Source organism: Hemiscyllium ocellatum, chromosome 10 (assembly GCF_020745735.1).
Source record: "Hemiscyllium ocellatum isolate sHemOce1 chromosome 10, sHemOce1.pat.X.cur, whole genome shotgun sequence".
Taxonomy (NCBI): Eukaryota; Metazoa; Chordata; class Chondrichthyes; order Orectolobiformes; family Hemiscylliidae; genus Hemiscyllium; species Hemiscyllium ocellatum.
In genome coordinates this window covers 29,680,512-29,824,690 of record NC_083410.1, presented here as the reverse complement: position 1 = coordinate 29,824,690, position 144,179 = coordinate 29,680,512, and the positions used below count along the sequence as shown (strand labels likewise).

At 42.4% G+C, this 144,179-nt stretch overlaps 1 protein-coding gene and 1 non-coding gene across 2 annotated transcripts; one reads left to right on the top strand and one right to left on the bottom strand.

Moving 5' to 3' along the window:
* Positions 1–12,225: 12,225 nt before the first annotated feature.
* On the top strand, positions 12,226–12,344 carry LOC132819924 (5S ribosomal RNA). The gene has a single exon (XR_009645141.1). It is a non-coding gene; the product is annotated as a 5S ribosomal RNA (ribosomal RNA).
* A 28,310-nt stretch (positions 12,345–40,654) lies between these two features.
* LOC132819378 (potassium channel subfamily K member 12-like) lies at positions 40,655–86,782 on the bottom strand. The gene is made up of 2 exons (XM_060830859.1): positions 86,449–86,782; positions 40,655–41,553 (listed from the first exon to the last, which is right to left on the bottom strand). Exons 1-2 carry the CDS (start codon positions 86,780–86,782, stop codon positions 40,655–40,657), a joined length of 1,233 nt encoding a protein of 410 aa, XP_060686842.1.
* Positions 86,783–144,179: the final 57,397 nt, after the last annotated feature.

Below are 144,179 nucleotides of genomic sequence, written 5' to 3'. Positions count from 1 at the left end.
AAAAAAGCCAATTATTTAAATATGTGACTATTTGAAAGGTTTCTAGACACAACCCATCTATTCCCAATACCATGTGTTTATGGTACTGAGGCGCTATGTTCCCTTTTTATCACATCTGTAAGTTGGGCATAACCATTTCTGTCTATTCCTTTTCTTGAGATCTTGACAGTTCTTCTTGATTATTCTCGCAACTGAAGTTAAATTTTCTTTGCTTCAAATAACCCCTTCATGTTTCTAACCAAGCATGCATGATTGGGAATTTTCCAACTAAAACCGTCACAGAGAGGTAACTATTTCCTCTGTCTTAACTCCTTTCTCTCAGAGGAATTGTTCTTCCGTTTGATCCAAGCCAGATCTCAGGCCAGCTTCTATAAAAAAACTTTCTAATTTATGAGATTCATGATTCTCCTAAACCAAAAACAAGCTAATTTCTTTAAATAGAGTCATGGAGATGGAAACAGACCCTTCGATCCAACCCGTCCATGCCAACCAGATATCCCAACCCAATCTAGTCCCACCTGCCAGCACCCGGCCCATATCCCGCCAATTCCTTCCTATTCATATTGTTCTCCCAAACCATAAACTTTTACAACAAACAAATTCACATCATCATCACAAGAGGGTTCCAATCAGCTGCTGTCTGACACACACTGATTTAAAATTTTGGCTCAAGAAATTATTAATGATTGAACCACTTCATACACATGGACTAAAACCCATATGCCATTGGTTCAAAATTCAAACTAAAATAAATTATACTAATAAGTATAAATTACACATCTTGCACCATGAAATCATGAAAGGATTTGAAAATAAGGATGAGAATTTTAAAATCAAACTGTTGCTGAGCCAGTCTTGGTAAGCAGGCTTGGGATAAATGTATGAAAGAAATTTGTTGTGAATAAGGAGATTGGCTACAGTCTTGGATGGCCTCAAGTTTACAGAGTGCAGAATGTGTGATACCAGTCAGGATTGTATCAGAAAGCAGCAGATGGGTCGAGACAGAAGCAGAGTTGGGTGGAATTACAGAGGCTGGGATGGTCAGTTTTTATGATGCTACAGAATATTTGGTTGGAACCTCACCTTAAAGACAATTAAGACACCAAGTTTGGAGAATTTGGTCTAACCTCTGTGATAGGGATGGTGTCAGTGGCTGTGTAACTGTGCAAAGTGCTGTGTGTTGCTAGGTAGGGTCACAATATAGTAGAGTGGTTGGGAGAATGTTATCAGCATTTTCATAAAGTCCTAGACCCCAGAATCATCTAAAGGAATCATAAATGGAAGTCTTGTACATATTTATAGATTTAAGGAGGTAAAATTAAAAGATGGGATCCTTTCCTCATCATCTTCCAGCAGCTAATCAAGGAGGAAGAAAGTTTTATATTTTAAGGAGCCTTTCCCATTGTCAGGTCATCTTAAAATACTTTCCAGCCGATCAGATACTTTTAAAGTGTGACGTGAAAAATAAAGTCCCACAATTATCAATGTGACATCTAGTAAATTATCTGTTTTTGAAATATTGATACTTGGATAAATATTGACTAGCATTGGAGGGTAACCCTCCTGCTCATCTTCAAAGTAGTCATGGAATCATTTATATCCTTTAGTTTTTAATCTGTGTTCATAGGATATAGAACATATAACAGTACAGTACAGTACAGGCCCATTGGCCCATGATTTCGTGCCGAGCATTTATCTTAATCTAAGATCAACCTAATCTACAGACCCCTCCATTTACTGCCATCATGTGCTTGTCCAGCAATTGCTTAAATGTCCCCTATGTCTCTGACTCTACTACTACCGCTGGCAATGCATTCCATGAGGCTGTGTAAAGAACCTACCTCTGACACCTTAGCTATACCTTCCTCCAATCACCTTAAAATTATGATCCTTCACGAAAGCCATTCTGACGTGGGGAAATGTCTCTGGCTATCTACACTATCTATGCCTCTTATTACCTTGTATACCTCTATCAAGTCACCTCTCCTCCTACTTCTCTCCAGTGTGAAAAGCTCGAGCTCACTAAACCTCTCTTCATAAGACAAGCCCTCAAATCCAGGCAGCATCTGGTAAATCTCTTCTACATCCACTCTAAAGCATCTACATCCTTCCTAAAATGAGGCGACCAGAACTGGACACTCTATTTCAAGTGTGGTCTAACCAGGGTATTAGAAAGCTGCAGCAAAACCTCGTGGCTCTTAAACTCAATCCCCCTGTTAATGAAAGTCAAAACACCATAGGCTTTCTTAACAATCCTATCAACTTGGTGGCAACTTTGAGGGATCTATGTACATGGACCCCAAGATCCCTCTGTTCCTCCAGACTGCCAAGAATCCTGTCTTTAACCCTGTATTCAGCATTCAAATTCAACCTTCCTCATACCTAAAGACAAACCTGGAACATAAAAGACAAAAGTGATAGAATGAGATAGCCCAAGAAATCCAACAGTCTGTTGACTGTTAGAAAGTGCAAAGATTTCTTCAAGTCACTAGGGTCATTTATAGACCAAGGTCAAATAGGCAAGATTTTCATCACTCAGAGTAATGACTATTTTCTTAAGGACAACAATGTCATCTGTCAACACTGGAAAGAAAATTTGAAACAACATACACTACCAAACCACCCCCCACGTGCACACACACACAAACTCACACATGCGCATACAAATACAAACTCACACACATGCGCACACACACATGAATCTCAAATTTGTAAGTGCTTCTAAGGGAGATCACAGTCACAGAACTGTTCCAGCACAGAAGGACATTTGGACCATCATTTCAATGCTGGCTGTCTGAGCATTATCCTTGATGGCAAACATCTATGCTTTCCCCATAATTTTGCAGATTTCTAATCAGGAACAATTGCATTCATTGACCTGACCAAAGATTTGACTTAGTAAGGTTAGTGGACTATTTACCAGAAATTTGGATGTCTGAGAATCTTTATGACAATCTTGCAATTGCTTCATGATGTGCAACTGGTTTGTGTGAGTTTGTGTAAAGAATGCCATCAAAATTGGACCAGTGTCATGCAACACTGTGATCTGTCATGTTCCAAACTCTCTAATGATAAGGTACAGCAGCAGAGAAATAGAGAAGCAAGCAAGTCCTGCGTTTTGGATGCCACTACCTCAGGAATATCCTCAAACATGTGCAGGTCAAGAATGAGCCTGTTCAGTCATGAGGGTGTATGAATGCGACACTGAGTTATCATTCTTAGATTGAGGACAAACAGTGACTCTACTCATGTTACTGTTCACCATAAAAACTTTGAAAAGACGTTCTGTAATTTCAAATCCAGGTTGTTAATCTATACTAAATGAGCAGTCTCAATGCTGACTCTAAGTAGACCACTATACCTTCCCACAGTCTCAAAAACAAATGGTTCATCAATATACTTATTGACATTGGCTAAGGACTAATATCATATCCATTTTGCACTGATTCAACAGTCTCAAGAAATTTAATTTAACTAACAAATCTATTGGCACATCGTCAAATGAAAGTCTATTTATAGATATCCCCGCATTAGCCTCAACCATCTCTTCATCCAAAGAAGCCAAAATATAATTACAAATTTTCATTTATTAACCCACAGTTTTCTAACTACCAATTAATTTATTTACAATCAATGCCTCAACGTTTCCTCAACATGTTTCTCTAACACGATCTGACAGTCAATGAAGTTGCTTTTATTTTGTCCATTCGGGGTATGTTTGTCACTGGCTCAGCCAACATTTATTGCCCATCCCGAGCTGCTCGAGAAAATGGTGGCGAGCTGCTTTCTTGAAAGGCTGCAGTCCATTTTGTGTCAGTTGAATCACAATTCTTTTAAGGAGGGAATTCCAAGATTTCAACCCGGCAATATAAAGAACAGCAATAGATTTCAGGATGGTGAGGTGCTTTGAGGGGAACCTGCAGGATATGACACATATCTCTGCTGTCCTTATTCTTGCTGGTGGGTTTGGAAGTTGCTGTTAAGTTGCGTTGAATTTCTGCTGTTTATATGGTACACAGTGGCAAGGAGTTTGAATGTTTGCAGGTGTGGCAACAATCAAAGCAGGCAGTTTTTTTCTTGGATGGCATCAAGCTTCTTCAGTGCTGTTGGAGCTACATTTATCCAAGCCTATGATAAATATTCTCACTTTTGTTATGTATATGATGGATAGACTTTAGAGATTCAAGTAGTGAGGAACTCATTGCAGGATTCCTACTTTCCAATGTCAGCTTGTGGCAAGAATGCGTGATTCAGTTTTCAATGAATGCTAACCTCCTGATTGTTGATACTGGGTGATTCAGTGATGGTAATGCCAATGAATGTCAAGGGATAGTGGCCAGATACTCTCTTGTTGATTAACATTCACTTGTATGGTGTGAATGCTATTTGCTTGTTGCCAGTAAAACCTGGATATTGTCCACATCACGTTACATTTGGACATAGAGTGCTTCAGGATTTGAGGAAACAGGAGTGGATAATTTAATCTTGGATTAAAACAGGGACAGGAACATCATCAATGAATACCCCCATTTCTGACCTAATGTGATGAAACAGAGATTTGTGTATATTTTAATGTTGTTTACTGCAGTTTGGATTCTTGGAATTCTAAGTAAATACATGGGTTTGTCTACATTTGGAGCTAACATTAGTTTTAAAAAATATAATACCCATAATTCCAGCTGAGAGGACATTGTCCAGAATTCCCACATCATTAACAAGTGGGTTGAGCGGGATAATTTTCTAGACAGACTTTAATTTTCTGTTTGAGAGGGGATCTTGTTATAGGTACACCACTAGGTTTTCTTCGAATTGTAACAATGCTTGTCAGCTGTACCAGATGCACTGATTTAGAGATAAAGCTGTTGCTCCTGTTCAATCAATATAGTGTGCACATGGGCTGTTTTGACTGTGTTTAGAAATCTTTGATGGAAGGGAATAGAGTTTTTATCTTCTTGTTTATCTTCATTTCCGTTAATAAACTTTTGCTTCTTTTTGTTAAAACAAAGACTGCAACACAGAGCTTGAGTTTTAGAAAAAAATTAGTTTGGTAGCAAATAGAAAATAGAAAATTTTATGACCTATCCAGCCAGCTTCCTGTCAGAACTTGAATTGCCTGGTACCAACAAGGGCAAGTTGGACATTACCCCATAACAGTTGGGGCCAATGGATCATAATGATTACAATGGAGCAAAGGCCATTTAACGAAGCAGCTGAAGATGATTGAGCATTGGATACTACCTTTCGGAACACTTGGACTTTGTGGTGCAGTGGTGGTCTCCTTATCTATTAGGAGGAGAAAGTGAGGTCTGCAGATGCTGGAGATCAGAGCTGAAAATGTGTTACTGGAAAAGCGCAGCAGGTCAGGCAGCATCCAAGGAGCAGGAAATTCGACGTTTTGGGCATAAGCCCTTCATCAGGAATGAGCAAAGTGGGGTGAGAGGTTGGAGTGGGTAAGAGGGGTGGACAGGTTGAGGCGGTTAATGTCGCGGCGGCAGTTGGCTATAAAGAGATCGAGGGCGGGTAAGAGGCCAGCACGGGGTGTCCAGGTGGATGCGGTGTGTTGGAGGCAAGAGAAGGGGTCGTCAGAGGGTGGGCGAGAGTCTTGGTTGAAAAAGTAGGCGCGGAGGTGATGGTGGCGGAAGACTTGTTCAATGTCTCGCTGCGTGTTGAACTCGTTAATACGAGGGCGTAGGGGAATGAAGGTGAGGCCTCTGCTGAGGACTGATCTTTCATCCTCAGAGAGGGGGAGGTCTGGAGGGATGGTGAAAACATGGCAGGGCTGGGAGCTAGGACCTGCTGTGGGACTGGAGCTGGAAGTGGGGGCGGGGTTAGGCGCAGGGGCAGGGATGGAGATCGGCGTGGGGGCGGGATTAGACGTGGTGACGGAGATCGGCGTGTGGGCGGGGTTAGGTGTGGTGACAGAGATCGACGTGGGGGCGGGGTTAGGCGTGGTGACGGAGTTTGACGTGGGGGCGGGGTTACGCATGGTGACGGAGGTCGGCATGGGGGCGGAGACACATGAGGTGTTGTGGTCGTGCAGGTTAGTGATGTCACTGGGGGGGCTGAAGTGGCTGCGGCGACGGCAACCCAAGGGGCGGAAATGGCTGTGGCGACGAAAGAAACGCTGTTATTCCCGATAGCCGTGGGGGTCGCGAATCCGTCGGCGATGGTCTTCTTGGTGATCATGGAGGCGGTTGTCTGGGCGGTGATCGTGGAGGCGGTTGTCTGGGCGGCGATCACCGAGGTGGTTGTCTGGGTGGCGATTGCGGAGGCTGCGAGGTCGGTGGGGGCGGAAGTGACGTCACGGTCGTTGTCAGCGGTTGGTGCCGTGGGCGCTGTAGCGGCCGCGTGGTTAATGGCGCCCGACTGATTGCGGAAGCCGAGGGAAGATTCTGGAACAGTTGAGGAACCCAGAGTGTGGGGGTAAGTACATGAAAGTTTTTGGTACTTACTGTCTTTAATTTCTGATATGACTAGGAAGAACTGTTTGTTTAGTGTATGGATTCTTCTGTAGATGAAGAACAGGAGAGGTCCTTTGCAAGTTTGTGAGAGTGTTGTCCTGAGCTGGGGTAGCGCTGATTGCAGGGAATGTAGGTAGCGACGCATGGCTGCAAGGGTGGAGCGGAGGATCGGAGGGAGGTCTGTTGCTGGAGGCTTCGGATTTGTTGTAGGTACTGGTTGTCCTGGTTGGATCCAAATTTTGTTGGTCGGAACGTAGTCCGGAGTCCGTGCGGAATCAGTCGGTTCCGTAGGCAGGTGCTGAGGAAGGAGATGTGGCTGTGGTAGCGAGTCTGTTTGAGAACGTGGCTGAAGAGCTTCTGTGCACAGGAGATGACCTGGGGGGTGCAGTGCGAGAGGGACTCACTGAAATCCTTGTAGAGGGAGGAAGAGAGCTTCTTCAAGGAAGGCATCCTTGCAAGAGGATTCGCAGCAGATTAAAATCCTCGAGGAGAAAGTGAGGTCTGCTGATGCTGGAGATCAGAGCTGAAAATGTGTTGCTGGAAAAGCACAGCAGGTCAGGCAGCATCCAAGGAGCAGGAAATTCGACGTTTCGGGCATAAGCCCTTCATCAGGAATGAGAAAAGTCATTCCTCATTCCTGATGAAGGGCTTATGCCCAAAACGTCGAATTTCCTGCTCCTTGGATGCTGCCTGACCTGCTGCGCTTTTCCAGCAACACATTTTCAGCTCCTTATCTATTAGCCAAGAGACATGGTTCAAGTCCTGCCTACTCGAGGGGTGTGTAATAACATCTCAGAACAGGTCGATTAGAGAAGCTCTACCCTTTGGAACTCCTACAGCGATGTCCTTCAGCTGAGTTAACTAACCTCCAACAAGCACAACCATTTCCCCATGTACCAGGTATCCGACCAGCAGAGAGCTTTCCTCATTCCTATTGACTCCAGTTACGCTAGAACTCCTGATGTCAGACTTGATCTCATTCCTGATGAAGGGCTTATGCCCGAAACGTCGAATTTCCTATTCCTTAGATGCTGCCTGACCTGCTGTGCTTTAACCAGCAACACATTTTCAACTTGATCAAATGCTGTCTTAACATCAAAAGCAATCACTCTCAAACTCACCTCTGGAGATCAACTCTTTTCTCCATGTCTGAACCAAAGCTGTAATGAGGTCAGTAGCTGTGTGGCCCTGGCAAAACCCAAATTGATCAGGTTATGACTAAGCAAGTGCAACTTGAAATCACTTTGATGATATGTTCCATTACTTGAAAATCATTCAGCCCATTACTCCTTATGAGTTGTATGGCTAATAATTCCTTCCCCATCTATTATTAAGATTTGGGAAGAGATTTAAGAGAATGGTATCAGGAGTGAGGGGTGAGACTAATGAATCTGGGAATATTCTTCTTACAGAAAGTCAAAGTGAGATTTAATGGAGATCTTAAAATTATTAAGGGACTTTGATTAAATACAGAGCGGCTCTACTTTTCTATAGCCTGAAGGGGAGGTAAATAGAGGATAGATGCTTAAGGTAATTGATGGGAGTCTGAGGAGATTAGAGAAAAACTATGTAATGTAATGATGATCATTAGTTTGCACTTTATTTTATATCTCTTGTTTAATACTTAAGTCTCAGGCTGCATACATTAGCAAAGAGGTCAATTATAATATAACCTTGGATTAAAATAGGGACAGTAATTCAGAAGAGAAATTTTTCACTATTCTCATGAATTCTCACCAATGAGCCCTGAACTCTAGTCAGTGATGATTGGGTGAGTTGTAATGAAAATAACATTCCCAACTCTCCATCAGTACCATAGACCAATAAACCAGAGCCTTCCTGAAAACATTGCCAACTTCTAGTTTTATTTTAAAATTATTAAACTGTTGTCTGAAGATTTTTTGACTGAAATTAGTGAATGATTATGTAAATGGTGGCTGCAATCTTAGGTTATTGAAATGGCTCAAACTTCAGTAATACTCCAATAAAATCTAGAGGTAATCGATTCCTACATTAGGCTTTGGTTCTTGTTAATAATCTGTAGAGTGGAATATTTTTTAAATGTTCCTTATAACAAAGTTTCATTGTATCTAGAACTACCTGGTATACATGTGTAGACTAGAAGAGGAAAACTTAACCAGAGCTAGGCAAGATAAGTAGGAAAATGTAAACTGTCGAGAACAGGACTTCCCGAAATGGAGATTGGGACTGAAATGTTGGGATCACAAGCAATGATGCAGCTATTCCCATTATGGAACTTTGACAGAGTTATAACAGCTGTACCTCTCTCACAGAACAGCCCTCTTCCCTTTAACCTACTCCCACAATTCCTACTGGGTATTCATGATTTGAAATGAGATAACGGTGGAATTGAGAAGATTGGGAAGTGCTAGTCTCAATGATAACCTACAGAAACCAAAGCATTAGCTCATGTCTGAAATTCGCCTCATACATTGTGCACTAAAAAATGGTTGACTACTTGATTTAATTTGATTTGATTTCTTTACTGTTTGTTTGTTTATTTTAAAATTTATTTATTTATTTATTACAAAAATACAATGAGTGAGGGGGCAGAGCTGAGTATGGTGGCCATCACTAAGGAGAAGGTTCTAGAAAAACTGAATGACCTGAAGGTGAATAAATCACCTGGACCAGATGGACTCCATCTGGTAAGAGAGATAGCTGAAGAGGTAGTGGAGGCTTTAGTGGTGACTTTTTTGGAATTGCTAGAATCAGTGGGGGTCCCAGAGGACTGGAAAATCACTAATGTGACAGAAAAGTACAGATCAATTAGCCTAACCTCAGTCGTTGGTAGAAATCTATTGCAAAGGATAAGATTTCTGAATATTTGGAAGCATATGGTAAAATAGGGCAAAATCAGCATGGTTTCATCAAGGGGAGGTCATGTCTGACAAACCTGCTAGAATTATTTGAGGAAGTAATGAGCGGGTTAGACCAAGGAGAGGCAATGGATATTATCTACCTGGACTTCAAGAAGGCCTTTGACAAGGTGCTGCACAGGATGCTACTGAGTAAGGTAAAGGACCATGGTGTTAGAAGCAAGGTGCTAGCATGGATAGAAGCTTGACTGTCTGGCAGAAAGCAGAGAATGGGGATTAAAGGATCCTTCTCAGGATGGTAGCCAGTGACAAGTGATGTTCCACAAGGCTCAGTGTTGGGACCACAAACAATCCACATGAAGGAACTGAAGGTATTCTGGTTATGTTTGCAGATGATGCAAAGATAGGTGGAGGGTTAGGTAGCTTTGAGGAGGCAGAGAGGCTGCAGAAGGATTTGGACAGGTTAGGGGAATGAGCGAAGAAGTGGCAGATGGAGTGCATCATGGGAAAGTATGAGGTGATGCACTTTGTTAGGAAGAATAGAGGCGGGGAATATTTTATAAATGGGCAGAAAATCCAGAAATCTAAAGTGCAAAAGGACCTGGGAGTTCTAGTCCAGGATTCTCTCAAGATAAACTTGCAAGTTGAGTCAGTAGTTAGGAAGTCAAATGCAATGATGGCATTTATTTTGAAAGGATTTGAAAACAAAAGGAGGGATGTACTTCTGAGGTTCTATAAGGCTCTTGTCGGACCACATTTGGAGGATTGTGCACAGTTTTGGGTCTCATATCTCAGGAAGGATATACTGGCCCTGAAGCATGTTCAGAGGAAGTTAACAAGAATGGTCCCAGGAATGAAATGTTTAACATTTGAGGAACGTTTGAGGATTCTGGGTTGACACTCCATGGAGTTTAGAAGGATGAGGGGGGATCTAATTGAAACTTAAAGAATATCGAATGGGAAGATGTTTTAATTGGTAGGAGAGACTAGGACCTGAGGGCCTTAGAGTAAAGGGAGGAGCTTTTAGAATGGAGATAAGCAGAAACCTCTTCTGCCAGAGAGTGGTGAATTGATGGAATTCATTTCTAGAGAACCCTTTGGAGGCCGAGTCATAAGTATATTTAAGACTTAGGTAGATAGATTCTTGAATATCAAGGGGATCAAGAATTATAGGGAGAAAGAGGGAGAATGGGGTTGAGAAACTTATCAGCCATGATTGAATGGCCTAATTTCTGATCCAATGTCATGTGGTCTTATGGTCTTAGAACTGACACCATTTTAAGACAGAAATGTAAACCAAAACAGATAATATGAAGGCAGAAAATGAAGAAATAAAGAAAAACTATCCAACTTTACAGTTCTTCTTAATGCTCTGCCATGTGGCATGGACCTGTTGGTCAGGTGTGAGTCTCCTTCACCACACCGCCATCATTGGGATGGAAGTCACCCACTCTTCAGCGCCATCTCGCCGACGCCCACCCCACTCTGAGTCCTTGATCAGAACACAAAATAATGTTCCACAAACTATGGAGCATTCACTTTATGTTGCATAATTTTTAATTTCATAGAATCCCAGTGTGAAAGTAGGCCATTCAGCCCATTCCAGCCCTCCAAAGAGTATTCCACCCAGACTTTTACCTTACACCTGTATTTCTGGTGGCTAACCCACCTAAGCTGCACACTTGGGCAATTTAGCATAAGCCAATCCACCTAACCTACATATGTTTGGCCTCCAGGAGGAAGCCAGAGGAAACCCATGCAAACACAGTGACAATGTGCAAACTCCATACAGACAGTCAACTGAGGCTGGAATCAAACCTGGGTCCCCAGTCCTGTAAGGGAGGAGTACTAACCACTGAGCCACCATGCCACCCTAAGCTGCTATGCTGCCCTATTTTGTGCTTTTCTATCGAAATACCTGATTACAGATTATTATTTGACAATAGGAAGCAATGGGGAGATGATTGAAATTATTGAAACAGGAATGAGATTGGAGTGGGAGGACAGCAATGAGGTTAAATTACTGGGATTTCAGTAGGTGGATAATATACCTTGAAACAGTTTTCAGGAACATATCAAAATGCCATCATCATTCCCTTTCTAGTTTCAAGATTGAAAAGCATCATCACCCTATTGACTATCTTTATTATCTGTTCAGCTTCTCAATAGGATTTCAAGGTTCTATGAGCTGGCCAATTTTATTTTAAATAACGTATAAAATTGCAGAGCTCCAGATATATTGAAAATTTATATTTTCTGACAAGTAAGTGAAAGTTAGTGATGTCTACTTGTTCTCACTAACTCCAAACTTGTCAAAGTAACTCAGAATGTCTTCTGATTGTGGTTCTTTGGATTCAAACTCGGGCTGTCAGTATTTGACATTGTTCATTTTCCTTAATTTTTTAACATCCATGCTTTCCTCAGTTTAGTTTCAGAAAATGAATGCAAAATCAACTGCGGGTATATTCTGATGGGTAAGTATGACACAATGGTTGGAGGGGACAGGGCACAGCTGTGTCTCTGACCAATGTGGCACAGACAACTCACAGCAGCTCAAATGTACTGGCACATGATGGGGTGCAGTGTACTCAAGGGCTATGTCTGAAGTGCTTTCAGTGCCCTAGAGGGGACAATCTGTCCTCTGTAATGTGGTACAGCAATGAAGGTCAACAGTCTTGAACTTAGAGTGTCATTCCAGGTACTCACAGGTGAACCATATAATCTTTTGCACTGTGAAAGAATGACAGATTAAAGTTAAGGTAAAATCATTTTAATTTGGTGTGCTGTGAGATTGTTGAACATTTTGAATGTGTTTGTACATACGTTTGTTTCTTGCATGGTTTAGAATTCACTTTTGTAGACTAAGAACTCTTCTGTTTGAAGGGTAAACTGCTTGTTATTTGAGCATATCCAAACCGTACATGGTCTACGGCCATACTAGTCTGAAAACGCCCGATCTCGTCTGATCTCGGAAGCTAAGCAGACACAGGCCTGGTTAGTGCTTGGATGGGAGACCGCCTGGGAATACCAGGTGCAGTAGGCTTAAAAAAGTGGGCGGCACGTGGCACAGTGGTTAGCACTGCTGCCTCACAGCGCCAGAGACCCGGGTTCAATTCCTGCCTCAGGCGACTGACTGTGTGGAGTTTGCACGTTCTCCCCGTGTCTGCGTGGGTTTCCTCCGGGTGCTCCAGTTTCCTCCCACAGTCCAAAGATATGTGGGTCAGGTGAATTGGCCATGCTAAATTGCCCGTAGTGTTAGGTAAGGGGTAAATGTAGGGGTATGGGTGGGTTGCGCTTCAGCGGGTCGGTGTGGACTTGTTGGGCCGAAGGGTCTGTTTTCACACTGTAAGTAACCTAATCTAAAAATAATCTCAAACTAGACTTCATTGTCTTCTTTGGTTCTTTCATGCCAGCTGGCTGCACAGCCTACTGTAGAGCATGAAGACTGGCAGATGTTCTGCCACTTAATGCATCAGTGCTGGAATAATTCTTTGCTGGAGAAAACACAGAAATCTTTGGAGAATCTCAGCAGGCCTGGCAGCCTCTGTGGCAAGAAAGCAGAGCTGATGGAATGCTGTGTTTTCAGATGTGGTGCCTTCTGCTTTGTCACTTTAGCACAATCTACACAATGGCAAAGACCTCAGGCTTAAATTCCTCCATGACTTCATCCCTTCCTCATCTCTATAATCTCCTCCAACTTTACTATCTTTCAACAGCCTGTGATCCTCCATGATGTGGAGGAGCCGGTGTTAGACAGGGGTGGGCAAAGTTAAAAATCACACAACACCAGGTTATAGCCCAACAGGGTCATGTGGAAGCACTACCTTTCAGAGTGCTGCTCCTTCATCAGGTAGTTGTGGAGTATAAGATCATAAGACACAGAATTTATAGCAAAAGTTTGCAGTATGATGTAACTAAATTATTTATTGAAAAAGACCTGGGTTGCTTGTTAAGTCTCTCATCTTTTAGAATGAACATGTTGGTTTCAGTTATTTCACATGGAAATAGCAGAACATTTAAAAGTTACATCCTCAAGTGAACTTTAACAATTGGTGTCACCTTGGCCTGGATAATGCATTTTAGATGCGAGCTGCCCTGTGTGGGGCTGTCTGTGCCACAATGGTCAGAGTGATTCTAATCTAAAAGAAAATGATTTACAGAATCTTACATGGACTCATGCAGTTTTCGAGCAAAGTAAAATGTAATTCTGCAAGAACAAATTCACCCCACAAACATATATGTGTATGTGTACATGTGGGTGTGTGTGTGTGTAGGGAGGTCGGGGATAAACGGGGGTTATGTGTGTGTGTGTGTGTGTGTGTGTTGGGATCATGTGTAGTGTGACATGAACCCAAGGTCCCGGTTGAGGCCATCCCCATGGGTACCTAACTCAGCTATCAGCCTCTGCTTGGCCACTTTTCGTTGTTGCCTGTCCCAAACTCCGCCTTGGAGGATGGTCACCTGAAGGTCCAAGGTCGAATGTCCCGAACCGCTGAAGTGTTCCCAACTGGGAAGGAACACTCCTGTCTGTTGATTGTTGTGCGGTGCCCATTCATCCATTGCTGTAGCCTCTGCTCAGTCTCACCAATGTATCATGCCTCAGGGCATCCTTGCCTGCAGCGTATGAGATCAACAACGTTGGCCGAGTTGCATGAGTACCTGCCACATACATGGTGGGAGATGTCCCCACGTGTAATGGTGGTATCCATGTCGATACTCTGACACGTCTTGCAGCATCCACCTTGACAAGGTTGTATGGTGGTGTCCTGAAAACTGCGCAGTTTGCTGCGAACGATGATCTGTTTGAGGTTTGGTGGTTGTTTATAAGCGAGAAGTGGAGGCTTGGGGAAAGTCTTGGCGAGGTGCTCATCCTCATTAATAATGTGTTGCAAGCTGTGAAGAACATGGGTACCCTGTCAGTTGCAGCACGTGTCTGTCTCCTGAGGAGGTCCTTACGGTTTCTCGCTGTGGCACGTCGGAACTGGCGGTCATTGAGTTGAGCATCTAGCCCTGTTCTTATGAGGACATTCTTGAGTACTTCCAGGTGCCCGTCACATTCCTCCTCATCTGAACAGATCCTATGAATGTGTTGGGCTTGTCTATAGGGGATGGCTGTTTTAATATGTTTCAGCTGGAAGCTGGAGAAATGTAATATCATGAGGTTATTCATGTGTATGCAATAGAGTGAGATGCTGAGGTGTCCATCCTTGATGGAGGTGCATGTGGCCAAGAATGAGACAGATAGTTGAGAGTAGTCCATGGTGAGTTTGATGGTGGGATGAAACTCGTTGATATCACTGTGTGCTTGTTTCAGTGACTCCCCACCATGGGTCCAGAGGAAGAAAATGTCGTCAATGTACCTGGTATATAGTGTTGGTTGCTTAGAGAAGAAGTCTTGTTCAAACCTGTGCATGAAAGTGTTGGCATATTGGGGTGCAGATTTGGTCCCCATGTCTGTTCCGTGTGTCTGAATGAAGAACTGATTATCAAAGGTGAAAATGTTGTGGTCGAGGATAAAGTGGATGAGTTGTAGGACAGTGGTGAGAGATTGGCAGTTTTTGGTGTTGAGTATTGAGACTGTTGCCGCAATGCTGTCGTGGTGGGGGATACTGGTGTATCCTCCAAGTCTGGTTTCTTGTGCATCCCTCACTTAATATGCCTCACAAGTGGTGACTAGCTTTCAACTGTCAAGGTTCAATGTTTTACACCTTATTGCCTCTCCACCTCTCTCCCACCCCAACTTTATAACCATCCCTTTACCTTTCTAAACTTTCCTCTTTGGCTTGCCATCATTTTTATCATTTCCATTGCTTGGGCACTATATAAAGAACAAAGAGAACAAAGAAAATTTACAGCCCAGGAACAGGCCCTTCAGCTCTCCAAGCCTGTGCCAATCCAAATCCACTCTCTAAACCCATAGCCCAATTCCTAAGGATCTGTATCCCTCTGCTCCCCACCTACTCATGCATCTGTCCAGATGCACCTCAAATTAATCTGCCATACCTGCCTCTACTACCTCTGCTGGCAACATGTTCCCGGCACCTACCATCCTCTGTGCAAAGTATTTTACCCCCTTAAAATTTTCTCCTCTCACCTTGAACGGGTGACCTCTCATTATTGAATCCCTCACCCTGAGATAAAGTTTATCTCTATCTATCCCGTCTATAACCTTCATTATATTGTAGACCTCAATCAGGGTCCCCCCTCAATCTCCTTTATTCTAAAGGAAACAATCTTAACCTACTCAACCTATCATCATAGCTAGCACCTTCCATACCAAGCAACATCTTCATAAACTTTCTCTGCACCCTCTCCAAAGTGTCCACATCCTTTTGGTAATGTGGCGACCAAAACTGTACTCAGTATTCTAAATGTGGCCGAACCAAAGTCTTGTACAATTTTAATATGACCTGCCAGCTCTGATCCTCAATCCCCTGTCCAATGAAGGCAAGCATACCATATGCCTACTTGACCACTCTATCCACCTATGCAGCCACCTTCACGTTACAATATACCTGAACGACGGCTTCGTATAGAAGCAAAGAGGTGCTTCTGCAGCTGTACAGGGCCCTGGTGAGACCACACCTGGAGTACTGTGTGCAGTTCTGGTCTCCAAATTTGAGGAAAGACATTCTGGCTATTGAGGGAGTGCAGCGTAGGTTCACAAGGTCAATTCCTGGAATGGAGGGATTACCTTACACTGAAAGACTGAAGCGACTGGGCTTGTATACCATTGAGTTTAGAAGACTGAGAGGGGATATAATTGAGACATATAAGATTATGAAAGGATTGGACACTCTGGCAGCAGGAAACATGTTTCCGCTGATGGGTGAATGCCGAACCAGAGGACGCAGCTTAAAAATACGGGGTAGACCATTTAGGACAGAGATGAGGAGAAACTTCTTCACCCAGAGAGTGGCGGCTGTGTGGAATGCTCTGCCCCAGAGGGCAGTGGAGGCCCAGTCTCTGGATTCATTTAAGAAAGAGTTGGATAGAGCTCTCAAAGATAGTGGAATCAAAGGTTATAGAGATAAGGCAGGAAGGGGATACTGATTAGGAATGATCAGCCATGATTATATTGAATGGCAGTGCAGGCTCGAAGGGCAGAATGGCCTACTTCTGCACCTATTGTCTATTGTCTATTGAACTCCCAGATCTCTCTGCTCATCAAACTTTCCCAAGGCTCTTCCATTTATAGGATCGTTGGATAAAAGCAAATTACTGCGGATGCTGGAATCTGAAACCAAAAGGGAAAATGCTGGAAAATCTCAGAGGTTTGGCAGCATCTGTAAGGAGAGAAAAGAGCTGACATTTCGAGTCTAACTGACCCTTGGTCAAAGCTTTGACAAAGGGTCAGTTAGACTCGAAATGTCAGCTCTTTTCTCTCCTTACAGATGCTGCCAGACCTGCTGAGATTTTCCAGCATTTTCTCTACAGAATAGTTTGATCAGGAATTAGACCTCCCAAAATGCATCACCTCACATTTCCCTGGATTGAACTCCATCTGCCACTTCTCTGCCCAACTGTCTATCAACAGTCTATCAATATCCTCCTGTATTCTCTGACAGTCCCCTATGCTTTCTGTTACCCCACCAATCTTCGTGTCACCTGCAAACTTGCTGATCATGCCAACAGTGCCCTCTTCCAGATTATTTAAGTATATTACAAACAACAGTGGCCCCGGCACTGATTCCTGTGGAACACCACTGGTCACTTTTCTCCATTTCGAGAAACTCCCTTCAACTACTTGGACCGAAGGGTCTGTTTCCATGCTGTATATCTCTGTGACCCTGTCTCCTGTTGCTCAACTAGTTCTTTATCCACCTAGCTAAAACACCCTGCACACCATGTGACTTCACTTTCTCTATTAGTTTACCATGGGGAACCTTATCAAACGCCTTACTGAAATCCACATATATGACATCTACAACCCTTCCTTCATCTATCAACTTGGTCACTTCCTATAAAAACTCTATTAAGCTAGTAGGGCATGATCTCCCCCACACAAAACCATGTTGCCTATCACTGAAAAGCCCATTCTTTTCCAAATATAAATAAATTTTATCCCTCAGTATCTTCTCCAGCAACTTTCCTTCCATTGATGCCAGCCTCATTGGTCTGTAGTTACCTGGAATATCCTTACTACCTTTCTTGAACAGGGGTACCATATGAGCAACTCTCCAGTTATCTGGCACTTCAGCTGTGTTTAAGAATGCTACAAAGATACCTGTTAGGACCCCAGCTATTTCTTCTCTTGCCTTCCTCCGCAACCTGGGATAGATCCAATCGAGTCCTGGGGATTTGTCCACCTTAATATAATTTAATCTACCTAACATATTTTCCCTCCTTATGTCAATGCGATCCAGAGTAATAAAACTTCTATCTCTAATCCCAGCATTCAACATGTCCCTCTCATGATGCAAAGTAATTGTTGAGAATCTAACCCATTTTCTCAGGTTCGACACACAACCTTCCTTCCTTATCCTTCAGTGAATAAATGGCCTTCGGATTCGCCTTAATTCTGCTCACTAAAGTTATTTCATGACCCCTTTTAAGATTGGTCCCACTCTCCCAATATTCCTCCAAGGCCCGTTCTGTTCTAAGGTGCCTGGACCTTACGCACGCTTCCCTTTTCTTATTGGCTAGTCGTATGATTTCTCCTGTCATCCACGGTTCACGAATCTTGCCTTTCCTATCCTTTGCTTTCAACAGGACATGCCTATCCTGCACTATCTTTAACCTATCTTTGAAAGCCTCCCACATATCAAATGTGGACTTCCCTTCAAATAGGTGCCCAATCCACATTGCCCAGCTCCTGCCTGATTGTGATATAATTGGCCTTGGCCAAGTTTAGTACACTCCCCTTAGGACCACTCTCATCTTTGTCTACGAGTATTCTAATACTTACAGAATTGTGGTCACTATTCCCAAAGAAATCCCCTACTACAACTTCTACCACCTGGCCTGGCTCATTTCCCAACACCAGGTCCAATATGACCTTAATTGGACTATTGACATACCGCTCTAGAAAGCTTTCCTGAATGCTCCTTATAAACTTTACCCCATCCAGACCTCTGACACTAAGTGTATCCCAGTCAATGTTGGAAAATTAAAATTTCCCATCACCACCACCCTGTTGCCTCTACATCTTTCCATAATCTGTTTACCTCACGCTCACTGTTGGGAGGTCTGTAATACAGCTCCAACAATGTAACTGTACCCTTCTTATTTCTCAGCTCTTCTCATAATGCCTCACTGCTCAAGCCCACCATAGTGTCCTCCTTTAACACAGCCATGATATCATTATTGACCAGCAATGCAACTCCTTCCCCTCTCCACCCCACCTTTTACTTCCCTCGCTATTCTGACTGAAGCGTCTATATTGTGAAACATTTAGTTGCCAACCATGCCCTTCCTTCAACCAAGTCTCTATGATTGCAATAACGTCATACTCCCAGGCACCAATCCTAGCCCTAACTTCGTCTGCCTTGCCCACTATACTACTTGCATTAAAGTGTAGGCACTTCAGGCCACCAATTCCTTGGCATTTGTCTGCTTCTGTCTTCGCTTCCCCTTGGTGGTGCTAACTTCATGATCCTGTTCCTTACAGTCTCTAGTTTCCACCTTACTGTATACTAATCTTCTCTTCTGGTTCCCAGCCCCCTGCCACTTTAGTTTAAAAACTCCCCAAGGACATTAGTTCCAGTCTGGTTCAGGTGTAGACCATCCAATTTGTAATAGTCCCACCTTCCCCAGAACCGGTCCCAATGTCCCACAAATCTGAATCCTTCCCTCCTACACCACCCCTCTACCCATGTGTTCATCCTGCCTATATTTTCATTTCTGCCCTGGCTAGCATGTGGCACTGGTAGCAATCCTGAGATCACTACCTTTGAGGTCCTCCATTTTAACTTCTCTCCTAGTTCCCTGAATTCTGCTTTCAGGACCTCATCTCATTTTTCACTTATATTGTTGGTGTCTATAAGCACCAAGACAACTGGCTATTCACCCTCCCCTTTTAGGATGCTCTGTAACCGATTGGTGACATCCCTGACCTGGGAGGCAACATACCATCCAGGAGTCCTGTTTTTGGCCACAGAACTCCTATCTACTCCCCTCACAATAGAATACCCGATGACTATGGCCCCTATGAGTTTTTTTCCTGCCCTTCCGAACAGCAGTGCCCACCACATTGCCAAGATACTGGCAACTGCTGCCCTCCCCTGGTGAGCCATCTCCTCCAATTTTTTCCAAAGCGGTATACCTGATTTGGTGGCAGATGACTGTAGGGGACACCTGCACTGCCTTCCGACTCTTTTTCTGTCTTTTGGTCATCCATTCACTGTCTCCCTCAGCAATTCTAACCTGCGGTGTGACCAATTCACTAAACGTGCTATCCACGACCTCCACAGTGAGTCTATCCGCCGCTCCAGAGCCGTTGTGCGGTCAAACAAGAGCTGCAGCTAGATACACTTAGAATCACAGAGTCATAGAGACATAGAGTCAAAGCATGGAAACAGACCCTTCAGCCCAACCTGTACATGCCAACCAGATATCCCAACCCAACCTAGTCCCACCTGCCAGCACCCGGCCCATATCCCTCCAAACCCTTCCTATTCATATGCACATCCAGATGCCTTTTAAATGTTTTATTTGCACCAGCCTCCACCACTTCCTCTGGCTGCTCATTCCATACATTTACCACCCTCTGTGTGAAAATGTTGCCCCTTTGGTCTCTTTTATATCTTTCCCCTCTCACCCTAAACCTATACCCTCTAGTTCTGGACTCCCCCACCCCAGGAAAAAGACCTTGTCTATTTACCGTATCATGCCTCTCATGATTTTATTAACCTCTATAAGGTCACCCCTCAGCCTCTGATGCTCCAGGGAAAACAGCCCTAGCTTATTCAACCTCTCCCTGTAGCTCAAATCCTCCAACCCTGGCAACATCCTTGTAAATCTTTTCTGAACCCTTTTAACGTCTTTCTAATAAGAAGGAGACCAGAATTGTACACAATGTGGCTTAACCAAAAGTGGCCTAACCAATATCCCGTACAGCCACAACATGATCTCCCAACTCCTGTACACAATGCTCTGATCAATAAAGGAAAGCATACCGAACACCTCCTTCACTGTCCTATCTACCTGCGACTCTACTTACAAGGAGCTATGAACCTGCACTCCAAGGTCTCTTTGTTCAGCAACACTCCCTAGGACCTTACCATTAAATGTATAAGTCCTGCTAAGATTTGCATTCCCAAAATGCAGCACCTCGCATTTATCTGAATTAAACTCCATCTGCCACTCCTCAGCCCATCTGATCAAGATCCTGTTGTAAATCTGAGGTAATCTTCTTCGCTGTCCACTACACCTCCAATTTTGGTGTCACCTGCAAACTTACTAACTATATGTCATCCAAATCATTTATATAAATGATGAAAAGTAGAGGACCTAGCACCGATCCTTGTGGCACTCCACTGGTCACAGGGTTCCAGTCTGAAAAACAACCCTCTACCACCACCCTCTGTCTTCTACCTTTGAGCCAGCTCCGTATCCAAATGGCTAGTTCTCCCTGTATTCCGTGAGATCTAACCTTGCTAATCAGTCTCCCATGGGGAACCTTGTCGAACGCCTTACTGAAGTCCGTATCTTGCAAGTGTAAGTGTCAGGGACGTCAGCCACGATCCTGAGCTCCCACATCAAGCAAGAGGCACTCTTGCAGAGCAACAGGTCTGAGTTCCCCTGCCATTGTAAGCCTTAGCTTTAACTCAATTAAGTAATACCAAACAATGCACTTAAATATATAAAAGAAAAGGGAAAAAACAAGGAAGAACCTTACCTTACAGAGTCCTTTCATTCGGGTTAGAGGAGAGGGGTGGGAAAGAGATGCTGTATGTGTAGTATCTCAGATTTAGCTGCTGCCCAAATATATACCAAGTCCTTCCCTTCCCAGTAACCTCCTGGTCCCAACCTCACCTCCGCTATATGCAAGTACAAAGTTGTTGTTATATGATTGCCATTTCATCATGTCTTCTTCAGGGCAATTTGAGATGAACAATAAATATTGGCCTAGCCAGTAACACCCATGTCCCACAGTGAAATAAAATACATCACACTTGTGGAGATTACATTTTTGAAAATGGCACACTCCCTTGATTTTATTAGCAAGCTATCAGAAAGGATGACTCACTTTTTAATGAAGGAAAGAACTCTTTCTATCATGTATTAGTAATCAGCTCCCTGAGTAAGATGTACAGCTGGGGAGTTTTATATACTGCCTTAAACCAAAGAGGTACTGGACTGTACTTCAGATGTAACGTTTCTTCAGGACTGGGTGGGTGTAAGGGGGAGCTGTGGATAAAGGGGTGGAGGGTGGCAGGGTGGTGAAGTGGGGATAGATGAAGACAGGTAGACGGTATGACCTGGTTGGTCAATGGGAGGAATGAATCTAGTAGGTGGCTGGGAGGGGTAGAAGAGAGGGGGGAGGGGTGCTGGGAAGGAGTCGGGGGATGGGAAGGGAGGTTATTTGAAATTGGAGAGCTCAATGTAGAGTCCTCTGGGCTGTAGGCTGCCCAGACAGAAGATGAGGTTTTGTTCCTCCAATTTGTGGTTTGGTTCATTGTGGCAATGGAGGAGGCCAAGGATGGTCATGTCAGAAAGGGAGTGGGAAGGGGAATTAAAATGGGCGGTGATTGGGAGGTCTGGTCGTTCCCTGCTTGGTGAACTGTCCCTTAAGTTTACATTTGGTCTCCCCGATGTAGAGAAGAACTGGTCTTCACCCTCAACAACATTTTCTTTAACTCCTCCCATTTCCTCCAAATCCAGGGGGTAGCCATGGGCACCCAGATGGTCCCCAGTTACACCTGCCTCTTTGTTGCCTACATCAAACAGTCCCTCTTCAGTACCTACTCAGGCACCATGCTGCAAATCTTCTGCCGTTACATCAATGACTGCAATGGCGCAGCAACCTGCACCATCCAGGCTGAACTGGAGCAGTTCATCAACTTCACCCACAACTTCCACCCCGCCCTCAAATTCACTTGGTCCATCTCGGACACTTCCCTCCCCTTTCTTGACCTCTCCATTTCCATCTTCGGCAACAGTTTCCAGGCGGATGTTTACTACAAACCTGCAGACTCCCATAACTACCTAGATTACACCTCTCCCACCCAGTATCCTGCAAGAACTCCATTCCATTCTCCAAATTCCTCCGCCTCCACCGCATCTGCTCGGACGAAGAGACATTCCACTCCCAAGCATCCCAGATGTCCACCTAGTTTGAACAACATGCTTTCCCTTCCTCTGTCATCCAGACAGCCCTGCACTGCACCACCTTCATTCCCCATTCCACTGCTTTAAACCCCACTCAAATGCAATAAAGACAGTTCCCCTTGTTCTCATCTACCACCCCACCAGTCTCCACATCCAACACATTATCCTTAAACACTTCTGCCAACTCCAACTAGACCCCACCACCAAGAACATCTTCCCCTCCCCACTCCTCTCTGCCTTCTGCAAGGACTGTTCCTTGGTTTGGACCACTCTCTGCTCCAATCTCCCTCGAACCCTCAGGTACCTTCCCCTGTAAGTGGAAAAGACATAAAACCTGCCGGCACGCCTCCCCACTTCACCTCCATTGAGGGCCCTAAACAATCCTTCCAGGTTAGCCTCTTTTCCAAACTACTGCACTGCATCAGGTGCTCCTGGTGTGCTCTTCTCTACAACGGGGAGAATAAATGTAAACTTAGGGAACGGTTCACCAAACATCTCAGCCAGGCCCACAATGGCCAACTGGACCTCACAGTCACAGCCCAGAGGACTCAACATTGAGTTCTCCAATTTCAAATAATCTCCCTTCTCATCCCCCGACTCCCTTCCCAACCGTCCCTCTCCATTCCACCCCTCCCAGCCACCAACTGGCTTCATTCATCCCATTGACCAACCAATCCATACCCTCTGCCTGTCTTCACCTAACTCCACTTCACCACCCTTCTTTCCCCCCCCCACCCCTTTATCTGCAGCTCCCCCTACACCCACCCCCAGTCCTGAAGAAGCTTTACACCCTAAGTGTCAACTACTCCACCTCCTGACGCTGCCTGGTTTCTGTGTTTTTCCAACCTCTGACTTGTGTACTTTGCAATTTTTAAAAGGCATGCTACTTAAGCAACTTGACAATGTGATAATTCTACAGACCTTATCTGCCTTTTATAATCCTGTCCGTCTATACCGAAACCTCATGATTCTCACATTGTATGGTATAGCCCTTGCTCCAGTCAAGAAAAGAGATTGTTTAACTATGCACTGGTTGAAGTGGCCCTGTTCAGTTTGGTTTTCCCACATGTGGGAGTCATGTCCAAACCTCATTCCCACAGCTCTGTGAAATCTAAGTCTAACTCAGGAAAAGATACAAAGTTAACCGGTAAGCAGGGGATATACTCTACTGAAATTATAGGAAGCTTTCAAATTGTGCTGCATTTTTAATTTCTATGAAACAAAATCAGCTTCTTTTAATACACAAAATTGGTTCTTGCAGTTTAAATGCTGAGACCTCATCATTTTTTAACAATGAGGTCTCTTCAATGTTTTCTTTGCTTTGTTGCACTTTGAAAAAAGTTAAGTATCAGGCTACTCTCTTGTTGGACAGAGAACTGGTTTAACCTGAGTGTCACAATATCTTAGGCAAGGGTAGAGAGTGTGGAGGAGGGACCTTCTTGGTAATGTCAGCTGGTATAGGAACTGAACCCAAACTGTCCAATCAGCTGAGCAAACTAACCCCCTTGTTCTACTTTAGGTATGATGAGAAATACCTAAGAATGAGTATAATTGAAGGTTTAAGAGACTATTCCAAATCATAAATACTCATCACCACATTCTCAAAATAAACACTTGGCCTTGTCAGTAATGTCCTTGTGCCATGAGCCCAAGGCCTGACGTTGCCTCGGGCATATCTGCTTATCACCAATAGGATGCAGATAGCAATTGGGCAGCTTGCAGAATCCACAAGGAGCCAGTTTGGGAAAGTCAGTCAGCCGGATTACCTTTCCAGAGCAGTTGGGTTGACCCTAGAAAGGGTGGAACGGGGTGGTGGGGGGGAGAAGGCATTCTGGGGGCAGAGGTGATTAGGTGGGGTCCCGCAAAGGATTCTGGGGATCATCATAGGACTGCTAGAGGAGGACCTCTCCTCTTGGCTGCACAATCAGCTAAACATTTAAACAAAACCATCCTTTCTTATTGGCAGCCTTCAGCAATCTCTGCAAAGGCCATTAGTATAGTGGCAGGTAAACAGATGGCATAAGGCTGAATGCACAGGCCTAGCTCCTGTTGTGTTTAGATAGCTCAGATTTTGGAAGGGAGCCTCATACCTGTGCGAGGCCCCTGATTTGCACAGTCAAAGTCCTGAATGCCTGCTTCAGGCCAGGAACACCTCTTCTAGTGCCTTGGCCAATGTGACAGGCAGTACACCATGAAGAGAGTATTGTTGGGGTAGAACGATCCTCAATAAATGTGCCAGCAAATGAGAGTAACACCACCTTGGTCATTTGGTGGATCCTGCAGAAGTTTCAGCCAATTGGTTAATGTCAGGTATCCTGTCCCTTTAGAGGACCAGTGTCTGCTTGCAAGATCTGCAAACCAATTGGAGATCTAGACTAGCACCTGAGTCTCAACAACGCTACAGTGCATAGTGGCCTCTGCTGGGACTGTACCCAGCCACAACAGTGCAGTGATGGACGTACAATGGGAAGATGATGGACACCCCACCCCATACCTTCCCTTGGCAACCCCAGCCACTGCCCAATCTTAAAGGTTTGGTAAAATCTATTCTGCTTACACAGAATGATCCTCACACCATATCAGATTATTTAAAGGACTGTGATTAATCCTCTAGCCAAATAGGCCCACAATTAAATTATAGTCACTTGCGTGAGGACTGCAAACTGTTGGTTTCTGTGGAATTATATACGAGTATGATTCAGAACAATGCAGAAAACCAGAGGGAAAGAAGTGGAGTGTTATTATGAATATAATTTAATTAGGATAGAATGGTTTTCTGCTCTTATGAAGCAATGCCTTTATGCTATTCCAGTAATCCTGCAGTTGAAATGAAATGCTTTCTTATTATTGAAGTAACAATTTCTGTGGTTCTTTTTTAAAAATTTGTTTATTGCCCATAGGAAGGTTAAGAATAAACCACATTGCTCTGGGTCTGGAGTCACACGTAGGCCAGACCAGCTAAGGATGGCAGTATCCTTCCTTCAAAGATATTAGTGAGGCCAGATGTGATGACCCTCAAACCATGGCTTCATGGTCATCATTAGACCCTTAATTCCAAATTCTTTGTTGAATGCAGAATCCACCATCTGCCATGTGGGATTTGAACCCAGGTCCCCAGGATATTAGCAGAATGTTTAGATTAACAGGTGAGCAATAATACCACTAGGTTATTGCTTCCTTCTTGATATTATGAGGTCTGTTCATCTTAGCAACAAGGTACCACTGCCTGAAATAGGGTTGCTGCTAACCATGGGACAGAGGCATTATTTATCACCAACCTTAATAGTCAGTCCAGACATTTTTATGAAAAGGTTGTTTAGTTGACAAGTGTTTTCATTAACATTAACGTGATAGAATGACAGGCAATAATTCACATCAACTGTTTTCATGTTCTGTGGTTACTTCTGTTGACTTATCGTCAAGAATATATTCCCACTACATTCTGTAACAACAGCTGCATAAGGCCATCATCTTTTGTTGCCTTGATTAATAAAGAACATACTCTTATATTACTTTACCAACAGATAACCAAACTTGAATTAACTGTACCTTTTAGCAATTGTAGTTTCTAACAAAACATTTTTGAAAAGTACCATTTCAGTTTTGTTTTAAAACCACATAAGGCTTCATACACTTGAAAATATACAAGGGAACTGCTCCAGGTGGCTAAACTGTATGATGTTCAAAACAATATGAGTGGATAACCACTAATGGATCAGCTCAATACCACAACATTAGAAAATCTCTCCACTCAAGGAAACTGAGTAGTGTCTCGATCACCGAAGATCATGAATGAAAGATATGAGTGTTGTGGTGTGACCCATCTGGATTCAGAAGACCCCAGATTCGATCACAGACTGTATTGGGTTAGTTGACTTCATCCAGAATAATGGCAATGTCCTCTCTAATTGACTTTAGGGCTCCTGGCATGGAAACAAAATTGTGGGGATCTCATTCCTAGTCAAATGAATCTGGGTGGACACCAGATTGGTAAAGGATTGGAGTCAAGCCTACCTTCTGCTAATACTTTTCTCAGTAAAATAATGAGATACTGACAAATTGCAAAAAGGCACCTGTGTAGGAATTAAAGATACAGATCACCCATGCTTTAACTGAACAGTGGAGCAGGATTGATCAGTGGAATGGCCTACTCTTGTTCCTATCTCCCTGTAGTCTGCAGGGAAAGAGGCAACAAAAGAGAAACTCATAGAAAACAATGTACACGAAAAGAACAGGGAAAAAAGACATGTTGGCAATGATGAGCACTTACTGGTCTGTGTCAATAAATACCATTGACTATTGATAACTCTGAGGGATCAGTATGAGAAGTCTTTGAACATTCACTGCCAAAACTTCAACTTAAACTTTATTGAATTAGAAAAGTACAATCATTGGTATAAATGTGCAATTTGAAACAAATATTCATTTTGCATACACTGGTGCAGCACAATGCAAGCACTAAATTACTCATAAGAAAATTACACATACGAATTTTCTGGGTTTATGCCACTGCTTTGCATGTGCTGAAACTGTTGTATCCTTTTGTACTTGCGTGTCTTGGAGAAGGGTATGCACATTGCTTATTCTAATTTATTGTAATCAATGGGAATATATTTTGCCAATGTAAAAACAATTGAAAGGTGGTCATTAATTGGAAAAGTTTGCTTCCTAGTGAAGTTGCTATATTTTGCCAAGACTAAAGCAGGACAGGGTATAGATTTTCTCTGTGGTCTGGGTTCTAATATTTTTGCTGTCACGAATGAATATTTTTTGAAAGTGTTAAACGTAATGATTGACACCTTCACATTATAAGGCAAAGTAGAAAAATAGCACTTGTAAAGTAAAAATACAAGTTTTGATGTGATTTTGTGCAACTTACTGACCCACAAATTGTACCGACCAGTCCAGAATGGAAGAGGTTCCATATCTTGTCCTGATTTTTAAATGGGTTGTACTTTAAAAGGAATAGAGTAAATGCATTTAAAATAATTGTCATTTTCAAAATTACAAAGGTAGACATGCATCATCGTACAGATAACAAAATATTCTTAAAGTATGTATGGCTGCAAACCTTCAAACGAGCAAAAATCTTTTTGTTTTTTTCCCTCTATTTAGAGGTATCGAGGAGATCTTTGTCCTTCTTTACATGCACACATGCATTGACATGAATTTGTGCCTTCAGGAAGTATCCATTACAAACCAGCAAGAAGATAGATTGATGAAATTTCTTAAAACTGGTGCAGTGGATTTAGTTCAGTAATTTTGTGCACTTATTCAATATCACTTATTAATGTTTGGATACAAATATGAATGCTTATGAAAAGGATTATTACTCATCTATGAATACTTTTGTTGTTCGGCATTTCTTTCACCTTTTGGACTATGATCAGTGTAAACATGCTGAACTACAAGGTGAAAATTCATGTGCTTATTCAGATATATTGAATCAGTTTGTTTAACTTGAAACAGCAAAATGAGGGACAGATGGGATCATTAAAATGAATGAAGTGCATTCCCTGGTAGGATAAAACAGCAATACTGCAGAATCATCAGTGCCATCAATCCATAATTATATAACTATCTGTGGGTGGAATCCAACAGCGAACCAAAGAAAGACATTTACGCACACGAAAGGGATTTTGAGGATTGAAAATAATATGAGGAAAATTGCACCATGGAAATTATGATGAACTGTTTTGCTTGCAGCAACAAAAAAGGAAGAAGTGTGTGCTGATACAGTTATTGTAAATGTTGGAATACTTGCATCTGCTTTTGTATTTGGAGTGGTAAATTTTGTATCACTGGTGAAGAGCTGTCCTTGCAAGAAACTGTAGCTGGTCTCTGATCTTTACCTCCTTGACTGAAGCTTACTACTACTACTCACAAATATAAATAAGATCGAAGTGTAGAATTTACTTTATAACATACTTATTTGCTTATATATTCATTTTTAATTGTTTAATGTATACTCATTGATGCAATTCAATTGCCAATCATCACCTGGATAATTTGCACTGATCACAATACAGTCCTTAATCTTCATTATAGATATCCTCACTCATGAGTAACATGGCACTTATTGTACATTTTGGCTCCGATTAGCTAGAAAAGAAAAGAGTTAAATTTGATGATGCGTGGGTATTGGGATGTAAACTGGGAAACAAACTTGTTCCATTTCTATCCCCAGAGTCAGCTTCATCCCACCAGGCCTGTTAGAACATCACCACTGGCACAGAAATGTTGCTGTAACAATTTGCATTGAACTCACACCCAGAAGGCTAATTTTAATACATCGGTGCAATTTCTTTATTATTTTCCCCCACATAAGGAACTTTTACTAAACTTTTTTGAGGGAGATGGACCATTTAATGCAAAGTTTTAGATAGATTCAAACTCTATGGCAACAAACACTAAAATGTCCAAGCTCATTTCACGGAGGACCCTTACAGTAATTAAAATTGTCTCCAAAATACACACAATGTTTGTCTGTCTGTTTGTGTCATTGTGAAGGTTTAACCATTGTGAAGGTTGAACCATTGTGAAGGTTGGCCATGCTGCATTTCACCTCTCTAGGGTAGGTGGGAATTTGTTCTAACTCCACACAGACCAGGCCAAAAGGTTGAGCCTGGTTTGAAGAAGCCCTCAGACTAGAGTTTATGAGTGCGCATAGGGGCAGGAGGATCAGGAGAGCTTGGTGAATTGTATTGAGCAAGTGTCAATTTTTTTCATGGGAAAAATGCAGGTAAAATTAGCAAGAGGTTCAGTCACTATTCATGATATTCACTATAGTCAGTATCTGGAAATCACATTCTCACATGCTACACATGTAGTACTGTAGATTGAAAGGGTCAGATATTCGAACAGCAATGGTAGCTAACAGGAGATACTGCTAAGGGTTATATACGCTCTGATTTGTTCTTTGCTGATGCCATTTATTCAACTTAGGACTTTGGACATCATCAACATTGAGAAATACGTTAAATAAAAGCAGGAAATGCTGGAATTACTCAGCAGGTCAGATGACATCTATGGAGAGAGAAACAGAGTCCATGTTTCAGGTAAATGATCTTTTTCCATGTAGTCATCTGAAACATAAATTCTATTTTCCTCTATCTCCTCAGATGCTGTTTGACATGTTGGTTCTTTCTAACCTCTTCTGTTCCTATTTCAGATTTTCAACATTTACAGTACAAAGAACAGAGAACAAATAAGATTTACAGCCCAGGAACAGGCCATTCGGCCCTCCAAGCGTGAGCCGATCTAAATCCACTGTCTAAACCTGTCGCACATTCCTAAGCATCTGTATCCCTCTGCTCCCCACTCATGTATCTGTCTAGACACATCTTAAATGAATCTACCGTGCCTGCCTCTACTACCTCTGCTGACAACGTGTTCCAGGCACCTACCACCCTCTGTGTAAAGTACTTGCTGCTTGTATCCCCCTTAAACTTTTCATGTCTCACCTTGAACATGTGACCACTTGTTATTGAATCCTTCACCCTGGGAAAAAGCTTATCTCTACCTACTCTGCCTATATCCTTCATGATTTTGTAGACCTCAATCTCCTTTTTTCTAGTGAAAACAAACCTAACCTACTCAACCTCTCTTCATAGCTAGCACCTTCCATACCAGGCAACATCCTCATAAACATTCTCTGCACCCTCTCTAAAGCGTCCACATCTTTTGATAATGTGACGACCAGAACGGTACACAGTATTCTAAACGCGGTCAAACCAATGACGTGCATAATTTTTACATGACCTGCCAGCTCTTATACTCAATAACCTGTCCGATGAAGGCAAGCATACCATATACCTTCTTGACCACTCTATTTACCTGTGCAGCAACCTTCAGGGTACAATGGACCTGATCTCCCAGAGCTCTCTGCCCATCAACTTTTCCCAAGGCTCTTCCATTTACTGTATAATTCGCTCTAGAAATAGACTTCCCAAAATGCATCACCTCACATCTGCCTGGATTGAACTCCATCTGCCACTTCACTGCCCAACTCTCCAGTCTATCGATATTCTCCTGTATTCTTTGACAGTCCCCTGTGCTTTCTACTACTCCACCAATCTTCGTGTCATCTGCAAACTTGCTGATCATACCAACAGTGCCCTCTTCCAGATAATTTAAGTATATTACAATCAACGGTGGCCCCAGCACTCACCCCTGTGGAACACCACTGGTCACCTTTCTAAATTTTGAGAAACTCCCTTCAACTACTACTCTCTGTCTCCTGTTGCTCAACCAGTTCTTTACCCATCTAACTAGAACACCCTGCACACCATGTGACTTCACTTTCTCTATTAGTCTACCATGGGGAACCTTGTCAAACGCTTCACTAAAGTCCATGTGTATGACATCTACAGCCCTTCCATCATCTATCAGCTTGGTCACTTGCTCAAAGAACTCTATTAAGTTGGTGAGGCATGATCTCCCCTGCACAAACCCATGTTGCCTACCACTGATAAACACATTATTTTCCAAATATAAATAGATTTTATCCCTCAGTACCTTCTCCAGCAACTTTCCCACCACTGACGTCAGGCTCACTGGTCTGTAGTTACCCAGAATATTCCTACTAACCTTGGACAGGGGTACAACATAAGCAACCCTCCAGTCTTCCAGCACCTCACCTGTATTTAAGGATGCTACAAAGATATCTGTCAGGGCCCCAGCTATTTCCTCTCTTGCCTCCCTCAGCAACATAGGACAGATCCCATCCAGTCCTGGGGATTTGTCCAGGTTAATAACTTCTAGCCTACCCAACTCATCTTCCCTACTTATGTCAACGTGATCCAGAGTAATCAAACTTCTATCTCTAATCTCAACATTCATCATGTCCCTCTCCTCAGTGAACACTGATGCAAAGTAATCGTTGAGAATCTCATCCATTTTCGCAGGTTCGACACACAACCTTCCTGTCTTATCCTTTAGTGGTGGCAGTGACTGGAGCGGAGACTCCTGGTGGCAGTAGGCCTGGAGCCTGGACTCTTGGCAATGTCGGACAGTGGCAGAGCTGGGGTTTCCTGGGGCATTAGCATTGTCATTACAGTTCCCGGAGCGGGACTCCTTGAGGACCAGAACCCCTTGCAGAAACTTTGTAGAAGCCCTGGAGCTGTGCCTGAGGTTCCAGTTTGAACAGAAGATGAAGTATTATTCAAGTAATTTCTTTTTATTCTTTTTGTAACTCAAAATGGTGCCAGATTGTGGTGACAAAACACTTCTCACTGTATCTTCAAGATATACATGACAATTAAATCATTCTTTCATTGATTAATACTTAACTACATATCAAACAATTACTTAAAATCTATGTAAGACTTGGCCAAGTTTTACTTGACAAAGTTTTAAAAAAAATCTATCCTAATATTTTCTTCTGTGGCTCAAAGCTAAATTGTGATTTAAAACACTCCTGAGAAGCAGCTTTGGACATTTTGTTATGTCAAAGGCACTATATAAACGTAAGTATTTGTTAAATAATAAAATAGGCATGAAGGACTATTTAGCCTATTTTTGATCTTATTTCTTACAGTTATAGTTATAGTTCTTATGTCAGGGTCATGCGCGCAGTTTTGAACTCCACAGTATAGAATGAATGTTAAAACCGTTGAAAGTGTACAGAGGATTTACCTGGAAGATACATGGATAGGAACTGGTAGTTTGCAAATGGAGACAGAGAGATTGGACAGGATTTATTCACCAGGGCGAGGAAACAGAAGTTGGCACTGTTTCCAGGTACTGCAACTGCTGTGGAGTAGAAAACAGTGGGGCAGGGTAGCACAGTGCCTTGGACCTGGGTTCATTTCCACCCTCAGGTGTGGAGCTTGCACATTCTCCCTGTGTCTGTGTGGGTTTCCTCCAGGTGCTGTGGTTTCCTCCAGCAGTCCAAAGATGTGCAGGTTGGATGCACTGGCCATGCTAAATTGACCATCGTGTCTAGGTGGATTAGCCATGGGAAATGCAGGGTTACAGAGATAGGGTGGGTCTGGGTGGGATGCTCTTCAGAGGGTTGGTGTGGACTCGATGGCCCAAATGGCCTGCTTCTCCAGTGTAAGGATTCTATGGATTCTCTGAATTAAAGTCACTCACCTGTGAGTTTCACCAGAGCAGCAAATAATGGGCATCAGGTTGGGTCCCATTAAGAGTGGAATGCAGAAACTTGGAGGCGGTTAGAGAACCGTCTGCTTGAAAGGATCAGCTTGTTGCTCTTGTGGGTAAGTAAGAGGGTACTTGGATATGGAGGGACCCTTTCTCCAATGTTTTAAAATCTACTTAAAAATATTGATTCAGCAGCTAGACTATAACTCTGCCTGTGTTTGTTCCTGCACCCACATTGGCAGGAGCCCTGGGCCCCTGTTTGGTTACTGTAAGGTCCCTGCGTCCACGGGCCTAATTCAGGTCTCTAAGGAAGCCAGAGGCAGTCTGGAAAATTGCAGCTGGCCTCTTTCATTTTCCTTCAATTCAGTTTGTAGTGAGCTCGATGATCTACCTGTTCTGTGTGCTCAGCATTGATTGTGTCCAATGCAGCTTCTTCCAGAATAGTCAGTGAGCAGGATGGAGTTTGGGAATGGGCCCACTGACTGACAGGGCAGTGGTGAAGATTTGGCCCACTAAATGAGCAGGTAATATGGTGGCTGAATGACTTCAGCATGGGGAAGTGTAAAGTATTCTACATTAGATGTAAATAAAACACAACTTGTTACATTTTCTTGGTGGTGAGAGACCAGAAGCTGGAGGAGCCAGAGGATATATGTCTCCATGCACACAAGCCAGGGATAAAATGGTAATAAAAAAATGGAATGTTATCCTTTATCATGAGGTGCTTGTCTCCAAAGGTGAGAAAGTTATTGTATAGAGCCAATTCTACATCGACTTGGTCAGACCTCATTCTGGAATACTGAAATTTTGAAAAGTACATTCCAGGAAGGATATATGAGTCTTGGATGAAGCCAGAGTGATTGCAAGGCTTTATCATCATAATTAAATTGCACTAAGCTCAAAGGCAAACCCTGAGTTCAAACTAGCATTTGCATAGCACTATATCCCAAGCCATTCTTTGCAGTTCCACTAATTTACTTTAAGTTTGAAGTCATCCATCATTAATAGTCTCAGCCTCCTCTTCTTTCTTCAGGTCTTTCCTCCACAACGTCTTACAAAATCACTTCCTTTTAAAGCTGGACTTTGCCTTTTCCTAATTATGTCCACAAGGTTCTTTGTTCATTCACGCTCCACAGAACTTTACCATTTTGTACATTGATGCACAATGTAAACTTGTCAAACTGTTAACTGATTGACTGACGTCTGGTCTTGCATAACCTCTGCTGTAAAGAAAGCAAAATGTTCAGCCAATAGTTCCAATCTCTATTTTTCTGATTGGGATGCCAACAATCTTTTCAATAGTCTATGTGACCTGTTCAGGGTCATATATTTCAGGAGCAGCAGCCCAATGACAGTGTAAACTATCTGACAATAAGTCATACTCAAGAGCTGTGGCGTCCAGTAGTCCCGGCAGTGTGATTAACTCAGCAGCAGGAGCTGTCAGGACTGCAAACATTTCCATGAAGAGGAGTGATAGTGACTGAGGTGTATTCGGCCTTGGACTTCTGGGTGGTGATTTAGGTAGGAGGGTGTCAATGGAAGAGTGAGACAAGAAGGTGCTGATAGGTTTAACGGCCAATTGGGGAGGAGAGAAAAACAGGGGGTGACATCTTGTCACTGCCCCTGATGTGCACTGGGCACCACCTGATCAATATGGTTCTCACCTTCCTTCTTTTGAGCAACTGCAATGGCAATGGAGTCAGGATCTTAATTGACACTTAACTGGGCAGTTAAGTACCTCTTCATAGAAGAAGAGTCCCTACAGTGTGGAAACAGGCCATTTGGCCCAACAAGTCCACACCGATTCTACAAAGAGTAGCCCCCAACCCCAGGCCCGTTCCTCTACCCTTTACACTTCTATAGGAGGAAACTCATGCAGACACCAGCAGATTTGCAAATTCCGCACAGGACATCACAAGGGTCCCTGGTGCTGTGAGGCAGCAGTGCTAACCACTGAGCCACCATGCTACCCTGGGTAATTCAGGAAGCATGCTGAACAAATTAATTCAGAGACACAAGGCTCATGCTAAGATAACATGTTTACCCAAATAATTTATAAAAGGTTTCATGCAGTATAAGAAGCAGTGTAAAAAGGAATATAAGAACGCTTGCAAGAGATTTCACAGCTAACTTCATGTTTGCTTATTAATATATTTAGAAAAATAGAATGGTAAAAGGAAATGAGGGCCTGTTAATGACTGATGCAGGTAAAACGAGAATGGAAATAAGGAATTGAAAGACTGGTCGCATTCATACTTTGTATTTATTTTTACATTAGGACAAGAAATAATATTGACAGCACAAGATTCTGGAAATAAATCAAGTGCAGGAACTTTGTGGGTTAAATCTAACTTTTAAACATTAATAAAGAAAATAAAGGAACTTAAGATAAACAGCTCTCCAGGGCCTGATATGCTCACTGTTTCCATGGAAACAAACATTAACAATTAATTAAATTAAGACAACTCTTGTTACAGACTTCTCAGGCCTTCATGAATGGCCAACTTTAGAAGCCAAGTGAAATAATTAAGTTTCTTTTGAGTGAGTTATAATCGAATCCATAGGAGATTTCAAACATCAATCTAGTTATTAATTTTTGTCTAAAAATAATCTAAATATATATAATACCACTACATGAACACGCACAAAAAAAGAATTAAAACAAGGGGGAGATTGAATACATTCTATAATTGATATAAAAATACAGTGACTGTGTGGAAGTAAAAATGTCTTGTATAAAAAATAAAGCTATTTGACATGCAAAGATATTTTCAATAAATTTCATTTGATTTTAATGAAGAAGTAGCAGCACTTTTTTAAAGATTCAAGTATGATATTACTAATTCTATTCACTGAGTGTTAGCTTTCTACTGAATATATTTATACTCAAAGCCTCTGGCTTCTGCTTTAATGTTGGTCATGTTGTTTGTTCTGCTCTATTTTACTTAAAAGCTTTGCAGGTGTTTTGAGCTTGGTGTGTAAAGTTGATGTTAATGACTCAATACTCATTTTTACATCTCTTCCAAATTTTATTTTGATTGAACTCAAAGAAAATAGCAACTGGAGAGAGATATAAAATGGTAGTCAGTCAGGAAGACTAATTTGACTCTGTCGTCCAAAGTCAAAATCATCTCCCATTTTCTTTTTGGCACAACCAACAAATCATATGCAGGATATATTCACCAAGGGAAATGTTATAATTCATTGAATGGGGATGGTGATTAGGAGGGATTAGGAGAGCTAAGAGAGGGCATGAAAAATCTTTGGCAGGTAGGATCAAGGATAACTCCAAGTCCTTTTATGCATATGTGAGAAACATGAGAATGACGAGGATGAGGGTAGGTCCAATCAAGGACAGTACTGGGAGACTGTGTATTGAGTCGGAAAAGATAAGAGAGGTCTTGAATGAGTACTTTTCTTCAGTATTTACAAATGAGAGGGACCGTATTGTTGAAGAGGAGAGTATGAAACAGACTGGTAAGCTAGAGGAGATACTTGTTAGGAAGGAAGATGTGTTGGGAATTTTGAAAAACTTGAGGATAGACAAGTCCCCTGGGCCTGATGGGATATATCCTAGGATTATGTGGGAAGCAAGAGAGGAAATTGCAGAGCAGTTGGCAATGATCTTTTCGTCTTCACTGTCAACGGGGGTGGTGCCAGGGGACTAGAGAGTGGTGAATGTTGTGCTCCTGTTCAAAAAAGGGAATAGGGATAACCCTGGGAATTAGATGCCAGTTAGTCTTACTTCGGTGGTAGGCAAAGTAATGAAAGGGGTACTGAGGGATAGGATTTATGAGTATCTAGAAAGACACTGCTTGATTAGGGACAGCCAGCACAGATTTGTGAGGGGTAGGTCTTGCCTTGCAAGTCTTATTGAATTCTTTGAGGAGGTGACCAAGCATGTGGATGAGGGTAGAGCAGTGGATGTAGTGTACATGGATTTTAGTAAGGCATTTGATAAGGTTCCCCATGGTAAGCCTATGCGGAAAGTCAGGAGGCATGGGATAGTGGGAAATTTGGCCAGTTGGATAGAGAACTGGCTAACCGGTCGAAGTCAGAGAGTGGTGGTAGATGGTAAATATTAAGCCTGGAGCCCACTTACAAATGGAGTTCCACAGGGATCAGTTCTGGGTCCTCTGCTGTTTGTAATTTTTAATAATGATTTGGAAGAGGGAATCGAAGGGTGGGTCAGTAAATTTGCATACGATATGAAGCTTGGTGGAGTTGTGGATAGTGAGGAGGGCTGTTGTCACCTGCAAAGGGACTTAGATATGATGCAGTGCTGGGCTGAGGAGTGGCCGATGTAATTCAACCCTGTCAAGTGTGAGGTTGTCCATTTTGGAAGAACAAATAAGAATGCAGAATACAGGGTTAATGGTAGGGTTCTTAGTAAGCTGGAGGAGCAGAGGGATCGTGAGGTCTATGTTCATAGATTTTTGAAAGTTGCCACTCAGGTGGATAGAGCTTGTAAGAGGTCCTATGGTGTATTAGCGTTCATTAGCAGAGGGATTGAATTCAAGAGTCGTGAGGTGATGTTGCAGCTGTACAAGACCTTGCTAAGGACACATTTGGAGTACTGTGTGCAGTTCTGGTCGCCTCACTTTAGGAAAGATGTGGAAGCTTTGGAGAGGGTGCAGAGGAGATTTTTCCAGGATGTTGCCTGGAATGGAGAATAGGTTGTACGAGGATGGGTTGAGAGTGCTAGGCCTTTTCTCATTGGAACGGCGAAGGATGAGGGGTGACTTGATCGAGGTTTATAAGATGATCAGGGGAATAGATAGAGTAGACAGTCAGAAACTTTTTCCCTGAGTACAACAAAGTGTTACAAGGGCACATAAATTTAAGATGAAGAATCGAAGGTATAGGGGGGATGTCAGGGGTAGGTTCTTTACCCAGAGAGTGGTGGGGGCATGGAATGCGCTGCCTGTGGGAGTGGCAGAGTCAGAATCAGAATCATTGGTGACCTTTAAGTGGCAATTGGATAGGTACATAGATACGTGCTTAAGCTAGGACAAATGTTCGGCACAACATCGTGAGCCGAAGGGCCTGTTCTGTGCTGTATTGTTCCATCTATCTATGGTGTTTGAGTGTCATGGGACCTGTTGTCGTTGCAGGAATGTGGCTGTTGAGGGTATGGCATATATAGACCCAAGAAACTTTCCTGAGGTGTCTGAAATTACCTCTTGTGGTTCGTTCCTTCTACATGTTGCTTTTGTTCCAATCCTAAATGCACACCCCTGCTCCCACCCCCACACAGGTGAAGAAACAATGTGTGGCTTCTGAATCACTGACCAATTGGCTGTGGTTCAGAAGCATCTGAGATCAACACACTGATGTGTGAGCAATGATATCATGTGTTTTGTGGTCCAGTTGCTGAGACAGAGGGCAAGACTTTCTTAAGCATTGCCTGTCGCTAATTGCATTGGACAACGTAATAGGCCAGAGACATCGCTACTCCTGTCAGTAGAATCTTCCTTTGCTTTTCTATGCTACTGGAGACACATAACTGACTGAAGGTAGAACATGGAATGTCCATGATGTATGGAAGATTCCTATAATGCCTTTTCCTCATTGACACGCAATAACTGTAACATATCTGAAGCAAGTGCATTGATTTTGCTTCATTTTCATTGGAAACTGTTGGCCAATATGTTGTCTAAAGAAGACAACAGATGGGACATTATTAGTGTTTGCATACATTTCTCCATTTGGAAACTGTATTTTCATTAATTGAACTATGAAGAACCGAAATATATGACGAGGGCTGAAATATACAAAGAGGATAGTACATACCATCCCTCCAAGAGTTCCCATTCCCACAAACTCACTACATGCTAGTCATGTTTTGATTGAGGTTTCTTCCAGTCAGTCCTGCTTCATACATTGCCCTAGTATTTAGAACAAAGTGGCCTTCAATCATAAGAAGAACATACATTAACAATTGCACTGCATTCATGGTTTTACTGGTGTGAAAACTGCATGTCCTTCACTGAGTTTGATACCAAAACGTAAAATCTTGAACTCCACATTACAGTTCATGTGATTTATGGAATTATATTCATCAATTGGCTGTTAACAAGTATTAAATACTATTTTTAACAAAATATACTAAAGAGAATTCTTAACATGTGTCCTTCAATACAGATTAAGATATGTTAAAATACGTATCGCATCACCCAAATTCTGGTATGCTTTTCAGATCCAGTATAATCTTCTAGATGTTTCTCTCACCACTGGGACCTTCAGGCTTGGACTAAAACATTTAGCACTTTATCTTCAGAAAACTATCTATTGAAATCTCAATGTCCAAGTCCAAGCTGTCAATTTCTATTTTATTGGGTTCTGTGCATGTCACAGCTTGATCAATCAAATACTTACTGTCTTTAACAAGGAAACTGTCTGTGTCCATGATTCAATCTGGTCAGGTTGGTCCCTCTCAGTTGCATTTAGATAAAATGGAAACATCAAAAAAAACCAAAATGGCCAACTGCCTCGAATTCAGCACAAATTGGCATAAAATCTGATCAGCGCCCTCAGTTTTAGAGGCTGTTGATCAGATGGTAAGGATATAATGGAAATACCACTAATGAAGTTGAGGGTGAGGCTCAGGCACATTGAGGGGCAAAGATTTGTTCTGAATCCAAACCACATGAACACAAATTGAGAAAGACCACACGATATTCATTTTAGCCTCAGGTTTCCCACTCCGTTTCTAAATAGTTAACTTTTTTTTTATCATCTTCCCAACAGCTACCATGTTCCATAAACTGATAGGAATTATTTTTACATTCATCTATTTAATTCTCAACTCAGTTCAAACTCTGAAATTTGGCAGGACCTTTTTAACTCCAAAACTGCTAATTCCCTTTGGATGTGTTTTTATCAAATGCATTATTGGAAATTTCTTAGGAATTCAGAAAGTGGCTGATTCATGAATAGTAATTACTTTCTAAATTTAATGTTTTGCTTGTTCAGCACTTTGGTGTCCCTGTTTACCTCCCAAATATCCATGTGAAACAATGCTTCGTCATAATGTGATGTGAAATACAGTAAAAGCAAAATACTGCAGACATTGGAAATCTGAAATAAAAACAGTAAATGTTGGAGAAACTCAGCTGGTCTGGCAGCATCTGGAGAGAGTGACAGAGTTAATGTTTAAGGTCTGTGACCTTTTGTCAGAACTGTTCTGATGAAGGGTTGCAGAGTTGAAAGGTTAGCTCGGTTTCTCAGTGGGAGGGATTGTTAATAGGCGGTCAGAATGGATGTGGAGTTGAGGTGGAGGCTGGGCCTGACAGGGTGAGTTAAAAACTGGCCCAGCATTTCTGTGGAACCAGAATCTGTCTTCTTGGTGCCTAAAGGGATTGAGGTTTTTATGGGGACAGGCTACTTTAAACCCCTCCTGGTAGAAATGTGCAGGGTATTCACAGCACAAGCCCTTCTAGAGAATTGTGTGGAACCCTAACTTGCACATTTAAAAATATCTCTTATCCAAAACAAGGGGATATGTACTCATTCACAATAATGGGTGAAAATTGCTTCAACAAAAGCTTAGAGCCTCTGAGAAGGTCTCAGCTTCTTTCCCTGCTGCTATATTCTCATGAAAAGTGAGTGAGCAGCAGTTCCAAATTGGTGTTTTTGTGTCTACTCCAGCCCTAGCAAGACTGCCATTCATTTCTGAGGTATTGATCTTCCTCTAAATGCCCCATTGTTGGAAAGAATCAAATAAACTTATGGTAAGCCAAAAAGAAATGCAGATGGGAAGAGGAAAGCACTCTCTAAAAATCTCTAGTAATAATCCAGATGTTTCCTCAGAAATTTATTCATTTTAAGTGGATGTTCTGTAGACCTTATATAGACTGAGAGATAATGGTTCAGACTGGGTTAAATGGAGATTGGTTGTATAAAACACTAGGATGCCTTGGAACTTCAGAATAAAACTCTGACTGTCCTGATTGTGCTAAAGCTATTGTTCATTTATTACCTACTTTCACTGGTTTCCGCCAACCTGTTATTCATAATGGCTAAAGCACCCACCCCACCTGAGAAGCCGTTCTGCCTTGTGTTGACACACACTGTCCGAGGGTGACCATTGGCAGTTTCTGACAGCTGCTTCTGCAGGATGGCAAGTGACACCTTGTTGGAGGCAGTGAGGTCCTTCATGGAGATCATTTCTCCAGAGAGCCTCCGTCCCTCCCCATCACTGTCACATGGCCCCTCGGCATCTGCAAAGACCTGGTTTCTACGAATGCGAGATTGTCCCGGGGTGATGGCATTCCGCCGTCCAGTCCGCATCTTTCCTCTCCGACACCTTGGACAGCATCTACACTCCAGTTTCTTCAATAGCCAGTTGAGGAACTGTTTGATCACAATGGAGATGACATTGAAGAGTGAATAGATGCAGCACACCCCCAAGAGTATGAATACAAAATTACCAAATCTGTACAATCCCTGATTTGTATAGGCTGCGTTCTGACTGCTGACCAGATCCCCAAAGCCAATAGTACTGAAGGTGACAAAGCAGAAGTACAAGGAGTCAGCATAATTCCATCCTTCCACTGGTGTGTACATTGCCGATGCACAGCAGGAGATTATAATGGCTGCAATGCCAAGGATCAGCATAATGTAGTACACAGATGGCTTCCATCCAGTCAAGCTAGCCATGTCCGTTACAGCTGATTGCCGGCGAATCATGGGAGGGAGCAGGTCTTTACTCCTCAGCTGCCTCTGGTGGCACGCCTTCATGATGAAAGCCAGCAGGGTAATGGTCCGCTCCAGGAAGAGGTTAAAAAACAAAATGGTTCCTGCACATCCAAGAAGGCCGTAAAATATCAGAAACACTTTTCCTGCCATGGTTGCTGGAGTCGTCATGCCAAAACCTAAAGCGAAACCAAGAAAAAGAACAGGTTTTATGATTTTGTCAATCGCACTTTATAATTGTTTAAGTGTGTAGTGAGGAGCAATCAATTACCAGGTTCCCCATTTCCCAATCATATAAACTGCCCAGAATGTCCTGTATGATTAATTAGTGAACAGCTTTAATTTGGCATTAACATAACTTAGAACAGTTCAACACAAATTATTATACTTTCAATTCTATAAATTATTAATTTATGCAAATATGATTGTTTCCCAAAGGGAGAACAAATTGTATTCCATTAAACATTATTTTTCTGTTTTAGCTGCCAACAGGTTTATTAAACACGAAAGAGGTATATATAATACCGAATCAAGTATATTTTTTGCAGAAATAGTTAAACTCATTGAAGAAATTAATTAGTGTCTTGCACATTTTGTGCTAAGCTAACTTTGAATTAAATTTTATGCATTGCCGTTCTCTTTATCTTGTCATGAACTGCAGCAGTTTCTGGCTAACTAACGGTCGTAAAGACACAGGAGCAAAGTAGATTATTTGACAACTCCAGTTTGCTCTGCCACCTGAGGAGCTCATGATTGATCTGATTACCCTCAACTCCACTTTCCTGATTTTTACCCATAACACTTTCTGCTCTTAATGATTAGGAATCTGGCCATTTCAGCCTTCCCTGGACTCAATCACAGCCCTCTGTGGTGAAGAATTCCACAGATTCACCACCACATGAGAGAAACAAATTCTCCCTCATCTGTTTTAAATTGGTCACAATTTGCTCTGAGATTATGGCCTCTGGTCCTAGACTCTGCCATTAGGGAAAATAACCTCTCCATCCTCAATCCTTGCCAAGCCTCTAAGAACCATGTATGTTTCAGTAAGGTTGTCTCCCACGTTTTCTAAAGCCCAATGAGTACAGACTCAAACTGCTCAATCTCTCCTCATAAGAATCCCTCCATACCCAGGTGCATCTTGTCTGAACTGCCTCCAATGCCAGTATATCTTTCCTTAGATGAGGGGACCAAAACTATTCATTGATTCCACCTGGGCTCCAACTTGTACCTCATATTATAGTTTTCATGTCAAGAGTGTGGTGCTGGAGAAGCACAGCCAGTCAGGTAGCATCCAAGGAGCAGGCGAATCAACGTTTTGGGCATTAGCCCTTCATCAGGAAGGGTTCTGCTCCTCGGATACTGCCTGACCTATTGTGCTTTTCCAGCATCACACTCTTGACTGTGATCTTACTTTCTTCTCTGCAGTTTTAGCAAAACTACTCTAATTTTGTACTTCATTCCTTTTGAAATAAAGACCCACATTCAATTTGTCTTTCCTATCACTCACTGAACCTAGATGCTAATCTTTCACCATTTAAATATCTGTTCATGCATTCTTTCTGTCAAAGTGCATAACCTTATATCTTCCCACAATATATTCCATCTACTCATGCTTTGCTCACTCATTTAACTAGTTTGAATCCCTCTGTAGATCCCTTGTATCATGTTCACTACTTGGCTTCCTACCTATTTTTGTATCATCTGCAAACTTAGCAACAAATATATTTACTTCCATCATCCAAGTCATTAATATATTTTAAATAAATTGTGACCCCAATATGGAACTCTGTGGTACTCTATTAATCATAAATTGTCATCCTTAAAATGCCCCCTTATCCCTCTCTGTGTCCTCTATTAGTTAGCCAATCCTCTATCAATGCTAAATACTACCTCCAACACCAAGGGATTTTATCTTATTTCACAGCCTAATGAATGGTGCCTTATCTAATGCCTTTTTGAAATCCACATAAATCACATCTGCCAGTTCCCCTTTATCTACCCTACTTGTTAGTTGTTCAAAGAACTATAATAAATATGTCAGAGATGATTTCTTTGGAAATTTCTCATGGATTTACTTTGAAGATCTGTGTTAACTTATGGTATATATATTAGCATACATGACTGAGCCAGACGGTAATGCTTTCAAGTCCCACGTTTTGAGTTCAGGTCAAAATTCAGACTGACACTCCAGTGTAGTGATGCACAGCTGGAGGCACCATTTTTCTGGTGAAATATTAAACTGTGGTGATGTCCTTTCCCTCTTAGGTGAACATTTTAAAAATCCCTAGGCACAATTTCAAAGGAGAGTAGGAGTGTTGACCAGAAATTCTGTCCAATGTTATTCCTTAGTCAATGACACAGAAAAAATGACCTGGTCATTATTACACTGCTCTTTGTAGGGGTTTAGTGCACAATTGATCTGTTACATTTCCTATACTGTAGGAGTGACTCCATTTCAAAAGTAGTTGCTTGGTTTTTTTTTAATTACAGTCACCCTTTGCCTTTTTAAAGGCATCTTGGAGACATTAATTAGAAAAAATTCAGACAGATTTATCCCTTTAAAAACAGTAACTAGAGACATATGGAAGCTAAATAGCTATTTATTAAATTCCAAAAAGCTGAAGACCAGACACATATTTGAATAAATAACACTCTATGATAATATTTCAATTGAATAACTCACCTCCTACATAAATCGAGCAGCCCATCAACAGACTAACTGTGCCAGCCATGTCTCGAATTAAACTAGATTCTGAGTTCTGTGAGTGGCTGACTTTAATTTATTTTTGTGCTTTGACAGAACAAAGACCAATATGAATTGAATCTTCAACATAAGTGCTTAATTTTCCATAAAGATTATATTGAAACTAAAGCATGTATGATATGAACTAGTCTGTTTTTACTCCACACAAATCCTCTCAACACTAATTATCACCCACACACACCCACCCACACTGTCTTGGCTTTCTCATCCTTTCTCTTTATCTATGAATGCCTCACCCCGAAGGTATCAATGCTTTGATCATTCCATGTTTTCACTACTCTCCATGTAAAAAAAACCTTCTAAATTCTTCACTTCATCTGTTTACATTTAACCTTTGTTTAATATTAAATTTATATGATTGATTTTTAAAGTTAAATTCTAATATTACAGAAATACAATGTAACACTTCCAAATATCAAAAAGGGAGACAAAAATCAGGTAAGCTGGCTAGTATTTGCAATTGGGAAAATGTTAGCACGTACTATCAGAGTATTTGAAAATGCATAACTTAATCAAACAGAGTTAGCTTGGCTTCATAAGGGGGAAATCATGTTTGATAAATTTATTAGAATTCTCTGACAAGCTATAAGCAGGATAGCTCAGCGGCTAGCACTGCTCGCTCACAGTGCCAGGGGCCCAGTTTTGATTCCAGCCTTGTGATTGTCTGTGTGGAGTTTGTACATTCTCCCCGTGTCTGCTCTAGGTGTTCTGGTTTCCTCTGGAAGGAGAATGGGTTTGGGTGGGATAACTCCTCAAAGGTTTGGACTTGTTGGGCCGAAGGGCCTGTTTCCACACTGTAGGGATTCCAAATATAAAGAATATTATGGGACAATATGAGGCTATGCAAGTTGGTGTGAAGAGTAGAGGAGGTGAATATTATTTAAGTGCAGAAAACCTGCTGTACAGAGTAATCTGCAAACCTCAGGCATTAATCACAAAAAAATTATCCTCCATTTTCAGCAAGAGTAGGAGTGGTGAATTTGAGGACCATAGGACTGCTGAGAAGCTAAATGTCCCTCTAAAAGGACTTACCTTAAGACTTAGCAACCTCCATTTTCAGCTCCAGTGGGAGAAGCGAGAGCGAGGACCAGGGGGCTGCTGGGAAGGTAAATTCTGTCTTTAAAAACTTACCTCATGAATAGGAGGAGCAGACACAGGGCAGCTGAGTAAGTAAGGTAATATTTTGGGTGGTTGCTTTACTTGAAACACTACTTGGGTAGTATCGCCTAGACCCTCCTCTAACCAAAGAAAAAGTTCTGTGTGCCTGATTGGTAAAGTTACTAATTTTTTTTCAATAGTCTCTTTGGAATTCATAACAGTGGGAATGGATGTTAGGGCAGTTGAACGCTCCTCCAATAGAATGTGGGAGGTAAGGGTCACCACTAGTATCCCCACTAACTTCATCTGCAGGAAGTGCACCCAACTTCAGCTCCTAGGAAACAAAGTTAGGGAACTGGAGCTGGAGCTGGAAGAACTTTGGATCATTCGTGAGGCTGAGGAGAGGAGTTGAGAGGAATTACAGGGAGGAAGTCACACCTCAGGTACAGGAGAAAGGTAGATGAGTTACAGTCAGGTGATGGAAAGGGAATGGGTAAGCAGTGCATGGAACCCCTGTGGCCATTCCCCTCAATAACAAGTGTACTGTTTTGGATACTGTTGGGGGGGCTTCAGGTCTCTGGCACAGAGTCTGTCCCTGTTGCTCAGAAGAGAAGGGGGAAGAGGAACAGAGCATTAGAGATTGGGGACTCCACAGTTAGGGGGACAGATAGGAGATTCTGTGGGAAAAAGAGAGAGTTGCAGTTGGTGTGTTGCCTCCCAGGTGCCAGGGTCTGTGATGTCTCCAACCATGTTTTCAGAATCCTTAAGGGGGGGGGGAGAATAGGGAGGAAGCAGCCCCAAGTCATAGTCCACATAGGCACCAATGACATAGGTAGGGAAAGGGATGGGGATTTAAGGCAGAAATTCAAGGAGCTCGGTGGAAGCTTAGATCTATAGCACCAGTTTGCCACGTTCTAGCAAGATGAGGAATAGGGAGAGAGAAGAGTTGAACATGTGGCTACAGAGATGGTGCAAGAGGGAGGGTTTCAGATACCTGGTTAATTAGGGCTCACTATGCGGTAGGTGGGACCTCTACAAACATGATGGTCTACACCTGAACCAGAGGGGTGCCAATATCCTAGAGGGGTGTATTGCTAATGCTCTTCAGGAGGATTTAAACTAATTCAGCAGGAGGATGGGAACCTGAATTGTAGCTGCAAATGTGTTGCTGGTCAAAGCACAGCAGGCCAGGCAGCCATTTCCGCCACCTCCAAACGCCGCCATTTCCGCCACCTCCAAATGCGCCGCCATTTCCGCCACCTCCAAACGCGCCGCCATTTCCGCCAGGTCCAAATGGCGCCGCCATTTCCGCCACCTCCAAACGGCGCCGCCATTTCCGCCAGCTCCAAACGGCGCCGCCATTTCCGCCACCTCCAAACGGACCCCACCACCAAGGATATATTTCCCTCCCCTCCCCTATCAGCGTTCCGCAAGGACCACTCCCTTTGTGACTCCCTCGTCAGATCCACACCCCCCACCAACCCAACCTCCACCCCCGGCACCTTCCCCTGCAACCGCAGGAAATGTAAAACTTGCGCCCACACCTCCACACTCACTTCCCTCCAAGGCCCCAAGGGATCCTTCCATATCCGCCACAAGTTCACCTGTACCTCCACACACATCATCTATTGCATCCGCTGCACCCGATGTGGCCTCCTCTATATTGGGGAGACAGGCCGCTTACTTGCGGAACGCTTCAGAGAACACCTCCGGGCCGCCCGGACCAACCAACCCAATCACCCCGTGGCTCAACACTCTAACTCTCCCTCCCACTCCACCGAGGACATGCAGGTCCTTGGACTCCTCCACCGGCAGAACATAACAACACGACGGCTGGAGGAGGAGAGCCTCATCTTCCGCCTGGGAACCCTCCAACCACAAGGTATGAATTCAGATTTCTCCAGTTTCCTCATTTCCCCTCCCCCCACCTTGTCTCAGTCGGTTCCCTCAACTCAGCACCGCCCTCCTAACCTGCAATCCTCTTCCTGGCCTCTCCGCCCCCACCCCACTCCGGCCTATCACCCTCACCTTGACCTCCTTCCACCTATCCCACCTCCATCCCAAGTCCCTCCTCCCTACCTTTTATCTCAGCCTGCTTGGCTACTCTCTCTCATTCCTGATGAAGGGCTTATGCTCGAAACGTCGAATTCTCTATTCCTGAGATGCTGCCTGGCCTGCTGTGCTTTGACCAGCAACACATTTGCAGCTGTGATCTCCAGCATCTGCAGACCTCATTTTTTACAACCTGAATTGTAGCTCCAGTGTACAGGAAGTTGAGAGTAGTGAGGTCAGAAATAAGGTTTCAATGTCGCAGGAATGTACTGGCAGACAGGAAGGTGGTTCGAAGTGTGTTTACTTCAACACCAGGAGCATCTGGAAAAAGGTGGGTGAACTTGCAGCCTGGGTTGGTACCTGGGACTTTGATGTTGTGACTATTTCTGAGACATAGATAGAGCAGGGACAGGAATGGTTATTGCACTTTCCCGGATTTAGATGTTTCAGTAAGATCAGGAAAGGTGGTAAAAGAGGGGGAGGTGTGACATCAAAGACAGTATTACGGTGGCAGAAATGGCATTTGATGAGGACTCATCTACTGAGATAATATGGGCTGAGGGTAGAAACAGGAAAGGATAGGTCATCCTGTTGGGAGTTTCTATAGGCCTCCAAAAGTTCCATACACACAGAGGAAAAGATTGCAAAGATGTTTCTGGATCGGAGTGAAAGTAACAGGGTAGTTGTTATGGGAGACTTTAACTTTCCAAGTATTGACTGGAAACGCTATATTTTGAGTACTTTAGATGGGTCAGTTTTTGTCCAATGTGCACCGGAGGGTTTTCTGACACAATATGTAGTTAGGTCAACTTTAGGTGAGGCCACGTTGGATTTGGTACTGGGTAATGAACTAGGCCAGGTGTTAGATTTGGAGGTAGGTGAGCACTTTGGTGGTAGTAACCACAATTCAGTTATGTTAACTTTAGGATTGAAAGCGATAGGTATGTCCATGGGTAAGGGTTATTGTTGGGGGAAAAGCAATTACGATGCGATTAGGCGAGGTTTAGGATGCATAGGATGTGGAAGGAAACTGCAGGGGATGGGCACAATTCAATGTTCAACTACTGGAGGTCCTTGATAAGTATTTACCTGTCAGGCAGGGAGGAAGTGGTTGAGCAAGGGAACTGTGGTTTACTAAAGAAGTTGAATCTCTTCTCAAGAGGAAGAAGGAGGCTTATGTAAAAATGAGATGTGAAGGTTCAGTTAGGGTGCTTGAGAGTTACAAGGTAGCCAGGAAGGACCTAAAGAGAGAGCTGAGAAGAGCCAGGAGGGGACATGAGAAGTCGTTGGCAGGTAGGATCAAGGAAAACCGGAAAGCTTTGTGTAGGTATGTCAGGAATAAAAAAATGACTAGAGTAACATTAGAGACAGTCAAGGACAGTAGTGAGAAGTTGTGCGTGGAGTCTGAGGAGATAGGGAATGCGCTAAATGAATACTTTTCATCAGTATTCACATAGGGAAAATGTAGTCAAGGAGAATACTGAGATACTGGCTATTAGTCTAGATGGGATTGGGTTCATAAGGAGGAGGTATCAGCAATTCTGAAAAGTGTGAAAATAGATAAGTCTCCTGGGCCGAGTAGGATTTATCCAAGGATTCTCTGTGACGCTAGGGAGGAGATTGCAGAGCTTTTGGCTTTGATCTGTATGCCGTCATTGTCTACAGGATTAGTGCCAGAAGACTGGGGAATGGCAAGTGTTGTCCCCTTGTTCAAGAAGAGGAGTAGAGACAACCTTGGTAATTATAGATCAGTGAGCCTTACTTCGGTTGTGGGTAATGTCTTGGAAATGATTACAAGAGATAGGATTTAAAGTCACCCAGAAAGGAATAACCTGATTAGGGATTGTCAATACGGTTTTGTGAAGGGTAGGTTGTGCCTCACAAACTTTATTGAGTTCTTCGAGAAAGTGGCCAGGTGAATGAGGGTTAAGTGGTTGATGTGGTGCATATGGATTTCAGTAAGGCATTGATAAAGTTCCCCATGCTAGGCAAGTGCAAAAAGTAAGGAAGCATGGGATTGAGGGTGATTTAACCGTTTGGATCAGAAGTTAGCTAGCTTTAACAGACAGAGGGTGGTGGTTGAAGGGAAATGTTCATCCTGGAGTTACGAGTGGTGTACCGCAAGGATCTGTTTTGGGGCTATTGTTGTTTATTGTTTTTATAAATGACCTGGATGAGGGCACAGAAGGGTGGGTTAGTAGGTTTGCGGATGGCACTAAAGTGGATGGAGTTGTGGACAGTGCAGAAGGATATTATAGGTTACAGCTAGATATAGATAAGCTGCAGAGCTGGACTGAGAGGTGGCAAATGGAATTTAATGTGGAGAAGTGTAACGTGATTCACTTTGGAAGGAGTAACAGGAATACAGAGTACTGGGCTTACGGTAAGATTCTTGGTAGTGTGGATGAGCAGAGAGATTTTGGTATCTGAATGCATTGATTCCTGAAATTTGCTACCCAGGCTGATGGGGTCGTTAAAGAGGCATATGATGTATTAGCTTTTATTGGTAGAGGGATTGAATTTCAGAGCCATGAAGTCATGTTGCAGCTGCACAAAACTCTGGTGTGTATTGCATACAGGTCTGGTCACCACATTATAGGAAGGATGTGGAAGCATTGGAAAGGGTGCAGAAGAGATTTACCAGAAGGTTGCCTGGTATGGAGGGAAGGTCTTATGAGGAAAGGCTGAGAGACTTAAGGCTGTTTTCGTTAGAGAGAAGAAGATTAAGAAGTGATTTAAAAGAGACATACAAGGTGATTAGAAGATTAGATAGGGTGGAGAGTCAGAGTCTTTTTCCTCGGATGGTGATGGCTAGCATGAGGGGACATAGCTTTGAATTGAGGGGTGATAGAAATAGGATAGATGTCAGAGGTAGTTTCTTTACTCAGAGAGTAATAAGAGCTTGGAATGCTCTGCTTGCAACAGTCGTAAACTCGCCAACTTTAAAGGCATTTAAATGGTCATTGGATAACCATATGGATGAAAATGGAATAGGTTAGATAGATTTCAGGTTAGCTTCAAGGTCGGCACAACATCGAGGGCTAAAGGGCCTGTACTGCGCTGTAATGGTCTATGTTCTATGTTCTAAGATCAGCAGGTTATAGGAAGGCAGATGGAATATTGGCATTAATTTAAAATGGAATGGAATATAAACATAATGAAGTCTAGCTAAACTATACAAGGCACTAGTTAAACTCTATCTAGAATACTGTGAACAATTTTGGTCCCTTTATCTAAGAAAAAATGCACTGGCACTGGAGCCATTCCCAAGGAGGTTCACTGGGCTGATTCCAGACATTCCAGATTTACTTGTCAGAAGAGATTAAGCAGATTGGGCCTGTATTTATTGAAGTTTTGAAGAATGAGAGACAACTTTATTGAAACATACAAGATTCTTTGAGAGCTTGACAAGGTAAGTATGGAGATTATTGCCCCTTGTGGGAGAGTCTAAGACCAGCGGGCACAATATCAGAGTAAGTGGTCACCAATTTAAGACAGAAATGAAGAGGATGTTTTTTCTCTCAGTCCATGGTGAATCTGTGAAATTCTTTACTAAAGAGGTTGTTGAGGCTAGGTCATTTACTGTATTCATGGCTGTTATAGACAGATTTTTAATCAGGAAGGGAAGGAAGGGCTATTGGGAAAAGGCAGGAAAGTGGAGTTGAGGACCATCACATTAGCCATGATCTCATTGAATGGCGAAGCTGAGTGGCCCACACTAGGTCCTACATTTTAGTTTCTTGTCGACTTAAATGTCTCTTTTATTTCTATCTGCTTCCCATTAGCCCAGTACACTGTATTCATGTTACTCCTTCAACAGCCTACAATGGTTCCTGGTTGAGCAAGACCTTAATTCTGATCTCTAATTCTGACTTCTTGTGAATCCCCAGTTACAATTACCCAACTGTTTGTGCCCATCCATTCACTGTTTTATATTCCCAGCTTGCACTCCTCCTTTATCAGGTGAAGTTACTTTACCTGACAAGGGAGCAATGCTCTGAAAACTTGTGATTTTAAATAAACCTGTTAGACAGGTGTCGTGTGACTTCTGACTCTGTCCACCCCGTCTAACATCGGCACCTCCACATTACAGTGATGGAAGACAGTATATGGCAGATCAGGAGCCAGATGGTGATAGACAAATGACATTGACACACACGAGGGGGCTATCACAGCCACAGGACAATTGCTTAGCCAGGGTACTCAGTGATATTCATCTCAGTGATGGTCATATCAGAAGGGTACAGTGAATGAAAGATTCATGAGAACAGGGAAAGTTACTAGTAAGTATAATTATTGGATAAATGTCCAAAATAATGGACAAGAAAAAAGATCTAAGGACTAAAAGAATTGGGTGAAAGAGTTGAAAGTAAGAAATTGTAGTGTGAGATCTCATTGTGGATATAGAAGTGACTCCTTTGCTGGAAAAGGATCCCCTGGATTTTCAGATCATGTGATGGAGAGATTCTGTCGCTATAGTGCAGTAAAATATCAAAGGCAAAGTGGAGGCTGAGGCTTGACTAAATGATGTAATACAACAAGGGCTACAGAACAATCAAGAACATAGTTTTCATCGATTTTCATGGGTGTGTATTTTTTCTCTTGATAGGGGATTGATTAAGTTTAGTAGGCTAGACAGCTGGTTTGCGATTCAGTGTAAAACCAACAACATGGGTTTAATTCCCACACTCACCAATGTCACCATGAAGGTCTCTCCTTCTCAATTTAACCCCTCACTTGAGGTATGGAGACCCTCAGGATAAACTCACCACCAGTCAGCTCTCCGATGCTAGCATGAAACGATGGTGACTGTAATTTTTCTCTTACCTGGGGTGGGAAAGTGGGGAGCTAAACACGTTTCAGAAAGAAAAGGATTTTGTCAAAAGTCAACACAAATTTCATGGCAAAAAATTCTAAATCAACACTTAATAATTTAAATAAATAATTTATAAAAATTATGATTAAAAAGTGTGAAGTAGCAGGACAGAGGGGAAGTGAATGTATTGTCATATTATCACTGGACCTGTAAGCCAGGGACCCCGGTTAATGCTCTGGGAACATGGGTTCAAAACCCACCAGAGTAGATAGTGACATTTGAGTTTCATTGACTTGGAATTTTTAAAGAATTTAGTTTAATGACTAGCTAATAAAATATTTTAATTTTGTCTTTCTGGTTAGGGAGAAGCGAGTTAACTAATGTAAGGAGCAGGTTTGAGAGTCCGACTTGTGCCTTTTGATCAGGCCCCAAGGTCTGATCAAAACGGAAGGGGCTAGGATCAGACAAGCAAAGTATTTGTGCCTGACCACAACCTCAGTTCATGTCTGGTCAGGCACATTATGAGCTGGCCTTTGGGGAAGTCACATGGAAGTGAGGGTTAGAAGTGGGTTGCCTTTCAGCCTGCAGGTTCCTCATCTCCCAGCCTGTTTGGGTTTTTGAGGATGGAGAGCAGGACAAGAAGGCTGGCTGTATGTCTTGTTCAGGATCATTCTCTCAGCCAATCAGCTATTCACTCACTCACTCACTCACTCACTCACTCACCCAGCTATTCACTCAATCAGTCAGTCACTCACTCACTCAGCTACTCATCCAATCACTCACTCACTCACTCACCCAGCTACTTACCCAATCACTGACTGACTGACTGACTCACTAACCCATTTACTCACCCCATAAGTCACTGACTCATTAACGCAGCCACTCATTCCTTCAGCTAGCTGTCCCAGGCTATGCCGCTGCTACAATTGCTTATCCTTATGAGTTCCTTATTTCTCCCCTGGCAGTCATTACTGAAGATAAGGATTTACTTTCCCTGCCTGCAGTTCCCTCCTTAAATAAAAAAAACTTCTTTAGCACGCTGCTCAATCCCAGTGAAGAGTTGATCTGCTGATGCCCTGGAAAATTGGTCCTTAAAAACAACCATTGAATATTTCAATTTACTTTCTGGCAACAGGAATTATATCCTTAGCCAGTTACTGCAGGTAATATTCCCCCATGTGGTCTGGCCAAATACTCCCTGTCACTCACTGCTGGGAAGACAGGTGAACTAATAATTCTCAAGACTCTGCTAATTGTTATTTTTCCTAAGGCACAAGTTGGACTCTCAAACCAGCTCCTTACATTAGTAACCCGCATTTTGTTCCACCCTTGAGGAAGCCTGACTCTCAATCTACTCTCATTGATCGACCAGGTTCTCAATACCAACCCCTCCCACCAAATCCCACTGGCTGCCTTGGTGGAATGTGAAGGCTTGTCTCCAGTATTTTAGCCTGACCCTCCGAAATCCTTGCCTGGTGACATTATGCCAGCCTAAGGAGGCAAGTCTTACACAAAGGAAGGCATGGAGATTAAAGCAGTTCATTTATTGATTGAATGGTACATTAAGGATATGGTATTAGTTTGAATCTGTCTTACAGAATGTAGGATATTCTCAACTGAAAGCATTTCCAGCAGAGATCTGCTGGTACCACAAAGGGAAACTTATGATTCATGTTAATGGTTTTCTATGGAAGGTGTGTGAGGGGAGGTTTTATGGAATTTGATAAATTGATATAAATAAGATTAAAGGGGAAATTTAAGAATAGGTCTGTAGTAACCTTGAATCAATGATCTTATCTAGAAAGATCAAATCCCAATCAATCACACTAGGTTCCTGCAGAAACGTCACGTCACCTCTGAAAAAGAAGCAGAGTGGTTCAGAAGTTTGATCGGTCAGTTAATTGGCTGGGGACTTAGATAAGACCAGATGCTGGTTTTGATGTTTTGTAACTAACTACTTTGATAAAACAAACATTAAAGTATTGAATACTGAAAAATGTGTACTCAAGTTTCCAGACTTGATAGACCCAAAGAACACAAAATGGTCATTTTTAGATATGTTACCCATGTCTCCCTTTTGGATGGGTATTCAAGCATTGCTAGTCGTATAATATTCTTGGCAGTCCCTTGGCATGGGAAGCTGAGAAAATGAAATGGGTGCTTCAACGTATTTTAGCTGGAGAAACACAGGCTCATCTATAAGCAATCGGTGTGGGGTGCTACTTGTCAAATATTTTAGGCAAAATTCTATACAAGGGGACATTTTACAAATAGTTTGCCCAATAAGTGATTTTACATCATTATTTCTTGAATGATGACAAAAATGTGACTGAAAGAAGAATCAAGATTGATCTTGCTATCATAAATGTGGGAATAGAAAGCAAAGTGACCTCTAAACTAAATTTGGTTCATTCAAGTCATCAATTGTCGGATTGCTTTACAAGAAGGAATGTACACACAACGAGATTATTCAAAGTCCTCAAAGAGGAATGGCTGGCATTATATTGTGGGATTGAGAATCTGGAAAATCTTTTTTTGTCTCTTTCCCGTGACTTGTTTTGAAATATTGTTTGGAAGTCAGAAAGATTTGAGTTATACAGAGGGGCATTTACAGTATGCAAATGATGTTATTACGGATAAGGACATGTGGATGTACTAATACAACTCTGTCAGGTTACTGTTAAATCAGTTAGAAACTAGTTGGTGAAGTAGGGAACCAGACAACTATCTTTAGTACTAGATTTATTCATAGAATACAACATTATATATGTCTATGCCTTGCCTTGCCAACATTGAGAGCTATTTCTTTAAAACTGATTTAAATCATGAAACATGACTTTAAAATATACTAAGTCATTTACTAGTCTCATCGATGTACACTAGCCAGTTTCTTAGAAGGTGAAAACATGTTTGAAATATACAAAGTTAAACATCACACAACACCAGGTTATAGTCCGACAGGTTTGGAAGTATTAGCTTTTGGAGCACACTGTTTCATCAGCTGCTCCTTCATCAGGGGCAGTGCTCCAAAAGCTAGTGCTTCCAAATAAACCTGTTGGACTATAACCTGGTGTTGTGTGATTTTTAACTTTGTACACCCCAGTCCAACACCGGCACCTCCAAATGATGTTTGAGATGAATAGCTTTTAAAATGTGTTTACTGCTATCTGTTTGGAGAGCTGATTTATAGCTGTCCTGCTGGGAAGAAGTCAAGAGCAATTGGCTAGCTCCTTGGAGTCAGGAGTTAGATGTCTTGCAGAGCTGCAAAGGTAGCACGGTCACTGGCTCTAGCTTGGTGGAAGCTATGGGAGGCTTGGAAGAAGCCTGTGAGCTTTAAACCTCAGTGCAATGAGAAAGAATGAGGATCAAAAGGCCAAGCAGTCTTTGCACCTTACAACTGTGCAAGATTAAATCTAATGGTTGGTGAAAACTGCAGTTACCGAAGGGTTATGCCAGTGAGTAAGTACCGAATTGCAAGTTCTCGAAAGGGAGTTTTAAGGAATATGGATAAAAAAGAAGATTGTAAATCTTTGAGAAATTTAATGAGATTTGATTAGAGGGAAATGCTTCTAAATCTTATTTTCTATTTAACATGCACTGCAGGGTATTCAACCATTACCTTGTTTACAACATTCATACTGGGTGTTAGGAGTAAGTTGTACATGTATTGTAAATTTCGTTACTCTTCTAACTTGTATAATAAATTATGTTCCAATCTGTGGAAACTTGTGGCTTTATTCTCTTAGTAATCGCCTGAATCTTACCTTTTGTGTAGTTTAAAAGTAAAGGTTATTGGTCTCTAACCAGATTGTCACATAATTCTGTGGGCTCATCCAGGAGATAATAATAAGATAATGTTAGCAGTCTTGTCTGGGTTCATAACAACTGATAAACAGAGTTAAACATCATTAACTATATATAAAATTGGCAATACTTTCTACTCCTTATCTTTGCACTACTTCATCAAATTATCTTCTAATGTTTTCTTACACATATGAGCCATTCTGCCTGTTCAGTGTCCTCTTTGTGAATTCAGCTTCTCAGTTATTGCTCATAATGGGGTTATAGAGCTAAGGGTTGGGACTTGATCTGCCCCTTTGTCTACCCAGTGTTGCACATTCCCTGCTTTTTCCCATTGACAATGCAACTCTCTTCAAAGGGGTTGCAGGCTGCCTTTTATCATAGCAACCACAATGTCTTATTTCACACTTTCTCAATCAATGAGCTACCCACTGAGAGTGTTTTTAGTTCAGGTTACTTGCCGAGATGAAAAAAAATGTCTCAAGTCGTCTTCATAAATATCCAGGTACATGCTGTACCTATGGTATAATTAACGCTGGAACCCAAAGTGTGACTCTAAAGGCATCAATCCAATTTCAGAGTTAGCAAAAAATGACAATACTCAAATGAAACCATCATTCACAGAGCACTTACACTGGGAACCAGCCCTGTAAACAGCAAAAATCAATGAGTAAACTGCCATAGTTATAACCATACATTTTTGGAATATATCAGTGCAAATGCTAGAAACATAGAATCCCTACAGTGTGGAAGCAGGCCGTTCAGCCAATCAAACCCACACTGACAATCACCTAAGGATGGAATTGAACTAGGGTCCCTGGCACTGTGAGCCACTGTGCCGCCACTACCAACTGTAGCAATTTGGTTGGGTCATACTTCATCTATTTGGGAGCAAACAGCTCAATGGAAGTGAGGGAAAAGCAGCAGGATGCAGTTTAGACCATCCTAATATTGTAGAGTTTAGAGGAATAAGAGGAGATGTAATTGAGGTATATAAGATGGTAAAGGAGATTGACAAAGTAGATGTAGAGAAAATGTTTCCTCTTGTGGATCAGTCTAGAACAAGAGGTCATAGTTTTGGTTGTGAATCTGTAGAATGCACTACCCCAGAGTGTGGGGGATGTGGGACATTGAGTAAATTTAAGGTGGAGAAAGACACATTTTTAATGAGCAACAGGTTGATGGGTTATATAGAGTAGGCAGGAAAGTAGTGTTGAAGCCGAGATGAGATCAGCCATGATCACATTGAAAGGCTGAGTGGGCTCAAGGGGCTGAATTGCCTACTCCTGCTGTTCGTTCTTATGTTTTTATGACAGGGTTGTCTGAAATTGTAACCTGGCATCAGAGGTTTGGCTTGCTATATGTACAGTGAATGTATACTAAGCTTTTAACAAAGGGACCTTGGGAAATGCTGCACAATGGTGTGAGCCATTTGACTTAGATGAAAAATCAACATCAAAAAAAGTTCAGGAAATTAGTTTGAAGTTACATTTATATGTATAGTTTTCAAATCTCACAGCCTGTGAGCAGGAATTTTCTCTTCAAACCAGAGATCAGGCAGAATAGCTCATACATGGTCAATCACAAATTGTAGGCTGGAATTTTCAGTCTCTTGCCAATTGTATCCCAGAAGAATGACCTACAATCCTATCACCACAATTACTGTCATCATAGTAATGTTCTAGGCCAGGGAAACCCATGAGTCAGGAAGTAGCCCCATTTTCCAGGGTCCTGTACTTAGAGAGCTCCAGCCACCGTTATGAAGTGGTTGAAATAAGTCCAGCCTCCACTCGAACACTATGTGTGAATGGACTATTCTATGAGCATCCCCTCAGTAAAATTATACATGGCATTGTTTTGGTTTCCCTACCTAAAAGGCATGGTTGACATAGAGGGAATGAGGTGAAGGTTCACTGGGCTGGTGTCAGGAATGACAGGACAGTTCTGGATGGAAAGGTTGGATTCACTGGCCTGTATTCATTGCCGTACCCTAGAGAGGGGATCTGATTAAAGCATGTAAAATTCAAACAGAGCCAGACAGAGTAGATTCAGGGAGGATTTTTTTCCTGTTTGGAGAGTTTAGAATCAGGAGTCACAGTCACATGATGTAGGGTAGGCCATTTAGGACTGAGATAAGGAACTATTTCTTCACTCAGACAGTGGTTTACCTATAGAATTTGCAACCACAGAATCGCCGAGTCTCTGAGCTTATTCAAAAAATAAATTGATTAAACGTCAAAGACATCAAGAGAAATGAAGGGAAAATGGGAGTATGGCATTGAGATGGAGGGTAGGCCATGATCAGACTGAAAGCAGAGCAGGCTCAAAGGGCTGGATGGCCTATTCCTGCTCCTAGTTTCTATGTAAATGTATGTGGAATTGCAAGATAAGGACTGGATCACTTCTGGTTCAACTCTGGAAATCCTCTCCTCCATTGCTCAGGCCCATCCTCTTATTGATCTTTGATTGCTAGACACTGTCTGATTTGCTCAATGCTGCCTGGGATCTGAGTAAGCACCCAGCATGAGGGCACTTGCCTTCATTTGTATCTGATTACAAAGTGCTTCTGCACATATGTGAGCAAACACATTATCTGAACCAACTCACCGTGAACAGAAGCTTCTGGAAATGGAATGAGGTAGTGAGGAACCGGCAATGGTCAGCTACAGTGATTCAATTCTCCTCAAGTTTCTTCAGCTGTGCAGGATGCAATTCAGAATCCCATCTCCCTGGTGCAGTGGACATCTCGGTCCCTGATATGAGCACCATATATTATGTCAAATATCAAATAACTCCATCCATGTGATTTGGGATTAGGCCAGTGACAGGACAAGAAGGTCAGCAGAAAATGGCACTCCCCACTGCACCTCTGCTCCCTCAACAGTATCTATGAAATTTCAGTAATTTTATTTGGCTTGAGAATCAGAAAAACTGAATGGGTTTTGATTCCAACAGCCTGGCAGTAGATGCAGATGCATTTTCCTGGCAACCCATTAAAATCACCAGATAGTATAAAACCTCAGCATTCTGCTCAACTTTCAGCTGTCCTTCCGACCCCTAGATCTGGTTATCTGCCATTTTGGATTTGCATCTCTCCCCATTGGCTCCTCATCAATTCCAGGTTTTACTAATCCTCTTCTCAATCGTCATCACCTTCCTATCCTTCACAAATTTCACTCAACCAAGAATTCTTTAGGGACACTTCTATTCCCTCAAGGAGAAAGTGAGTACTGCAGATGCTGGAGATCAGAGTCGAAAAGTGTGGCACTGGAAAAGCACAGCAGGTCAGGCAGCATGTGTGGAGGAGGATTTTCCGATGAAGGGCTTTATGCCCAAAACATCGACTCTTCTGCCCCTCGGATGCTGCCTGACCTGCTGTATTTTTCCAGCACCACATTTTTGAATCTATTCCATCTATCCAACATGCTTGTTGATGTCAAATATCTTAATTTTCTTGTCCACCAGTGAATCAATATCAGGATCATAGTCTTTATTTTCAAATCTCTCCCTATTTTTAGGCTGCTTCATCTGGGTGATCTGCAGATAAATGTCTCAGTCTGCACTCCACCTCCACATTGCATTATCACACCCCCATTGTTGAGTTTTCAGTCACTGCCCTTTGGAAATATCTCCCTAAATATATTTTAATCTTTTCCCCTTCTACTAACACCTTGCAGGAACCCATCTTCTTAACTGTGTGTGAGTTTGCAGATGCAGCCTTCAGTCTGTGCCCTTCTGTTAGATACTCTGAGGTGGTCTTCTGTCTTTAGGCATTATGAAAATGTACATCTTTTTATACCAAACATATGAATTATAATCCTCAGTCACCATCAGGTGCTGTTCCCTAAGGATAATCTCCTGTTGCCCTGAATTGTCCCTCCCACATCCTGACCAGCCATTTTCTGCTAGGGTTGGATGAGATTTGGAGCCTGGAAACAAAAGGAGGTTCAGGAGTTCAAATCTCTCCAAGCGGTGATGTGTGAACACTTTGCTTGTCTAAATCTAGGGCACAGCATGATCCCACCAGGCATTCAAGTCAACACAATTGATACTTCAAAACTTGTAGCAGTTAAGCAGCTACTTTTCTGTTTTTGAGACTTTAAGATATCAATGATACACCCAGAACAGTGTTGTCCAAAACACTCATCCCTCATTACTTGCTACAAGCCCCAGGTGACACATAGTAGTGAATGGTTGCTGTCATTTGTAAAGCCACAGAACATGGGATTGTTTTAAAGTTGCAGCAGTGGGTACAATTAAGGATGTCATTCACTAAATTGCTATTTGTAATCTGTCTGAGCAAGGAAGATTGAACAATGCTCCTGTTAGACAGGAGTCTATGTTTAGCAGAGTACAGTTCAGTGGTTGAGTTTCTAGTGACTTGGAAGCTGGGGGAGGAGGAGCATTTGTTCAATGAAATGAGAAAAATAGTTTGCTGTTTATTACCTTCTCTGTTTCTTTGTCATTGGTGTTCAAAATGTCAATGTGTTTCTGTCAATGGGATGGGTTTGTGGAACGCTGTGAAGACATAGCCAGCCTCCAGAAGGACAACACTGCAATCATTTTGGAAGCTTTTACAGGACATTCAGTGGCCCAAAACTAAGTGGCGACCTTTGTTTGGATCATTGTTTACAAGGCAGTAATGGGTTAGGGTCGGGGTCAGGGTTAGGGCCTGCCAATACAATGTGTGATTAAGTGCAGCAACATCCAAATACTTTCAGGCTTCATAGAACATAAGAGCAGGGGTAGGCTATTCAGCCCTTTAAACCTGCCCTGCCCTGCCATTATGACCAGACTGATCATCTGACTCAATAGCCTGATCCTGATTTTTCCCCATATTCCTTGATTCATTTTCCCCAAGACCTATATCCAATTCCTTCCTGAAATCACACAATGTTTTGGCCTTGACTGCTTTCTGCAGCCGTGAATTCCATAGGCTATCCACTCGCTGGGTGAAGAAATTTCACCGCATCTCGGTCATAAACTTTTATTTACACATGAAAGAAGTGAAATTATCACTGTATTCTAACAGATGAAAGGCTTAACAGACAATCAATTTTTCAATGTATAATTTCAGTTACATCACACTGTAAATTTTTGCTATAAATTCTGTGTTACGATCGAGCCCTCCACAATCACCTGATGAAGGAACATCGCTCCGAAAGCTAGTGTGCTTCCAATTAAACCTGTTGGGCTATAACCTGGTGTTGTGTGATTGTTAACTAAAATACTCCAGGTCTGGTCTCACCATGACCGTGTACAATTGCAGCAAGACATCCCTGCTCCTGTATTTGAGTGCTTGTGATAGGGTTACAATTACCGATGGTGGGTGGCACAAAGAGAGGTGACGGACCTTGTTCAGAAACACTCAGTGCCTCATTGAGTGACGAGGCATCAGGAAACGGGACTAGTGCTGGGGGTGGGGCCAATCTTCCGATCTTTCTTCCCACCAACTCCCTGCAATCCCTGGTACCACACTCACCTTTTGCTTATCAGGGATCTATTGATGATCTCTGAAAAGGTGAAGTTTGTCACCAGCAGCAGCTAGTGGCATTACCAGTAATGCCAGTCTCTGACGTGACTGGCAGCTCCAAGTGGCAGGACTTCTGACCTATTGAGTGAGGTGCATCAATTTAATCAGGATCAGGAGCCCCGGTGCCATGGCTCCCACCTGCCAATGAGGGATAGTATTCTCTCCAGGCTCCCGGAGACCAGAGATGGGAATGTCACTGGTTTTGATGGTCAAAAAATGGCAAGCTCATCTCTGAAATTCCAAACCAACATTCCGAGTGTGACTTGGTATAAGGTGGTAACTTAGGTATTAGAGTCATAGAGTCGTAGAGATGTACAGCATGGAAACAGACCCTTTGGTCCAACCCGTCCATGCCAACCAGATATCCCAACCCAATCTAGTTCCAGCTGCCAGCACCCCAGCCCATATCCCTCCAAACCCTTCCTATTCATATACCCATCCAAATGCCTCTTAAATGTTGCAATCATACTAACCTCCACCACATCATCTGGCAGCTCATTCCATACACGTACCACCCTCTATGTGAAAATGGTGTCCTTTAGGTCTCTTTTATATCTTTCCCCTCTCACCCTAAACCTATGCCCTCTGGTTCAGGACTTCCCCACCCCAAAGAAGACACTTTGTGTATTTATCCAATCCATGCCCCTCATAATTTTATAAACTTCTATAAGGTGACTATTGACTGCAACTGAAATCCATTTTAAGAAGTTATATTTAGTTAAAACTTGTTCAAAAGTAATTGAAAGTCATTTAAAATCATGAAGAACCAAATAAGGCCATTCATTTCCTTCCAGTACACCCAGCATTCTTGAAAGAACTGTTAAATTAATCCAAATCCTTCCCTATAGTCCTGCAACCAGCTCCTTTTCCACAGGTCTGAGGTATAGGGCCTTGATCTTCAGAACTGGTGACATGTCAGTCCTCCTCATTGAGGGTGAATAGAGATGAGACCAGTTGCATTGAACAAAGCTGGATTCCCTGCAGAAAGGAGCATCTGTTAGCTGTTCAATGGACAGTTGACATGTCTAATGCCTGATGGGAACGAAGCAAAGCCCTACACTTTCACGTGACGAGACTTGATAGGAGAGAGAGTGCAGACTGTGATAGGAGGTAGAGAGGAGAGTGTGATAGGAGGTAGAGTGGAGAGTGAGATAGGAGGGAGAGGGGAGAGTGTGAAATGAGGTAGAGTGGAGACTCTGATAGGAGGAGAGTAGAGAGTGTGATAGGAGGTAGAGAAGAGAGTGTGATATGTGGTAGAGTGGAGAGTGTGACAGGTGGGAGTGTGGAGAGTTTGACAGGTGGAAGAGTGGAAAGTGCAATAGAAGATAGAGTGGAGAGAGTAATAGGTGGTAGAGTGGAGAGTGCGATAGGAGGTAGAGAGAAGAGTGTGATAGGTGATAGAGTGGACAGTGTGACAGGAGGTAGAGTGGAGAGTGCAATAGGAGGTAGAGTGGAGGGAGTGACAGGAGGTAGAGTGGAGAGTGTGATAGGAGACAGAGTGGAGAATGTGATAGGAGGTAGAGAAAGGAGTGTGATAGCAGGTAGAGTGGAGAGTGTGATAGGAGATAGAACGGAGAGAGTGATAGAAGGTAGAGTGGAGAGTGCAATTGGAGGTAGAATGGAGTGTGTGATAAGAGGTGGGAGTGGAGAGTGTGATCAGAGACAGAGTGGAGAGTGCAATAGGAGTGAGAGTGGAGAGTGTGATGGGGGTAGAGTGGAGAGTGTGATAGGAATTGGAGTGGAGAGTGCGTGATAGGAGATTGCGTGGAGAGGGTGAAAGGAGGTAGAGTGGAGAGTGGGATAGGAGGTAGAGTGGAGGGTGTGATAGGAGATAGAGTGGAGAGTGCGATAGATGGTAGAATGTAGAGTGTGAAGGGAGATAGAATGGAGAGAGTGATAGGAGGTAGAGTGGAGAGTGTGATAGGAGACAGAGTGGAGAGAGTGATAGGAGGGAGAGTGGAGTGTGTGATGGGGGTAGAAAGAGGAGAGTGTGATTGGAGGTAGAGTGGAGACTGTGATAGGAGCCAGAATGAAGAGTGTGATAGGAAGTAGAATGTAGTGTGTGATAGGAGATAGAGTGGAGAGTGTGAAAGGAGCTAAAATGGAGAGTGGGATAGGAAGTAGAGTGGAGAGTGTGATGGGGGTAGAATGGAGAGTGTGATAGGAGACAGAGTGGAGGGTGTGATAGGAGTTAGAATGGAGAGTGTGATACTAGCTAGAGAGGACAGTGTGATAAGTGGTCAAGTGGAGAGTGTGATAGGAGGCAGGGTGGAGATTGCGATTGGAGATACAGTGGAGAGTGTGATAAGACAATGAGTGGAGAGTGTGATCGGAGCTGGAGAGGAGATTGTGATAGGAGGTAGTGTGGAGAGTGCGAGAATTGGTAGAATGGAGAGTGTGACAGGATGTAGAGTGGAGAGTGCGATTGGAGGTAGAGTGGAGAGTGTGATAGGAGGTAGAGTTGAGGGACTGATAGGAGGTTTGAGAAATTTTAGGAAGAATTACATCCAATTTCCACCCTGTCAGATGTCTTCCCAGAGCTACTTACCACTGAGTAGCTGTCCTTCCCACAACCTGCTATACCCCTTTCAGGGGCACTCCATCTGTAAGCTGTGTTACTCAGCTGCAGAAGGAGTGAGGAGAGGTGGCAGAGAAGGGGTGGCTGGCTCCATGCTTCTCTGAGTGGGACCGGAACCTTCATTTGGATGGAAGAGGAGGTATGTACTCTTCCTGGAGGACTGGCGGAGGAAGACATGCCACCAAACCATGCCAGTCTGGCTAGAGATCACCACCTCAGTCAATGCTGGGTCATGATGAAGAGAAAAGACAGCGGTATAAAAAGAAAACCAATGATTAATGATCTCTGCCAGGGTCACTGTGATATTCTGCTGTGCGGCCCTCCCTGTCAGTGCTATTGCACCCAGCTTCCCCTGATGTTTCTGGCCTTACTGCTACCTGAACATCTTTCCTCACTGCTGTGGTTACGCTCCATCCTCCCACACCATTAATTGTGCATGAGCTCTGTGCTGCCTCCTCACTCCCTCTGAATACCTCACCACGTTTCCTCCGCACTGCCAGCCTGCACAGCCACGCCATCCAACTGCATCTTACTCATTCAGCCTCTTCCTGTTTTCACAGGAGAACACATCCCATAACAGGGCGAGGGTTGAAGGGATAAGCTGGATGTCTGTGTCCTCACCCTACCTGGGTAAATGATAATCCTTCCTCACAGGACAACCACCAAACCTTAAAGAGACCATTGTTTGCATCAAACTGCCCAGCCTTCTGGTCAACTGTACAACCCTGTCATGTCAACCACTGCAAGATGTATCAGAGTCTCAACATGGATAATACCATTATATGTGGGGACACCATCCACCACATACATGGCAGGTACTTGCGTGATTTTGGCCAGTGTTGTCTATTTCATACGCTGCAGGCAAGGATACCCCAAGGAATGGTATGTTGGTGAGACCGAGCAGAGGCTACGACAACAGGTGAATGGACATTGCGCATCAATCCTTAGATAGGGATGTTCCCTCCCAGTCAGGGAACCAGTCAGTGGTCAGAGACCTTTGGCCTCAGATCTTCAGGTGACCATCCTCTAAGGCGGACTTCAGGATATGCAGCAATGCAGAATGGCTGAGCAGAGGCTGATAGCCAAGTTCAGTACCCATGAGGATGGCGTTAATCAGGACCTTAGGTTCATATCACACTACAGGCAATCCCACTACGCTATACTCTTTCACACATACACATGCACGCACACTCTTACATCCTTGCACACTCACACAGACCCTCTTTCATACACATGCTCTCTCTCAGACATGTACACATACACCCCACCCCCCGAGAGTTGCACACATACAAACACACACTGACAAGCGCACACGCACTCTCTCTCTCCCCCTGACATACACACACACACATACATGTTTATGGGGTGAATTTGCATTTGCAGAATTGTAATTGCAGATACATTCTATTTTGTTCAAAAAGTGCACAATCTGCAGGCAGTCAATCCATGTGACATTTTATAAATTCCAATTTTGGAAATAGAACCAGTCTGACCCAAGATTGGGATACAGACAGCATCGCACCTTTAATGCATTGTCTGAGCCAAGATGTCACCTTTTTTTTTGATAAAATCTTAAGTTATCTCAATAATTTGATTTGAAAGACATTCTGGGATTTACATATTAATGAACTGAAACCTGTAACCCATTCTAAAAGATGAACGACTTAACAGCTATCTCAGCTTGTTCAATATATTGTATCTCTGTGATCTTTTGCTATAAATTCTGTGTCTTGTGATCCTGCTTCACAACTATCTGATGAAGGAGCAGCACTCTGAAAGATAGTGCTTCCAAATAAATCTGTTGGACTATAACCTGGTGCTGTGTGATTTTTAAACTCTGTCTCACAGGAAAAGACACAAGGATTGTTCTGGGGAGGGGGAGTTTTGCAGAGATATCTGTTAACCATCAGCTATGTGAGTAACACTGTGCAATAGTCACATTATCCAGGGTTTGAAAACCTCATCCCCTCTAACCAGTGGCTGCAATGCCTTCTACCTCTTATGTCTCATAGCTGGAGCGACCATTCCAAGCACCAGCCCATCTCCTGCCTAGCAGTCTTCCTCAACCTCCCAGCTTTATCTTGGGGAAGCATGGGGTTGGGGAACTATTGCCTGCATTGACTCATGGGAGCCCTCAGCGCGGTGAAGGACTTATTGCTGGGATCTGTGAGCTTACTCGAGTTTCACACACCATCAGCTCTGCACATGGCTGTGGGAGAAACTGCCTAGGCCACTGGCAGCCAGGGACTGACAGAGACCAGGCACCTGCTGAGCCACCCAACTCCTGCTGTGGGAAATGTCCCTGTGTCTCAGTCTGAAGGACTTGGTGCAGATGCAAAGAGAAGAGCAGTAACTGCAGGACAATGTGCAGGAGGGTGGGATAATGTCTCCATAGCATATCTGGCCCGTCCAGACGTCAGCACCTCCAGTGTCACCTGACCAAACCTCCCCAGGCCTATGGGCTGCAGTACAGGGCCAGCTGTGGAGATGGGAGGTCAGTGTTGCAGGAAGAGAAAACATTATCACACAAGTGGGTGACAGGTGGGAAACTATGGAATTAGTTTGTGCAACATACACTGTGATGTCAATAGTTTCGGTTTAGCATTGATTAGGATGTGCATTCTTTTTACAACCAATGTTGTGTTCAAAGTTAGTTCTCAAACAGTGTTAATTCAATAGTATTAACATTTCACAAACTTTGCAATTCATTATTCATTTAGTTGTTCTTGTCTCTGTCGTGACTGTAGATGCCTTATTCTGCTCTGCGGCATCATTGTCTTTTATTCATCATTGCCTACTGTTTGACTGGCTGTGTGCCCAGGGTTATGAATCTCAGGGAGCTTCCCAGCAGTGATAGGAACACCAAGGTTCAACAAGACAGTCAATGCTGCAGGATAGCTAAGAATTCTATGTCTTGTATGGCCAACAAATCACGTGGTGGAGGACAATGTTGTTCTGCTGTGAAGCCCAGTGAATAATGACAGATGCTGTCCCCTTTCTTGTCAATCAGCTCATTTACCCCCGCCCCTCCAATTGTGAGTGCCCCTGGAGCTGTTCTCCAGTACATCGTGCATTATCTCTGTACTTCACGATTGGTACTACAGCAAGTGGTCTTCTGTGTACAGCTGTCAGCCTCGGTGTTAACATGATGCTGAAAAAGCCAAATTCAGGCTTTTCTCTCTGGGTGCCCATTCCATTAACCTCACAGACATTGTGGATCCCTAAGCCATCATCCAAGCCATGCCCATGTGATCCCAAATGCCTACCTGTGCCCCTACTTCCTCAGCACCCCCTTTCCCCCAACTAATGAGATGACCATGGTCCAGCCCTTCCTGTAATCTGACTTCCCAGCACAGGCCCTCACCTGCCCAGACCCCATGACCCCAACTGGGAAAGTCCTCTCCTTCCCTATCCTTGGATTTGTTTGTGTGAAGGCAAAGGACTGACTGTGACCCATTCCCTGTAATACAACGTCACCTTGACCAGGCTTCTGACTGTGGTTGAAGCCTGGGACTGATATGAACTGAATTCTGAAGGGTCACTGAACCTGAATGTCAACTCAGCTTTCTCTCCACAGATGCTGCCAGACCTGCTGAGTTTTCTCAGCAATTTCTGATTTTGTAGTGGGTTTCTGTCCCTGTGTAGTACCTTTACCCACTGCAATGTAACTGCTGATTGTTGTAAGCCTTCCTAGACCAGTCTGCCCTAGCTGGGCACAGTGTCATTGCATTGGAGGATGCCAGGATGGTGGCCATGTCTCCCTGAGAGTGGAGTGCCAATGTCCATGGTAGAAGGGTATGCGTGTCTGGTTTTGGGAAGTTGTGCGCTGCTCTGCTGTTTGTCCAGAGGCAAGATACATCTCCTGACACAAGTTGAGCAAACCATGAACACATTTTGGTTTCCATGTTAAATCTTCCTGTCGGCTGGTTTGTATAGTGAGCTTGGCAAGATTGCAATCTCTGGCACGTTGAGCTGTGAACAGGCTGTTTAACAAGCAATAATGATCGTCAAATGGTAACTTGCTGCTGACTAGTGAGAATTTCACCAGACTGCTTGAGAAAAATGAGCAAGGTACGATGGGATGATCTTAGCATTGACAGCAGCATCACTGAACACCCCAGCCAATCCACCACTCATCTTGCCATCACCCACCCTGCTCAAAGACTGGTAAGATTCTACTCTGAAACAAAACAAAGATTTGCAGATGCTGGAAATTTAGAATTGAAATTACTGGAGAAACCCAGTAGGTCTGGCAATGTCTGTGGTGAGAGTTAACATTTTGAGTCCAGTGACCTCTCTTCAGTTTTTGTATTTTGATAAGATCTCCACCCCATGTGTTTTCATTTCAGCAATGTGCCATTCCGTACCCTAATGTTATGAATGTGTTCAGGAGCAAGAATCAAGGCAGCAATAGATCAAGTAAGGTACCAATAAGTGACAGCAGAATCGGGAGGTCAAGGGGACAAAATCCCTTCTCCTAGTCTGGGTAGCTGCTCAGGAGCATTTAGCTGAAATGACAAGTCATACAAACACACTGAGCCCAAACATTCATCCTGATTCGGCAAGTGCTTGCTACGCAGCCAGTTATGAGTCAACTAACACGGATATTGGAAAACCAGCCATGCAGTCATACTGAAAGTGCAGTAGTAACATGACCTAACTCAATTTGTAGCTAGATCAATATTCAATGTACGTGCACATAGTGATGACAAAAACAAATATCAAGAGGTTTGTTTGCTCTTTGTGGAAGGCAGTTGTGGAAATATAATGGTATTTTGTTCTGCCAAATTTGGCTGTTAAATTATTTATTTGGTTATTCCAGTAAAACAGAAATGCAATCCATTCCCAACCCAGTACACCAAACATACCCATATCCAGACTGTCACTGTTCATCTTCCACCATCCAAACGGATGCTGCTACAATTCTGCCTGCTCCTTCTCCAGTTCAGAAATGCTCTCCTCTCTGACAAATGAGGTAATCACTCACTCTCAAGATTTTGTTAGCATCTTCCTTCCCTCCCCTTCAGTTTGTGCTGGCGTACACCCACCTGGTTCAGTTCATACTGACAACCTTCTCCCTCAATTTATATTACAGCCCGGCTCTGTCCAGCGTGAAACTCAGATTAGTGCAGAAGATAGAAGCTGTGATCAGTAATGAGGGAGGAGTTGGAATCAGTGATGAGGAGGAGCTGGGATCAGTGATGAGGGGTGAGTTGGGATCAGTGATGAGGAGGAGTTGGGATCAGTGATGAGGGGTGAGTTGGGATCAGTGATGAGGAGGAGCTGGGATCAGTGATGAGGGGTGAGTTGGGATCAGTGATGAGGAGGAGTTGGGATCAGTGATGAGGGGTGAGTTGGGATCAGTGATGAGGAGGAGCTGGGATCAGTGATGAGGGGTGAGTTGGGATCAGTGATGAGAGGGATTTGGGATCAGTGATGAGGGAGAATTGGGATCAGTGATGAGAGGGATTTGGGATCAGTGATGAGGGGTGAGTTGGGATCAATGCTGAAGGGTTCGTTGGGCGGCACGGTGGCACAGTAGTTAGCACTGCTGCCTCACAGCGCCAGAGACCCGGGTTCAATTCCCGCCTCAGGCGACTGGCTGTGTGGAGTTTGTACATTCTCCCCTTGTCTGCGTGGGTTTCCTCCAGGTGCTCTGGTTTCTTCCCACAGTCCAAAAATGTGCAGGTTAGGTGAATTGGCTATGCTAAATTGTCCGTAGTGTTAGGTGAAGGGGTAAATGTAGGGGAATGGGTCTGGGTGGGTTGCGCTTCGGCGGGTCGGTGTGGATTTGTTGGGTCGAAGGGTCTGTTTCCACACTGTAAGTAATCTAACAAGGGGTGAGTTGGGATCAGTGATGACAGGGATTTTGAATCAGTGATGAGGGGAGAAGTTAGAATGGTGATATGGGGGAGTTGGGAACAGTAGTGTATGCCAGTGCAGGGAGCAGATCAGAAGCCACGATAGGAGCAGCTTTGATGAGTGCTTTGATGATATTCATTCATTGACTTCAAAATGCAGTCTCAGTGAAGGATGGCTACTTGCCATATGATTTGTTAAAGCAGGGACTCTATCTGGACAGGCATGGATGACTCAGTATAGACTCTGCATTGGAAATGAATTCCCGGAGTGTTGGATCTGTGATGGGTGTGAACTTATTCCCTGACATTGGCTGCTGTGTCTCCTGTTTGTAGGGTGGCATCAGCACTTTGGGTTGAAGCCAAGACTAATATTAACAAATTGACTCAGGGAGCACAAGGCTGTTTGGCAGTGACAAATCCTGCAGATACATTCTCTCCCAAGTGCATTCTCCTACACATGCATACAGCAAATAAAAGGCATTATTGGTAGATTTCATATCCAGCTATCTCACTGCTTACTAGAAACAAAACAAAAATGCAATGGCATCTTTTTAGATGTTCAGATGTTAAAAATAAAGGTTCAAAAAAGAAACAGTAAATGTGTAAAATTCACTAAATAATTGCTAATTTACTTTGGCCACTAGAAAGCATCGGTGATTGACCAACTGAAAAGTTAATCATTGGCTCATTTGACAGCTATAAGTCTGGTCGCTGAACAGAACTGTGAGTTCAATGCAAATAATAAGAAATGTAAATAAAATAGAGTATTGTCTGGTTAAAAGAGGTGATATCAGAGAAATGTAAAATCAAAAATAATAAAAGTGGAATGGAGGTAAGGCAGATTGGGGAACAAATGAAATGAAGGGCAAGGGAAAATGCTGATAAACTTCCTTTAACGTTGAGTTTAAGTCATTGTTTTGCACATCAGGTCCTGGTCAGATTTCTCAGAATTAATATGTATAATGTAGCACTTGCAAAAGCTGGCCATTCCCGAATGTTCTCCCTCTGCTGACCAAAGAAGTGCTGTCCAATTATTCTTGATTGCCCTTTTATCATCAAATTAAATTAATATTGTTGCTTTAATCGGACAATGATCCAAACTGCTTCACAAATGGAAACTGAGAGAACAATAAATGCTGAAGGAATGGGATTGTCTGAAGGTCTAGTTGGAACAGTATAAAGGGATGATGGAGAAGTGTAAAGGTGGGTAGAAATATTGGTTCTGAGGTTCTCATTCATTTGTTTGATAATAGCATTTGAGATGTGCATGTATACATCCAGTGGGAGCTGGGCAGGAAACCATATTGCACAGAAGGTTGTGCATGTCTATTATAATCACCATCGACATATAGAGATTATGATGTCCATAGCGATACATCTTAAAATCAATGCTAGTGCTGTCATTTACAAATGCCACCCACCAGCCTGCACTCTCTCTTATCCTGAGAGCTGAATATGCCATTGAACCGTCCCTTCCTTCCATTCACAACGATGCTGCTAATAGAGATCATGACCAATTTGCAGGTTAAATGTCCAATTATTTCTCTGGCTGCTGGTTTCAATTTTACCCTTTTCCAAAGTTTTCCTCTCCTTGTTTGAAGTTTGTATTGTCAATAGTGATATGACTAGTGGTGAAGTAAAATTCGGCAGGTTTAAAGGTTGGTATTGAAATGAATTGTTTCCAAATGAGCCGACCGACCAGGTCAGCTTTCCTCTTCAAATTGAATGTGATAGGGAGAATGAAGACAGGCAACACAGAGGAGGAGGGAAAGGAGAAGGATGATCTGTGTGGGAGCTGTCTTTGCTTCGAGATCGTGATTGAAATTTTCCAACAGGAGAAGGGCGAAAATCCCAATGAGCTATCAAGATGACATATTTGTGGATTTATATGTGCCTGCTTATTTTCAGGCTACAATTGGACATATATAAAACATCTGTAATGCACTGCTATATAAGGGATGTCACTGAGTCAGCTTTGTCTCATTCCCTCTTGCCAGAGACTAGCAGATGGAGTGTATTGTGAACTTCCCTATGGAGCAGGCTGCCATTGACTATGTGCATATTACTTACCAGGTTCCTTGTGGGAATCCACCAATTTCCTAAACTCGAGAGATTTCCTTGAATTGCTGGCAGTGAACACATCTTGCAGTTAATACCTGATATCCAGCCAGCAGTTGCAACTCCTTCATTCTGCAGCAGTCCTCTGAGACAGCTGCATTTGACCCAACAATATTAAGGCTAGTTTCTGGATGCCAACAGTTCTTCACTCATGATGTGGCCCGTGACTCCAGTTCAGGGATCACACACATGTGCATAGCAGGCATTCAATGAGAACCACAAGCAGCATCATGGAATGTACCCTCCAAAAGCTGGACCATTGAGAGCAACTCTGCAATACTTAGTTAACCTCCTACGTTCGTAAGATATAGAAGCAGAATTAGGCCATTTAGCCGATTAAGTCTGCTCTGCCATTTGATCCTGGCTAATATGCTCCTCACACCCATTTTCCTGCCCTCTACACATAGCCCTACAACCCATTGCCAATTAAAAATCTGTCTAATTCCTCCTTAAATTTGCTCACTGTCCCAGCATCCACTGCAACTTGGAACAACATTATCAATATAAGGTAGCAGCTCTCACCATCACCTCAGGTGAGGAAGAGCTGTAAGAGGGTTAGGAGGAAGTGGGTAAACAGCATATGCAAGAAGTGGAGGAAGAAGAGAACGGGAAGATACAATGAAGATAGTCCCTTTCTGGCTGGGCTCCAATTGATCAAATGACTCATGTATAATACCGGTAATCTTGGCGCAAATCTCTATGAGACTTCTCAACAAAGTTTTATGTAACAGAGACTTGAATCCAAAAGGTAAGGATGACAGAAGATGATTGAAACCATCCCACTACCTCTATCTAGCAATAATAGGGAGTCAGTATTCAGACATCGAAACCATCTTCCTAGAAGAAGATATAATTATGTGTTTGTGTTTTTTCTTCAAACAGAACTTGCTAACATCCAGAAAAGATCCAATAATATTGAAAAGACCTCTCTGTCTCTTTCTCTCTCTCCCTCTAAGTCTTTTCCATAGTTCAGCAAAAGTGACCAGACCAGAAAACTGACTGTGAACTGAGATCTGTTTAAACATGGAAATCTACTCTATAAAGCTATGTCCAGGAGAACAACTCGATCAGTTCATCATAACCCTCCACCACAACCTCAAGATCAACACCTGAGCATGTAATTGCAGCACCTAAGAACTGTAACTTTCGTTCAGTTACACATCGCTCACCATGTGCCTTGTTCAGCTTGTTTACCTTCTGTTTATTGTCTTGTTTGAGCAGGAAGAGCACGAGGATAATTGCAGTGCTCTCAGGATGCACAGAAGTGGGAAAGAAGCTTTTTGCCAGCCCCTTGGAAGACTGCGCTTGCAAACAGCAGTTGGCATAGCACATAAAGGAGACCTTTGTCTCATTGAGATCTGAAGCCCCCACAAAATGATTACGTGTATGTCACAATCTTTTAAATTCTCTCATAGGATGTGGCCATCAATGGCTGGGCCAGTATTTACTGACTATGCCTAGTTGCCCTTGAGAAGGTCATGGTGAGTTAGCTTCTTAAATTGCTGCAATCTATGTGTTGTAGGTAGACCGACAATACCTTATGGAGCATGTTCCAGGATTTTGTCCCAGCGACAGTGAAGGAACAGCAATATATTTTCAACTCAGGATGGTAAGTGGCTTGGAGAGGAACTTGCAGGTGGTGGTGTTGCCATGTATCTGTTGCCTTTTCCGTTCTGGATGGAAAGTGCTGTCTAAGGATTTTTGGCAAATTTCTGCAGGGCATCGTGTAAATAGTAAACACTCCATTGAAAATTGAAACAAGTCTGTTAATTGCTCTTGTTGAATGTACCTTCACAGTTCCTTATGACCACAAGACATATGCACTGAAGCAGGCTATTCAGCCAATCAAGTCTGCTCTGCTGTTCAATGATACCGTGCTGATCTGATCCCCAGCTTCATTTTCCTGCCTTTTCCCCATAACCCTTGCTTCCCTTCATGATTAAAAATCTCTCTGAGCCTTAAATATATTTAATGAGCCAGCCTCAACAGCCCTTTGTAATAAAGAATTCCACAAATACACAACACCCAATAGAAAAAGTTCCTCTTCATCTCTGCCTTTATTTTGAGATTATGCTGTCTGGTCTTAGACTGTTCCACAAGGAGTTGCAACTTTTCTGCATCTACCCTATAGGTCCCCTAAGAATCAACATGTTTCAATAAAGTCACTTCTCTTTCTACAATACACCAACAAGTACAGGCCCAATCTACTCAAACTCTCCTAATAAAACAGTCCCCCCATAACTAATATCGGCCTAGTGAGTATTCCCGGGATTGCCTCCAATTCCAATATATCTGTCCTTAGTTAAGAAGCACACAGTATTCCAGATGTGGTCTGACTAGTGCCTTGTACAGTTTGAGCAAAACCTCTCTCTTTTTTTATCCTTTCCCTTTGAAATATTGGATAATGTTCCATTTGTCTTCCCTGCTGAGCTTGCATGCTACCTTTTTGTGATTCGTGGATGAGGATTTCCAAATTCCTCTGTTCTGTAACCATTTGCAATCTTTCTCCATTTAAATAACATTCAGCTCCTCTGTTCTTGCTGCCAAAATGCATAACCTCACATTTCCCTGCATTATATTCCATTTGTCAAATTCTTGACTGATCACTGAACTTGTTTACATCCATCTGTAGTCTCTTTGTATCATCCTCACCAATGCCTTCCTACTGATTTTGGTGTATTCACAAACTTGGCTAAACTATAGTCTTTTCACTTTCCTCATCCAGATCACAACTATATATTGTAAATAATTGTGGTCCCTACACTGATCTCTGTGGCACAGTACTACTTTACCACAGAGTTGAAAATACCCCTAATATATTAACAGCTCTCTTTTATTTGGAGATAATTCTGTTGCTATTTCAAATGACTTTCCTCTACTTTGCCCCTAATCATTTTACAGTTTGCCACAGATCATTCTATACCACAGGAGAGATTGAAGCCATTGCCCCTTGACTATCAATGGCATTACCATCATTGGATCCCACCATTAATATCCTGGGTGCTACCATTGACCAGAAACTGAACTGGATTAGGTATAGGATGTTTCTAAAAGAGCAGGTCAAAGACTAAGAGTTCTGCAGTGAGTAACTCACCTCTTGACTCCCAAAACCTGTCTACCATCTACAAGGAACAAGTTAGGAGTGTGATGGAATGTTCCCCAGTCACCTATATGACAGCAGCTTCAACAAAACTCAGGAAGTTTGAAGCCATCGAGAACAAAGCAATTCACTTGCTTGACATCACATTCACAAATGTTCATTCCCTTCACCACCAGGGGGTGAGAGCATGTGAGGAGCTCTGCATTGTAGCCTGGTTGAAACCAGAAACCTGATCCTGTGTTCAAAATGTCCTGGCAGTTGCTTTGTAAAGCTGGTGTGCCCCCAAAATGCAACATTAAAATGCAGAACCACATTGTAAGTTGGTCGGGGTTTGTCTTGATGTTTTGACGAGGCTGTTGCCCGCCTGGTGTCAATTCCATGGATGGAATTTGCTGCCCATGGAATAGCCACTGCTATCCAAAATAGAGGGCCGTACAAGCCAGCAGCAAGCTGAAGTCAGCAAGTACTTTCATATCACCTTCTAGCCACCCACCATCTGGAAAATGTGGGAACTAGAAATTTTATATAAAAGAGGTGAGATGAACCAATAACGAGAGGTTAATGTTTGCTAATGCAGGCAAGTAAGTCTCTCACTGTTCACCAGCGAGAATCTTGCTTTACCGTTCAGCACTTGGTTGGAAAATAGGATTAGGCTCTAGCTGTCCAGAAGCTTCACACTGTGATCTCACATGATTTTGCTAACTGTCTCACAAACCAACGTTCACATTGTTCAGGGATGGGAAACTTCCACCCTTGATGTAGTTATTAGATAGGCTGCAGAGTTGGTGATGCACAGTGATGTGTAGGGTATGATTAGAATTTGGAACCTGAAAGTATACTGCTTGGTCACATCTTAAGCTGCAATGTCATTAGCTCCATTTGGTGCACTCTTTCCAAATTATTACAATAATGTACATTGTGATTAGAATTATGCAAACAATTAAACATCATCTCACAGAACTGAGCAACACAGAGTAATAATTGGGAAATCTAGATCCGATTGTGTCTTTATTATTGCATTTTCATATGATCAAAATGTCCTTTAAGGTCACCTGTCTTGGGCATTTTTTACTGAAGGTACTAACAGTCTGTATATAGACTCTTCAAAGATAAACCACATTATCTTCTGATACAGACAAAGAATCATTTGTAAGAGAAAATCCTGAAATGATTGACTATACCATTGTTTGTTGTGTTTCAGACCAAATCTCTCAGCTGGAGTTTAATCATTTCTGGGTTTTCTAAGAAGCACAAAAGCCACCAGCCCAGAGTGTGACTGTTTAACCAACCATTCCCCATCCCCTCCAATATACATTAATTTCACATTAGGGATAACTTCACTCTTTCCAATACCCTGCTCATTCCCCATTACAGCAGATGGCTTTTGGCTTGAACTCTCTCTATGTCATGTTTGATTCAACCTCAGGAGTCACTTGTATTACTTCTGACCTGGTAGCTGTTTGTATGAATTAAATCTATTACTCCTGTTTCTTGAACTTTATGCTGACTTAATGCTTGCTGCTCCTGCAATGTAAATACGAAATTAAAATAAAAACCTAATTCTATGAAGAAGCAATGGCCAATTTGTAACAAACACAAATTTTAACAGACAGGTTTAAATTCACGTATGTCCGTCCTAGGGACCAGTGATAATGCATCTCAGTCTGAAAGTGCCACCAATCGCGTGATGGTCATTATTTTGTCAGCTCTTATTAAATCAAATTACACAAAAGTATAGAACAAAAGGACAGCCATTGGAATTAAGTTTAGAATAAGCTTAAAAATGTTTTTTTGGATTCAAACTGTGATAAATACTTGGAGCAATCTGCCAAGTAAAAGAAATTTTAATGGAACAGATGGTCTTCTATCCTCTCTGAATTTCTTAATATTTTCTTATGAAATGAAAAGAAACATTTAGTTCATTAACCACACTTGTTCCAACAACAAAGTAGAATTTGCATTGTTAAACATTCAGTCCAGCTGATCTAATTTGCTGGCAGCTAAGAAACAGAAAGGAATTTATAGGAATGGCAATAGAGCAGCAAACCTCACTAGTCCAATCCATTTTGATCTATCAATTCCCCTACCACATGTTATTATATTTCTGGACCATTGGTTCTAACAATGATGTGTGGTGAACAGTTGCCTGAGGAAGGAGAGAGTGCTCCAAAAGCTTAAAGTTTCAAATAAACCTGTTGGACTATAACCCAGTGTCATGTGATTTTTGGCTTGGTTCTAAGAATGACAGTCTTTATTTTAAACACAGCATATTCAAGTGATTACAATAGTCACCTTAGCTTCTTGAAGTCCCATCGAATTTGCAAACCTACATCCAAATTAATTAAAGCTTCCTGTATTTATGCTCCTATTCTTTCTAAGAGTCACAGATGTAAGTTCTTTGAATTAGGTAGCTGCCCAACAAATTAACAAAAATCACACAAAAACTTTCTGGACAAAAATGATGCTCTTTCCCTCAGATTTGCTTTATGAATACTTAAATGTCAGTGCAAAGGTTTAATTAGTAAATTTGTTTGTGTCTGCGTCCTGTTACAGCATGCACACTAACATCCTGTCATTTTGTAATGTCTTTAATGTACTGTAGTGAAAATTTCAAAGACACTTCAAAGATGGACATCAGACAATAACTGGCATTGGATTAAATAAAGAGAAGAGATGATCTAAAGCTAAGCCAAAAAGATAGAATGTTAATACCAATTGGTAGCCAACATAGATCAACATGTCAAGTGGTGATAGGTGAATAGGTCTTATTAAGTTATGACATGGCAGCAGAGTTTTACATGAGTTTAAGTTGAGGGAAGGTAGAAGATAACAGGTCAGCTAAGAGTGATTTAAAAGATTTGAATGAAATATTAACAGAAGCACTGAAAAGGAGGTTTGGCAGCAGTTAAACAGAAACACTGGCAAAGCAAGGTTATTACAAAGGGAGGAAATACAATAACTCCGTTACCTGGCATATATAGGGAAATGTGCCAGAGACATGAATATGCGGATTATGTGAGAAATATGCATACAGAAACCCAATAGAGTGACCTCCCGTATTCTTTGAATAAAAAAAATCATAAAATTCAAATGTCATTAAGGCAGTGTAATTTATTCACTGGGTTTTGGAAACTCTGATAGTATTTCATCAACAGAATCAGCACTTGCATGTTGAGCAGCAGCTAATGATGAGACTGAGGAAATGGGGATTTTGGCCAAGTAGCCCTCTTGAATTAATTTCTTATATCTGCCAGCCTGCATGTTTTCCTTTTTTCATTGGGAATATAGGAAGTGAAATTGCATTACAGGTTGTGCAGTAAAGTAATTTCACTGCTCAAGAAGCTTTAGGACATCCTCACATCCTTTGGCAGCTGTCTGCTAGGAAACGCTTTCAAACTGTGACCTCTCATGATCACATTCCTCTTCTTGAACTTTATGCTTGTCCTGAATCAAAACACATCAGCAATGTCAGTCCAGGGTCAAATAGTGTGACAAGATTTGAACAGTCTGCTTCAGTTTAACAGTGGACAGGAAGGAGAATGGAATCAATGGTTGGAGTTGCAGGAATCAAAGACAATGACTTCAGTTCTTCCATTGTTCATCAGGTATTTGACAACACAAGGGCATTGATGAAGTCAGTGAGGTGTCAGTACATTAGAGCTGGCTGTCATTAGTGTATATTTGTAACTCCATGTTGCATTTTCCTATTACGTCTTCAGTAGAATTGGGTAAAGGATAGAATTTCAGGCAACTCAGCAATTACATTGCAAGGCAGAAAGATAAGCCACTCCAAAGACCTTTTCTGGGAATGACTGGATGGATATATGTAATGGAGACATGTCATTGAAACATCCAGGACTTTTTAAGGGGCTTGACAGGGCAAATGCTGAGAAGATGTTACCCCTCATGGGAAAAGTCTACGACCTGTGGCCATAGTCACAGAATAAAGGGGCAGCAATTTAAGTCGGAAATATGGAGGAATTTCTTCTCTGAGAGGTTTGAGAGTCTTTGGAACTCCTTGCCACAGAGAAGTGCGTGCTCAGAGTCCTCGTGTATACATAAAGCTGAGATAGATAGACTCTTGATCTGTTGGGTTACAGGAAGAAATGCAGGACAATGGACATGAGGAATGTCAGATAAATCGTGATCCTATTGAATGGCAGAGCAGGCTCAAGTGGCCAAATGGTTTGGTCCTGCTCCATTTTCTTATGGCCCTTTGTCTCAAGAAAACAAGAACAAATGCATTCCAGGGTGTATTTGATTATCTGTCCAAATAGTTTTTCCTATGGCTTAGTGTCAGGTTTTTTTTATCACCCCTTTGTGAGATTCCTTGACAGATTTTTCTATGTAGAAGTGTCCTTTAAATGAAGGCTATTATTTCTGGTGTCTCCATCTATATTTTTCCCTGCATTCTTGAAACTAGTTTTTAATCAGATAACCATCTAGTTCCTTTCTAAAGTAGTTAATTAACACCATGTAATTTGATGGAGATCTAGACTACAAGTGAACTGTTACCCAGTACACCTGGCTACTCCTCTTCTATAGTCTTCTGTTTCTGGCACGTTTCTCTCACAGGCATTACATCACTTTGGACTTGTTTCCTTCTGCCCTGACTTTTCTAGAGACTGCTAAATTGCACTGCTGCTGGTACATGCCTTTCTCTCTGAATTACCTGGGAAAAAAACCCAACCCACTCACTTTCCTTCTGGCAAATTCACCCTTAATAAAAGAATTTGTCTCGATCTCCTCGTTGCTAGGCAATAGTCCTTTTTTCTCCTCTTGTATCTTTGTTTTCTAAATCACTGACCTATCAGCCTCAAAATATTTTGTTCTCAATAGGCCTCATTTAAATGCAGGTAAACAACCCCCAGACAAGTCATTGGCACTTTCAAAATTCATCGAACCAAATCTATGCTTTCTCCATTTTCACCACAGTATAGAAAAATAAATCAAGAATAATGCTATATATAGTTCTATACACTTTAGAATCTGAGTGTCCAAATAATAAGAACAATACCTCATGAAACTTCATGTTTTGAATGAAACAAATGTATTTTTGTGCATTTAGCAAATAAATATTTAAAAAGCGGAAAACAATGCTAGATAAATTATTTGCATTCTGAAATGAGACTGGAAATATGTGATGAAAGTTGTCTCCTATAAATCAGCATTGAAAACCCAGTCAGCAAAAAATCCAGATTTTGGTGAACTAGACAACCGCATATAAACAAAAACCTGGATCAATGTCTTCAGTCTTTAAAGCACGTATTCTAAAGATAGTTCCACTTGCTAAATCACTTTTAAAATCAACCACACTAATAAATTATGCTTAGCATTGTAAATCTGTTATTTTGGTCCATCCAATTTTGATTTCTCATCATAACCCTCAATCTCTTCTCTACAGTTGTGCTTAATTTTTCTTGTGTCCATATATATTGGTTCAAATCTCACCAGATAAATAAGAATGAGTCACAATGAATGCCATTATTAATCCACAAATTGCCTGGAAAGATCAGGCAATTTACAGCGCACTGTAAATTACCCCACAGAAACAATGGCTCACCCTGATTTTCAATAAGTATAGCATCTTTCTAGATTTTCACATTACTTGTCCATTAATTATCCATTTCTCAGTGTAGAATGTTAGAGTGATACTTAACAGCAGCCAATAATAATACAATGTTCATAACCTCTCCAGGAGACAAACACAAATGTCCAAACCTGAAAAGGAGACAGTTAAATGGTTGATCCCCTTTCCTGTATGAAACTATGCTTAACAATTTTAAAAAGGAGTGAAGGGACAACTCTTTAGAACTTAGAGGGGAAGGATTTTTTCAGCTAAATGGTAGTGCAGAAGGCTATAAAGTTTGAGTCATTGAGGGTATTTAAGTCAGAGATAGAGAGTTTATTGCTTAGTAAGGGAATCAAAGGTTACAGTGAGAAGGCAGGAAAATAGGGTTGAGAAACGTATCAGCCATGATCAAATCAGCCATTGATTCAGTCCTTGAGATGTTTTCATTGGCAGTGTATTCCACCAAAGGTCCCCAGAGCTATTCATCACACAAACAGAACAATCCTCCAGAACTTCATTAGTTAGGATCATTAAATCTTGATGGCACAGATTTCCCAGCAACTCCTTTGACTTTTAATAAACCTTGTTAATGATCTGATTGGATCCAGTGAAGCTAAAGCATAACCATACAATTGTCCAGTTCACAATCCTTGCTTTAACTCTGCCTTCAGCTGTTTATCCTTTTTGACTGTGTTACAAGTTCCCTATAACTGTGCCTTTTCTATTCTCCTGTCATCTTCAGCTCTTCTCTTATTTGCAATTGTCCTTTTCTTTTGACCACATAGCTTTTATCTTAACTTCTTTCTTGTTGATATTACTTCCAGATTAAGGGTCTGCAGGTCACATGCATGAGTATTTCTTATTCTCTAAGAATATTTCAATTTTGCATATTGTTACAAACTCTTAAAAGTGATTTTAAAACAATCCAACAATACTGAAGACTGGGCAGTACGGTGGCTCAGCGGTTAGCACTGCTGCCTCACAGCGCCAAGGACCTGGGTTCAATTCCAGCTTCGGACAACAGTCTGGAGTTTGCACATTCTCCCCTTGACTGCATGCGTTTCCTCTCATCATCCAACGATGTGCAGGATAGGTGAATTGGCCATGCTAAATTGCCCATAGTGTTGAAGGATATATACGCTAGGTACATTAGTCAGGGGTAAATGTAGGGGAAGAGATTTGGGTGGGTTACACTTCAGAAGGTCAGTGTGGACTTGTTGGGCCGAAGGGCCTGTTTACACACTGTAGGGACTCTAATTCTAATATTTGTGCTCCAGAACTTGCTGTTCCCCCGGCCAAACAATTCTTGTACAGTTAAAACATTGGCATCTACCCAATAATGTGAAAAATTGTCCAACTATGTCCTGTGCATACAAAACAGGATAAATCCAACCCGGCCAATTACTGCCCATCAGTAGACTCCCAATCATCAGTAAAGTTATGGAAGGTGTCATCGACAGTGCTATCAAGCAGCACCTGCTCACTGACATCCAGTTTATGTTCTGCCAGAGCCACTTAGTTCCTGACCTCATTAAAGCCATGAACAAAAGAGCTGAAGTCCAGAGGGGAGGTAAGAATGACAGCCTTTGATGCCAAGGCTGCATTCGACCGAGTGTGACATCAAAGAGCCCGAGTAAAACTGGAATCAATCGGCATGAGGGGGAAATCTCTCCAGTGGTTAAAGTCATACCTGACACACTGGAAGATGGTCGTGGTTGTTGGAGGTCAGTCATCTCACTCCAGGACACCTCTGCAGGGTAGAGTCCTAGGCCCAACCATCTTCAGTTGCTTCATCAATTACCTTCCTTCCATCATAAGGTCAGAAGGGATATTGGCCAATGATTGCACAATGTTTAGCACCATTTGCAACTCCTCAGATACTGAAGCTGTCTATGTCCAAATTCAACAAGATCTGAACAATGCCCAGGCTGGGGCTGACAAGTGGTAAGTAACATTTGCAACACATAAATGCCAGGCAATGACCATCACCAATAAGAGACAATATAATCACTGGCCTTTGACATTCAATGGTGTTGCCATCACTGAATTTCCCCAGTATCAACATTATCACTGACCAGAAACTCAACTGAACTCACCACATAAACACAATGGCTACAAGAGCAGGTCAGAAACTCGGAATACTATGACAAGTAACACACCTCTTAACTCCCCAAAGCCTATCTATGAGGTACAAGCCAGGAGTGTGGTGGAATACTCCCCATTCACCTGGGTGAGTGCAGCCCGAACAACAATCAAGAAGGTTGACACCACCCAGGACAAAGCAGCCCGTTTACTGGCACCATGTCCAGATCATCCACCCCCTCCACCACCGACATTCTAAAAAATGCACTGTAGAAATTCACCAAACATCCTCAGATAGCACCTTCTAAATCCATGACCACTTCTATCTAGAACAACAAAGGCAGCAGAGATATGGGATCACCACCACCTTCAAATTCCCCTTTAAACTACTGACCATGCTGACTTGGAAATATATCTCAATTCCTTCACTGTCACTGGGTCAAAATGTTGGAATTCCCTCCCTAATGGCATTGTGGGTCAAAATCCACAGCAGGTAGACTGCAGTGGATCAAGAAGGCAGCTCGTCACCACTTTCTCAAGGGCAAGTAGGGGCAGGCAATAATTGTTGGCACGGTCAGCAATGTCCATACCCCACAAACGAATAACAAAAACCTTCATGAGAGAAATGTTTCAATGCTAGTTAATGCTAAGTCTGGTTTGCTGCAGTACAATTAACAGCATATGATGTATTTCTGTAATTTGCTACTGTTATAGTTTGTTTACTGAAGAAAGTTCCAATGCATTCTATGTCAGTGGCAGCAGGAAAATGTTCAAATATGAATGGAAAATCCTACTCACACTATGTTACAGGCAGTCACTTTCAACAAACTCACACTTTCTCACATCTTCACATCCTTGATTTTTCACAAATCTGCAAGCATTGTTGTCAATTACCATTGTGTTATCAGATGGCAACCTTACACTTGCAATGTCTGGTGTGACTTTTGCAGTGAAGTTGTTCTGTTTCATATGCTTTATGCTATGCTAACACTTGTACAGAACAAATAGCAGCACAATTTTCTTGATCCAAAGGCAAACACAATACTTAATTACTAAAACCCAAAAAAACCCTGCCTGATTACTAGTCATAGATTTAATTATGCATTTCATAGATCAACCCAAACCAGACTAACAACTGACTCTAGCATCTAAAATAAATAGATTGGGGTGGCACAGTGGCTCAGTGGTTGGCACTGCTGCCTCATGGTCCCAGGTTCAATTGCAGAGTCGGGCAGACTGTCTGTGTGGAGTTTGCACACTCTCCCCTTGTCTGCGTGGGTTTCCTCCGGGTGCTCTGGTTTCCTCCTACAGTCCAAAGATGTGCAGGTCAGGCGAATTGGCCATGCTAAATTGCCCACAGCGTTAGGTGCATTATTCAGAGGGAAATGGGTCTGGGTGGGTTACTCTTCGGAGGGTCGGTGTGGACTTGTTGGGTCGAAGGGCCTGTCTCCACACTGTAGGGAATCTAATCTAAAAACAACAGCCACTAATTAACTAGCTACAGTGTTCCTCAGTTTGTCTGCCCCTGATTTAAGGTGGATCAAAAACTTTAAATGTTTGGCACACTCACCTTCATTGCTCACACCATTGAGTATACAAGTTGGGATGTCATGTTGTGAATGTACAGGGCACTGGTAAGGCCACTTTTAGAGTATTTGTACAGTTCTGATAATCCTGCTTTTGCAAGGATATTATTAAACTGGAGAGGATGCAGAAAAATAGGCTGGGACTTTTTTCATTGGAGCATAGGAGGTTGAAGAGTGATCTTGTAGAGTTTTATAAAACAATGAGAAACATAGGTAAAGTGAACAGCAAAGATCTTTTCCCTAGGGTTAAGGGAGTTCAAAACTAGATTGCATAATTTTAAGGTGAGAAGAGAAAGATTTAAAAGGAACCTGAGGGACAAACTTTTCACACATAGGATGGTTTGTGTGTGGAATAATCTGCCAGAGAAAGTATTAGTGGCAGGTTCAGTTACAACATTTAAAAGACATTTGAACTGTTACATGAATGGGAAAGGTTTAAAGGGGTTTGGGTCAAATGCAGGGATAGGATTAGTTTAGCTTGGGAAACTTTGTCATCATGGACAAGTTGGAGCAAAGAGTCTATTTTGTGCTCTATGACCATGTCTCTATAACTCAGCATTCAGTGAGAATTTGCCATAACCATATGCATACTCACAAATACATATGCATTCTTTTCCACACTTAGACTCATTCACACTCAAATGTACATTGCCAAAAACATGAGTAAATGGATTCAAATCAACTTACATGCACAAATACACACTCCACAGGCACATATTGAGCTCACATTTGCACAACTAAGCAGACACTATTTATATAATAACCTCATTTAAGCATTTGCATGCCACAAATGCCCAATACACATAAGCTCAGGTTATTGCAAAAAATAAAGGGTAATGGTGCAGAGGGTATCATATTCATATTGATAAAACATTGGCTAGCTAATAGGAAGCATAGATTGGGCACAAACGAGTCCCTTACTCGCTGGCACGTTAGTATGAGTGGTGTGCTACAGGGATCGGCAGTGGGACCTTAACTTTTTGCAAAATATATAAATATCTTGGATGAAGGGATGGAAGTTATGGTTGTTAAATTTGCTGATGATACAAAGATAACTAGGGGACTAAGTTGTGAAGAGGACATAAGAGGCTCCAAAGGGGTATAGCTGGGTTAAGTAAGTGAGCAAAGGTCTGGCTAATGGAGTACAATGTTGGACAATGTAAAATTGGCAGTTTTGGCAGGAAGAATAAAAACAAAGCCTATCATCGAAATGGTGAGAGATTTGCAGAGCTCTGGGATGCAGAATGTTCTGGGTGTCCTAGTGTTTGAATTGCAAAAAGTGCTGCCAGTGGTCTGGAAAGTTAACACACAGAATTATTTGTGGTGTGGTAATTGAATGCAAAACAAAAATAGGGAGAGGGAAAGTGAGGCCACTTCTGCAGTACTGTATATGGTACTGATCCCATTTTTAAGCATGAATGTAAATACATTGGAAGCAGTTCAGAGAAGTTTCATTAAACTACGATCTGGGAAGAGTGGGCCGTCTTATAAGGAAAGGTTGGACAGACTGGGCTTGTATTTGTTGGAGTTTACAAGGGTAAGATGGGTAAGATGTGACTTGACAAGCATAGACGTTTCAGAGAGAGATTGACAGGGCAGTTGTGGAAATGAAGTTTGCTGGGGGGGGGGAGTGGGAGGTGGACATATTTCAAAATCAGAGGTTAGTTGTTTAAGTCAGAAACAAGGAGATTTTTCTTCCCACGTATGGTCATGGAATTGACTAGATTCGTGCAACACATTTATGGGAGTGTAGACAATTTTTTGATAAGCAAAGGGATGAAATGTTACTGGCGGTCAGGAGGCAATGTGGAGGAGAGATCAGCTATCATCTTATTGAACGGTGGAATAGGCTAGAGGGGCCGAGTGGTCTACTCCTGATCCTCTTTGGCAAGTTAGTATGTAAGTCTGAGCAACTGGGTCATAGGAATTCCCATTTGGACTGAGTGGGCAGCAAGAGGCTGACTCTAGTAAGGGTCCAGTGACCAGCCCCACTGCTAAAACTCGCCCATTGCTTCCAGTTAGAGACAGTTCAGACAGTCAGACGGAGCAGACTCAGCCCCCGATCCCTCACTCTCTCTCTCTCTCTGGGCAGGTTGAAGCGGTCACTTACCGATGGTGGACACCACCGTCCCTACGAAGTAGAAGGCTCCGGTGAAGTCCCACCTGGGTCTCAGGGTGTCAGCGTGGATCCCAGCGGCGATCGCCGCCTCGTACTCCCGCAGGAAGGCGCTCAGCTCCCCGGCGGCAATGTCGAACTTGTCGGCGAAGTGGCGGAGGGTCCGGTTCCACTTGGCCCGAGCCTGCAGTTCGGTGGGCCGCTCGATGGCCGAGAAGACGGCGGCCCCGCACACCAGGTAAGCCACGATGAGGGCGGCGAGCAGCGCGAAGCGCCCGTTGTCTTCGTTGAGGTGCAGTAGAGCGCAGCCCCGGGCACTGCCCATCATCAGCCAAGTGGCAGCAGGTTCCCTGTGCCAGAGGCACCCAACGCCCCAGCACTCATTAACCTAACTTTCAGCTGCTGGCTGCGACGGCGTGGGGGTTGCTGGGGTGGTGGTTAGGGGGCAAACTTCAAACAGTAAGTCCCAGCCCTCTGCCCCCACTACCAACCTGTCAGCAGCAGCCACCAGCTGGGTAATAGACCCCTGATACCCCTCCCTCCAGTACTGCCCTGGAAATGAGAGCCAGCACTTTATCACAAATTCAACAGCTCTCTGAGAGGTGGGGCAATTCCTTTCTCCAACATTTCTTCTTGTTCTCCTACAACAATAAAACGAAACGAGCTGGAAATGTGCAGGATTTTCTTTTCTCTTCTCCTCGTCTGTTGAAGTTTCCAACATTGGTGCAGAGCCACATCAGACCGCCGCAGCATTTCTATTCACTCTCTGAGGCACAGCATCTCTGGTCTCCACAGCTCGCCGTCGGCTCTCAAGTCAATTTTGGATCTTGTCAAGTCCTCCCCTCTCTCTGTCCGCGCTCACCCCACCCCTCTCCCTTTCCAGTTGCCAGTCAGTGACTCGATCTTCTACAGCAAGTGCCGAGCGCGATTATTATTTTTTGTCACAGCCAGTTGTTAACGAGGTTTCATATTGTCAGAGTCAAGAGCAGACTGGAATACAGAGGAGGGCACATTGGCTTGGAGTGTGAGGTACTGCCCCCACCCCTCCCCTCGAAGGTCTTATGCAGCCCATTCCTGAATGAAAGCCGCTCCCCCCACCTTTGTTTGGAAACGTGGCCCGTCTGAAAGAGGAGAGAGAATGAGAGAAAATTAGGGCAGACCCCGTTCCCTGCAATAGGAACCACAACTTTCATTTCAGCACCATGGACAGAGACTCAGCGGGACAGGGACACAGGGACACACGCCCCAAGCCCCACTCCATAATTTTCATTTCAGCACCATGGACAGGGAATAAGCGGGACAGGGACACGGGGACCCACGCCGCAAGCCCCAGAACCATAACTCTCATTTCAGCACCACGGACAGAGCCACTCGGGCTCCAAAGCCTCAGCAAGTTCCACATCACTCCTCTCGGCGTTTTGTTTCAAAGAGCTTTCCCCGCCCTCAGCATCCATCTCCTGAGCTCCCTCTCCCCACATCCCAGACGAACTCCACCTCCATCAGACGCTCTGGGCACATGAAGTGTTTGAGATGGGCACCGAAAGCAACAAGCTGGAAGTTTCCCTGGTTTCCAGTGCTAGGGTGACTAACATTCAGTGGTAAAGTCACAGATTAAACACTGATGACTTTTCCTACCATCTGTATCAATCTTAACAGCATGACTTCCTGAGAGACCTCGCGTTTCCCAGGCTCCCGCTTCCCGCAGGCCTTATGTCACAGGGAAAAAGGGATCACACTGTTTTCTCCCATTTCTATTCCCTTGCCCAGCCACCATGAACCCACAGAGAGAGAGAGAGAGAGAGAGAGACGCATTGCTGCGGCTCCACTGAGCAGCGTCGCCCGGGACATGGGCTAGAGCGGAGTGTCGGCTTTAGGATTAGACGGCACTTCGCTGGAACTAACGTGACAGATCCCAAGTTAAATAAAATTTTATTTGAACAAAAAAAGCCAAAAGTGCAGCGGGTACTGAAATCCTTGGGATCGATGTTTTGTTACTGAGCGATCAATCTTAGGCTGACATTTAAACCATAAAACAGAAAAATCTAAGTGGCAGAAATTGCGGGTGGGGGGGGGGGGGGGGTAGGGTGAAAGGATGTTTAATTTCCTCTGGGAAGTTGGATTTCAGGAGTTAGCAAGGCTTTGCACATTGAAAATAGAAATACTTTATGCTCATCCCGCGGATATTTACTGGCCAACGAGAACGTTCGGAATCAAAACCCAATTCTTTTCGTCTTCATTATTTTTACCGCGTTTTTCGTTTACTGGGAAAGAAAATCATTTCTTGTCGACGATGCTCGTTCCTGTCCTAATCCCCTCTCCACCAAACCACCCCCACCCCCGACCCCAACACAGCTGTCTGATCCCAGTCAGACCTACCTGGGATATTCTCACCTGGCAATCTGAGTTTGGACCAACGCTGTCAAGAGAAGCAGTTGCTGGTTGGCATGGTGTGCCCGCTTTCACAGTAAGCTAGCCAGAGGGCCCGTGCTACCACAAGATGCTCGCTCAGTTCAGCTTGCTGACGATCTACTGGAAAGCTCCTTGCGTTTCACTGTTCTCCTGATGCACGTGTTTTATTCCAAGCAGTAGGCTGGGTTTTGTTTTACTTTTTGTAAAAAAAAGTGCTCAACTCTGTCAAAAAAAATCTTTGACACAGTTCCTGTAAATTTTCCAATCGTCGAAATTTCATTGCCAAGCATTGTTTCTTTTCCCGGTCATTTGCAGAGAATTGCCTCATGTTGCTAGATAGCTGCTGCCTGTATTACTCAGCACTGCACGCTGCAGTCTGAGCAGCCCCCCACACCCCATGGTTCCACACACATATATATATACATATATATATACACAATACACACACATACAGCGAGCTCCCCGCCCAGCGCTTTGGCAGACCATGCCCAGCAACTCCCACCCAATCATTCCAGCATTTCAATGAACTCTATCTCCCTTCGAGACTCTCAGGGTGTTAGATAATCTCACAGATTTGACACGAGAGTTGTACTGGATCTGATGTGAAGCCAGAGTGGGGTCAGAACCCTGTCTCATTTCAGATCAATCCCCAGGTCTGGCTTAGAGCAGAGATTTCTGACCATGGGGCCTGCAAACCCGACAGAACGTCAGAGATTCTTCACTGGTTGGAATTAGATGCAACCATTTCTCTCGTTACCAGTTTCCATCACTCGGATGAGAGAGGGAAACCAGTCAAGGGAAAAACTCTTTTGGTGTCCCTCGTTAGAAAGTGCAAGGAAATATCCCATTTGGTGAAATGTGTTAAAAGTGAGCTCCAGTGCATTGATCTATTTGATTTCATTTTCATTGTCTGACATTTTATGTGATTGTGTTACCATCTTGTTAGAAACCCCACGATGTTTAATGAAGAAATCTGAGCACCAAGCAATTAACTAAGAAAATTTCATGCTTTTAAGCAAAAATAACTTTATTGCCTATAGAGACGAGTGAAGGCAAGTGCCATGAATTTAAGACTTATCCAGTAAACTACCTTTCTCTCCCTCTCAGTAGTTCCCAATTTTACAGAACCTTAAAGATTCATTCACTTATCCAAGACTAATCCAAAGACGGGCCACAATTCTCTGGAATTCCATTTGCCGTGTGACTATACCACTCTCTGCCTTTTCTTTACAGATTTCACCTCTATGGGGCTAACCTGGTTTGGGATGCTGGTTAATTTCTAATTGGCTTGCCACATCTTTCCAAGCCTAGTTCTTCTGACCTTGTGGCCACAAGGCTCTGTGGGGACTACTGTAAATTGTATCCCTCACAACAATAAAAACTGACATACAGCCCCACCACCCATACACTAAGCAATGAAGTTAGCATTTTGTTTGCTTTGAGGGCAGGCCAGAAAGAAAGATTGTGTTGGCTCTCTCAATCTGGTGAGATACATCCAACACCAAAGCAAAGCTCCAATATCTCTGCCTGTCTCTTAAACTGAACTGCTTGCTTCTGTTAGCAATTGCACACAGATACGTTAAACAAAAGATACCTCCACGGCCACAGTCCATCTTTATGACAAGATGGCATATTTTGGGATATTTGTAAGCAAAATCCAAGTAAAGTATTCTATCTCCCATGCTATGTTTTGATTCTGTAATTCATACTAATAATTTTTATTACTAATAATCTTATCACCCCTTTTCCAGACTTCAGGTGTCCATAAAGAAGCTTCATGTTTACAAAGCTGCATTCAACTTCCTTTCCCAAAATGGACATTCATAACTGAACCTTTTTATTGTGATAGCAGACTCTATAAATTGAGAAAGAAGACTCCATATATTGTTTATTGCTTTCCCAACTCTGCCCATGACCTGGCAAGATGAACAATCCCCAAAACTGTTTGAATTATTTTTAGATTAGCATTATTATCAAGAACTTCTGTTTATCCTACATTTTATATTTATTTCTAAAACTATAAGTTATAATTAAAACAAATAAACCATCAGCCAGATTTTCACATCACTTTTTACCATAGTATTAAATTTGTCACAATACAGTTTAATAAAATTCATTTTTGAATCTGTTGCTGTAAATTTATATTTGAGATTTTCCTTGAAATAATAAAAATGCAGTTTGCACAGTCCAATGAAGCATATGATATTTAATATTGTCTTGCATATAGGACACTATGCATTTGGAGACTCTAACAGGGTCAGTAGATGCATTATGGTTTAATAATATCATTTGGAGCAGGCATTTGATGATCGTAACCAGCGATCAAGAAAAGAATATCACTGGGTATGTTCAATCTGGCTCCACACTGACTCAGTATGGTATTATGCAGTCTCAGAATGATCCCATGAAACTGCAATATGGGGCCATGAAGGTTTTGTATGACACCATGTGAAATCGATATAGTATGACATAACCTCAGAATAGTACTGGAGTAGCTCAATGGGGGCACTGTGGAGACTGAGTGCAGAACAATCCAGGCTCAGTGTGACATTGGAAGAACTCATGACAGCACTGAACAGACAAGGCAGATTTTTAAATGATTCAAGATATTTGAAATGTGGTTGACATTGCTCCAAAGTGCTAGTGGAAAGCTAATAGTGCAATTGATTTTCATTGGCCAGAGTATGAGATGTGACCAACAATATAACTTAGATATCTTAGCTCCGTGTTGCTGTTTGTCATTTGAAATTCATTGGTTATAATATTTTTAAAATAAATAAAACAAAGGCAAAATATTCCTATGGAAGGAATGGGTCTGAAACATTAATTCCATAACCCTCTTCATAGATGCTGCCAGACCTGCTGAGTATTTCCAGCATTGTTTGTTTTTATATTGGGTTATTTAAATTATATTACACTTAAATTATATATTACTTTTATTGTATGTTATAGGTAAAGGTAAAGTCACCATAGTCCAATTAGACAATAGGGCTTCTCTCTCATTGATGAGAAATGATTGGTGATGGTTTAACCTGAGAATCACCTCAGGCATGGGGAGACATAGAGCAGGACAGTCCTTCATGATAACATCAGGAATTAAACTTACACTGCTGGCCTAACTGTGTACTTGTTTCATAATTTGAGGCCAGAAATTATGATCTTAGTTTAGAGCCCATGACGAGGGTTTCTTACTGAATCCATTCAGAATTGGTCAGAATTTCCCTCTTGTATTTCTAATTGACTGGTGATGTTCAGAATGTACAATAAACTTGGCACATAAATTTCATCATTTGAATCTTGAAATGGTGCTATGGTCACTGAATTACACTGCTTATAGAATTGTCTTTACCTGATAATGGGTTTCAAGGTTACAATCGAAATCAAATAATCTTAAGATATTGTATTTGTGATACACCATCTGTAAACTCTGCATTTTAATGACTCATCAGCGCTAAAGCCAATGCCAGTTATTTCACTTCCATGCCATTGCCTAGTTCATCCTCAGCTCAGCTCAGCTGCCTTTAGCACATCAAAATTTGACAATTCAAATGCACTCCTGCCTGATCTACCACATTCTACCCTTTACCAACTTGAAATAATCCAAATTTCTATCTGTATCCATATTTGCATTAATCACCCACCATCCTTGTTTTCACAGACCTAGTATAGGTCCTGGGTAAGACAATTTTAAAATTCCCATCTCATGCAAATCAGTCAGTGGCATATCCCTTCAGTACTTTTGTCATCTTGACCAGCTGTACCACCCTTTGAGACATTCACACTCTCGACATCAGACATTTTGAGCATCTCAAAAGTTTAGTTGGCCCATCATTGGTGGTCATGCCTCCAGCTGACCTCTTTGATCTCAAATTGCCCTCCTAAACGTCCCTGCCTCTCCATCTCTTTTCCCTCTTTAAGACAACCTTTTATACCATGGCAAACTATTGGTGATCTGGTATTGCCTTGCGTGGCTTAGGGTCAGCTTTTGCTGTCTGGGACATTTCATTACGCAAAAGGTGCTTTCAAGCTGATTTTCATTCCCTACCCTTTTGCAACTACCCTCTAATATTTCCCTTTTAGTTGCTTATCCAATTTTCTTTCAAAAAGCCACATTTACAAATGCCTCCATTGTCCTTACAGGCAGTACATTCCAGATCCCAACTAGTCATATTGTAAATACATTTTTCTTCATGTCACCATCAGTTCTTTTGCCAACTGCTTTAAATCAGTGTTCTCTGTTTCTTGACCCTTTCAGTAATGGAAGCAATTTTTTTTTTGCCTTGTTACAACATGGAGTAAACCCTCCTGCTTAATTTAAACCAGCAACACAGAAGAGGTTCATCCCATGCAGTAATCTCTGAAATTTTGAGAGACCAGAAACTACTTGAAGTAAAAATTGACAACTTTATTTCTTAAAGTATAAAAGAGAATAATTAATTAACAGCTATTTGCAACTCCCTCCACTAACCTATTTTTACCTTCCCTTCTATAATACTTGTCCGATAAAACTCCTGAATAAGATTTACAAAACAAAACTTATCTCAAAATCAAGCAGGTTTCAGTTTTCTCTGTATTCCTATCTTCTTTTCTTCTTTTTGAGGGTTCTGCTTCACAGGTAACTGATCAATAAAGGTATCTTTAAGAGAGCTATTTTTTCAGACAGTCTTTACTTGCTGGTGTCTTGGCAGTTCTCCTCCTATACGTTCAATTTTCCCCGGTCTTATATTCCCAAAGCATTGGATTGTGTCATTGGCTTTTAAGATTGTCAATCTACTAAATTTAAACTTGAGTGAAGTTTGGTATTTTTTGGGGTATAATATAAACTGACTGGCCTAATTCAAATCTGTTTTTGTTTCTAGGCAACCAGCTACCTAACTTCTGGACCACATGATACATTGTATCTTGTTGAGAACACTTGGTTCTGTCAGGTAGTTCTGCCAGCGTTTAGCTTTCTTAAAGGTACAGTACACCCACATCTTCATAACAGTCTACTTGGTCTAGACGCCTCATGAGCACCTGCATCAAATGTCCTCTTAGTTTTTTTTTTCAATTTGAAACCCAGCTTCTCCAGTCTAACTGTGTGTCAAAAATCCCTTGTCTCTGGTACCATTCTCATAAACCCTGCATATACCCCTGCATTTCACTTCCTTCCTAAAATTGCAGTGGCCAGAACTGGACACAATACTTCAACTGAGGTTGAATCAATGATTTATAAAGCTGCGTCATTACTTTCATGTTTTTGTACACCTCTATTTGGTATCAGGAGATATTTTCCAATTAACCTGCTCAGTAATGTTATTGCACCCCACTGGAGCAGATGGGTCTTGGACCCAGGCCTCCTGGCTCAGAGATAGGGACACTCTAAACCATCTTCTCAATCTGCATTGACATTTTCAACAAATTGTGCGTGTTTACTTCCTGTTGCCTTTGTTCCTTCACACCCTGCAGAATTTGGGTAGCATGGTGGCTCAGTGATTGGGGACTTGGGTTCAATTCCATTGACTGTCTGTGTGGAATTTACACATTCAGCCTGTGTCTGTATGGATTTCCTCCATGTACTTCAGTTTCTTCTACTTTTTGTCATTTATATAAATGATTTGGATGTGAGCATAAGAGGTATAGTTAGTGAGTTTGTAAATGACACTAAAATTGGAAGTGTAGTGGACAGCGAAGAAGGTTCCCTCAGATTGCAATGGGATCTTGAGCAGATGGGCTGAGAAGTGTCAGATGGAGTATAATTTAGGTAAATGCGAGGTGCTGCATTTTGGTCAAGAAATCTTAGCAGTACTGATACACTTAATGGTAAGGTCCTCAGGAATGTTACTGAACAGAGAGACCTTGAAGTGCAGGTTCATAGCTCCTTGAAAGTAGAGTTGCAGGTAGATCGGATAGTGAAGAAGGTGCTTGGGATGCTTTCCTTTATTGGTCAGAGTATTGAGTATAGGAGTTGGGAGGTCATGTTATGGCTGTACAGGACATTATTAAGGCCACTTTTGGAATATTGCATGCAACTCTGGTCTCCTTCCTATCAGAAAGATGTTATGAAACTTAAAAGGGTTCAGAAAAGATATACAACATCCTTGTAAAGGGAAAAGTTGAACAGGCTGGGGTTGTTTTCCCTGGAGCATCAGAGGCTGAGGGGTGACCTTATAGATGCTTATAAAATCATAAGGGGCATGGATAGGATAAATAGACAGAGTCTTTTCCCTGGTGTGGGGGAGTTCAGAACTAGAGAGAATAGGTTTAGGGTGAGAGGGGAAAGATATACAAGAGACTGAAGAGGCGACTTTTTCATGCAGAGGATGGTACGTGTATGGAATGAACTGCCAAAGGAAGTGATGGAGGCTAGTACAAATGCAACATTTAAAAGGCATCTGGATGGGTATATGAATAGGAAGGGTTTGGAGGATATGGGCCAGGTGCTGCCAGGTGTGACTAGATTGGGTTGGGATATCTCATCGGCATGGACAGGTTGGACCGAAGGGTCTGTTTCCGTGCTGTACATCTCTATGACTCTCTGACTTTATGTGCAGGTTAGGGTGGATTGGCCACGTTAAATTGTCCATAGTGTCCAGGAATGTATTGGTTAGCCATGGGGAATGTAGGGTTATAAGGTAAGATATGGCCTGCTTCCATACTGCAGTAATTCAAATTGCTCTCTGTATTTTATATTTCCTCTCCTTATTTGTCCCCCAAAAATGAATTGTTTTGCACCTCCTTGCATTAAATCTAATCTGCCACTGACTAGTCCTTTCCATCAACCTAATTATATCCTCTTGATATCTATTGCATTTTCCCTTACAATCCACAATTCTTTCAAGTTTTGTGTTACCGGTAAAGTTTGTGATTGTGTCTTGTATACCAAGGTCTTGATCATAAATAAGATAATCGAAACAGTGTCATTGTACCTGCCTGTCTGGAATCCTCTGTTCAGCTCCTTCCTGTGCAGTTAGCAAATGTTTACTACTCCCCTGCTTCTTGTCACTTTGTCACACTTGTTGCCTCTGTACCTATTATTCTCTTATATAAATTTTACTGAAAAATCCAATTACAAAAATCTTGTACTCTGTGTTCCTGTAATGATTTGGATTGCAGTTTGTATCTCTTCTACCTGATATATAACATGTTTCTAAATTATAAAATTGTGAAGTTATTGTGATAGTTTTAATTTCCTGCTCCTTTTCCTGTACCTGAATGAATGGCACCCACTTACCTTGAAAGATAATGGACTGTGCATTCAATGTATGTTGCTTCTGGATTCGACATCATCTGCTGTAGCTGTGGAGGTCAATTTGCAAGTGACTGGCCCTTCCATAGCTGGCACAGATGAATAGTGTTGGCTCGATGTTGATTGATATTTTTCCCTTTCATAGTCTCCATTTTCTCTATCTCACAATCTCAGTTGACTATCTCTTTCTTCCTCTGCTTGTTCCACTCCCTTCCTAATTGCTTGTCTCCAAGCATCCTCATCAAGCCCCATTCATTGACTCTGATTCTGACAAATTGAGGTCCTCGTTTGCCTATATCCTAATGGCACAGATATGGCTGCTGTTTTGTTCTTGCGAGCTCACCACAAAGCGTGTTGTTGGGGATGTAGCTGTCATCCATTTGCCTCACTTGACTAAAGCGGTGTTGTCACTGCTGACTCAATATTGGAGACATGCTGGGGCTCCCTGCACATTTGTATACTTCCGTACTCAGCAATCTGTCCAGAAGATGCCCAATATTCCCCTGAAGCAATGCAAGTGGAACCTGTCTCTGCTTGGCTTGCATTAGTTGTCCATGTTTCGCAGCTGTACAGTGCTGAAAACACTCAAATGAAAGCGAAACGCCACAAATGCTGGAAATCTGGGCCAAAAGCAGAGAAAAAGAACTGAAAACACAGCCTGGTACTTACAGAGCTTTGTATTTTCAGTCTGTTTGCTGTTGGTCCACATTTGATTTCTTAACTTTTGACACATAGGCTGTGCTCCTGGTAATCCTGCTGATGCTTTTGGAAGCAAGAGGCAGTTTTTGTCTTGCACTGTACTTTGCATGTTGCTCTATTTGAATTCTGTCGTACATTATGGGTCTGGCTGAACAGAGATCTTATATCCGACGTCAAAGGAGTAGAAGTCAGGTTCAGATTTCCTTGACAAATCTACATGCCTTTCCCCCAAGCAATCTAGATTTGCTGAAGGAACATTTAGAGCAGAATCAAGGTTATATCTGTATTGAAAACATTGTCACAACAATTTTAAGTGGTTGAATTGGTGGCCTTTGGCCTGGTTCGGGTCAAACCTGGGAACAGATTATAAAACATGGGTAAAATGCTTGAAGCATAAAGGCTTGTTGTGTACATTTCACCAGAAGACCACAGGGTGGCCACAACTAACTAAGTTTACAAGAATTTGCAAAGCAAATATCATAGGCACATAATGAGAAGAGCAAAGTTTAATGCTGAAAAATGTAATACTTTGTCCTCATGCTCAAAAGTAGATGTGTTCCTGCAATAGCTCGTAGCTTACTGTTTTTCGAAGTCACCTCCTGTTAGTGTCATAGAGTGTTACTGCATTTACCTAACCACAGCAGGGGAGTGTGCTGGAGCTTCGACAGTGTTGGTTGGTATTGTTTGTGTTCTTTATGTTCTTGTTGTCTCAGTGGGATCTCCCTCTCCTTGGGTGTGAAAATCCTCAAATACTGACACAGTCTTACCTGTTGATGCAGCGGCTGCCTGGCCATACTCATTCTAGGCAAACTTACAACTATTTGGAGGAGCAGGATGTAACAACTTACTCCAGACATACTCTTACTTGCCTGGTACATCACATGTTCAGTGTGAGAACAAAACTAAGGCAGTAACGAGGGCAGCAAATCTGTGCGTTATGGTTTTCTCCATCTGAATTCACCAAATTGGACAAGAGAGAGGTTGAAACTCAAGATCATGATACCACTACTTGAGAGGCACTGACACTTGGCTAAAGTTACAGAGTTCCACTTAAGCCTGACTATTGGGTGCTTTAGGCTGAGAATTATAGAATGGTTACAGAACAGTAGAAGGCCATTTGGCCTTCATGTCTGTGATGGCACTCTGAAGGAGTAATTCACTGAGTGCAACTTCAGCTCCCAGTAGCCTTTCCCACTATTCCAGCATATTTTCTTGAGATAATAGTCATGACTTGGAGATGCCAGTGTTGGACTGGGGTGCACAAAGTTAAAAATCACACAACACCAGATTATAGTCTAACAGGTTTAATTGGAAGCACACTTTTTTTATTTCAAAAATATACTTTATTCATAAAATATTCTGATGATCTGTACAATTGGTGATGCCATTCATAGCAGGTCAGGCAGCATCCCAGGAACAGGAAATTTGACGTTTCGGACATAAGCCCTTCCTTTTTCCTGATGAAGGGCTTATGCCCGAAACGTCGAATTTCCTGTTCCTTGGATGCTGCCTGACCTGCTGCGCTTTAACCAGCAACACATTTTCAGCTCTGATCTCCAGCATCTGCAGACCTCATTTTTTACTCGATGCCATTCATAGGCACCCTTGTATTTCTTTACATACAGAGATCAGAATTAATCACTTGCATATACAAGTCTATATGAAGGAGAAGGGCTTATGCCTGAAATGTCGATTCTCCTGCTCTTTGGGTGCTGCCTGACCTACTGCGCTTTTCCAGCAACACATTTTTTAGCTCTGATCTCCAGCATCTGCAGTCCTCACTTTCTCCTGTATGTTTACCATCTATATATTCAGCTGAGGCTTCAGCAGAGCCCACTTACTGAGTGGGCCCCCTGTTCTTCTTTGGCAGGCAGACGTTAGACAGTGGTCTTTCCCCACCACACCTTGGTGGCAGCTGCCCATGCTTCAGCGCGTCCCTCGACATGTAGTCCTGGAGCTTGAAATGTGCCAGCCTGCAACACTCAGTCGGGGTCAGCTCCTTCTGCTAGAAGATCAACAGATTTCGGACAGACCAAAGAGGGTCTTTCACCAAGTTGATGATGCTCCAGGTACAGTTGATGTTCATCTCGGTGTGCGTCTCGGGGAACAGACTGTAGAGCACGGAGTCCCGTGTCACAGCGCTGCCCAGGATGAACCTCGACAAACACCACTGCATTCCTCTCCAGACTTCCTTTGCGTAGGCACATTCCAGAAGGAGGTGTGTGACAGTCTCATGCCCTCCACAGCCGCTTCGAGGGCAGTGTGCGGTGAGGCAGAGAGTCTGGGCATGCATAAAGGATCTCACAGGCAGAGCCCTTCTCGCCACCAGCCAAGCCATGTCTTGGTGCTTGTTGGAAAGTTCTGGCAATGAGGCATTCTGCCAAATGACATTGACAGTCTGCCCAGGGAACGGCTCGATAGGATCCGCCCTCTCCTTTTCCCGAAGGTCTCAGGGACACTATGTGCTGACCACTTCCTGATGGACTTGTGGTCAAAAGTGTTTTTCTTCATAAATTTCTTCACGAAAGACAGGTGATACGGAACGGTCCAACCACTTGGAGCGTTCCGCGGCAGCGAGGCCAGGCCCATCCTTCGCAACACCAGGGACAGGTGGAACCTCAGTACGCAGTGACACTTGGTGTTTGTGTACCGGGGATCCACACACAGCTTGATGCACACAAGCTTTCAGAGCACCGCTCCTTCATCAGGTGGGTGTGGAGGGCACAATTGTCAGACACAGAATTTATGTCAAAAAATTACAGTGTGATGTAACTGAAATTATTCATTGAATAATACCTTAATTGCTTGTTGAGGCTTTCATCTGTTAGAATACTATGATAGTTTCACTTCTTTCATGTGTAAATCACAAAACCTTTTTTTAAACGATTGCATTCTCCGGTTAACTGTAACAATGGGTGTTAGCTAGACAATATGTTGAAGGTGTTAGTCCCCTGTGTTCTCTGTCTTTGCCATAATGTTTAGACTGATTGTAAACTAAAAAGTGAGATAATAGAGTTTTATAGTAATTCATGCAGTTTTTGAGCAAAGTACAATGTAACTCTCCAAGTCCAAATTCACCCCACAAATGTATATGTATATGTGTACGTATGTGTGTGTGTGTGTGTGTATGTCTGTCTGGGTTGGTAGGTTGTGAATGAGAGAGCAAGAGTGTATATGTGTGTGTGTGAGTATAGAGTGTCTTAAGTCTGTGAGGGGGTGCATGTGTGAGTGTGGGAGTGTGTGTGTCTGGGGTGGGGGGTTGTGAGTACCTGTGAGAGAGAGTGTATATGTGTGTGAGTGAGTGTAGAGTGGTCTAAGTCTCTGAGAGGATGCCTGTGTGAGTGTGGGAGTGTGTCTGAGTGTCTGCGTGCACGTCTGTGTGTATGCATGTGTATAGGAGTGCCTGTGTGTGTGGGGGTAGGAGTGTCTGTGTGTGTGTATAGTGCAGTGAGGTCACCTGTAGTGAGACATGAACCCACGGTCCCGGTTGAGGCCCTCCTTATGGGTACGGAACTTGGCTATCAGCCTCTGCTTGGCCACTTTTCGCTGCTGTCTGTCCCAAAGTCCACCTTGTTGGATGGTCACCCGAAGGTTCAAGGTTGAATGTCCTAGACCACTGAAGTGTTCCCCAACTGGGAGGGAAAACTCCTGTCTGTTGATTGTTATGCCGTGCCTATTCATCTGTTGTAGCCTTTGCTCGGTTTCCCCAATGTACCATGCTTCCGGGCATCCTTGCCTGCAACATATAAGATAGACAATGTTGGCTGAGTCACATGAGTACCTGCCACATACAAGGTGGGAGGTGTCCCCACGTATAATGGTGGTATCCATGTCCACGCTCTGACACATCTTGCAGCGTCCACCAATGCAATGTTATATGGCGTTGTCCTGAAAGCCGGGCAGCTTGCTACGAACAACGATCTGTTTGAGGTTTGGCGGTTGTTTAAAGGCAAGCAGTGGAGGTGTGAGGAAGGTCTTGGTGAGGTGCTCATCCTCATTGATAATGTGTTGCTGGTCACGAAGAACATGGCGTAGTTTTTCAGATCCTGGGAAGTACTGAATAAGGAAGTGTACCCTGTCGGTTGCAGCACGTGTCTGTCGCCTGAGGAGGTCATCATGATTCCTTGCTGTGGCATGTCGGAACTGGCGGTTGATGAGTTCCTCCTCATCTGAGCAGATCCAGTGTATGCGTAGGGCTTGTCCCTAGGGAATGGCTGTTTTAATATGTTTTGGGTGGAAGCTGGAGAAGTGTAGCATTGTGAGGTTGTCTGTGAGTTTGCGGTAGAGTGTGGTGCTGAGGTGTCCATCCTTGATGGAGATGCATGTGTCCAATAATGAGACAGATAGTCGACAGTAGTCCATGGTGAGATTGATGGTGGGTTCATGTCACACTACAGGTGACCACCATTGCATTTTACACACACACAGGACTCCTGTACGCACATACACACAGACACACATACACACAGATGCACATGTACACAAACACATGCGCAGACACCCACACACCCTTACAGACACACACACTCCCACACTCACACAGGCATCCTCTCAGAGACTTAGACCACTCTACACTCACTCACACACATATACACTCTCTCTCACAGACACTGACAACCCCCCCACCCCAGACACACTCATACTCTTACAGACACACACATTCCCACACTCACACATGCACGCCCTCACAGACTTAAGACACTCTACACTCACATACACACACATATACACACTCTCACTCTCACTCACAACCCCCAACCCAGGAAGACAGACAGACACACACACACACATACGCACACACACATGCACACATATACATATACATTTGTGAGGTGAATTTCGACTTGCAGAGTTACATTGTACTTTGCTTAAAAACTGCATGAATTAATTTAAAACTCTGTTATCTCACTTTTTAGTTTACAATCAGTCTAAACATTATGGCAAAGGCAGAGAACACAGGGGGCTAACACCTTCAACATATTGTCTAGCTAACACCCATTGTTACAGTTAACCGGAGAATGCAACTTTTTTAAAAAGGTTTTGTGATTTACACATGAAAGAAGTGAAACTATCATAGTATTCTAACAGATGAAAGCCTCAACAAACAATTAAGGTATCATTCAATGAATAATTTCAGTTACATCACACAGTAAACGTTTGCTATAAATTCTGTGTCTGACAATTGGGTCCTCCACACCCACCTGATGAAGGAGCAGCGCTCCGAAAGCTAGTGTGCTTCCAATTAAACCTGTTGGACTATAACCTGACGTTGTATGTTGTTTAACTTCTTGGAATAATTTATTTTCATTTGTTTTATTATGGGAAGCAGATATCTCTGCTGGGACTGGAGGGGAATGCTCTCTCAGGTGCTTCAACACTGATCTCAAGTACAGCAGCTAGAAATGGCCAGTCAAGCAGGTCCAAATGATTACTTTTGCAAATAATGGTTATTATCAAGATGATGTTGAGAAGTAAACCTTTCTGAGTGGGGTTAAAACAGAATACACACATGAAAGTAAAGTGGAAAATCAAAAGATCTGGGGCCTGTGCTTTTCTGCAGCAGTAAAATATGCAACATTTTTGCCTTGGTTCAGACATTTGATGTATTACTTGAGTGTATTTGCTGCATAAATATTAACAGTAATATCATTGCCACATGTTGACTGCTGAGACCAAGAGCCCACTTCAAGCCCTAGAATATCCCAGTGCAGTACTTCAGGACAGCTATGAATATAAATAGCAATTAGTAGAAGGTGCTATTTTCACGGTTCATGACTATTTTCAATCTTTGCTTATGAACCAAACTACTTAAATACATAAGGTGTGAATCCAGAATGAGGAACTCAGTTAGTGAGGTTACCCATGTTTATCCAGGATTCTACCTCCTTCTGGTAATTAAAAGGAAAACAATGATAGCTGTAGTTGACAGCTACATAATCCTGTGGTAATTAATGTAAAGTCCAATGTTAAAATTATGCCAGTGCAGAGGTTTACCTGGGATTGCCAGGATGCTGACTGATCACAATAAATCCTAAAATAAATGAAATGGAAAAATCGTGTGTGTGTGTGTGTGTGTGTGTGTGTAAAATAAACAGCCAACCATCTAAACTGTGCTTGTGCTGGTCCCTCCTAATGCCAGTTTTAAAAAGAACCGTGTCCCATTTCCTGTCAGTGTCTGTTCGATTAAAAATAGTGAAAAATAGAGCATGGCAGAAAAAATGTAAACAGGAAATGCAGGTCTTCCATTTTGGTTTAGGCAGTTTGTCTGCAGTCAGATAGGGATCTGAGTGGCACTGTCAGTCTGCAATGTCCTTTAAAAGATCAGACCAGGGATTTCAAATCCAGATGAAAGCCATCAGATAAATGTCTTTTTATTCTGCTTACTATAAGGGTTGTCCATAGGATGAGTTTATGCAGTCTCGTTTTCGTAAAGCAGAATGCTTCCACATTTTGACACTGCCTTAACATTCATATTCACATATGTCTCACATTAAACACATTTCCAAGACTCCTTGGTGATAGTGAGCCATTGTAATGTCCAGTTCCATTTGTTATGATTCCAGCTGATGGTAATTTAGACAAATCAGATTCTAGTGTGAGACTTAGCTTGATAGACAATATGCCTTCTCTTTTTCTCTTTTTAAGTACAGTGGTATTTGTACACTGAACATATTCACAAGAGGCTGTCAATATACTTTTATTAAAAGAACATAATCATTTTTTAATACAAAGGAAAACATCAGAAACAAAGGTTCTCCCACAACAACGTTATCAATACTCAAACCTTGGTGAAGGGGCACCTTTGTCTCTTTACTGTAGATCCTTGTTTAGCTCTGAGGGCTGTAATTCATTTCCTTTTTGGCAAGTTTATGTATATCCACTCATTGATATTTTCTTTAGTTAATTTCTGTTCCTTAAATTTTTAAACAAGCTGCCACCTCATCTCACTATAAAAGATGTGTTCCTTATATTTACCTTTTTAATAGCTTTCTGCTTCTGAAGCTTTTTTTCTTTCTGATTTTGGTACGTGTATGGAATGAGCTGCCAGAGAGAGTGGTGGAGGCTGATACAATTGCAACATTAAAGAAGCATTTGGATGGGTATATGAATAGGAAGGATTTGGAAGGATATGAGCCAGGTGCTGGCAGGTGGGACTAGATTGGGTTGGGATATCTGGTCGGCATGGACGGGTTGGACTGAAGGGTCTGTTTCCATGCTGTACATCTCTATGACTCTAAGACTTCAAAGCCACCCATAATATCCTTTCAACTTGGAGACTGTTAGTAACAGTACCTCTGCTGTGAGGGACCTGTCTCTGCAACTTAACCCTCACACTTTCTGACTACTTCTGCATTATTCTGAATTTCAGTGTTACTAAAGATGAGATTTTATTTTCTGTCTTCAAAACATTTTTCCTAATAGACCTCATAAAAATGCATGTAAACAAATCAAACTTCCAGACACCTGACACCCACTGAGAGGAGAAATAGAAAAACCTTAAAACATGAAATTAAAAACCTTGGTCTTCCCCTTCTTTACACACAAATTCTGTTGGTTTAAAAGTTGTACATCATTTCTCCATTTCAGAACCTAAGCTCACAAGCAATAATAATATGTTATGAGCTTTCATCATATTGAGTTGCAGATTATTGTATGATTTTCTGTCCCCAGGAACATTAGAGCAAAGTGAATGGGATGTACTTTGCAGACCACCTAGCCATTGAACAGTGTTGAACCTTAAAGTAAAATACCCTTGTGTTAGTCAGGACATGACAGAAAAGGAAGAACTCAGAAGATTAGAACAAAAATATTGTTAACAGGCATGTGTTAACTAACCAAATGAATCTAATCAAATGAAAATAAAAATAAGATCATATCACAGGTACTCTAATAGACTGAAAATGAGCACAAAACATTGTATCATGCCAGAAAGACACATATGACACATATGAGACTAAAATGACATTACTAAAACGGGATCAGGATCTGAATACATGTATATTTTAGTGCTGGTTGACCGTACCTTACAGTAAATTGAGCAAATCATGGCTTAGGACTGGGTTTGTTTGCAACAAAGCTGAATATAAACTAAAAATGAACTCAGGAGATCATCTACAGCATATTCAAATGAATCTATGTCTTCTTTTGACTCAGTGTCGCTTTTATTGAGTTTCAAAGAAGATTCCTCTTTGCGAAGCCTAATGAGTTTTCTCAATGCAGCTTATCAAACCTACTTCATTAACTACCTATTCCACCCCTATGGTGTCCATCTTGCCTGATTCTAACACCATTCTACCCTTTGCCATACCCAGAACAACTCACCACTACCAGCACGTCTCAGAATGGACCACAATCCCAGGCATTGAAAGGCTGATCTGCATCCAGACAAGCACGGTTAGTTCAGAGCTGTCATGCATGATTCCTGACTTTTGCCCAGACATGGCAGGGAAGGGAAAATTGGCAGGAACCCAGAGATTGTGGTGGATAACTTGGGACATAGCAGGATGGTCTGTTCTCCCAAGACCAACAGAGGAGGTCATGACATTAGATCATGTCAGCCTGGTCCTCCTCCAGATATCAGTGCAGCTGTAGCCATCTGAAGGAATGCACAGCAATGGCAATGACCTTCTCTACTCTCCCAGGGGAAGTGCCACCATCTTTCCTTCGATACCTCACACTTATTTTGTCTCTGCCACATATCCACCTTCCACCAAGGCTGGTGCTTTACCACTTCCACATTTGCCTGCAACATCTTCCCTCATTTGCTGTCACCCATCCCAACCCCCAACACCACTAACCCTCCATGCCCTCTGCCCTGTCTTCTCACTCACTTAAGACTTCTCCTCAATTGTATCAAAAGTACCAGTTGAGATGACACCTACTTCTATCCCCCTTAATATCTGCCTCGCTCTAATTGCAGGAGCAAGGTAGCCCACAATAGGGCAGAAGGAGTCAGGATGGGTGGTGGGCTGTCTGACATTTAGCTACTCACCTCTCATGATGAGAAGATTCTGTTGCTGAACACCTCATGCGGCTGACTGACTGTGTCCTAGCCCCTGAACTGGTATTGGAGGCTGCCCTTGACTTGCTGTGCTGGAATCCACTGACTGTAGGCCATACTCCCTGACTTGACTGAGGACTGATGACAAGCTTCCTGGCTTTGTGTCTGCAGTAAATGGCAAGGCAAGACAGAAGTATTGTGAGTCTGGCAATGAGGGGGCAATGTCAAAAAGACAAGGCAAGGCAGGAATCCTGCAAGCATCCAGGAGGGGTTAAAGTGAGTGACTGCTAAGGGAGCAAACAAACAGTCTGGAGATGCAGCCTGTCCAGTCCATGAGCTGTGTGTGTCCCTGAGTGCACATTGTCTTTACGGCAGCATTACATTAAGTGCAGAAGCATCCTATAATTCACTCAAAGATGTGCCATGAGGGTACTTAGAGACTGACACATGTCAGATCCCAACACCGATGAGTATGAGGTACATGGAGTTGGTGCCAGTGCAGCATGTCTGAGATGCTATTGCATGATGACCAACATGGAGACTCTTCACAACGAGTGAACAGCTGAAGTTGTTAAATATCTACTCCAATTTCTAAGGTGAGAATTCTCGGTGTCAACTTTGCTTGTAGCCACCACTACTTTGCCAGAATCTCACTTTGATGCTCAGAACTTAGTTGAAAGATGCAGTGAGTTGTTTCCAGCATTGAGATAAGTCTTACTGGACTTCTTGCACAAGTCTGCCACATTTCTCAGCAGAGCCCACATCATTCAGGCTCCTATAACATTTTGGCCACCATAACAAAGATCCTGGCTGTATTTGTTTGCAAAGTGAGCAAGGCTTGCAGTATTATATTGTCCAGGATTGACAGCATACTATTGTTAAGGATATTGATAATGAGATATAACAGCATACAACTTCCTAAACTGTATAAATAGAAACACAGAGTACAGAAATAAGGAAGTTATGAAGAATATTTATAAAAGGCTATTTTGGCATCGACTGTAATATTGTGTTCAGTTTTGGACACTTTAGGAGAGGTGTGAAGGCTTAGACAGGTTCCAGAAAAGATTTATGAGAATGGAAATAGAAATAAGTGTCTTCCGTTATGCCAATAGATTTGGAAAGCTAAGGTTTCTGTCTTTTAATTTTTTTACAGTGTGGAAACAGGCCCTTTGGCCCAACCAATCCACACCGACCCTCCGAACAGTAACCCACCCAGACCCATTTCCCTCTGACTAATACACCTAACACTATGGGCAATTTAGCATGGCCAATTCACCTGACCTGCACATCTTTGGACTGTGGGAGGAAACCAGACCACCCAGAGGAAACCTACACAGACACAGGGAGAATGTGCAAACTCCACACAGACAGTCGCCCGAGCTGGAATCAAACCGGGGACTCTGGTGCTGTGAGGTAGCTGTGCTAACCACTGAGCCACTGTGCCACCATTCCTCAGAGGGGAGAAAGTTGAAAGGAAATTTGATGTAGGTGTTCAAGATCATGAGAGGTGGATCTGTGCACTTGGAGAGGAATGGGTTCCACTGGCAGGAAGATAAGATGATTAGCAAAAGAACTAATGATAGCATGAAGAAGACTTTGATGCCGTGATTAGAATCTCTTAGCTACCTGATGTTATGGTGAAGGGGGATTCAATTGTGGGTTTCAAAGGAAGTTGGATAAGCACATGATAAGAAAAGATTTCCAGAACTCTAGGGAAAAGGCAGAGGAATGGGTCAACCTGAGTTGATCTTGCAGAAAACCACCGTGGATGCAACACTGACCGCCTTCTATGTTCTAACCACTCTATGATTCTATGGGAGGAAACCTGTATTTTTTCTGGCATCAGGAAGCAGGACAGGAAGGGGAACTTCACTGTGTCCCCTTGGGCCCAAAACAAATCAAATACCCAATGGCACAATGAAAGCTCACAATTAAGTTCTCAAATTTTAAAGATGGTTCCGATGCTGCTCCTTTAACAAGGCTATGCTGTCCTTGTTTTTTTTCTTTCAGAGAGGTCGTAAAAGCAGAGATTCTGAAAGGTCTAGGTTTGAAGGGATTGAGGGCCAATGTGGTTATAGCTAATAGATATTGCCTCAGTCAAATGGCTTTCGAGTGTGAAAAGAAAGCTTGAACAATGAAAGGGGGGGTTGGCCAGTTCTCCTAGCTCAGCTTTCTTCGGTTTGATTTGGTTTGGTTTTAGTAGTCTGGCTGTTCAATGAAAGCAGTCAGTAGTCTTGAGGTCTAAGAAACACTACATAGGAGAAAGTGTTCCAGGCTGAATCCCTCCGCCATTTCTCTCTCTCTCCTGTAAGACCTTGAGTTTGATTTTACCTTTTGTGCCAAGGAGTGTTTATAGGGATTGTTGCAAGTATTTGGAATAGCATCATTAAGTTGGGATAATGTGTCGGGTTTTATATAAGATTAAGTAATTCTATATTCTGTTCTCCTTTGTATGTTTTTCATTCAGTAATCTTGTAAATAATTTCTGTTATGTTTAAAACTAAGCGGTTTGGCCACCTGCATCACTCATTTGCTGTACATCTGCTTAAAACAACAAGCAAAGTTAGGGTCCAGGCTGCTTTCTTGAAATGTTTTGAGGAGGTCTGCCCTGGTCCATAACAGATTGGGGGCTCATTGGGGGATTTGTTCCAAATTGGGATTAGGGTTGTTGGGATCAAAAGCAACGAGTGGCAGGTGTTAATGTCTTTTGTTGCAAGTTTTGAATTCACTTGGTTTAAACAGTGCTTGGGATAGCAATGGCTCTTTCAGTCACCAAGAGTGTTCTGAGGGTGGAAGAAGTGACTTTGGGGGTTTTACAAAAGGTGATTAAGGCCAAGCTGCTGGAATCAGCAGACAAGCTAGGGTTGGAGCTGTCTCCTTCTGTGAGGGAAGGAGGGATAATTACGGCAATAGCTCAGCATTTAAATTTGCTGGAAATGCCCCCAGAATCTTTAGAGATGGCTAAAGTTCAATTGAAAATAAAGCAGCTTCAGTTAGAGACAAAAGACAAGGAAAGGGCAACAGAAATGAAATAGTTTGAATTACAAGTAAAAGCAGAGGAAAGAGAGAGAGAGAGAGAGAGAGAAAAGAGAGTTAAGGAGAGAAAGGAAAGAGCAAAAGAGAGGGAGTTTGAACTTCAGACATTTGCACTTAGACAGGGAAGTCAGCTTCAAAGGATGGAGATGAAGGTCAAAGGTAAGCTTAATGAGTAACAGTATGAGGGGGAGCAAATCCATGGCAGCCAAAGGCCTGGTGAGAAACTGTTTAAATATGTTCAAGCATTGCCCACATTTGATAAGAAGGATGTGGAAGTCTTTTTCATCTCATTTGAAAAAGGGGCTAAGCAAATGCAGCGGCCATGTGGGTTTTGCTGATTTAAACAAAACGTGTAGGTGGAGCTAGTGAGGTAATTGTATCACTACCAGAGGAGGTATCTGGGGGGGTATGAGGAGGTGAAGAAAGCCATTTTGAGTTGACATGAGCTTGTGCCAGAAGCCTCCAGGGAACATTTCAGGAATCTAAGAAGGGTCCATGGTCAAATCTACATTGAGCTTGAAAGGATCGAACAAAGTAATTTTGATAGGTGGATAAGGACACTAAAAATAGAGCAAACCTATGATGATCTTAGAGAGACGATTATTTTGGAGGAGTTCAAAAATTCCTGAAGTAGTGAGAGCGCATGTGGAAGTGCAGAGAGTTAAAATGGCAAGATTAGCAGCTGAAATGGCTGATGGTTATGATTGGTCCATTAATCAAAGTTTGGCTTCCAAAATCAATTTCAATCCATGATGGATAGAAATGGGGATAAAGAGAAATCCTCACATGGAAAGGGAGAGGTAGATCTCAGTGAAGATCATAAGGATAACTTACCGCAGGGTAAAAAGAAGGGGAAAGAGAATTTTAAAGACTCCAGTGTTTTCACTGTAATGAATGAAATCACAGTGTTGGTGGGTTAGAAGTACTGGGAAGACAGATGTAGGAAAACAGGATAAGCCAGTGAATTTTGTTGGAATGGTAACGGAAAGCACAGTGGAGGCTAGAAAGCTGCACCAGAAGGTACAAGCTGGTTGGAGATTGGTTAAGGAGAAAGTGCTAGATCTTCTTAAACCAAATACCTGTGAAGGTAAAGTTTACTTGCATAGGCCAGGAGCAACAGGCAAAGAGATTACAGTGTTAAGAGAATAGGATCCCCTCAATCTGAGTTGCTAAAAGATGAGGAGATATGACAGACCATTCCCAGAAAAGATACAGGAATTCATGGTGAGACACAAAGCGCTCAATTATGTAAAGTGAGGTTATCATGTCCAGTGAAGAGTGGAGAAGTCATGGTAGGAGTTTTGGACAAACTTTCAGCTCCAGAAATACAGTTTGTCCTTGCTAATGATATAATTGATTCACCGGTAAGATTAGATTAGATTAGACTTACAGTGTGGAAACAGGCCCTTCGGCCCAACAAGTCCACACCGACCCGCCGAAGCGCAACCCACCCATACCCCTACATTTACCCCTTACCTAACACTACGGGCAATTTAGCATGGCCAATTCACCTGACCCGCACATCTTTGGACAGTGGGAGGAAACCGGAGCACCCGGAGGAAACCCACGCAGACACGGGGAGAACGTGCAAACTCCACACAGTCAGTCGCCTGAGTCGGGAATTGAACCCGGGTCTCAGGCGCTGTGAGGCAGCAGTGCTAACCACTGTGCCACCATGCCGCCCACAAAGTTGAGAAAGCCAGTGAAAGTTGAAAAGCCAGTGGAAACTCAGGCAACTGAACTATTGCTGGACACATATCCTGGGAATTTTCCTGACTTTGTGGGAACAAAGTCACTAAGTCACCAGTTGAAATAGGAGCGATCAAAGAGTATAGATAAGAAAGATGAAGTGGAATTAACAATAACCCTGTTGGATCCGATGGTTGACACAAACCAGAAGCAGATTAACGACAAAGCAGACATCTTTAGCTCAGATAAATTAATGAAGTTACAGCAGAAATTTGAAAATTTAAAGCAATTGTATCAAAAGGCATAGATGAAAAAATAATCAGATTGTATTCCTGAATGTTACTATGTTAAAAATTATGTCTTAATGAAGAAATGGCATATTCAGGCAGATGAGAAATGGGCAGAAGTTCATCAAGTCATATTGCTAGTAGGTTATATAAAGGAGGGGTTGTGGTAACTCACAAGCTACCACTAGGGGGTCATTTTGGAGTGAGAAAAACAGAAGCTAAAATGCAAAACCATTTTTACTAGCCTGGACTGCACAGGGATGTAATTGAATTTTGTCAGACATGTCATGCATGTCAGGTAATTGGAAAACCACAAGCAGTAATAAAACCCACACCTTTAATTCCTATTCTGACATTTGAAAAACCGTTTACAAGAGTCTTAATTGATTGTGTAATGTTATGAAGGCATGTACTGTACCTTAAAAAGAGAGTGAATGCTGTTTTGCACTGAGAGCTTACAAGAATCTGTCATATGACTAGCTAGCAGTCTCAGAGTCTACTGGAAAATTGAAAATATGTAACATTTGACTGTGAAAAAGATACCTGAGTTGGTTGCTGCTTTGACAACAATTTGAATTCAACCAAGCAGTTTAAATTATGCCTTAGGTTACTAAAACCCAATCAAGTATGAATTTATTTTTTGTGCCAACATCAAACCCATGAGGCAATTTGATGTTGAGGGCAAAGAAAAAACAGGCATTTTGAAAGTCTGACAGAGTAATTGCCATTGACAGAGTAACTGCCATTGAGAGAGAGAGAGAAAGAGAGAGAGAGACCCAAAAGATTGAAACACTCTGTATCAAAGGTACCTTTTCACATGAAGCATATTCATAGTAAAAAGAAAGAAGACAACCCAGGGAGATCTTCAGCTGGAAGAAAACAGACACTGATGACAACACCATTATTGATTATAATCAACTTAATATGTGTTTCATTGGAACAGCATATTGTTAGAGATTTGGAGACAGTAGTAAGCAGTTAAGAGAAAGGAGGGTTCAGAGTTGTGAATAGTTGTTGTTTACTGTTCACTTTTAGAGTTAAAGAATAAATTGATATTATTTTCATTAAATAGTGGAATTTGGGAGTTCTCTGTCACTCATATTTTAACAGGTTACAAGGCTTTTCTGGGTGTTTGGTTTAATTAACAGAGGGGTTCACTGCTGTGCCATAACAGTAGGGCTAAAAAATGAGGTCTGCAGATGCTGGAGATCACAGTTGAAAATGTGTTGCTAGTTAAAGCACAGCAGGTTAGGCAGCATCCAAGGAATAGGAAATTCGACGTTTCGGGCATAAGCCCTTCATTCCTGATGAAGGGCTTATGCCCGAAACGTCGAATTTCCTATTCCTTGGATGCTGCCTAACCTGCTGTGCTTTAACCAGCAACACATTTTCAACCATAACAGTAGGGCACCTACCTCAAACAAAAAGTGGGAATCAGTATTTGTTAGCAATAATGGATGGCTCCACTAGATTTCCAGAAGCCACTCCATTATGCAATATCACAGCTAAAAGGATTGTAGAGAAATTGCTCAAATTTTTCATTAGATATGGATTACCCACAGATATACAATCACATTAAAGGTCAAACTTCATATCAAAATTATTCAAGTTTAGGAATAAAACAGTTGAAATCTATTGCATACCATCCAGAGTACCATTAGAGAACATTAGAGAGGTGGCATCAGATATTAAAAACCATGTTGAGGGCTTATAGTCAAGAGTAGCCAGATGATTGGGATAAAGGAATTCTGTTTGTACTTTTTGCGAACAGCACCAAATGAATCAACCAAATTTAATCCATTTGGTTTAGTTTTCAGCATGAAGTGTGGGGACTGCTAAAATTGATAAAGGAGAACTTGGTAAGTCAGAATTCAGAGACTACATATTTGGACAATGTGTCAAATTTTAGGGAATGATTAAATAGAGTGGGGGAGTTGGCCAGACAACATTTAAAAGCATCACAGCGTACAATGAAACAGGAAGCACACAAGAAATCAAAAACTCGCAATATTGCTATTGGAGATAAGGTGTTAGTGTTAATTCAGTGATAGGTGAACCTTTAAAAGGTTTAGTGGACCTTATCAAGTCAAAAGGAAATTGAGTGAGGTGAACTTTTTGATAAGGACTCCAGACAGAAAGAAATCTCACAGAGTGTGTCATATGAATATGCTCAAAAGGAATTTTGACAGGGAAGGAAAGCCAAAGGAGACTGTGTTATTGGTTACAACACAGAGGAAAAAACCAGGTTCCGAGGATTCGGAATTGGACATTCCTCAAATTAAATTGAATAATGAGGAAGTTGTCAAAAATTGGTATCAATCATTGAATTACCTTCCAGAGGAAAATTGAAATGACCTGAGAGCTATTATATTGCATGGGAGATATGTGGAAATAAACTAGGAAGTGCTAACCTAATTATGCCACGAGGTAGATATCGGAGATGCTGTTCTGATTCAGCAACATCCATATTGGCATAACACTCTAACGTTGGCACAGGTTCAAAAGGAGATTGAATGCATGCTCCAAGATGACATAACCGAAGTAAGTTACACTGACTGGAGCTCACCCATAGCAAAGGTGCCAAAATCAGATGGTACACAATGATTATGTGTGGACTATCACGAGGTCAATGCCATGACAAAGACTAATGTATATCTGATTCCATGTTTGGAAAACTGTTTGAAAAGGTGGGACAAGCAACTTATGGTTCTATGCTGGACTTGCTCAGAGGATACTGGCAGGTACCTTTGTCCAAAACAGCGAAGACAATTTCGGCTTTCGTAATGCCAAATGGACTACATAGGTTTAAAGTCATGCTGTTTGGCATGAAAAATGTGCCAGCCACATTTCAGAGACTAATCAATAAGATCATTGCTGGATTACCCAATTGTGCCGTATGTATTGATGACCTGGTGATTTTTAGTCACACATGGAAGGAACATTTGCAACATTTATCAGAATTGTTCGATCAACTTCGGAAGGCAGGCTTGGTGATAAACCTGGCTAAAAGTGAATTTGCCAAAGCCCTAGTCACCCTCCTGGGCCATGTTATCTGACATGGACACATGGCCCTTTGGAATGCAAAAACAAAAGGTAATCGGGGAGTTTCCCATACCATCAACATAAAGAGCAATACTACGATTCCTGGGATTGAATGGACTTTATTGAAAATTCATCCCAGATTTTAGCAGTGTGTCTACTCCAATCACTGAATTGCTAAAGAAAGGTAAGAGGTTTCAGTGGACAGCGGACAGTCAGAAGGCATTTGACAGCCTGAAAGCCATGTTAGCCACTATCCAAGTGTTAGCCATGCCTGATTATGCAAAGACATCAAGGTGGCTATCAATGCGAGTGATGTGGGTGTTAGTGCTGTGCTTTTACAAGAAGATGAGAAAATAGAAAGGCCTGTTGGGTATTCCTCCAGGAAATTGAATATTCATCAGCAGAAATATATGACAATTGAGGTTGGAGTCTTTGAGCTTGGTCCTGGCGTTACAACATTTCGATGTTTATGTGATCAGTAGTGTGTCTAAGACAGTCACATACACAGATCAGAATCCATTGACTTTTGTAGAGAAATTTAAGAACAAAAATGCCAGACTCTGTAGATGTAGCTTGTTGTTACAGCCATTCAATTTGAACATTACGTATGAGGCAAGATGAGAAAACGTGATTGCTGACATACTGTCGAGACTTGAATGAGAAATGGAGGTGTTTGGTGCCGGGAGCAAAACTGACTGAAACAAAATGTAGTAGTGCATGTTTGCATGATTATTATCAATGCAATATACATGTATACTGAAGTGTATTAACAATTTAAAATTAAGGGGTTTTAAAATGAAGCCATCTTTGGATATTGATGGTTGAAGAGGGGAGGCATCATGATGCTGCGCCTTTAACAAGGTTATGCTGTCCTTGGCTTTTTCTTTTAGAGAGGTTGTAAAAGCAGTGATTCTGAAAGGTGTAGGTTTGGAGGGTTTTGGGGCCAATGTGATTATAGCTAACAGATACTGCGTTGGACAAATGGCCTTCAAGTGTTGAAAGAAAGCTTGAACAATGAAAGGAGGGTTGTCTAATTCTCCCAACTGAGCTTTCCACTGGTTGGGTTTGGTTTGGTTTTAGCAGTCTGGCTGTTCACTGAAAGCAGACAGTAGTTTTGAGGCTGCTGATCAATGAAACAGTGATATGGGAGAATCTTTCTGCCATTTATCTCTCTCTCTCCTATAAGGCCCTGTGTTTGATTTTAACTTTTGTGCCAAGGGGTGTTTATGGGGATTATTGCAAGTATTTGGAACAGCATCAATAAGTTGGGATAATCTGACAGGTTTTCGGATAGGCTAAGTTATTCTATATTCTGTTCACTTTGGTTTGTTTTTCATACAGTAATTTTGTAAATAAATTCTGTTTTGTTTAAAACTAAGTGGTTTGACCAGCTGCATCACTCCTAGAATATCCACTTCACACTTGTTTAAAACAACGAGAAAAGTTAAGGGTCGAGGCTGCTTTCTTGAAATGTTTTGGGGGATGGGGGGGGAGGGGGTGCTGGCCAGGTCTATAACAATGTATTGCTTACCATGTATGTTCATTAAAAAAAATAGCTGACCAGAATTAAGTTGTCTGCAAGCAAACAATACATTCCTTCCAATTCCAGATTGCATAGAACAGGCAGACAGCAGTATTTGCTGAACCTCAAATGGATTAGCCACTGCTCTGTTTTTTTGTTGGGATTGGTCATCTATTTAATGCCATGAATAAGATTAGACATTGATGGTCTAAGTTGCATGAGACATGGAAGATTATTAAGGGAGTGAGGCTGGAATATAATGGCCACAGGCTAAAGATGTTGTCCTGGAGTAGATGTCTATCTATCTCAGGATATGATTTGCATGAATTTATGTAAAACACTGTTATTTCACTTATTAGATTAGTATCAATCTAAACATCAGGTGATAGACAGAGAACACGGGGGCTAACACCTTCAACATATTGTCTAGCTATCACCATTGTTAACAGCTAACCTGAGAATGCAACTTTAAAAAAAAGGGTTTTGTGATTTACACATGAAAGAAGTGAAACTATCACTGTATTCTAACAGATGGAAGGCTTAACAGACAATCAATTTTTCAATGTATAATTTCAGTTACATCACACTGCAAATTTTTGCTATAAATTCTGTGTTACGATCGAGCCCTCCACAATCACCTGATAAAGGAGCGTCACTCCGAAAGCTAGTGTGCTTCCAATTAAACCTGTTGGACTATAACCTGGTGCTGTGTGATTTTTAACTTTGTCTCAGGATAGAAATCAGACTGAGGAAGGACTGTGAAAGGGAGGAATGACGAGAGTGTTTATTTGCAGACATTTACTCCAACAACCTAAATGATGCTCCTGGCTTGTAGAGAATGCGTGGTTGTCCAGGGCACTTTCAATATGGTGGTCGGACCACAGACTCCACAACGCCACATTAGGAGTGAAGACATCTGCCTGTCAGCCCTTCAACAGATTTACCTTGGGTCCTTGTGCATTCAAATATGCTGAGTCAATGGTCGTGTGAAAAAACCATGCCCATCCTGATTGGAAATGACCCTCATTTCCATCCTTGAAGCTGAACATTGCTTCCATAGTTGAAGCTTCCACTCTATAATTCCATAATGAAACTATACAATACCACAGGGGATCAAGACAGGAGGTTATACACACAGATAATGAATAATTGTACGTAGAGTACCTTGGCTGTAAAATTATTTATAGCAACTATGCTGCTGTAGTTTATAGTAATGCTCCAGAAGATCCAATTTAGTGCCGTAAGTTCACTTCAGTGCTCATTCCCAAATTACTAAGCAGCTCTTTCCTAATTGCCTCATCTCTGTGTGTTGCCTATTTCTGTTGAATAAAGATGAATAGAATGGTACGAGATGAGACACACAAGCAATCCATTAATTGGTGCAATTGCTGCTACTTTCTCTCTTTTTAAATTTCCTTCCTTGCCCTTGGCTTTAGTTTGGCTTGAATGTACTCTATATTTAAACACACCATCTCACAGATTTGCTGTTCATGCTTAATGATGCTTTCTGACAATTATTTCTTTGACATAATATTGCTTCTGCAATGAAAAGGAATGATGGCAAGTATTAATATATTACAAATACCTTCTAATTAAAACCAAGCCCATCGGTGACGCATTGACTTAATTACATCAGCGGGATGACACAATTAGCTTTAGTGCCTTTGGATTACAGTAGAGGAGAAGCTATCGAAGGGATGCAAACTCCACTGTTTATGAGTGAGAATGAGGATTGCAACCACAGCTGAAACAGTGATTCTGCAGGGGTTTTCAGCAGATCACTGGCCGGCATCTCATTTATCAGAGGGTGGTAAATGCCAGCCTACTGCAAGCAGCCAAACATTGCAGCACACGCGAGCCTTTAGGCTGGGGGAGAAAGTGTCCACTTTCTCCCTCTCCAAATGCACCATGCTGTCAGTCCCTGAGTAACAGAGTTGCTAATGGAAGTTTTTGTACAAAATGAAAGTTACTACCTTTGAGGTTAGGTTGATTTCCTATCCTGGGTTCTTCCCACCACCTTGTTAGTACACCCAGGCTTTTCTGGAGATCATTATACATTTACTGACTTGATGTATCAGTTTCCAGCTTTCTGTTCATTCCTTTTCAGACCAGTGAAGAAGGAACTTCCAAAAAGCTCTTTCCTCTTCCCTGACCAAGAAGCCTGGGTTCAAATCCTACTTGCTCCAGAGATGTGTTGTAACATGTCTGAACAAGTTGATTAAAAATACTGATGCACCAAGAATCATCACTTGGATGAGATGCCTGAACGTTGCAGTGTCTCTGAAGAAAGAAAGGCATTTTCTTTATCAATAAATGTAATCCTTCATTCTATCACAGCATGGTATGATGTGACTTGCAATTTATAACTGATTATATTGTCAGTTGGTGATCAGTGATATACTGGGATCAAAAACAATTGAGCTCTTCTACAAATATAAGAAATACAAGAGTTAGAGCCAGGATTTGGCCATTTAGCCCTTCAATTCAATAAGATTGGATCTGATTGGATCGTTGCCTCAACTCCCCATTCCCACCCAGCCCTGATAATCTTTAACTTTTTGTTGGTCAAGAATGAATAATTTGTTGTTGTCTGCCATCTTGGACCATACATCCCGAAGCAAATTGCCATCATATGATTTGTTAGCAACTATATATTTTGAATGTCTACATTTCTCTCAAGTCAAAATATCTATCTTGTTGTTGATAGCTTATCCTCTTTTAATAATGTTTCCCTTTCATATGAATAAAATCTCTATTCCTCATGTAATCCTTTCTATATACATCGATTTGCTTCTGACTGCCCACTTCCGGTGAGTACCACATCCATTACTTTAATGGTACATTGCTTAATGTTACTTAAGGTTACTAGAGAATATATACCCAGGCGTCTTTCTACCTAAGATGGTGCTGTAAGTGGTGACTTGTAAACTTTTCACTGTATTCATTTGAGTACATGTGACAATAAAGCTCATTCAATTCTACTCTACATGGGATGAACAAAAAATTTTCTGCAGAGATAATGGAATTCTTTACATTCTCAAAAACAGAGTCCTTGGAATCATTCTGTGGAATATTCTGTAGCATCTAAATATCTAACGTGTTCATTTGAAGCTCCCTCCATTAGTTTAGCAGTGTTGTTATAAATGTGCTTAAACCACAGGCACACCCAGTAGGGGACTCTCAGGTGATCAGATGGTTGCCTTATTTACACTTCACTTAGTTTAAGTTTCACTGAAATTGGGATAATCCAATCCCAGCAATTCCCTGTTGTACAGATAAGGTTAAATTGATCTGGTTTCACTAGCATCTGTTTCAAGGAAGACTTCACAGTACAAGTGTAGGCTTGCTGGTTTGACTCCAATTTGTCCCCTGTACAACAGTGACAACAAAACTTGCACGAACATAGCTCCTTCAAAACAAAGAGTCTCAAAGTTTTTAGCAAGAGTTAGTCAATGTGTAGGGTAAACAAAAGCTCCAGACCTAGGTTTAGAGCACACCTATAGAGCCTTTCAATCTACCATGGCATGGAAGAAAGGCATTCAGTCCATTGCACCATGCTGAATTCCATTTCCCCACAGGGTGTCTTTTTGTTTTGGGGGCATGTAAAACTAGTCAGGTCACTAGCCCATCATCTTGCCACCCACCCCCGAGCCCATCCTCATTGTATGGAGAGTGGGTAGTTGCTGAAATTACCAAACATAAACCAATAATTAAGGGTCAAGTGATCTTGCCACCCTGTGACGACCATAAATGGTTGGCATGAGCAGTTGGGCAGGAGTGGAAAGATCACTTTTCCTTTGATATTTTTAGAATGATGAGTAGGAAGGAAAGTTCTATACCTTAGTAGGTATCTTTTGCACCTTGGGACATCCGCTGATAACACAGCATCTCACACTCCTGCCTCCCTGGCTATAATTCAAAACCCACCCACCTCTCATCCCCTCCCTAAGGTTGGCAAACCCTCCCTGTCTAATGTATAGCCCCCCCCCCGCCCCCCCCAAATCCCTGATGTACTCACTCCAGGACCCAGGGCTTTTCCCTATGGGCCTGCCTGCGATCCCAGCAATAGGAACAGACAGCCAATCAGTGAGTATGAAGAAACCTCACTTTAAACCTTTCAATGCCACCCCACAGTACATTAAAACCAGGCCTAGCCAGTCAAGCACTGACTGATACTTAATTTGGTGAGAGGGCAATCAGAGCCCTGTAACGATGACCCTGTGTTTTGAAGTTGCAATCAGTAATAGCAAGGTGAAGGCTTTAAGGATGGACTTGCAAAGTGCCTGAGCTTGTGAGAGAGCGTTGTATCGCAGATAGTGGCGCAGAGCCCAGGGGTCTAGATGGAACTGTTAGCGACAAGCAAGAAAATGGAGAAGGGATGGTTGGACATAGATCTGGAGGAGGTTGCAGAATTAGAGATGGGTGCAGGTATGAAGAGATTTGAAGCATGGAAGTATGAATGTTGAGAGGTGGATCAGTGAGAGTCTGGCTGTGGTGTAAGTGACATTGCATGCAGGAAATAATTGAGATGGCACAAGGCAGACATTAAAATGGATACCAGTTGGCATGCAACCTTCAGAGACACAAGATGGCGAGATAGAAAATGGAAATGAACAGTCTCATTTGTGGAATAAGAGATGGTCTTCTGCATTATACATCAAAGGATCTTTGAAATCTTGAGTCCAATCTTGATGAGCATCTGACAATGACAAGTGAGGTGGGCAAGTACAGTTATTAAGAGGGAGTCAAAACCTCAGCTTCTGTTTGGAAGGATGAAAGTTGGTTAATAAGTGGCCGGGGATTGAGGGCAGATTGTACTATCTGACAGAAAATGACTGTTCCCTCTTTTCAATATATTAGCATGCCATCCATGCTATTAAAATACAAATTTACCAGATTAAATTGTACCTTGGGAACTAGGCATGCAGCAAATGAGAAATACATGACTTCAAGTTCATAATTGATTTACAGTGGTGTACAGCAGGATGGATTTGGAGTTACTTTATTTAACTAGGGAGCTTGTTGAACCATGAGAGGGTAGACATGATGCATTAAATTCAGGTATTGGTTGCCATAGTGGAATAGCATATTTTGATTGATTGTGGGAGGGAGGCAAGTGGCAGCTCAATGAAGGTTCATGGGAAACATGAGAAGGAAACTAGATGACAGGGAAGGTAAACATCAACAGGCAGGAGCTCAAACATTTTTATGGGGAGATCAAGGATTACAGAGGGAAGGTCAATGGTGAGGTCCTGAACATTGAGGGCAACAGGTTGAGGTTGATAGAAGGAGAGTTGAGAATGACAGATGTTTAGTTGTGGGTAATGGAGGATGGATAGCAGTTCCAGTGTGCTGGGGTGGGGATGCTGACTGATAGTAATGGGGAAAGCTGTACAGGTAACGAAAGTTAGTCAAGGGCAATGGGTGTGCGGTTTGGGGTGATGAGGGAAGTAAGTTGAGGGTAACCAAAAGTACAGTGATGGAGTGATGTACTAGATCATTCCATGACATTCCCATTGATTCCTGAAGAAGGGCTTATGCCTGAAACGTCGATTCTCCTGCTCCTTGGATGCTGCCTGACCTGCTGCGCTTTTCCAGCAACACATTTTTCAGCTCTAATCTCCAGCATCTGCAGTCCTCACTTTCTCCTTTTTCATTCCCACTGCATCCAGATTCTGGTCAGAATGAAGCCCCTGGTTAAGACCTCTAAATCCCCTCACAAAACGTTACTGTGTAAGATCCAGGGATCACAATCTCCTCACAAACAGCCAGACTGATGCTGCTGAATGGCAAAAAGGGAACACCTGTCCAGATGCTGTTTCAATATGGTGCCCAGATTTTTTAATCTGTGAGCTAACAGTTGTGCCAGCAACTTCCTGCCCATCCCCACAACATGAGACCTTCATCTCTGCATATCATCCTGTGTGGACTGCTGCTCTGCCTCCTACTGGAAATTCTGTGTATTTTCGATTCTGTCATTGGGACACTGATGGGAGAAGATAATTCTGCCTCTTCACTGTTCCAATTTGTGAAAAGCACGGATGCTGGAATTACTCCGGGGATTTCAGTGTATAAATAGTTAACATGATAAACTGAAGTTATTAGACTCTTTATGAGAGTCTAACTGGTGTTATAGATGACCCAGGAAATTTAATCCTAAATTCCAAAAAGACAAAGAATATTCTCATTGTGACTCCCCTTTACAAACCTTGTCCACATCTAAAAGATGAGTGGAGCTCAATGAAAACACATGCAGCAAAAACAAATTGCACAGATAGTAATTGTAGGGACATGCAAAGGTTAACTTCTTGATGTGCAGCTGGATTAGATCAGTGACTCATTGGGTAAAGGATGTGCCAGTGAATTACTGTTGGTCTGAGATCTTCACGGTGTGATATTCTTCTCTTTCTCCCACATGTCATCTTTATTCAATGAAGTACTCAAATGCTCTATTCAAATTATCATCACTCTCTTTATGAAAACTAAAACATGAAATCTAGAGTGAATGAGTAACACTGTCAAAATTTTTAAAATGAGAATTTAGTCATCTATTTAGGTCCAGTGCTATGTCTGAGATGAGATTTATCTGTCTTCTGGGATTTATAATTGCAAACACAGTACTTTGCTGAAGAGTATTTTGAATGTCCATAGAAACAATAGAAAAATGTACTTGACAGTTCAAGTATGTTGACTCAAAGAAGTATTTTATTAGTTCAATCTCAGGCTGAGGGCATCCTGTATAAGGTCAGCGTTCTTATTGCCCAGTGAAGATGGCGGTAGGTTTTTACTTGAATCACTGCAGTCCATGTGACAGAGACGTTACAATAGAGTAAGCAGGAAGTTCCAAAATTACAATATAGAAATGATGATGGAACAACAATATGAATCTTAGTCACAATATTTCTCCAATGCACCTGTTGCCTTTGCTTATACACGCGGCAAGTATTTCACACAGAAGGTGGTGGGCTTTTGGAACGCATTACCAGCAGAGGTGGTAGAGGCAGGCACGGTAGATTTGTTTAAGATACGTCTGGACAAATGCATGAGTAGGTGGGGAGCAGAGGAATACAGATGCTTAGGAATTGACCGACAGGTTTAGACAGTACATTTGGATTGGCTCAGGCTTGGAGGGCCGAAGGGCCTGTTCCTGGGCTGTAAATTTTCTTTGCTCTTTGTTGTACTTGTATCAATAAGGATTATTTTAGGAGGGGAAAGCAAAAAAATAGTCATGAGCAATTTGAAAATATAGGACTGCATTTAATCTAAATAGACTTGCAGATGGATTGGGAACCAGTTTTATATTGAAATGAGTTTTGCTATGGCTCTTTAACTCAGCCACAATGTTAGCATCTGATTATTGGGTTTCCCAATCACTCAGAGAGGGTAGTTGGGATCATGCACTGAATCTATTAAAGGAAGAATGTCTAATATGACAGTTCAGAATGACTGAACTATATATTGCTTCCTGAAGTTTCAACTACAGCAGGGTGGAAAGGAGCCCCGTACGCTGTGTTTCAGAGTCTTTCCTGAAGTTTCTGTTGCAGGATCTGAGGGACTGTAATGAGTGGGTGATTCCCAAAGACAGGAGGAAGAGGGCAGTCTCTCATACCAAACTGTCATGGAAAGAAGTGATAGAGGATGTGAGCAGCAAGCCAGTGACCCCTCAAACCTGGACACAATGTCCCAAGAGTTTCAAGGAGCAGAGAAAGTGGAAAAGGTGGGGTGGCATAACTTGTTCAGACAGCAACCCTCGTGCACACTGACTTTCCCAGAATTGTCCTGCACAACACTACCCGGGCCATATACCTTACAGCTCCAATCATCTCTCTGCCCCTCCCCATTCCTCTCCAGACCTGAGCAGGCAATGTTCAGATTCACCCTCAACTTGGTGCCAGGTCTAACACACATGCCTCGCACTGACGGTTACCTGCAGCAAAATTCAGGTCATGGTGAGTGAGCTCTAAGTCAGTTGAAATGAGTTAGAAGGAATTGGAGGTCAGCTGTTGGTAACAGCTCACTCTCAGAAATTCCAGCAGCATTAGTTGCTCAGTCAGAACAGGGCTGCAGCATTTCAATTTCACTTCTTGTCAATTTCCCAGTCAGGCAATTTCACACAAAGAAACACTCTTCCAGGGGCTGGTGAGTTACACGGAACATGGCAAATCTGTGTGCTGGCTATTAAAGTCAGAATTCTGGCTTCAATTAGTAGTGAAGTGATTTTTTTTGGAGTATTTTAATTATTTACTGGAGAGTTGCATGTGGTGGCTGGTCAGGGTTCCCCACTCACAAGAACCCCCCTCCCCACAACCCCCACCAAGGTTAAACCTGAATGTACACTGAGTCAGCAAGTAAAGCATGTTCCTCTCTGGATCTTTAACACCTCCACTGCACCTGAATCTGACTCTCCAAATTGACAGGTTCGAATTCTGCCTCTGGAAATGTCTACAGTAATTATTGCACAGATTAATGCACAGTAGCATACACTATCAAATGCAATGTTATACTCAGTAGCAGACAATGACATCAACAGTAAACACAACTAAACACTCAAAGAGACCTCAGAAACATACAGAGGCAGAAAATCATGTATAAGACCATGAGACGTAGGAACAGAAATAGGCTTTTCAGCCCATCCAGTCTACCCCACCATTCACTGAAATCAATGGTTGATCTGATTTTCATAAACTACATCTTCCTGCCTTTTCCCCCTAACCCTTGATTCCCTTCCTGATTAAAAATCCGTTTACGTAAGAACACAATCTCTGCAACATGCTGCAGTCAGGAATTGCACAGATTCACGAGACTCGGAGAGAAGGAATTCCTCCTCATCTTTGTCCTAACTGGGAAACCACTTACTCTAAGATTATGCCCTTTAGTCCTAGACTGTCCCACAAGGAGAAATAATCTCTTAACATTAACTCTTTCAAGCACCCTAAGAATGCTATATGTTTCAATGAGATTACCTTTCATTAAACTCAAATGAGGCCTAACCTACTCAACCTCTCCTCATAAACAAAATCTTTCCATACCTAAGATCAACTGAGTGAATCTTCTTAGGACTGCCTCCAACATCCGTAAAACATTCTTTAGATATGGTGACCAAAACTGCTCACAATATTGTAGATGAGGTACAAATATTGCCTTATATAGCTTTAGCAAAACTTCCCTTTTTTATACTCCATTTGCCTTTGTAGTAAAGGCCAAGTTCCATTTGACTTCCCAATTAACTATTTGGATGCTAGTTTTTTTGGGATTCATGCACAAGAACAGCTTTCTCTAGTCTTTGTCCGTGCATAACCTGAACATTTTCCCACATTATATTTCATCTGCCAAGTTTTTGCCCCCTCACTTAAACTATCTGTATCTCTCTATAGACCAATCATGTCATCCTTACCAGTTGCCTTCCCACCTATTTTATGTCATCTGCAAACTTATCAATAGTGCATTCATTTTGGTCCTCAGCATTGATCTATGTGGCATTCCATTAGTTGCACTTTTCTCTTAGCTAGCTAATCCTCCATCCATATTAATATTGTATTCTATCCTAATATTCTACTTATGAGCTTTTGTCTTATGTAGGCTATTGTGTGGTATCATATTGAATGCCTTTTGGAAATCCAAATACAGCACATCTATGGTTCCCCTTTATCTATTCTCCCAATTAGCTCCTCAACTAATTCTAATAAGTTTGTCTGCATGATTTCTCCTTCATGAAGCCATGTTGATACTGTTTGATTATATTGAATAATTCTATTACATCCTTTATAAGAGCTTCTAATATTTTCTTAATGACAGGTGTTAAGCTAACTGGTTGATAGATATCTGTTTATGTATCTCACACACTTTGAGTAAGGGTGTTACATTAGCAGTTTCCCAATTCTCTGGGACTTTTTCAGAACCTAAGAATTCCTGGAAGATTACTACCAGTGCATCCATTATCTCTGTAGTTACTTCTTTAATATCCCAGAATGCAAACCTTCAGATCTAGGGAACCTATTGGCTTTTAGCCCTACTTTTTCCCTCCTACTTTTTCTCTACTGTTAGTTAATGTATTTACTTATTAAATTCCCCTCATCCCCGCCTTTGCCCCTTGATTGTTCAGCATTTTTGGAACGCTATTAATATGTTCTACAGTGAAAATTAATGCAAACTATTTATTCAATTCCTCTGCCATTTCCTAGTTCCCCATTATTTTTTCCCCAGCCTCATTCTTTAAGGGGCTAATGTTTACTTCGGTCTCTCTCAATCTTTTAAATATTAAAAAAAGCCCTCACTGTCCATTTTTATATGATGGCTAGTTTACCCAGGTAGTTTATTTTCTCTGTCTTTCTCTTTTGGTTATTTTTGTTTGTTTTTGAAATTGTTTTTAAACTTTCCCAATCCTTGATTTATCACTAATTTTTGGCACATTGTATGTAATTTTGTTTTCACTTGATATTATCCTTAATGTCTTTGGTTAATCATGATTGGTTTATTCTTGTCCTAGAATGCACTGGGATATATCTTTGTTGTGAATTGTGAATTATTTTCTCAAGCATTTGTCATTGTTCATCAACCGTCTTTTTTGCTGGACCCCCTGCCCAAGCCACTGTAGCCAATTCTGCCCCATTCCTTTGTAATTAGTCTAATTTACGTTTAGTAGTTATTTCTGACCCAAGGTTCTCACTTTCAAACTGAATGCTAAATTCTATAAATCTACAAATTCTACAATTCTTCGGGGATCTTCTACTCTGAGAAGATTTGTTAAACATGCTTCATTATGCAGTATAAAATAAAAACCAACAGAACCAGCAGTGACAGTGAAATTAATGTTGGTGGACAAGAAAAAAGATTGGAACAGAAATCCCATTGGAGAGAGGAGCAGAACTTCTTCAAGGTGGGCATGCCTTGAAGAGATGTAGCAGTGAGTGCTACATCTAAATCTAGAATGCTACACAAAACCAGAAGTACTGCAGATGCTGGAAATCAGAAACAAAACCAGAAATTGCTGGAAAAGCTCAGCAGGTTTGATAGCAGCTGTGAAAAGAAATCAGAGTGAATGTTTTGAGTCTACTGGATCACCTGGAAGAAAGGTAACTGGGGACATTTGCAGTTTTGCATTTTTAACACTTTTGCTTATTGGACATGAGAAAAGAAGAAGGTTGTTTGACTGACACTCAAAGGTCATATACTTAACCAAATCTGATAGCCTGCATCAGGATTTACCAAAGTGGGGTCAGGAATGCGTTTGGACCCATGAGTTTAAATTTTAGATTTGCAAACTCTGAGACAGGAATAGCTGCCATGGAACTGTCACCAAGATACAACAGCTGTACTCCCACTTTAACAGGGCCCTCAGAACTTTCTGGGATTGAGTATCTGTAATGGATGGTGTTTAGAAACAAGTTGGAACATTATTTTGATGTTTGTGGTAAGATCTTTCTATCAGTCTTGCACATATATAGCTTTGTTTAATTTGTTTGCTTCTGTGTAACAAAGCTACATTTTGATGTTAAAGAGCATGTGTAAACTGTTTCAGTGACTCACCACCATGTTAACCAATGGCAAGTATTAAGTACATGATCTGCCAATCCAGGCTTCATTCTGGAATCTGACCTTTCCAAGATTACTATCAGCTAGAATCATAACCCTCTCCTGAAATGATTCCTCCACATTAAATTTTCTGTTATAATATGGTGAATTTTCTGTCGATAAAATGATGAGCAGTGTTTGTTTAGGTCAATACCCAAGGTACAGGGAAAGAAAAATGAAGTACATATTTAGGTGCAAAAATCAATACAAAACAGGAGAGCTATATTTGGGTAATTAATGGCTGGCTTCCACTATCTTTTTGTAGCTTGAGTCATATCTTTTTAGAAATGAGGAGCTTAGAGTCAATAGAGAAGTGCAGCCTGTTTTCCTTAGTGGAGAGATCGAGTAGCAGATGAAACAGACTTAAAATGAATTATGAAAAGGATTCAAGGGATCATGAGGAAAACCTTTTCCATCCAGAGGATGGTGAGTGTTTGGAATTAACTGTCCAGTTTGGGAGTCAAGGCAAAGCAAATCAACTCATTTAAAAGTAACTTGGTTCTGCCCTCTGCAATGATGTAACCTTCAACACTACACTCCCAGTGCTGGAAAGGGAGATCAGAATGGCAGACAGTTTGTTCAGCAGTGCTGGATATGTTGGGCTGAAGGCCACTTTCTGTGCTGTAATCTATAGTTCCTTTCCATTCAGATAAACTGAATGACAGAAGTTTAGGTAGTCCATGTTCAATATCTGTGCCTGAATAATGAGGCTTATTGTACTACTAACACTGGGCCACAGCTCTCAGCTTCATCAATCTTGTAAGGTGCAAGGAGCAAGCTAGTGGAGTGAGAATGACCTGATGTGAAGCCTTTTTCCACTCCCTTCATCTGTTGTAATGCCCACAATACTGAACTCCCGAAATCTACCTTTTCTTGTGTTATTTAGGAAATCGATAAGTTGGTCAGATCACATGGTGACGAGGACTCATTTGTAGAATTTTATCAGCTGCCTAGAGGTGGGCTTAGAGAAACGAGGGTGGGGAACTGTCGAAAGTTGTTGGATTTTTTCCCCCAGCCTGGAGGATATTGGGAGCATGGATTGGGGTATGATATGATCACAGAAAGCTACTCTCCTGCTCTTGCTTCTGTCTCCTCTGACCTTCCTCTCACTGTTAACCTCTCACCCCACAATCTTCTTTTAAAGAGCCATTTGTATTAGTCTTCATGGCTGCAGTGCAGGAGACAGAGTCTTGAGTGTATTGCTGCTACACAGTGTTCGGTGGATACTTGATTTGATGGGTTTCCTAGTGCCACGCTCCCCATCAATTCTAAGGAGAGGAGAATTCTTTACTATTTGAGATTCTGCATTCTGGCTTTCAAGCACTGTTCCCTGTAATGCCCTCCATCACAGTACCAAAGATGGTTCATACCCCATGCCAGTATTTTGGGTATTCCAGGGCATTTGTGTTGCCTGTGCTGCGTTACATTAAAATATTAAAACCCACTATTCATAAAACAACCACTGGAGGTTAAGTGACCACAACTTTTTGACATGGAATTGAGTACAGAAGTTTGAGTCCAGGTTTGTCAGAATACTTCCCGTAAGTATAGAACACAGGTACATGATGATTCTAAATCTATATATGCCCTGCTTCAAACATTTCTATTCTGTAATGGAATTATAAAGGACCTGACGTCTTTCATGTTGCTCCGTAACATATTTTCCTCATCTATTTCAAAGCACTTACATGTGCTCTAAAGTCAATTAGCTAAATTAAGTGTCTGACAAAAAAACCTACTTGCTTATGCTCCAAGGATTCAGGGTGGTACAAGACTGTTTTGCAGCTGCTGTAGCCAATTTGGCACAACATGAGATCTTCCGTCATTGTCTCTTCACCCATTTCTCCTTCTCCATCTGGAGTTTTGAGATTAGCAAATGCCCAGTCTGGCCCTGGCACTATTAAAAAGAAAACAACAATGTCATACATTTCTAAAGCATCTTGCCTGTAAGAACTAAGAATCCCAAGGTGCGCCACAGAAGAGTAGGTCACAAAAAAGTTCAATGCCAACTCAAACATTAGGAAGTGATCAAAAGATTTGTCAAAATGGTGGGAGTTAAGGAATATCTTGCATCGAGAGAGGTAAACAGCAGGTTCAGGGAGGAAGTTCCAGACTCTAGGCATAATCATGTGAAAACCCAACTGGTAAAAACGGGACAAAAGGAGGTCAGTGCCGAACAGAGTCAGTTTTGTGCACTGGGAATTAAGGGCTGCTATGGGCTTGAAGACAATTGCAAAGAGAGAGGAAAGAGGCAAGCCCATGAAACATGGGATTGAATATTCAATGTTTGAGGCATTGTATGCTCAGAAGCCAATGATGACCAGCAGGGAGAGGATAGACAATGAATAGGACTGGGTGCTCACAGATGTCGTATGAGCTGGAGAGTTGAAGATGGAGTATTGAAATCTGTAAGTGTGAAGATGACTGAGTAACAGAGGAGATCCACAAGCAGTATTTTTACTTGAACCAATGTGGCAGCTAGTGGACCTCTGGCAGTAATGAGCATGGGTATCTTTGATATTTGCTTGGGGCCTGGGAAATGTGTCCACCCGAAACATTTCTCGGCCTAAGTGTCTTTGGACTGCCTTTAGAAATATCCCACAACTGTTTTCACCCAAAAGGGAAATTCTAATGACGTCAGTTATGAAAGGGCTCTGCACTGGCCCCCATCATCAGTTTTATGCCCTGAACGTAGCATGTGTCCCACCACAGTCCATCAGACTGAAACCGAGAGACTGGGTCGTTGCTGCCTGCCTAAGGTTAAGTTGTTGGGGATGTTGGGGTGGTGGTGAAGTGGGGGACGGGCAAGGAGAGCAGACAGGCCTTCAACGTTGTGGCTTATTTTCACAAAAATAATTTATCACCTACCTGAGTCAACATTTACTATTCTATCACCAATGGGACTATCTCTACATGGCACAGGTTCTGACCTGGCCCTGTCTAAGAGAGTAGCTGAAGTCCTATGCTGCTGAACCTTGATTTTCACATTAAACATGATATGGGGAGACTGTGCTGGGTTTTCCTACATTGTGACAGTGTCAACACTTCAAGAATTTTACTGACTGTCAAGAGATTCAAATGGACCATGGAAGTGAAAGACAATATATAGTCAAATTCTTCCTTTATGTTTTTGGCATATAGTAAAATGCATAAGCGGCAACTGTGGTGAAAGAGTGGAGGAAACGTTGTCATGTCAGTGTTATAAGTGGCTGCTGAAGTTGAATGAGTTGGGAAGCAAAGATGCTGCCTTAGGTCTGAGGTTATTGATGCAGGCTAAAGAGTATTCAGCAAGAAGAAAACAATTTAGTGTCATTGAGATGCACAGCATAGAAACAGACCCTTTGGTTCAACTCGTCCATGTCAATCAGATATTTAATCTTCCTCAGCTTGACATTTGGAGTATGAAAAAGTGCTTGAATTCCCCTGATCATGTGTTCATTCCTGCCAGAATACAAAATGGTTCTATTCAAACACAAATCTCATCCCATGTGACTGTGACTCTGGTAAACTAACCCTCCTCTTCATTCAGCGCTTTCTGCGACCTTTCATTCTTCTCCTCCATCCTGCTCTGATGCATCTCTTCCATCATCCAGAGAAGTGCATCTGTTCTCCTCTGACTTTATCTATCCCATCATTGTCATTTTAATCAACTGGTATGGCTTCTCTTCCCTCTTTTGTATCATTACACCTGGAGTCTCTCCACAATCAATCCGTGACTCCATCTTCCAGTTACTGCTCCATAAAATCATCCAGAAACAGAACATAGATTCTAATTCATCACTGATCTCCTCCACTGATTCTAAATTGTCAGGGTGGTGTCTGACATCCAGCACTGGTTGAGCAGAAACTTCCTCCAGCTAAATATTGGGAAGATGGAGGCTTGATCGTTCATCCCTGCCACAAACTCTGCTCCCTAATGACCATCTTCATGGCAACAATTTGAGGCTGGAGAAGATTGTTTGCAGTCTTGGAGTCATATTTGACTTCCCTTAAAATGAGTTTCCAGGCACATGTTTGTCCCATCGCTAAGGCTGCTTCCACTCTATCCCTGCCTCAGCACAGCTCCTGCTGAATGATTTAACCACGCCTTAGCAACTTACAGACTTAACTATTACCGTACAATCCTGCCACAATTCCCACCTTCCACACTCTGTAAAATGATAGAAATCTCTTCTGCCCATATCCTAATGCTTTTCAAATCCCATTTACACACCACTCTTATGCTTGCTGGCATGTATTGAATCCCAGTTGAACAATGACTCACTTTTAAGTTCCTCTATGGTCCATTAACTGTGCATTGTTAGCTCCACAACCCACCAAGCTGCCTGTTCTCCTCCCCTTCTGGCCTTTTACTCATCTCCAATTGTAATCACTCACCACTGGCAACTTTGTCTTCAGATGCCAAAGACTGAAGCTCCATTGATTCCTAATCTAAATCTTTACACCTTTTTAACCTCACTTTCATTCTTTAAGAAGTGAGTTAATATTTTAAATTTGCAAAGGATATGACAATTAGCACTCTCGCAAGCTGTTGTGGTTCTGTTCGCCAAGCTGGAAGTTTTTGCTGCAGACTGGAAGTTTTTGCTGCAAACGTTTCGTTCCCTGGCTAGGGAACATCATCAGTGCTATTGGAGCCTCCTGTGAAGCGCTGCTTTGATGTTTCTTCCGGTATTTATAGTGGTTTGTTCTTGCCGCTTCCGGGTGTCAGTTTCAGCTGTAGTAGTTTGTATGTGGGGTCCAGGTCGATGTGTCTGTTGATGGATGTTCTTGCCGCTTCCGGGTGTCAGTTTCAGCTGTAGTGGTTTGTATATGGGGTCCAGGTCCATGTGTCTGTTAATGGAGTTTGTGGATGAATGCCATGCCTCTAGGAATTCCCTGGCTGTTCTCTGTCTGGCTTGTCCTATGATGGTAGTGTTTTGCCAGTCAAATTCATGTTCCTGGTTGTCTGAGTGTATGGCTACTAGGGATAGCTGGTCGTGTCATTTTGTGGCTAGCTGATGTTCATGGATGCGGATTGTTAGCTGTCTTCCTGTTTGTCCTATATAGTGTTTTGTGCAGTCCTTGCATGGTATTTTGTAAACTACGTTAGTTTGGCTCGTGCTGGCTATTGGGTCCTTTGTTCTAGTGAGTTGTTGTCTGAGTGTGGAAGTTGGCTTGTGTGCTGTTATGAGTCCTAAGGGTCGCAGTAGTCTGGCTGTCAGTTCTGAGACGCTCCTGACGTATGGTAGTGTGGCTAGTCCTTTTGGTTGTGGCATGTCCTCGTTCCGTGGTCTATCTCTTAGGCATCTGGTGATAAAGTTGTGTGGGTATCCGTTTTTAGCGAATACCTTGTATAGGTGTTCCTCTTCCTCTTTTCGCAGTTCTGGTGTACTGCAGTGTGTTGTGGCTCTTTTCAATAGTGTCCTGATGCAGCTTCGTTTGTGTGTGTTGGGGTGGTTACTTTCATAGTTTAGGACTTGGTCTGTGTGTGTTGGTTTCCTGTGTACCCTTGTGGTGAATTCTCCGTTGGGTGTTCTCTCTACTAACACGTCTAGGAATGGGAGTTGGCTATCCTTTTCCTCTTCTCTCGTGAATCGTATTCCTGTGAGTGTGGCGTTGATGATTTGGTGTGTTTTTTCTATTTCTGTGTTTTTGATGATTACAAAGGTGTCATCGACGTATCTGATCCAGAGTTTGGGTTGGATTTGTGGAGGGCTGTATGTTCTAACCTTTGCATAACTGCCTCTGCTATGAGTCCCGAGATTGGTGATCCCATGGGTGTTCCGTTGATTTGTTCGTATATCTGATTGTTGAATGTAAAGTGTGTGGTGAGGCACAGGTATGCCGTCCTTGTTGATAGGTTCGGCCTCCTGTGTTCTGTTATGTATGTCCAGTAGGTTGGCTATTGTTTCTCTGGCTAGGGTTTTGTCAATTGATGTGAACAGTGCCGTCACGTCGAATGATACCATGGTTTCTTCTTTGTCTATGTGTGTATTCCTGATGATGTCCAAGAATTCCTGTGTTGATTGTATGGAGTGTTTGGATCCGCTGACTAGGTGTTTCAGTTTTTGTTGTAGTTCTTTGGCCAGTTTGTATGCTGGTGTCCCTGGTAGTGATACTATGGGTCTGAGTGGGATGTCTGGTTTGTGTACTTTGGGTAGTCCGTAGAATCTGGGGGTGTTGTTGCAGCAAAAACTTCCAGCTCGGCGAACAGAACTACAACAACGGACACCCGAGCTACAAATCTTCAACCAGACTTTAAACTCTCGCAAGCTGCAAGGAGGCTAGTGCAAAACTTCGAAGAACATAAATAATGAAGGAATGGGTGAAGAGCTGGCAAGTGAACTTCAATGCAAAGAAATGTGAAGTGATGTATTTCATTAAGAAGAACTAACTAGTGAAATAGAATAAAACAAAGGCACCAGACTCACCTGCTCCAGAGTTGTGTGAGAACACCTTCATATCAAGTGTATTTGAAATATCTAAAACTAAGGGGACAATTCTAAAGGGGCTGCAGGAACAGAGCTAGCTGAGTGCACACATGCATAAGTCTTTGAAGGAAGTAGGACAAGTTGAAACAAAAGCATGTGAAATCAGTTAAATCATGGTGTATTACAGCAAGGAGCTGATGTTAAACTTAGATAAGGACAACTTCTGCCTCAGCCAGAGTTTTGGGAGCAGCACTTAAGGAAGCACTTTAAGGGATGACGAACTTCAGTTATGAAGATAGATTTGGGACGTGAGGACTGCTTTCCTTGGAAAAGATAAGACAGGGAGGGAGATCTGATCGACATACTCAAAATTTCAAGGGCTCTGGACAGAGTAGCAAAGGAGTAACTGTTTCTACTGGTGAAAGGATCAAGAACAAACGAGTAAGAATTTAAAGTAATTAGCAAAACAAAGCAAAATAGTGAGAGAAATTTTGGAAGAGTCATACCAGACTCAAAGCATTAACTGTGTACCTCTCTCCACACATTGCCAGACCTATGGAGTTTCTCCAGCATTTTCTGAGATTGTTTCAGACTCCAATATCCACAACTTTTGTTTTAATCAGAGAAACCTGCTTCTCACAGAGAGTGGTCAGGCTATGGAATGCAATGCCTCAGAGTGTGCTAGTGACAGGTTCAGTCAAAACATTAAAAAGGGAGCTCGATGGTTATTTGAAAGGGGAAATGACAGGAGAATGGGTTTGGCTGCCATCCTTATTCACAGTGCTGCTGCGAAGATAATGGGACATTTGACCTCCTTCTGTACTGTCATAATTCTGTGCATCTGGTGAAAAGCTACCTCTTTGACTAAGCTCTTTGTCATCTGCTCTAATATCTGCTTATGTGGCTCAGTTTGATGACTGGATTGAGAAGCCTCTCTCTATAACATGCTTATCCTCTTTGTTATTATGAATTAATCCAAGATCAACAATTCACACCTCAGATTTCTAAATAGGGGTACTTCTATTTTAAGAAATGCAATCCAATTGTAAGGATTGTTTGGTATGAATATAAAACACTATTTTACTGAGGTTTAGTCTCATGGGCCTTGTCAACAGATGGCAGATCGAGGAGTCAATCAGGAAAGTGGTACTTAAAGGAGTGAGAAAGTCTCAATATGTTCTGCCAATGAAGCATCACTTACCTCATTACATTTAACAACCCAACACAAGTATTGAATGAAAACGGCACCAGTATTCCAAATAGTGTTATTTTTTCCAGATACATTGGTTGATGATTTCTCCAATCACCTGTTCAAAAGGAAAATCTTATTTAGAAAAGACATGAAATTCATTGGGAAACACAGCAGGCAATGCAATAAGATACATGCCTCAACCTGAACCAAATAACAAGTTCAAGAGAAAGAGAATTAGAAAGGTTCAGAAAATTGTAGTAGGATTCATTTATCTTTCCTTCTGTCTGTCATCTCCTCAGCTTTAAAGTCTTCTGTGATAGCTGACCCCTTTAATTCTGGCCTCTTGCCTCAATGTATCCACTTCACCATTGGTGGCTGTGATTCACCACGTGTTCCTTCTGGTCTGGAATTGTTGTTTGCAAACTCCTTGCCTTGTAAGTGTCTTTCTCATCCTTTATAACACTCATGATTCATAGAGTCATAGAGATGTACAACTCAGAAGCAGACCCTTCGGTCCAACTCATCCATACCAACCAGATATCCTACACTAATCTAGTTCCATTTGCCAGCATTTGGCCCATATCAATCTAAATCCTTTCTATTCATATACCCATCCAGATGCTTTTTAAATGTTGTAATTGTACCAGCCTCCACCATTTCCTCTGTCAGCTCATTCCATACGCACACCATCCTCTGTGTGAAAATGTTGCCCTTGAGGTCCCTCTAAAATCTTTCTCCTCTCATGCTAAACCCATGCCCTCTAGTTCTGGATACCCCACCCTGCGGAAAATACCTTGTCTGCTTACCCTACCCATGCCCCTCATGATTTTATAGACCTCTATAAGATCACCCCTCAGCCTCTGTCGGTCTGGGAAAACAGCCGCAGCCCCAGTCTACTGAGCCTTTCCCTTTAGCTCAAACCCTTAATCCTGACAACGTTCCTTGTAAATATTTTCTGAACCCTCACAATATCCTGAAAACCTCCATCGTTAATTAAGCTGTCCAATCTGCCCCATCATCAAGTTTTGTCCCCTGTGAAGCACTTGGGCCTGTTTTACTGCCTTAGAGGTTCTGTATCAATGCATGTTGTTGTTATTTACACTTGCATATTTGAGTGGAATGTATCACCAAGAACATTAGGTTTTCCTTCTCAAATGCAGATGTAATGTGAAAGAACGAGTAGCCTTTTAACTGTGCCTCTCCCATACTCCAGTAGGAACAATGAGGATGGGGATTTTAATGGTAGTCCATATGAACCCACTGCTAATCACTTTCATTTGAAGGCCTGAAGTTTGCCTTCCATCGGTATTGAAATACAGTGATCCAATGGTGAACACTGGCGAGGATCAGGACAAAGGTGCCCCAGGAAAGGTGCAATTTCTAAAATGCTGGCCTGATTTCTGTCAGCCGGTGGTAGCTGACATGTTCAGGTTGTGCAGTCAGTTTGGGACTGAGGGCCAGCATGCTGCAAAAGGTAGGCATGACAATAAAGAAAAAGATGGAGTTAATCACCCACTATTTTTGCAGCAGGAGTGAGTTGGGAGGCACAGCTGGAGTATTTGCTATGATCGGAACCCCATGTTAACTGTAAAAAGCTGCAGTTTCGCAGTTTGGACTTGGCCACTCAATTTCAGAGAGGCTGATCCATCTATAAACACACCTTGAAGTTGTTTCTCTCTCCCCTGGTCTTGCTCTTCTCTAAGATGTTGTGCAAAGCCCCTCATGAGATTATAATGAGACTATGGTGATACCTTGGGTAAAACAGGACAGGCTGGAAATTCTAAGCTGATCATCTGTGGACAGAGAAAAACAGAGTTATTATCTACATTTTTAGACCTCACTAAGGAACAGGGGAGTGAAAATTATTTAAATGGAGTGAGACTGCAAAGGAAGAGCAGCACAGAAGGGCTCTAGGTATTCTTATATGTGAAACATAAAATGCTAGTAAGCAAGTATACTAAGTAATTAAAAAGGAATATGTAATGTTGGCCTTTATTGTCGGGGGGTTTAGCATTTAAGTCTTGTTACAACTGTGCAGGGTATTGGTGAGGCTACATCTGGAATATTATGTATAATTTTGGCCCACTTATTTAGGGAAGGATGTATTTGCATTGAATATTGTTCAAAAGAGATGCACATGGTTGATGAAGGAGTTCAGACCAGAAGCACAAGAGCAGAAATTAGGCCATTCATTCCACTGAGTCTGTTCCACCATTCAATCATGGCTGATAAGTTTCTCAACCTGATACTCTCAATTTCTCCCAGTTAACATTGTTCCCATTGACAATCAAGCGCTTATCTATCTCGGTCATACATATACTCAATGACCTGGCCTCCATGGCCTTCTGTGGCAATCAATTCCTGAGATTCACCACTCTCTAACTGAATAATTTCTCCTTATCTCTGGTCCCTTTATTCTATGGCTGTGCTTTCAGGTCCCAGTCTCTTCTGCCAATGGAAACATCTTCACAGTATCAACTCTGTGCAAGCCAATCAGTATTCTTAAAGTTTCAATAGATTTCCCTTCATCTTTCTAAACTCCATCAAGTATAGATCCAGAGTCCTCAAACGTTCCTCATATGTTAAGCTTTTCATTCCTGGGACCATTCTCGTGAACCTTCCTGCTTCAGGGCCAGTACATCCTTTCTGAGATATGGGACCCAAATTGTGCACAATACTCCAAATGTGGTCTGACAAGAGCCTTATAGAGCCCCAGAAGTACATCCCTGCTTTTATATTCAAGTCCACTCAAAATAAATGCCATCATTGCATTTGCCTTCTTAACTATTGACTCAATCTGCATGTTTACCTTGGAATCCTGGACTTGAACTTCTAAGTCTCTTTGCATTTCAGACTTCTGAATTTTCTCACTATTTAGAGAATAATCCATCCCTCTATTCTTCCCACCAAGATGCATGACCTCACATCTTTCTGCCACTTCTTTGCCCACTCTCCTAACCTGTCCAAATCCTTCTACAGGTCAGGCAGCATCCAAGGAACAGGAAATTCGACATTTCGGGCATAAGCCCTTCATCAGGAATGCCAGAAACGTCAAATTTCCTGTTCCTTGGATGCTGCCTGACCTGCTGCGCTTTTCCAGCAACATATTTTCAGCTCTGATCTCCAGCATCTGCAGACCTCACTTTCTCCTCAAATCCTTCTACAGCCTCCCAACCTCCTCAATGCTCCCTGTCCTTCAACTTATCTTTGTATCAGCTGCAAATTAAGCCAGAATGCTCTCAGTTCCTTCACCTAGATTATTAATGTATAAAGTGAAAAGTTGTGGTCCCAACACTGAGCCTTGAAGAACACTTAGCACCAGCTGCCATCATGTGAAGGACCTTGTTATCCCCACTCTCTGCTTTCTGCCAGACAGCCAAGCATCTATCCATGCTAGCACATTGCATCTAACACCATGGCCCTTTATCTTGCTCAGCAGCCTCCTATGTGGCACCTTGTAAAATGCCTTCTTGAAGTCCAGGTAGATAACATTCATTGCCTCTCCTTGTTATTTCCTCAACGAACTCTAGCAGATTTGTTAGGCATGACCTCCCCTTGATGAAACATGCTGATATTGCCCTATTTTACCATACACTTCCAAGCATTCAGAAATCTTATTCTCCACAATGGATTCCAGGATCTTACCCACAAACGAGAGTAGGCTAATCAGTCTGTAATTTTCAGTTGTTTGCCCTTGTGCCTTTTTAAACAGGGATGTCATGTTAGCAATTTCCCAGTCCCCTGTGACTCTCCCTGACTCTAGCGATTCCTGAAAGATCACCACTAATAGAGGTAAAAACAATGACTGCAGATGCTGGAAACCCGATTCTGGATCAGTGGTGCTGGAAGAGCACAGCAGTTCAGGCAGCATCCAAAGAGCAGTGAAATCGACGTTTCGGGCAAAAGCCCTTCTTCAGGAATAAAGGCAGTGAGCCTGAAGCGTGGAGAGATAAGCTAGAGGAGGGTGGTGGTGGGGAGAAAGTAGCATAGAGTACAATAGGTGAGTGGGGGAGGAATGAAGGTGATAGGTCAGGGAGGAGAGAGTGGAGTGGATAGATGGAAAAGGAGATAGGCAGGTAGGACAAGTCCGGACAAGTCATGGGGACAGTGCTGAGCTGGAAGTATGGAACTAGGGTGAGGTGGGGGAAGGAGAAATGAGGAAACTGTTGAAGTCCGCATTGATGCCTTGGGGTTGAAGTGTTCCGAGGTGGAAGATGAGGCGTTATTCCTCCAGGCATCTGGTGGTGAGGGAGCGGCAGTGAAGGAGGCCCAGGACCTCCATGTCCTCGGCAGAGTGGGAGGGGGAATTGAAATGTTGGGCCACGGGGCGGTGTGGTTGATTGGTGCGGGTGTCCCAGAGATGTTCCCTAAAGTGCTCTGCTAGGAGGCGCCCAGTCTCCCCAATGTAGAGGAGACCACATCGAGAGCAATAGATACAATAAATGATATTAGTGGATGTGCAGGTAAAACTTTGATGGATGTGAAAGGCTCCTTTAGGGCCTTGGATAGAGGTGAGGGAGAAGGTGTGGCACAGGCTTTACAGTTCCTGCAGTGGCAGGGGATGGTGCCAGGATGGGAGGGTGGGTTGTAGGGGGGTGTGGACCTGACCAGGTACTCACGGAGGGAATGGTCTTTGCGGAAGGCGGAAAGGGATGGGGAGGGAAATATATCCCTGGTGATGGGGTCCGTTTGGAGGCGGCAGAAATGTCGGCGGATGATTTGGTTAGGGTGGAAGGTGAGCACCAGAGGCATTCTGTCCTTGTTACGATTGGAGGGGTGGGGTCTGAGGGCGGAGGTGCAGGATGTGGACGAGATGCATTGGAGGGCATTTTTAACCATGTGGGAAGGGAAATTGCAGTCTCTAAAAAAGGAGGCCATCTGGTGTGTTCTGTGATGGAACTGGTCCTCCTGGGAGCAGATACAGCGGAGGCGGAGGAATTGGGAATACGGGATGGCATTTTTGCAAGAGGTAGGGTGGGAAGAGGTGTAATCCAGGTAGGTGTCAGAGATGGTCCAGGTAAATTTAAGGTCAGGGTGGAATGTGTTGGTGAAGTTGATGAATTGCTCAACCTCCTCACAGGAGTCATCAATGTAGCGTAGGAAGAGGTGGGGAGTGGTGCCGGTGTAATTACAGAAGATCAACTGTTCTACATAGCCAACAAAGAGACAGGCAAAGCTGGGGCCCATACGTGTGCCCATGGCTACCCCTTTGGTCTGGAGGAAGTGGGAGGATTCGAAGGAGAAATTGTTAAGGGTGAGGACTAGTTCGGCCAAACGAATGAGAGTGTCGGTGGAAGGGTACTGTTGGGGACGTCTGGAGACGAAAAAACGGAGGGCTTGGAGGCCCTACTCATGGCGGATGGAGGTGTAGAGGGATTGGATATCCATGGTGAAGATGAGGCGTTGGGGGCCAGGGAAACGGAAGTCTTGGAGGAGGTGGAGGGTGTGGGTGGTGTGTCGAACGTATATGGGGAGTTCCTGGACTAGGGGGGATAGGACAGTGTCGAGGTAGGTAGAGATGAGTTCAGTGGGGCAGGAGCATGCTGAGACAATGGGTCGGCCAGGGTGGTCAGGCTTGTGGATCTTGGGAAGGAGGTAGTACTGGGCAGTGCGGTGTTCCCGGACTATGAGGTTGGAAGCTGTTGGTGGGAGATCTCTTGAAGTGATGAGGTTCTGTATGGTCTGGGAGGTGATGGTTTGGTGATGGGGGGTGGGGTCATGGTCAAGGGGGCAGTAGGAAGAGGTGTCCTTGAGTTGGCGTTTGGCTTCAGCGGTGTAGAGGTCAGTGCGCCAGACTACCACTGCACCCCATTTATCCGCTGGCTTGATGGTGAGGTTGGGATTGCAGCAGAGGGATTGGAGGGCTGCGCATTGTGAGGGTGAGAGGTTGGAGTGGGAGAGGGGGGTAGAGAGGTTGAGGCTGTTAATGTCCCAGCGGCAGTTGGAAATGAAGAGGTCGAGGGCAGGTAGTAAGCCAGCGCGGGGTGTCGAGCTGGATGCAGTGTGTTGGAGGTGGGCAAAGGGGTCCTCGGAAGGTGGGCGGGAATCCTGATTGTGAAAGTAAGCTCGGAGGCGGAGGTGACGGAAGAATTCTTTGACGTCACGGCATGTATTAAATTCATTGATGCGTGGACATAGAGGGATGAAGGTGAGTCCTTTACTGAGGACTGATCATTTGTCCTCAGTGAGGGGAAGGTCTGGAGGGATGGTGAAAACTCGGCAGGGCTGGGAGCTGGGATCTGGTGTGGGTGTGGAGCTGGGAGTGGGGGCGGAACCTGTAACTGGAGTGGGTATGATGGTGGGGGGAATGGGGGTGGAATCATGAGCAGGGGTGGTGTTCCCCTCAGGGTTCTGGGGGTGGGGAAAGTGACAGTGGGGTCTGTGGGGGCGTGTTAGCAGAATGCAGGTGAGTGGCGTTGGTGGGGGTGGAAGTGGTGGTAGATACGGCAGTAGGGGTGGTGGAAGTCACTGAGCATGTGGCATCAGCGATGATGTGAGGGGCAGAAGTGATGTCACATGTGATGCATGAGGAATTGTGAGGGGCGGAAGTGGTTGTGGGAGTGGCCGTGATGGGGGCGGAAGTGACATCATAAATCAGCATGGGGGTGGTAGCTGCATCAGCCCCATGGCTAATGAAGTCCAAGTAGTTGCAGAGGCCAGGGGAATCTTCTGGAATGTTTGAGGAGCGCTGGTTGTGGAGGTGGGTAGATAAAAGTTTGTTGTACTTACAGTTTTCGATGTTTGAGATGGAGTTGAAATACTGTTTGTTGAGACTATGAATTCTCCTGAGGATGTAGTACAGAGTGGGTCATGCCTCTGCTATCTCTTCAGCTATCTTCCATAGAACCCTGGGGTGTAGGCCATCTGGTTCAGGTGATTTATCCATCTACAGGCCATTCAGTTTTTCTAGAACCTTCTCCTTAGTGACGGCCACCATACTCCACTCTGCCCCTCACTCTCTTGAATCTTTGGGATATTACTCGTGTCTTCCACCGTGAAGACTGATGCAAAGTAATTATTCAGCTCCTCAGCCATTTCCTTGTTCCCCACTACTATCTCTCCAGCGTCATTTTCCAGCAGCCCAATGTCCACTTTTGCCTCTCTTTTGCCCTTTTAATAATCTAAAAAAACTCTTACAGTCTTCCATCATCCTCTTATCTAATCTTCCCCTTTTTTTATTGCCCTCTGTTGGTCTTTGTAAACTTCCCAATCCTCTGGTTTCCCATTGCCCTTTGCCACATTACATACTTTCTTCTCTTTTGCTGTTATGTTGTCCCTGACTTCCATAGTCAGCCATGTTTGCCTCATCCTCCCCATACCATGCTTCTTTTTCCTTGGAATGAATCTCTGCTGTGTTTCCTGAATTACTCCCAGATACTCCTGCCATTGCTGTTGTACTGCCTTTCCTGCTAGACATATCAAGAATGGCTAAATAGTTTTGGCCTTTATTTATTATAGTTGAGAAGAATGACAGGTAATCTTATTTTAAAAAGTACCAGAATCTGAGGTGGTGTGGCAGGGTGGTTGTTGAGAAGAAGCTTCCACTATTGGGGATGTCTTAAGTTAAGGTGACAGAATTACAGAATAAGAAGACATGCATTTTAAACTGAGATGCTAAGGAAATCCTTTTCTCAGTGAGTAGCAAATATCTGGAATTCTGTATCCCAGAGAGTTGTGGAGGCTAGATCACTGAATGTACTTAAAGAGAAGATAGATTTTTGAAATGGTAAGGTGTTGAGGGCGGTGAGGAACTGGCATGAAAGACGAGTTAAAACCAGGGACAAATCAGCGATGACATTATAGAATGATAGGGTAAGCTTGAGGGACAGAATGGCCCATTCCTTCTCCTATTTCTTATGTGTATAAGACCTTAAGCTGGTTAGAGATCTGGCATTACTTATTGACAAGACCCAGGCAATCTACGCTAGAGATTGGACAATAAGCCTTGGGTACAAGTAGGCTTTCGGTGCAGTCTACTTCAAGCCATAGATCGAATCCATAGAACACAGGAAGAGTGTTGGTACAAAAAGCTGAAACAATGCTACCACTGTGGGAAAGCTGGATGAGAGCTCGTGCAGAGCTCAAAGTGTAAAGAATTGAGACAAAAGGAAATCCAGGATGTATGGAATGATAAAAGGAAATGGAAAAAATTGCCAACGTACCACAAATCAGTCAGGATTCAAAAGCAAAAATGGGTTAAAATTTTGTTAGCAAACCTTCACCAGGTCTGTTTAAAAAGGACTTTGTTCAAACTGGCAAGTGGTAGTTTGCCTGTGTAAAGGTTAAATTGCTTTTGAATTAGCCTTTATTTTGTACTGCCTTGAAGATGAACTGTTAGATTGTAAATAATTATATCCTTTACATGTAGTAGTCTGATAGATGTGAATGTTTGAGATGATTTGCAGCACAGTGAATTCATTTGGGAGTGAATTTATCTGAAGAAAGGATTTAGCAGTCTACAGTGTTTTCTCTAGTTATGTATGGTTATCAATAGCAAGAATAGGCCTGACTAATGAGCAACAAACATTAGCAAGTTGAAGCTTCATTAAGCAGATGCAGTATCAATTTTATATTATTTCATTATAGAAGTGGTGAATTTACAACCCCAGCTTAGAGATAATACAATGGGAAAGTCTATTAGACCAACAACAGTTTGAAACACTGTCAGGAATGGAACCAATGTATAAAGGAAAGGACCAGAGAGAGAAATGAAGACAGAGACAGAGGAAGAGGAATGAGAAGAGATGAACAGGGAGAGAAGGGAACAAGACGATGGAGCAGAGAGATTATGCAGAGAAATTACAGAGAGAGGAAGAAGGGAAATTATGATGAGAGAGAATGCAAACAGTAAACAGTGAGGATTGAGATTGGAACAGCTAAAGGAAATGGCAGGATGCAGAGAGCCGAGGCAGAGAGAGAATTCCAAGAGTAGATGAAGAAAGCAGAAGCAAAGAAAGAAAGCAGAGAGGACTGAGACTGGAACAAATAAAGGAAGAGAGAGAGAGGACTAGCAGTAAAACAGCTGAGTATTAACAGGAGGAACAGCGAGGAACTGAAAGTGACTTATGAGAGTCAGAGGGGAATCTGGGTTACTTGAACATGGTTATTAATAAATTATATGTACCAAATGTGAAATCCTGCTGGTAATGAAGTAAGACTTCTTTCAAATACTCTTTCATTTATACCGAAGATCCTTCCCCACTCCCCTGCATAGAGCTGCTAAACTAATGTTGCCAGAATACAATCATTTACTTAATATTTCTTCTTTTGCATTTCTCCTGCACACCCCAGGGAGAGGAATGCTCTTGCATTTTTCAGCGTGCTTTCATTGCAAAGTCTAACCTCACTCCTCTGGCAGATAGCGGACATGGATCTGTCAGTAACATGGAACCGAATAAAATCACCTCCCTCTCCACTCCCACCTCCACCTCCTGTCACAGTGGGGACATTGTAGTATTATGAGAATTCACGCATTTGTGGGATATAGGTAAAGCAGTGTTACTTCTGCAATCTTAATTGCTTATGCAAGGTAAATGAACTCACACCAGTGTATAATTGTTTCAGTCAAGAGCTGAGTTAACAAGAATGAAAACTATGTGAAGGAAATATATAAAAAAAAGACCACCATCAAGGCTC

Coding starts and splice junctions, on each gene's coding strand:
- LOC132819378 (XM_060830859.1), bottom strand. CDS start 86,782: ATGATGGGCAGTGCCCGGGGCTGCGCTCTACTGCACCTCAACGAAGAC. Junction 41,554..86,448: donor GACGGTGGTGTCCACCATCG/GTAAGTGACCGC, acceptor GTTTCGCTTTAG/GTTTTGGCATGACGACTCCA.